The following is a 144179-nucleotide window of genomic DNA, read 5'->3' on the forward strand; positions in this document are numbered from 1 at the left end:
AATGTAGTCGAATTAAATCGGGTGATGCTGCAGGAATTAAAGTAGGAAATAGACGCTTAAAGTAGTAAAGGAGTTTTGCTATTTGGGGAGCAAAATAACTTATGATGGTCGAAGTAGAGAGGATTTAAAATGTAGACTGGCAATGGCAAGGAAAGCGTTTCTGAAGAAGAGAAATTGGTTAACATCGAGTATAGATTTAAGTGTCAGGATGTCGTTTCTGAAAGTATTTGTATGGGGTGTAGCCATGTGTGGAAGTGAAACGTGAACGATAAATAGTTTAGACAAAAAGAGAATAGAAGCTTTCGAAATGTGGTGCTACAGAAGAATGCTGAAGATTAGATGGGTAGATCACATAACTAATGAGGAGGTATTGAATAGAATTGGGGAGAAGAGGAGTTTGTGGCACAACTTGACAAGAAGGAGGGACCTGTTGGTAGTACATGTTCTGAGGCATCAAGGGATCACAAATTTAGCATTGGAGGACAGCGTGGAGGGTAAAAATCGTAGAGGGAGACCAAGAGATGAATACACTAAGCAGATTCAGAAGGATGTATGTTGCAGTAAGTACTGGGAGATGAAGAAGCTTGCACAGGATAGAGTAGCATGGAGAGCTGCATCAAACCAGTCTCAGGACTGAAGACAACAACAACAACAGTATTCCAGTTACCCACTTCAACGAAAGATGCACGGTACAAGCACTTTAAAAATTCGACATAACAAAAATAAAATATTTTTGATTTCAATATCATTCCTCAGACCCAGTGAGACTTTTTCACCTCGCCTACATAATACCAATAACATCCGACTAGTACGGCGGAGACCAAGCCCAATGTTGTCCAAACAATATGCTTCAATGACAGCCGCAGCGCGTCTATGTGTACGAAGCGTGGACGCGGAGATGTGAGAGGAAACAACGGCAGTCGCCTCCTGGCCCACCACCGCTGGGGAGAAAGGAAGAAGAGGCCAAAAATAGAGCGTCCGGGCCGACACTATTAATACCGGCTCTGAACAAGGTCTGGGTTACGGCCGAGGGTGATCTGGTTCAGGACGTTCACCGCTCAGCCGCTGCACCGCCGCACCGCGCCGACGCCCTCCAAGACGAACTCTTTTCTTAGCGGGAGCGCCGAACCAAAGAGCTGCACAGAATACAGCGATGGACTCAGCTGAATAAATAGTGGTTTCTTTTAAAGAACATTTCTCAGACCATCAGGGCGAGGTATACAACAGTGTTACCAAATTCATAAAACGACACACTCCATCTGCATCTACACCGCAAATCATATTTAAGTGCATGGCAGAGGTTCATCGACTCACCTTCACAATAATTCTCTATTATCCCCATCTCCTACAGCTCGCGGAAAAAACGAACACCTTCATCTTTCCGTGCGAGCTCTGATTCTCCTTATTTTATTACGATGATCGTTTCTTCCCATGTAGGTCGACGCCAACAAAATATTTTCGCATTCGGAGTAGAAAGTTGGTGACTGAAATTTCGTGAGAATATTACGTCGCAACGAAAAACGCTTTTCTTTGAACGAAGTCCACCCCAAACTCTGTATCATTTCAGTGACATACTCTCCACTATTTCGTGATAACACAAAACGTGCTGCCCTTCTTTGAACTTTCTCGACGTACTCTGTTAAACCTATCTGATAAGGACCCCCACCAGGCGGTAGTAGGCTGTTGTAAAAGAGGACGGGCACGCTTGGTGTAGACAGTCTCCTTAGTAGATCTGTTACATTTTCTAAGCGTCCTGCCAATTAAACGCAGTCTTTGGTTAGCCTTCCCCACAACATTTTCTATGTGTTCCTTCCAATTTAAGTTGTTTGTAATTGTAATTCCTAAGTACTTAATTGAATTTACGACCTCTAGATATGACAGATTCATCGTGTAATCGAAGTTAACGGATTCCTTTTAGCACTCATGTGCATGACCTCACACTTTTCGTTATTTAGAGTCAATTGCCAAATTTTGCACCATACAGACATATTTTCTAAACCGTTTTTCAATTTGTTTTGATCTTCTGATGGCTTTACTAATCGATAAACGACAGCATCATCTGCAAACAGCCTAATACGGTTTCTCAGATTGTCTCCTAAATAAGATATATAAGGAACAGCAAAGGGCCTACAATACTACCTTGGGTACCACCTGTACCACACAAGTGGGCCGGCCGAAGTGGCCGAGCGGTTCTAGGCGCTTCAGTCTGGAACTGCGCGACCGCTACGGTCACAGGTACGTGCCGACGTCAACCTATCATGAAGAAGAGGTGGAAAGGGTATACAGTGAGATAAAAGGTGCTGTAAACGTGGTCAAAGGACAAGATAACCTTATCATTATGGTAGAATGGAATGCATCTGTGGAGAAAGGAAGAGATGGCACTACAGAGGGACCTTTTGGGCTTGGAGAAAGGAATGGACAGGGAAATGGACTACTACAATTCTGTACAGAACATCCATTCACGGAGAAGGTATACATGGAAAGCCCGTGGAGATAGGAAGAGACATCAGAACGATTTCATTCTAGTTAGACAAAGGTTCCAGATTCAAGTAAGAGGCTGTAGAAGCTACCCAGGCTCAGACATAAACAGTGAACATAAAATAGTGATACGAGAATGTGATCTGACATTCAAAAATCTTATGAAAATAACTTGTGAGAAATACGACCTGAATAGACTAGAGGATGACGTAGTTGGGAGACAAAAGGCAAAGCGTTCTAAAGAACGCACTATGGTTCAAATGGTTCAAATGGCTCTAAGCACTATGGAACTTAACATCTGAGGTCATCAGTCCCCTATACTAACCTAAGGACATCACACACATCCATGCCCGAGGCAGAATTCGAACCTGTGACCGTAGCAGCAGCGCGGTTCCGGACTGAAGCGCCTAGAACCGCTCGCCCACAGCGGCCGGCGAACGCACTATGGAAAGCATAATAACAAAAATAAATTTAAGACGTAACCTGCAGCAAGACAACACTGAGGAAGAACAAAGGCAAAATAGAGCATTGAAGAAAATGAAATCAACCGTGAGTCGAAAAGGGCTAAACCACAATTCTTGGAGAACCAGCGCAAAGAGGTGAATGAATTGATCACAGCAGGGAAGCTGGAATCTGCCTCCGAATCAATTAAACAGTTCTTTGTAAACAGACAAATAAAATGCAGTGGAATCAAAATTAAGATGGAGTAGTATTATTTTAACAGAAAGACATTGATTCAAATGGCTCTGAGCACTATGGGACTTAACTTCTGAGGTCATCAGTCCCCTAGAACTTAGAACTACTGAAACCTAACAACCTAAGGACATCACACACATCCATGTCCGAGGCAGGATTCGAACCTGCGACCGTAGCGGTCGGCGGTTCCAGACTGTAGCGCCTAGAACCGCTCGGCCGCTCTGGCCGGCCAGAAAGACATTGCAGAAAGGTGGAAACCGTGCCTTTAAAAACTACATGCAGGAAATAATGAAGACCTGGAACTGGAGAACGCTGAGGAAATCGGTGTGGAAGAAATGGGAGTCTATATCTTCTGCCATGAGTTCAACCTTGCAGTCAAGCAGAAAAAACCTGCGAAAGCCATTGGGGTTGATGAACTCATTAAGACTGCTGGAGAGCACCTACATGAAGAACTGTGCAATCTCATACAAGTTATATAGGAAAATGGGGTGGTCCCAATAGACTTTAAAACATCTATCACAGTACCAATATGAAAGAAAGCTACTGCAAACAGATGTGAACAATCTAGGACCCTCAGTATCGAAGATCTTCACCTCTATCATTCTAAGGCGGATAGAAGGCAGGATAGATGCAATGATCACAGACGACTAGTTTGGCTTTAGAAGAGGTGTAGTCACACGAGAAGCAATACTCAGCTTACGATTAATTCTTGAGAAAAAACTAAAGAAGGGTCAAGACACTTATATTACCTTCGTCGACTTGCAAAAAGCATTCGAGAGGATAGACTGGTGACAGCTTTTTAAGATGCTGAGAGAGACTGGCATAAAGTATAATGGCAGAAGAGTCATGCAGAGACTGTGTAGAGGAGAGACGGCTGTGATAAGGCGTGGAGAACATCAAGAAGAAGCTCCTACGAAGCAGGCTGTACGACAGGCCTTCCCACTCTCTTCTAGCTTGTTCTGAGGATACATTCCCGTGATAATAGAGGAAACTAGGGAGAAACTAGGAGACATAGGAGGAATTAAAATTTAGGGTGAAAAAATAAACATGCTGAGGCTTGCTGATAATACCGCAGTGTTAAGAGAAGATGCAGAACAATTAATAGCGACGCTGGCCCAGATGAAAACCACTCCCAGCTCTTCCGACAACATGAAAATTAATAAAGGTAAAACAAAAATCTTAGAGGTGAGCAGATAAAACACCGTTGCCCAATGCTCACTTAACGAGCGACTGGAGACTGTCAAACGCCTTGTCCACCAAGGGAGTAAAATTACATCAGACGGAACGTTAAGGAAGGATATCATAAGCCGAGCCCTCCAGGCAAAAGCTGCTTTTATCAAGAGAAGAAAACTTTTCACATTCAGCAGCACAGACAAACATCTCAGGAAAAACCTCATAAAGACGTTTGTTTGGAGTGTGCTGCTTTACTGAAACATGGACACTCCGAGAAGCAGGAAAACATAAAGCAATAGCCTCCGAGATGTGGTGCTACTGTAGTTCTTGGGTAGACAACGCAGAGGTGCTCCACAGAGTGAAGGAAGAGAAGCCGTGTCTCCTGAAGCTAATCTTACGCAGGAGGCACACATGGGTAGGCCATCTGCTGAGACATGAAGGTATTATTAAAAGTATCATTGAAGGGACAGTAGAGAGGAGAAACACAAGAGAGAGACCGAGACTAGGATACATCAGTCAGATCATGGAGGATGTCAGCTGCACCACCTACACCACTCTCAAGAGGAAGGCCGAAGTCAGAAATGAATGGCTAACTACTGCTAACTAGCCTGATGGTTGAAGACCTAAGAAGAAGACATCTACATATACCTTTGTACTTTGGTAGACACCGAAAAATGTATGGAGGATGACGTGCAGTGAACGGCTCCGCCTAACTGCGAGTTTCTGCAATTTTACTGTCATGCTCATTGCACGACGTCTGTGTGCGAAGAACTAATATGTCACTTCACTAGTTTTGGAACGTCCGCTCTTGGAATTGCTTTTCTTGCACTCTGGTAGCATCTCTGACTAGTGTCTGCTGTGCAAAAAAATGGTTCAAATGGCTCTGAGCACTATGGGACTTAACCACTGAGGTCATCAGTCCCCTAGAACTTAGAACTACTTAAACCTAACTAACCTAAGGACATCACACACATCCATGCCCGAGGCAGGATTCGAACCTGCGACCGTAGCGGTCACGCGGTTCCAAACTGACGCGCTTAGAACCGCACGGCCACACCGGCCGGCTCTGCTGTGCATTCCTGTAACACTCGCAGACAGAATAAATCGTTGACTTTATTTCATCTCTTCCATCAGGTCAACCAGTCCCATCGTAGACGAAGTACCCACACCACATATATTAGAGGACAGACGATCGTCGGTCATCTGACACCAAGCTTGAGCTAATATCAACAACACAGCCCTTGCCACGGAAGTTTCAGCGCTATGTTATCGTGTCGTAAACAATTTAGTACCCACCAATCACCGCCTGGCGGTCATGCGCCTACGGCCCTCGGCTGCTTGCGGCCGATGTGGTGACGCAGACACCAGAGAGCATCGTCTCTTATGCCCTCACGTCACAGAAGTGTGGGACCCTGCACGTGTACTATCAGCGCTGATCGGTGGGACGACACCAGACAATGTGTCAGTCGACTGGTTCCTTACCCCTGATATTCAGGCCAACCCCCGACCACGACGCAACGCAATGGTGTGGCTCTTGGGCCACACCATTTTCACGATCTATGACCTTTCCCTCACCGATGCTGTCTCCTTCATGGACTACCTGTGGAGCCAGCATCGCCTGGCAGAATCTGACCGGAAATACACCACTACCTTTGCAAGATTTCTGAAAGTTGCAATGGTTCATGGTTATCAAAAGGTGTTCCGGGTTGACTAAGGCACCTCGTCTAGGAATTGCCTGAGTTTACCCCTGGATCTATGTCACTCGGACTTTCAAACTACCCTTGACTTGCCTATACCCAAGATTTGACATTGGCCTTCTGGGCATCACTAGAGTAGACTGTTCTATGATACTGATGATATGGCAATTGGTAACATGGGAATTGTGTGAACCTTGTATGAAAAATTATTGGGAAATTAGAAAACACGTAATCTATCTTAGAGGATTATTACTTCGCTAATTCTATGGGCGATGGGATTATCTCGCCAGTTTCGTTTTCATTTGTGTGTGCTGCCGTCCCTGTTTTTAATTTGCCTTCATTTCTGTCTTTATTTCTTTCTTTCGTCTTAGTTTCTAAACTCATCACTTGCTTCACACCTGCAGAGAGAGGTGAATTTCTGAGTAGTGTGTCGTCGCCCCCTGAGGCATAGCAGAGTATGCCTCCGCTTTTATTTTCGGTTTATGGCAATGAGTCTTGCTACTAACAGCACCCTGCTTTACGTGCTGCGTCGAGACTAGAGGATGGCGGCATTTTTGGAGAGGAAAAGGTAGGGCTATAGGGGAGGAAGGAGGCCCATTTAAAAAAATAAATAAAAAAATTAAAAAAAATGCCCGTCTTTCACTCCCCTCCAACCTATCTAGAACCTGATTTATACGATCGCCGTCCTAAGCTCCTCCGGTTCACTATTCATAGATATTGATTGCAATCTGCAAGTCTCTCTTCTGTGAATACACTGCAGTATCATTATTAACAGATACCGGTACTGTTAGAAAATTATGCAGATACGTTGTTACCAGGTGGTAGGTGCGCTGTATAGCGTTCATAAGGCCCTTCAGTGCGAAGTCGCAATTTCAATATTTAGTAAGATTCATTTGAAAGTGTTATGTTAAAAATTATGACGGGAAAAATATTAGCTGCTAATGAATCACCATGTGCATCAAGAGGGCGACAGATGATGAGTGCCCTGAAGGTGCAGAGATCAACTTTCTATGGGAGGTGTGTATTACACTTGACAAAATCGACGTCGTCGACATTCAAGAAATGTTCAAAACAATCCATTAACTTGCAACATGTACGCCGAACGAAAAATGGCGCGCCATAGTGATCACAAAGATCCACACCACCAAGATCGACGGCGAATGCCTTGAGAGTTACAAACCGAGCAGAACGTTCAGCTACGTATCTACCCTTAAAGAATGCGTATAGAATCATTCTGGTATAAGAGAGTGATGATAACCGAAGGAATATGACTGCATGCAGCCGAATGCGAAACAGTGTCTCGTGGAGCTTTTCGTGAAACTGGCTATCCTGTAAAGCGTAGATCCAGATAGTGCGATACTATGTTTTACAGGTACGGATAAAACAAACTTTCAAAGGCTGAATTTGTCCAGTGGTTCGAGGTGGTATGAACTGCAATGTCACTCTGTTTTCAGGAGGGATGGTTTGCTCTAAAGGACCATGATCGTTATAAGCAGACCAGAAATCAAGCAAAAGCAAGTTATTTTGACCAGCTATGGCCAAATATAGTACTTACATTCTCTTACGCCTGTTTTCAAAGTCGTGCTTACTGTGCCATAAATACTCCGTATTGCCCTTACAGAATCACGCACACGAGAAAGAATCGTAGGGGGCAGAGCACCTCCAACTTCTCGTAACACAATAAATAATTTTCCAGCCAATTTACCATCCAGGTTAACAGTCGGTGTAATTGTATACGTATGCGTTAAGGCATCTAAGTTAGTTGATCTTGATACAACTCTCTTGCTACCTGTAATTTCCAGGGTTTTTTCCATATGCATTTTGTCTTCGAACCCCGATTGATCGGAGCTGAAAACAAATTTCTTACTGAACGATTGGAGAAGTCTGTTTATCTCATCTGCTAGCTTTCAGGCCGGTTCCGCAGTTTTCTGTGCATCGTCAAGTTTATGCTTTGTTCGAAATTTCGTCATCTTACGTCTTCCAGTTCGGTAGCACTGTTTGAAAGTAAGCAACCATCCACTGCTTTCCTTGAAAACACTGTAATCTATGTCGCGCCAATTTGATGTGCATAACGAATTAGTCACTATCATGCTCATCCTGTAAATTGTATTGAGTATCCAGTTTTCGTAAAAAATGTGCCATGTCCTCCCTTGAATATCCGTAGTTTCTCTTACGCACTACGGTCATACTGCTACGGACTTATTCGAAATCTGTTCATACTTGTTTTTTTTTACTATGCAGAGGATGGTCTTCCATGTACGTAATTATGTTTAGTACCCACTCCTTGGACAACGATTGTCCTTTACTACGGTTCACTGGGGAGGGGATTTGTGGCTCCCTGTCCGATAAGGATGATGAACTAATGGCTCGACCCCTATTTCAGTATCAAAATATTGTTCAAATGCGTGTGAATTCCTAAGGGACCAAACTGTTGAGGTCATCAGTCCCTAGACTTACATACTGCTTAAACTAACTTATGCTAAGAACAGCACACATCAATGCCCGAGGGAGGACTCGAACCTCCGGCGGGAGGGGCCGCGCAATCCGTGACATGGCGCCTCAAACCGTGTGGCCACTCAGCGCGGCATTTCAGAAACACTTTCACTACTTAAGCAAGTATTGTACCACTGTATTCCTCATGTACATTGTCTGTATAGTCGGGCGTATACGACATCACACATTCCACTGACTCATCCTGCAGAAACGCTAATATTTCATCTGCCACTTCTTTTTCACTCTGCGAAATTTTCCGGCCGGTGTGGCCGTGCGGTTCTAGGCGCTTCAGTCTGGAACCGCATGACCGCTACGGTCGCAGGTTCGAATCCTGCCTCGGGCATGGATGTGTGTGTTGTCCTTAGGTTAGTTAGGTTTAAGTAGTTCTAAGTTCTAGGGGACTGATGACCACAGATGTTAAGTCCCATAGTGCTCAGAGCCATTTCTGCGAAATTCCTTGGTTTCCTTTCTGACGAAATGTCAACTTCGGCAACTGTTGTTGCAGATATAATGCAATGTTTGCTTTGTTTATCGTTGCCGTTGCGCTGCTTTGTATCAACGCCACTAGCACTGTAGCATTTTGTGAGTTACTCGTCGACTAAGCAGTTTAACGACGCTCCGTAGCCTCATGCTGTGCTCACTATTGGATACCTCCACTCCCGCCCCCTGTTGCCATTAGTAACTAATTTGTAGTTGCATGGTAGACAACGTATGAAGCGTCGAATGCCGTAAATATCATTGGCCTTTTGCGGCCTTGCTCTCAAGAGATTCCTTGTCAGTAATTTCTAACATCAGTTACAGTGCTCGCATGAACTCCCCCCTGTAACGTAACAGTAACAATAGGCGACGACAGCGAGAACTAGGATTGATTATTGCTTCACCAAGAAGAATGCAAGACCAGCGCAAGTGAGAAGGGAGTACCGTTGTTTTGTTAGTACAGTGTCAGGGTTTTTAGCAACATCAGCTTTGAGAACGACAGGGAAAGTATCGTATGTTAAGCCAGTATCGTTAACAATGATGTCCCAAGATGGAATGCTTTAATTCTTCTTATTTACTTTCAAGTAAAAGAAAATCGGCTTTAAGTCACCAACCAATTCTTTTACTAGTCAAATTTAATCGCCAGTCGCCAGAAATTTACACTGACTACTGTTCTAAGCGAAGATAGCCAAGGGTCAGATAAAGCGCAACATCTGGCAACCGTGGCTGGGAGCGGGAAGAGTAGAAATGTTTTCGAACAACTGAGAAGTAAAATATTTCTGTTTATTGTGCACCTGGGGTGGCTTGTTTATGTTTCCCGCGTGACACGGCCGGTCTCAACGCTGAAACCGCGAGTCGAAAGGCCCTGACATCATTTCTACCGAAATTGGTTCTAAATTTCTTAACTCACGCCGGCCTCCTCCGAACTCCTACCTGTAAACGCTTGTCCTACTCCATGTCCTATTGCCGGACGATAGAGAGGAAGATGATACAGAAGAACAACAGAGAATAAGAAGAGAGAACCAACGGGTCTATGAAAACAATCGTGCGGTCTACCCCTTCACTGAAGCAGAGGTAAACTCCCAAATAAAAGCGCTCAAAAAAGGCAAAGCTCCCGGCCCAGACGGTATTACTGCGGAGGTGATACAGTACCTCGCCCCCCCAGCTGGTGGCACCTCTCACTCAGCTGTACAATGAGTGCTTACGGCTTCGAACCTTCCCCTCCATATGGAAGCGGGCGAACGTTGTCATAATCAAGAAAGGCCCGGATAAAGACCCCAAAGAAGCCAAGTCATACAGACCCATATGTCTGCTGGACTTGCTGGGCAAGCTCTTTGAGAGGCTGCTAGCAGACAGGTTGGCTGCACACCGAGTCCTGTGCGGGATGAGTGACAGGCAGTTCGGTTTTCGGGCGGGGCGATCGGCGTCTGACGCAATCGCCCTGGCTGCGGATGTCTGTGGCTCTGCCCCGCACAAGTACATAGTCGGCATCATGGTGGACATTAGTGGCGCCTTTGACAACCTGTGGTGGCCTTCGCTCTTCTCCTGCTTGCTGGAGAAAGAATGCCCAGGGCCGCTATATGGCTGTCTGAGGAGCTATTGTGATGACAGGGAGGTCTGGCTATCGGCCCCTAGCGGTAAAGTCAGTAAGAAAATCCCCAAGGGGTGTCCTCAGGGATCTGTCCTGGGGCCACTCTTTTGGGATATAAACATGGAACCACTCTTGGAAGAACTAAAGAACAGTGAAGATGTGCTAGAGGTCATAGCCTACGCAGATGACCTCCTCCTGCTGGTCGGCGGCCGCAGCCGCGAAGATCTGGAACCAAAAATAGAAAGAGCTATTACAATACTGACCACATGGTGTCACAAAACTAAAATGACTATCGCACCCAGTAAGTCAACTTACCTGCTGCTCAAAGGCCAACTCACAAGAAATCCAACTGTAAGAATAAATGGTCTACCAGTCCTTAGGCGCCGTGAAGCCCGGTACCTTGGTGTCATCGTCGACGAGAGGTGGAACTATGCATCGCACATAGATACAGCAACACAAAGATCTCTCACAGTATTACACAACCTAATAGGAATAGGACATAAAAGATTCCACCTCCCACCTGATCTTATTAAATTATACCATAATAGCATCCTCACATCCATAGTAGGTTACGGGTCAGCGGTCTGGGCACACAGGCTCACGAGGGTCATGCCTGCCGTGGCCGTAAGAAGAGTGCAGCGTAACATGCTCCTACGTTCAGTGGGCGCATATAGAACAACTCCAGGAGGGGCACTTTCAGTACTGATGGGGCTATGTCCACTGGACATAAAAATCAGGGAACAGGCCGCCTGGTATTGGATAAAGAAAAATCGAAGGGAAAAAATAGAAGAAATTATGGGGATATATGTGGGGGACAAACAAAGTATCAAAAGAAGAGGCATGGAATTATGGCAAAATCTCTGGGACAGCGACGAAACTGGCCGAAGAACACATGAATTGCTACCCAACATAAAGGAACGGCTAGAACTCACCTACTTCAAACCAACAAGGGGATTGCTGCACTTTCTTACTGGGCACGGACCCTACCCGACATATCTTTGTCGGTTCGGGAAAAGGGCAACACCAGCGTGTGACTGTGGAGCAGTGCTGGACACTCCAGACCATGTGGTGTACGAGTGTCCCCTCTTCGACGATGATGCACAACAACTTAGGGAACAATTGCCGAACAACGACACGTACCACTTGCTCAGGCACGAAAATACATTTAACGTCCTGAACCACTTGACAAACAAAATCTCGAGCAAAGTCCTCAGAGAATATCTTGGTAATAATAGATAAATAAACACACACCGGATTTGTCGCGTACGCCCCCCTGTTCCGCCGGGACGTGGACTTGGCCAGCCGCCTCACGGCTGGAATCCGCCAGGTTTTCGGAATAGGTTGGGGGGTAGTACATCTAAATCGGACTTGACTATGCACCGAACATGACATTAGACATAAGGTTAGTTATAAGATCAAACTAGGGTAATAGAAATAGTATAGAACTGCAGCGAACATGTCACCGGCCAGCCCAGTGCCAGGGGCACTCCCACTGGGATTAGCTCAGTGGGAAAGGCCAACAAGTAGGTTTGTATCTATTCTGGCACACTTGTTACGCTGCAGGTAGAGTAGTCGTAATAAACAACAACTATTAGCAAGTAGTAACATAACAAATTAGGAAAACAAGCTAAAATCTAGGAATATTAGACTAACAGTTACATAGAATAGTGAGTAGATAGATTAACCCCATAGTGGTGATGGAGTGTAGTAAATAAACCTGTAGTGTTAAATATTATAGCTGCAGATAGAACTTAGAAATAGTAAAATATAGGACCTACTAATGTATTAGGTAGTAGGTTACATTGTAACATGATAATGATGAAATAAAGATTTAAAAAAAAAAACAAAAACAAAAAAAAACCAAAAAAACGCTGTTTTCTTCCACTTGCAGTTAAAAAACTGTACCTTTGGCACAATCATTCTACTGATCCAGACTGGTTTTTATACCTAGTTCCACAGCCCTTGATGTTTCGCATATGTACTTCTTTTCATAACTACATGTCGTCGCGCAATCGTATGCATAACGAAGGCCATACAGAGTTGTCGGTTTATGTAGCGGTTAAGTTTTTCCAGGTTGCGTTATTGTCATGCGGGAGAATACCGGAATAGTAGCTATTTAATTCAAAGTCGCTATCTGTGAATATGTCGTCTCACGACATTCTTGTGAAATATTTAGTGCGGAATGAGTAATAGAAATAAAATAATACTGATGTAACAAGGAGACCTACTCAGATTTGGGGACGGAACAACAAGAGAGCCCAGAAAACGTGATTTGTGAAGTTATTTGCCTGGAGATAATAAGTGATACGTGATACAAAAGTTTTGTACAGTCGTTTTCATATCTTTATCAAAATATTTGATGAATTTTCACGATATGTGATTGCTGAAAGATTTGTTGTTGTTGTTGTGGTCTTCAGTCCTGAGACTGGTTTGATGCAGCTCTCCATGCTACTCTGTCCTGTGCAAGCTTCTTCATCTCCCAGTACCTACTGCAACCTACATCCTTCTGAATCTGCCGGCCGAAGTGGCCGTGCGGTTAAAGGTGCTGCAGTCTGGAACCGCAAGACCGCTACGGTCGCAGGTTCGAATCCTGCCTCGGGCATGGATGTTTGTGATGTCCTTATGTTAGTTAGGTTTAACTAGTTCTAAGTTCTAGGGGACTAATGACCTCAGCAGTTGAGTCCCATAGTGCTCAGAGCCATTTGAACCATTTTTTCCTTCTGAATCTGCTTAGTGTATTCATCTCTTGGTCTCCCTCTACGATTTTTACCCTCCACGCTGCCCTCCAATACTAAATTGGTGATCCCTTGATGCCTCAACACATGTGCTACCAACCGACCCCTTCTTCTAGTCAAGTTGTGCCACAAACTTCTCTTCTCCCAATTCCTATTCAATACTTCCTCATTAGTTATGTGATCTACCCATCTAATCTTCAGCTTTATTTTGTAGCACCACATTTCAAAAGCTTCTATTCTCTTCTTGTCCAAACTATTTATCGCCCATGTTTCACTTCCATAGATGGCTACACTCCATACAAATACTTTCAGAAATGACTTCCTGACACTTAAATCTATACTCGATGTTAACAAATTTCTCTTCTTCAGAAACGCTTTCTTTGCCATTGCCAGTCTACATTTTATATCCTCTCTATTTCGACCATCATCAATTATTTTGCTCCCCAAAAAGCAAAACTCCTTTACTACTTCAAGTGTCTCATTTCCTAATCTAATTCCCTCAGCATCACCCGACTTAATTCGACTACATTCCATTATCCTCGTTTTGCTTTTGTTGACGTTCATCCTATACCCTCCTTTCAAGACACTATCCATTCCATTCAACTGCTCTTCCAATTCCTTTGCTGTCTCTGACAGAATTACAATGTCATCGGCGAACCTCAAAGTTTTTATTTCTTCTCCATGGATTTAAGAATGGATAAATTCATTGGCAGGAGAACATTAGGTGGATCATATTTCCAAATAAACTTTTAATAACTTTCATCGCGTGTTTAGAACAGTTTGATGTTTGATGTTTCCTTAATGGCAAATACCAGTTTAAGAAAGAACTCTGAACACTTGGGTTTGGCTTCACCTCTTACTTTGTCCAGGTTTGGTCACTAATGTCAGCATTTGTAGGTAGAGTATGTCGTTGTTTTTCTAAGAAGGTTGTTGCCCTAGCAGTCTACTAGAAAGGCAACAACTTTACTAAATTTAGTCATATTTTTGAACTCGGAGCCACCGTAATCTATTCCATATGGCATCTACAAAATGGGATCAAGTAACTACTTATCAAATAAAAGTGAGCATCGTGCGGTGGAAGAGATTTCAGCACACAAGTACGTAAACCCACATCTAGGATGAATTTGCTACAGTAATTTCATTTACAGCCTACAGTAGCTATGAAGCACATATAAACCCTAAGCTCAGAGAAATGCAGATTTGTACGACCAAACGTTATCTCAAGAGCGTTGTTCGAAAGTCCACTTTTTCTTATTAAGACTTGGTGTAATGGTTGGAAAATGTCCTGATATCACGCTAGTACCATTCTGTAAGTGTAAAACATTAATAATATTTCACCATCTCATTACTGAGTTGTGTCGGGAACACGGCGCGAAGTTCAAGTAGCTATCGTTTATAACGCGAGCAATTACGAAACGTTCCGATCACGTAACTGAAATTGCAGATAAGATAAATGACAAGTATCAAACAGTTAATGCACCGCCAGAGAAAGCGGTTCTCCTGACACGGTGAAATTCTTGAGCAATGCCCGTGTCTACTATACAACTATGGGCCTGTATTAAATGTGGATAACAAGATTGTGCTAGTAATTTATAAATAGCTGGGTATATAGTGGTGTGGATCTTATGTGTGTATGACTAAATGTTTGTAGAGCTTGTGTATGGTTATGTAACGAGTGTGTTTTTATTTTTTTGCATTATGTCGAACCTTAGTTTAAAATATTAAAATCTAAAAAGTTTTTTCTTTCTTATAAATTATTTATTTCAAGATTTTAGCTCAGCACAGCTGTATAAACAATGTTTTGGTCTTGCCTTCTTTTGCAAGGACGTACAGGTTTTGTGGCCTGGACACATGTGAGCGCACAACATAAGAGTTTTCGAAGACAAAAACACTTTTTTTTCTAAAAGCACATTGAGTGCGTGCCGTTGGGCTTTATTTATGGTCATTCCAAGAGCAATTTTTAGCGGGAATTACGATCTTTCAAACTAAAAAGGCAAATCCGTCTATATTAACTGAGGTTCGTGGAATCAAAACACTTTCTCCTTTCGCTGAGCTGCTAATTATAGCACCCCTAGCAATATTTTGGCTCAGATTTGTAATTTGTTAGCGCATACCGTTACACATTCTGGTCGCATCAACATTTCTTATTAAGAGGACTGGAACACCAATCTTAAACCTCAGTTTATGAGAAGGCACTCATGACAATTGCAAAGATTTAATAAACTCTGTGGGGTAACAGACGACTTGTTCAGTGTCTGTATTTATCGACAGAGAGATACTCTTCATCATCATCTTCTAACTGTAACATAATTTTTTCGTTTAGCTGTACTATAAATTCATTACTCGGGGCCATAATTGCCCTTTCACACAGCCAATTGTTATTTCTTATTTTTGCTTGTAATTCAGGATACATTTTTCTAACCAACGCTTATTTTCGATGAACAATATTACATATTTCACGATGTAATGTAATCATGCCCTTTGCATCTGTGGCAATACGATCTTCGCCGATTTTCAGAAGAGTATCCCGCATATTATGCAAATTTCTGTGTCACGGTGTACTTGCACGAACATGTTTGTTGTTAAATTAAATTTTTATCATGTCACTATAAGGTTGGCGCCTTTAAACATGCGTTTACTTCATCTGACGGTGTGTTTTTAGTTATTATGAGCAGAGTCTGTCAGACCATTGTACATTCGTAGACGATCGCTATTTTTGTTAATGCTACAAATAGATATATCTTTGTGAGCGAAGTTCACCTGCAGCTTAGATACCGAATGGGCCGTTCAGCCGCCATTGAGCAGCGTCGCTGTTAGTCCAGAGGAGACTATTGCAATATCTCTCTTATTTTTAACGATTTGGGCTCAGAGCAAATTTGAAAGAAAAGTCTTAACAGTTCTTTCCGGGAGCGTGGTGTATCTCTTTTTATTTGATGCCACTTCAGAGGTTTGTGCGCCAATGATGATAAAATAATGACGACGACGACACATGTACACTCAGTCGTGAGCGGAAAAAAAGATCTCGCCTGTAATCGAACCCAGGATCGTAAGACTGAGGGTGAAGAAGGTTAACCACATGACCACGACCTGTTCATCCGAATTATTAAGCTTCTCAGAACATATAACAGACGCGAGACGCCGAGCGGCTAAAATGCGATGTGCTGTCGCTGATATTAGTATGGAAGTGTGAATTAAACAAGTAGAGGATTGTATAAGCATTGTATTCATTACGTTGAGTAGTATTATGCAGCACATGTCAAGCAATAAATGCATTTTAAGTTCTAAAGCCGAAGAGTAAATAGCTTCTTCGACGAGTAATTATTGTTCCATATTTCGCTTTGTATTCTTCAAATCTGTAAATATGTTGTATACACACTTTCTAAAGTAGCCTGTGCTCTTCCTCAGTTATCAAGTTATCTCCATACCAAATCTCATCAAAATCGGTTCAGTGGTTTTATCGTTAAAGCGTAAAAGAGTTACTTTCGCATTTATAACATTGGTATGGAAAGCATGGATATGGAATGGCACTTCTTCTGGTTGTACTTCGGAAACGCAGTGAAATGCAATGTTACATGCCCCGGAAGAGAGTTGCTATCATCTCTTGAGAAATTATTTATATTATTCCAGTTTTTTGTAAAGAGTGAAATGTGTGTCTGTAGCTTATCATTTATATGTTAATGAAACGACATGAGCAGATGATGTACGCGGTTATGGAAACGCGCAGTCTTCCAACTGTGCTGGCAAGGTCGAGCTACACCAGATGAACAAACTTCTCTAAACGCCAAACGTCCACTCCAAAAACAGCAACCGTAAAAGTAATATCGCGTAGGACTTTCTCTTATAACTGTTCAGTCTCAGAGGACATCTTTCCACTAAGCTCTGATATAAAAAAAGGAAATTTGACTCCGATTTTTCCTGCAGCATGGTGAATATTTGGACGAATTGATCTGGCACGCAAAAGAAGCTATACTTCATTCAAAAGACGTCTGGCGGGGTCCAGTCCAGGATTTGAATAGGCTAATCCAGCGAGTCCTTGATGAATTGTTTCTTGTGTGGACAGAGATATTGTCATGTTGACATAAATTACAATTCCAACCTGTTACTGCAGTGCGGGTCATTGAATACTGCCGGAAATACTATCATAAGTACGATATCGCCAACCTCTAAAACCATTGATACGATATCAAGTCAGAGGAAAAATCCAGATACAGACATGGAATATGGACTGAATCTTACTGTGACTGCAAAACAATCATACGGCCCTAAGAGAGCCACAGGGATTCATAATTCCAGAAAACCCTCCACTGTTTCGCAGACCAGCGACAGCATTGTTTGCATCGCTCTGACAAAGCAACGTCAAACATTTATACTTGGTTCAATGGCCTTTGGGCAGCGGCGTGACGGAGAATACCAAAGCATATTGCCTCTCCACATATGACTTTGTCATTTGTCTCTCTGTGCATGAGTAGCAATACGGTAACTGACGAGGATAGCTGTCGATCGTTCCCTACATTAGAATTCGGCGACTACTATCCGTTAAATTCTTAGGTCTATGTAAATGACATGTATTCAGATTTCTCTGACATTTCCGCTTCGTATAACGTCATGAACTCTGCGCTTTGAGATAGTGACTACCATAATTCTCTGACAGGCGCGCCTGAATTTCTTAGTCCCTCCATTTGTTGTTTAAACTTACTCATTAACTAGTGTTGATTTATTTTGAGAGAAAACGTAATATACCATCACCGCATAGTTCCTACACTTACACACCGTCGGAAGCATAGAGTGCAATGAGAGTCTGTCGACTTTAAGCGACATAATGTTGGCAGCGCACTGGACGAGCCTGGTTTCTCAAAAGTACCATGGCGTCAACCTGCTTTATTCCTCTTCTATCTGAGCTATTACTCTGTCTAATGGCCTCGAAGCGTCTGCGACGTTAAAACATTAATCCTCCCCTCCCAGAGCCAACGAAACTGGAACAACATCTATTCAAAGAGACCTGGTATAGCCTGTGATCTGCAGAATTCAGGTGTTACGTGCTTGGAAATATTTTGACAGCCGTTCAAGAAATATTGCACGTTCCGTAAACACGTAATAACCACCGCAGACTTCCTCGCACAAACTCTGTAAATGAAAACTGTGACTGATGTATGTGGGGCGGTTCGTTTTTGACGGGTGGAAAATTTTATTTATAGACATCGCGAGATCGGTTTTGTACTTGTTACAGTAAATGGCGAAAGCACCATAATGCGATCAGTGTGGGATAGTGTTGGTTAATGTACAAAAATGGACGATCGGATATTAAGGTCGCCGAGTCATCATGACCAATGGATAGACGAAAAAGGCGAAACGCATCACTGAACATAATCAATACTTCACAACTAACGAAGTGCGTCGTTATTGCCGTGAGAATCAGGTACTGTTGTTATCATGGCCAATGGAGAGAAGGAAAAGACGAAATGCATCATTAGGCAGAATCGATACATTACGACTAAAGAAGTGCATCGCCATTGTCATCCCTTCTGAACCCTCCCCCCCCCCCCCCCCTCCCCTTCTGACCACAAAAAATAAATACCTTTTATTGTAATATCATATTATTTAGGCGAGTGATAACATCAATCATAAGCATCTCCTTATAATACAAGTGAATCTAACATAGTTTACTGTCAGTGCTCAGTTTAATGAGTGGATCGATCAATGCTGGGTATTGCTCCTTTTAACGGTTGATTATCCCTATGACCTTAATTTCTTAAGCGTTAAAAAAGTCCACAGACTTCCGCGCAAGCTTATAGTAGGTTTGCAGTCTGTGTATGCACGCACGTGGAGGGACCAGGACAAGATGTTGCGGTAGAGATAGTTCTACCTTTTGACTTGACTCCAAAAGCCGCTCCATTATCTTTGTTGATTTTTTGAAGGCTTGTAAGAGGGTCAGGAAACAACAATTTTGTCCATTTCCATAATGGATTGGTGCCAACCACAGCATGTGGCTTAACTAGTAATAAAATGTTCGATCTTCGCTGTTGTATTGTATTATTTCTCACACTACATATTTCGGAAGATATCCATCTTCAGGTACGGTTACGTGAGATACTTAATTATTCTCATGTATTCATTGTCTGGGTATGTCGCCACTTTCAGTATTTTGAAACCGGTAACAACAAAAATCAGCATTTCATACTAATGTAATTCTTAGCAGCACTAGCCGCTCTAATACATCCATGGGAATAAATATTTAACTTTTTATTACATTTTTCGGGCTGATGTCACTCAAATGGTATCATTGCCAGTTTCAACTTATCACCAAGACATCATCAGAAGACGTGAGGAAAAAGAGGGCTCTGATTGTTGGAACTGAAGGCTTCAGATAATTACGTAACAATGGATACTCTTAAATCGTTTATGGTCCTTAGATAAACCGCGAAATTGCTCACGGTTAAGGGAAGCCTGCGAAACACGACTAAAAATCATAAGACTTATTGACCAGTAACGTTGCAATCAAACGGTCAGTTACGGGAAAAGCCTATTAGGCGCGTGAGTATTTAACGTTGCTGCTTATTTGTTGTTTTCGGTAAAGTGTCAAACTGCATTGCGTGTCCAGTAATCTAAGTATTTCGCCTAACCGTACCTGAGGATGGATAATATCTTCCGAAATATGTAGTGTGAGAAATAATGCAATACCCCAACGAAGATCGAACATTTTATTACTAGTTAAGCCACATGCTGTGGTTGGCACCGTTCCATTATGGAAATGGACAACTGTATGAAAACGTAACTTTTTCTGTCTAAAATTGTTGTTTCATGACCCTCTTATAAGCCTTCAAAAAATCAACAAAGATTATGGAGCGGCTTTTGGAGTCAAGTGAGAAGGTAAAACTAGCCCTACCACAACAGCTTGTCCTGGTCCCTCCACGTGCGTGCATACACAGACTGCAAACCTACCATAAGTTTGCGCGGGAGTCTGTGGACTTTTTTAACACTTAAGAAACTAAAGTCATAGGGTATTAGGAAAGTTTTGCAATACAGCTTTATTTATTTAATTTTTTCGAAGTAATTTCTGTCACGTTGAAGACGCCTCTCCATCCTTCGAAACCAATCCCTAAACCAGTACTCCCAAGTTTCTGTGGGAAGTAAGGCACACTCGTTGCCCCAAGCCCTCAATAAGTCCGCATCACTTGAAAACTGCACTTCTTTCAGCTATATTTTCACATGCGGGAACAGTGCAAAGTCATAAGGAGCGAGGTCTGTACTGAAAGGAGGGTGCTCGAGAAGTTTCAGTCCTATATTCCACAAATATTCGGTGGATGCTTTGGCGCGGTGAGCTAGAGCGTTGTCGTGATGGAGGAATCAAGTGTCCAGTCTTGACTTCGGTTGCAGGTTCTTCAAAGACTGGATGACTTTGGGCAGGCACTGTTCAGTGTACCATTCAGCTGTGACTGTCTTCTGTGTGTTCAAACAAACATGCTCTGCAATTCCACTACACTAGAAAAAAAAAATTATCATTTTCTTCTTTACTGGTCGGGATTTTCTGACAGCTTCGGGTGTGTCGTCATATTCAAAGACACAAACTTTGTTTTGCGTCTTAGTCGGCACCTCATAATAGTGCAGCCACGTCTCGTCACCATGTTATTCGCATACTGAGATTGTACCTTAGAAAACTTCTTTAACATCTCCCGGCACCAAGTCATACGTCGTGTCATCTGCTCTTCCGTAAGTCTATGCGGCACCAAGAGACAAAGATTCTTTACTTGCAAATGACATGCAGAATCGAACGAAATGCTGGTGCATTTAGCCCTGAGGCATTCTCTATCTGCTTATAGGTCACTCACCTATCTTCGTCTAGCATTTTCCCTTACAGCATCAATGTTTTCCTCAGTAACTGATGATCGTGGGCTCCCCGTCCTCTCAGCGTCCTCCAGAGTGAAATTTCCTCTTTGGAATTCTCTGTATCATCTGAATATAGTTGCACGATGTGGACGCACCTCACCAAGTGCAAGAGTTATTTCTTTAGAGCACTTGTCTATGTGTAAATCACGTGCGAAGTTGTACCGCAAAACTGCCCGAATCTCACTTCGTGACCACGATACCATAGCTGGCACTTCCTATTTCCTCTGGTGGTGACTAATAAGGCTAAACTCAATTGATAGATTTTTTTTTTTCAAGTGATTACTTTACTCCTGCCGCTAAACAATCGTTGTGGACAGACAAAAGACATTTTAGTTGAAATAAACTTCTCTCTTCCCTCATTTTTATAAATTTACAAATAAATTTGCTTCTGCATTCCTGGATGTTTAAGTTTTTGATCTTCAGCTTCATCTGTTCACACGAGTTTACTCAAATTAATTTGTTAGTGGTAAAACTAGATGCTTAAAGTCAACAATCAACCACTGGGACATTTACAAACAGTGTGCTATCGAACTTGTTTATTGTGGATATGATTTTCCAGCAGAAAATGTGTTTCGGTACCGTAGTTTTACCTGAAGAATGACTACATTAATACCTATCCATACTCAGTGTAAAATTTCTGTCGATGAGCCGGCTAGGAAGGTAGACAGAAAAGCACATCAGCAGTGTCATAATATATCGTTACAGAAAATTCGAAAGAAAACAATATCTGTAATAAGTAAATGATGTTCTCAGCTTTGTTTCGGTTGTTCTGTTTCAAAAAATAATAAAATTCGCCTTATTTCTGCGGTCGACTTTGCCGAAAATTTTCAGACGTGGACGAATGTCAGGTAGCCGGTGTACTATATATTGGAAGTGTCCCTCGGTAAAGACGGTAGAACCAAACTGTTTCATTCTTTGTTGACGAGCACCTCGAGCTGGAGCTCTGAATGCAGACGTGACCTGTCCTCTAGCGGCAATAGGAGGTACCCGCCTGAGCTGAGGCGCGAAATTCGGATCTTTCCCAAGCACCGACTGTCTGCTCTTCCTCAGAACCTATTTATACATGGGTAACACGAATGTCATTTACGAACAGTTTATTAGACAGCAGTGCACAACGACAGATATGCTGCAGGAAAAGTCAGCAGTGTTTTAAAATAATTCGGTGTTGTTATTAGTGTAATATTTGAGCCATTTGAGTGCAGAAAGCTTTGTAGAACTTCGTAAGTACTCAGTTTATACAACTGCTACAAACAGAGGGATGCATTAACACAGATTTAAATACAATAAATTACGAAAACGTTGTACTTCTACAAGAACAATGAATGTATATTCGAAAGAAACCAATACTGACAGTTTAGGGAACTGATATTTCGATATTGGTTGATACATTTCCAAAAAGCCTTTTTATAGTTGATATTCGAATCTAAGCTTCCTCGTAAAGTTAAATGGTGCTTGGCTTACATTAAGCAAAGAAACACAGAAGCAATGAACAAATACGTTTCCAGTAATGTTACTTGTTGCAAAAGTTACTGTGAAGCATAGTTATTAACGGTAACAGTCACGGCTGTAAAATATGCAATGTAGCTATGTAACAAAAACCACAACATATTCGACAGGAATCTCCTATTACACGTGTAGTGTTCTGCCACTAGCAAAGTTGTGTACAGTTTAGTGCAATATTTGCGACTACTAGAATGTTCCTCACAAAGAACTGCAAGCACCATTTCCTTCACGTCAGTTTTTGATGCATGTGAAGCTGTGCTGCGTTTATATACAAGGTAGAATCCAGCTGCGTGACCTACACAATGTTACTCAACCATCATTCAGTAATGATTGAGGTTGAGTGATAACGTTCAATCATATTTAGAAACGCCAATGCTATTCGCGAAACTCAATAGGTTATTGTAGCTCCGCACTAAAAAAAAGCAGTGACAACAAATTAAGCGTCAGTAGGAGGAAGAAGTAATTGTTTCTACTTACCTCAACGCTCTGTAGGCGAGGAAAGCGTACCATAGACTGAACATGCTGGTCGTTGTGGTCTTTAGTGCGTTCCTTACAGCTGTTGCTCGACTACAGAAGGTAAGACGTTCACTTCTCACTCTTAGTTGGTGGCGTAGCAGGACGGCTGCAGTGCAGAGACTTCGGGAGAGGGCTGCCAAGGCTCGATCACGTCTAGAGGACAAGAGGACCAATAACGCACACGTACTGGGAGCGAAAGATAGGCCGAGATAAGACGTGTGGCACCCAATAATAAGCGTAACGACGATGTCACGCGGATGCTGAGGCCGCTGTGTTCGGATAATTGTTGCTTGTTACTGTGTATGTGTTAAGAGAAAGTGTCTTTCGCGGATGAGTGAGAGAGATATAGCAAGTTGGGGCAGAATGTCGTGGCTGCGCCTGTCTTCAGCCTGACATTACACGAGCCAGCCAGTATATTGATCAGCTGCTCGGAACTGGCCGGCATGCGTAGCACACAACTCTCGTAGGACGAACTTTTCTGCCATCTCTTCAATCCCTGTAAACGCCTGTGCACTGTGCTCTTGACTGGGTATATTGGGAAACTGTGCACTTTTCTACAAATAACAAACAATATTCGGTAATATTAGTGCGAAACAAACCATAGTTTATGCGCTGAAAACTGTATTTTTTATGCATTGCATGTAAATACATTAAGCACACCAATTATAGTTAACTCTATTCCTCTTCCCTCTCCGTTTTCTAGCGTAGAACGAGAACAAAGATTTGCGGTCTCCAGTACGTATCGTCATAAAGTTTATCAACTGGAAAATTAATTTGGGTAGGAGGCTGAGACGAAATGGTATACGTGCTGCAAAACGTAATACAATTTTCAAACTAAAGAGAAAGAAGCTGAATGAGTGGGTTGTTAATTAGGATATCAGTAATGAAATATGTATTTCGTACTAGCACGGCAATTATAATACGATTTCCACGTATCACTTTTAAGGCAGCAGTTGCAATTCAAACAATGTTCTCTTGACTCGAGAATGCGCACTTGCGTTACAGTTTCCACAGCTTTATCATTAGCGTAGCCAGAAACGGATTGAGTGAATAATTTTCTTCGGTATAGGAGTCCATCTACAGCAGTGCAACGTAAATTACGTCTACTGTAGACGACAGTCACCCAGAAAGTGTTTGTAACCCCCTCCAAACAGATCGGCGCGCGGCAATGAAAGGATCTAAGAAATGAATTCGGGCAGACGGGATTGGCTAGACTAGTGGCATATCTTACACCGTGGAAGATGAGTCAAAATGTTTTGTAATGTTAAGGACTATCAGGACTCTATTTAGTTACTATGAAGAAATTTTTTGGGGCAATGGGTAGATTGAGTATCTGTATGGAATGTTTGAAAATATTGCGATTAGTATCCCATTATTAATGTAGTTTCAGACAGGCACAAAAAAAAGTTTTGAAAATTCTTACCATTGGTTCAGCTGCAACACTATACAGCAGTAGTAAATTTTTTGACGCAAAATACCGAACGTCATTCGTCTCTTGTTAGTGAACTAAAGGTTCTTTGGCTATTTACCGATTACAGAAAGAGAATAAAAACATTAAATACTGTTAGTTTTGTGATTGGATGTTCTTTGTGAAAAGCGACTTCCTGTTTTTAATTCTGGCGCCTTTATTAATTTAGCGAAGAGAGTGTAAATTCTATCGAACGAGATACCTAACGATAAACTCCGATCTATACAAAATAGGAAGAAATTCCAGACAACTACCGTTAACGATAGACAACGCAAGCATCAGCTACTGTAACGAGAGGTAATGTTAAACATCATTTGCCATATTGTAGGATAGGAAAAAAAAAGAAAAAAAAAACAATGTGAGTGCAGTGCAGACGAACACATTTTGAAAAATATATACGTTTGTCTCTTTGGGCAACCGGGAATTAAATGAGTGGAGGAAGCCTGTCACTGTAATGGTAGGTGTACAATTAAGTACTTCGTCTCTCTCTCTATTACATATGGATTTTATGGAGAACACTTACTTATTTCCACACACACACACACACACACACACACACACACAAGGACAGCATTAGTTCAAAACAAAAGGTGGCCCAATCCCCCTCCACCTCTTTATTGACCATTAGGGGATTTCTCTTGGGTATCAGGCATACGTTGGAACTGGAGAAGCCCAGATATCCCATTGTTCCAAAAACAGATTGAAAGCCGTCACAAACCCCCAGTTTTTACCAAAGTTTCTGGGGCTTCTCTTTATGTTTAGGTAACTGCCAGGCCTGGAAACTCCCTCCCAAATATTCTTAATTGGGACCCCTCTGCCCCATCTTTCCGGGATTTGCCTTTTAAGCACGAAATGCTACAATGATAGGGAATGAAGGATACTAAAAAATGAAAAAAGCAATCTTCCCCACTCACAGCTCCCTGCTACTTCCCTGAAACGAGCTGAGTTCAAATATGGGCTGAATCTAAAAGGCACACCTGGATTCATCCAGAAAAGTAAAGTTTTACCTCACTCTCTTTTGTCATATGGAGGTATTAGGGGGTTTGCTATTCTTTTCTAGCAGGAACTGCACTGATGCCCCACCTCCTCTAAGACCTCCTAATCCTCCAGTCAAAACACATGAAGTAATACTAAATCAGGGCAAGCTTAAGAACACTCATTTGTAGTTGTATGCCAGAGTGAAAACAGCTGTTAAAAGCAAAGGCAGGCGAGGCACATATCAAGATGACAATGCTGATTATCTTTATATTTATTAACTATCCATTTTATCATATTCAATTCAGAAAACAAAGAAATGAATAAAAGTATCTCATATAATAGTTTAAGTGAACAAATCTTAAAAACCAAATGTGTACTGTAGATCAAGCAAATTAAAGTTTACATTATTTAAGTTTATGACAAGACAGTGAAGTAACCAAATACAATAGCAAATCACATATGTGTTAAGTACATAAAAACAAGATATCATTAATTATTTAATACTCTATAATAATACTCTATATATACTCTATAATAACACTCTATAAGAATATAATAATTCCAATCCCAAAGAACGCAGGTGTTGACAGATGTGAAAATTACCGAGCTATCAGTTTAATAAGCCACAGCTGCAAAATACTAAGACGAATTCTTTACAGACGAATGGAAAAACTGGTAAAAGCTGACCTCAGGGAAGATCAGTTTGGATTCCATAGAAATGTTGGAATACATGAGGCAATAATGACCCTAACGACTTATCTTAGAAAATAGATTAAGGAAAGGCAAACCTACGTTTGTAGCATTTGTAGGCTTAGAGAAAGCTTTTGACAATGTTGACTGGAATATTCTCTTTCAAATTCTGAAGGTGGCAGGGGTAAAATACAGGGAGCGAAAGGCTATTTACAATTTATACAGAAACCAGATGGCAGTTATAAGAGTCGAGGGACATGAAAGGGAAGCAGTGGTTGGGAAGGGAGTGAGACAGGGTTGTAGCCTATCCCCGATGTTATTCAATCTGTAGATTGAGCAAGCAGTAAAGAAAACAAAAGAAAAATTCAGAGTAGGAATTAAAACCCATGAAGAAGAAATAAAAACTTTGAGGTTCGCCGATGATATTGTAATTCTGTCAGAGACAGCAAAGGACCTGGAAGAGCAGCTGAACGGAATGGACAGTGTCTTGAAAGGAGGATATAAAATGAACATCAACAGAAGCAAAACAAGGATAATGGAATGTAGTTGAAATAAATCGGGTGATGTTGCGGGAATTAGATTAGGAAATGAGAGGCTTATAGTAGTAAAGGAGTTTTGCTATTTGGGGAGAAAAATAACTGATGATGGTCAAAATAGAGAGAATATAAAATGTAGACTGGCAATGGCTAGGAAAACGTTTCTGAAGAAGAGAAATTTGTTAACATGGAGTATAGATTTAAGTGTCAGGAAGTAGTTTCTGAAAGTATTTGTATGGAGTGTAGCCATGTATGGAAGTGAAATGTAGACAATAAATAGTTTAGACAAGCACAACTTGACTAGGAGAAGGGATCGGTTGGTGGGGCATATTGTGAGGCATACAAGGGATCACAAATTTAGTATTGGAGTGCAGCGTGGATGGTAAAAATCGTAGTGGGAGACCAAGAGATGAATACACTAAACAGATTCAGAAGGATGTCGGTTGTAGCTTGCACAGGATAGAGTAGCATGGAAAGCTGCATTAAACCAGTCTCTGGACTGAAGACCACAACAACAACAACTCTATACTGGCAGGTTAATTAATTTTTTACATGTATACAAAAATGGATAAATTACAATCACTTTATCACATCATTGACACTGCCTTAAGCAGCGTTTTATTGTTATTATTATTATTATTATTATTATTATTATTATTATTATTATTATCATATATTCTTTCTTAATCAGAGATCACTCTTCTGTGGTTCTTTTATTGATCTTTGTATGTAATCTGGTTTGTGTATCTTGCTGTAATTTGGGTTTCTGTTTTGTTTTTTAGATCACATACTGTAATTTGGAGTTGTCTATCACTTCCTCAATTTGTGTAATCTATTTAGTGTTGCCCTTACTATTTCCACATGTTTTCTGTTGTTCTCTTGTTAATTCTGTTTTCTGGTCTTCCCATCAGATATTCAAAGAATGATATACACTTCTTCCTTATCAGTGTTTCATTTGAAGCTATTCTCCAATTCCCATTTACTTGATATTGTTTATTTATACATGTCCTAATTATTCTTCTTTCTTCCTTTGGTATTTCGTCAGTTTCTGCTGTATTAGTTGTTTGAAGATGGTTGCAGCTGTGTATGTTATTTCTGGTTATGTAATTGTTTTATAATGTTTTAATTTTGCAACTATGGATAGGCCATTTTTGTTGTATGTGTTTTTGTAATGTAATTTGCTGTGATCAGTTTTATTATTTTGTTTCACTATGTTGGTTTCTCATTTAGAGTGTATGTTATGATTTCTCTTATATATTTAAATTTATCAGAAATTTTGAGTTCCAGTTCTTATATTGTAATTTTATTTGCAAGTGGTGGATCATTAGCATAACCTTGGTTTTTTCAAAACAATATTCTGAGGGCAATTTTCCATGCTATTTCGTGTAGTGATAACTTCTTGTCTGATTTCTTGAACATTGTTTGCTTGGATAGCAAGGTCATCTACATATCCAAGCAATTTCAACTTATATCATTTTTCGAACTTCCAATTCTTACGTTCTTTGCTTTATTCTTGTATCATTCTCTCATTATGCCGAGGTGACAAAACTTGTGGGAAATCTACCCAGCTTTGTGCAGCAACTAGCAACTTGATGTGGCATGGACTCAACAAGTTGTTGTAAGTTTCCTGCAGAAATATTTAGCCATGCTGTCTCTATAGCCATCCATATTTGTGAAAGTGTTACTTGTGCATGAGTTTGCGCATGAACTGACCTCTTGATTATTTCCCACGAACGTTCAGTGGGATTCATGTTGGGTGATCTGGGTGGCCAAATCATTTGCTCAAATTGTCCAGAATGTTCTTCAAAGCAATTATGAACAATTGTGGCCCGGTGAAAAGACATCGTTGTTTGGGAACGAAGTCCATGAATGGCTGCAAATTGTCTCCAAGTAGTCAGACATAACCATTTCCAGTCAATGATGAGTTCAGTTGGATCAGGGGACCCAGTTCATTCCAAGTATACACAGCCCATATCATTATGGAGCAATACCAACTTGCACAGTGCCTTGTTGACAACATGAGTCCATGGCTTCATGGGATTTGTACCACACTCAAACCCTACCATCAGCTCTTACCAATTGAAATCGGGACTCATCTGACCAGGTCACACTTTTCCAGTCATCTGGGCGCCAACCAATACGGTCCCAAGCACAGGGGTGGTGCTTCAGGCAATGTTGTGTTGTTAACAATGGCATTCACATTGGTCATCTGCTGTCATAGCCCATTAATACCAAATTTCACTGTACTGTCCTAACAGATACATTTGTTGTACATCCCACATGGATTTCTGTGGTTATTTGATGCAGTGTTACTTGTCTGTTAGCACTAACAACTCTATGCAAACACTGCTGCTCTTGGTCATTAAGAGAAGGCCAACAGCCACTGTGTTATCCACGGTGAGAGGTAGTTCCTGAAATTTGGTATTCACAGCACACTCTTGACACTGTGGATCTCAGAATAATGAATTCCCTAATGATTTCTGAAATGGAATGTCTCATGGATCTAGCTCTGACTACCATTCCACATTCAAAATCCGTTCATTCCTGTTGTGCAGCCATAATCACATCAGAAACCTTTTCACGTGAATTACCCGGGTACAAATGACAACTCTGCCAATGTACTGCCCTCTTACAGTGTGTGTATGCATATATGTACATTTCCCTGTCCCATGACTTTTGTCATCTCAGAGTATAGTTCATCAAGATGGAGATGGACAGGATTGGGTGTGAGAACCTATTTATGCTGGAGAGTGCTAAGAAAACATCATTTACAAACCAAATTTATTATGCAATAATACAGGACTGTCTTCCAAATTGATGCGCCACAGCTGGGTTGGCAGAGCAGTGCCTTGTCAGAAGCCAAAGGCCAGCATGCTCTCATCTTGCAGTACTGCCAGGCCAGCGAAGTGTCGGGTGGTTGCTATTACGTCACAGGGCAGCCGTTGGTCTGTGGACTGTGGTGGCTTCCAGCTATACATATCAATGTCCAGAGTGCACTTGTTGATGTCGAAGATCTGCATTCAGGAATCAGACCACAGTTCCACCTGAAGTACTCACTGGCACACAGGGGTCAGCTCTCAGCCTCTGTTTAGGAGACAGGAGCCACCAGTATCGGTGTTTGCCACAGAAATAGAATGAGCAACAGCAGCCCCCCCCCCCTCAAAAATGGATGACAGAGAGTGTCCAGATCACAAATGTGAAGCCTCCAGTAGGCCTGCAGGGTGGTGACAGCCTCTGTGCTCTGTCAGTGTTGCCTTGGATTCAGCTGGCAACAGCAGTGCCCTTCCAGTAGAACTCATGGTTCCACAGATGATCAAAGACAGCTAGGCATGCTGAGGGTTGATCTCCATAGCCTTCCCTCTCACTGTATAGCTGAAGGTGACACAAGGGCTGAGACTATGCACTGGATGGTCAGCAGTCAGCACTCAGCAATGAGACATTTGTTAAGAAGGTCTGGTTATTTACGTTGACACTTTCCAAGCACTCTGCGGTAGTGTAGGTGTTCTGGTTTTCGCTCACTGTCAGCTCTTCTACTGACTTCACACTTTAACAGCTTCAGCTTTCAGAGGCTCTTCTCTGCTGAAATGGGACTTGAATACTTACTGTTGCGGTGGTCATTCCTCCGCGCTGTTATAACTTCCATGTTTACTACCACTTACTCAGAATCTCCCTGTAGTGGCAGTCTGCCGGTCATTGACAGAGGCAGTTTGGCTTCCAGCTGCTGAGGTTGAAGTTAGATGAATTTTTAATGTCCACCAGGAATATTATCCTGGGACATAACAGTGCATGTCGCCATCCTATGACGTTTGTTAGATCAGTGTATTTATTCCAGTGCGCCATTTAACAGTAATGGTGATACGCAGTTACCTTGTCTAAGACCTATTTTTATGAGGAATGGTTCATAATTTTCTCCTCTAAACTTCACTTTCAATTTGATATTATTAGTAAGAGTAAGTACTAATAGATTAACTGGTTTTGGTTGGAGTCCTAGCTAATAACACTGCTAGTTACGAACAACCAACTTCTGTAGGACTCAATATATCAGCCAAGTCAGTATACCCAGTGGCACGTGGCTGCGTGTAATTTACTGAACATTCATGTACTCATTAACAATCTAAAAAACTTTCACTTATTAATATTTTTAAGCTCATGTTTAAAAATACACAACTTTGATATCCTTTTAATGCTTGGGGGAACAACATCAAAAATAATTTTGGGTTGATATATTGTCCTTTTGTGATAACGGATTTTCTTATGTACTCCTCTGTGAAAATAATTTCTTTGTCTTTTTAAATATTCATGGAGCTCACTGTTAAAAAGAAGAAAACAAGGGATGAGGTTTCAGAAACCAGATACTTTCATAGATATAAGTAGATGGAAGATTATTTGAAAATTTCTCTGCAGGTTCCCTAACTGCAGCCCCTTTCATCTACATCTACATCTACATCTACATCTACATTGATACTCCGCAAGCCACCCAACGGTGTGTGGCGGAGGGCACTTTACGTGCCACTGTCATTACCTCCCTTTCCTGTTCCAGTCGCGTATGGTTCGCGGGAAGAACGACTGTCTGAAAGCCTCCGTGCGCGCTCTAATCTCTCTAATTTTACATTCGTGATCTCCTCAGGAGGTATAAGTAGGGGGAAGCAATATATTCGATACCTCATCCAGAAATGCACCCTCTCGAAACCTGGCGAGCAAGCTACACCGCGATGCAGAGCGCCTCTCTTGCAGAGTCTGCCACTTGAGTTTATTAAACATCTCCGTAACGCTATCACGGTTACCAAATAACCCGGCGACGAAACGCGCCGCTCTTCTTTGGATCTTCTCTACCTCCTCCGTCAACCCGACCTGTTATGGATCCCACACTGATGAGCAATACTCAAGTATAGGTCGAACGAGTGTTTTGTAAGCCACCTCCTTTGTTGATGGACTACATTTTCTAAGCACTCTCCCAATGAATCTCAACCTGGTACCCGCCTTACCAACAATTAATTTTATATGATCATTCCACTTCAAATCGTTCCGCACGCATACTCCCAGATATTTTACAGACGTAACTGCTACCAGTGTTTGTTCCGCTATCATATAATCATACAATAAAGGATCCTTCTTTCTATGTATTCGCAATACATTACATTTGTCTATGTTAAGGGTCAGTTGCCACTCCCTGCACCAAGTGCCTATCCGCTGCAGATCTTCCTGCATTTCGCTACAATTTTCTAATGCTGCAACTTCTCTGTATACTACAGCATCATCCGCGAAAAGCCGCATGGAACTTCCGACGCTATCTACTAAGTCATTTATATATATTGTGAAAAGCAATGGTCCCATAACACTCCCCTGTGGCACGCCAGAGGTTACTTTAATGTCTGTAGACGTCTCTCCATTGATAACAACATGCTGTGTTCTGTTTGCTAAAAACTCTTCAATCCAGCCACACAGCTGGTCTGATATTCCGTAGGCTCTTACTTTGTTTATCAGGCGACAGTGCGGAACTGTATCGAACGCCTTCCGGAAGTCAAGAAAAATAGCATCTACCTGGGAGCCTGTATCTAATATTTTCTGGGTCTCATGAACAAATAAGGTGAGTTGGGTCTCACACGATCGCTGTTTCCGGAATCCATGTTGATTCCTACATAGTAGATTCTGGGTTTCCAGAAATGACACGATACGCGAGGAAAAAACATGTTCTAAAATTCTACAAGAGATCGACGTAAGAGATATAGGTCTATAGTTTTGCGCATCTGCTCGACGACCCTTCTTGAAGACTGGGACTATCTGTGCTCTTTTCCAATCATTTGGAACCCTCCGTTCCTCTAGAGACTTGCGGTACACGGCTGTTAGAAGGGGGGCAAGTTCTTTCGCGTACTCTGTGTAGAATCGAATTGGTATCCCGTCAGGTCCAGTGGACTTTTCTCTATTGAGTGATTCCAGTTGCTTTTCTATTCCTTGGACACTTATTTTGATGTCAGCCATTTTTTCGTTTGTGCGAGGATTTAGAGAAGGAACTGCAGTGCGGTCTTCCTCTGTGAAACAGCTTTGGAAAAAGGTGTTTAGTATTTCAGCTTTACGCGTGTCATCCTCTGTTTCAATGCCATCATCATCCCGTAGTGTCTGGATATGCTGTTTCGAGCCACTTACTGATTTAACGTAAGACCAGAACTTCCTAGGATTTTCTGTCAAGTCGGTACATAGAATTTTACTTTCGAATTCAATGAACGCTTCACGCATAGCCCTCCTTACGCTGACTTTGACATCGTTTAGCTTCTGTTTGTCTGAGAGGTTTCGGCTGCGTTTAAACTTGGAGCGGAGCTCTCTTTGCTTTCGCAGTAGTTTCCTAACTTTGTTGTTGTACCACGGTGGGTTTTTCCCGTCCCTCACAGTTTTACTCGGCACGTACCTGTCTAAAACGCATTTTACGATTGCCTTGAACTTTTTCCATAAACACTCAACATTGTCAGTGTCGGAACAGAAATTTTCGTTTTGATCTGTTAGGTAGTCTGAAATCTGCCTTCTATTACTCTTGCTAAACAGATAAACCTTCCTCCCTTTTTTTATATTCCTATTAACTTCCATATTCAGGGATGCTGCAACGGCCTTATGATCACTGATTCCCTGTTCTGTACATACAGAGTCGAAAAGTTCGGGTCTGTTTGTTATCAGTAGGTCCAAGATGTTATCTCCACGAGTCGGTTCTCTGTTTAACTGCTCGAGGTAATTTTCGGATAGTGCACTCAGTATAATGTCACTCGATGCTCTGTCCCTACCACCCGTCCTAAACATCTGAGTGTCCCAGTCTATATCTGGTAAATTGAAATCTCCACCTAAGACTATAACATGCTGAGAAAATTTATGTGAAATGTATTCCAAATTTTCTCTCAGTTGTTCTGCCACTAATGCTGCTGAGTCGGGAGGTCGGTAAAAGGAGCCAATTATTAACCTAGTTCGGTTGTTTAGTGTAACCTCCACCCATAATAATTCACAGGAACTATCCACTTCTACTTCACTACAGGATAAACTACTACTAACAGCGACGAACACTCCACCACCGGTTGCATGCAATCTATCCTTTCTAAACACCATCTGTACCTTTGTAAAAATTTCGGCAGAATTTATCTCTGGCTTAAGCCAGCTTTCTGTACCTATAACGATTTCAGCTTCGGTGCTTTCTATCAGCGCTTGAAGTTCCGGTACTTTACCAACGCAGCTTCGACAGTTGACAATTACAATACCGATTGCTGCTTGGTCCCCGCATGTCCTGACTTTGCCCCGCACCCGTTGAGTCTGTTGCCCTTTCTGTACTTGCCCGAGGCCATCTAACCTAAAAAACCGCCCAGCCCACGCCACACAACCCCTGCTACCCGTGTAGCCGCTTGTTGCGTGTAGTGGACTCCTGACCTATCCAGCGGAACCCGAAACCCCACCACCCTATGGCGCAAGTCGAGGAATCTGCAGCCCACACGGTCGCAGAACCGTCTCAGCCTCTGATTCAGACCCTCCACTCGGCTCTGTACCAAAGGTCCGCAGTCAGTCCTGTCGACGATGCTGCAGATGGTGAGCTCTGCTTTCATCCCGCTAGCAAGACTGGCAGTCTTCACCAAATCAGATAGCTGCCGGAACCCAGAGAGGATTTCCTCCGATCCTTAGCGACACACATCATTGGTGCCGACATGAGCGACCACCTGCAGATGGGTGCACCCTGTACCCTTCATGGCATCCGGAAGGACCCTTTCCACATCTGGAATGACTCCCCCCGGTATGCACACGGAGTGCACATTGGTTTTCTTCCCCTCTCTTGCTGCCATTTCCCTAAGGGGCCCCATTACGCGCCTGACGTTGGAGCTCCCAACTACCAGTAAGCCCACCCTCTGCAACTGCCCGGATCTTGCAGACTGAGGGGCAACCTCTGGAACAGGACAAGCAGCCATGTCAGGCCGAAGATCAGTATCAGCCTGAGACAGAGCCTGAAACCGGTTCGTCAGACAAACTGGAGAGGCTTTCCGTTCAGCCCTCCGGAATGTCTTTCGCCCCTTGCCACACCTTGAAACGACCTCCCACTCTACCACAGGTGAGGGATCAGAATCAATGCGGGCAGTATCCCGGGCAACCACAGTCGTAGTCCGATCAGGGGATGCGTGGGACGAGCTGGCCGTCCCCGACAAACCCCCATCCGGACCCCCACAGTGATGCCCATTGGCAACAGCCTCAAGCTGTGTGACCGAAGCCAACACTGCCTGAAGCTGGGAGCGAAGGGATGCCAACTCAGCCTGCATCCGAACACAGCAGTTGCAGTCCCTATCCATGCTAAAAACTGTTTTGCAAAGAACGTCTGAACTAATCTACAGAGAGCGCAAACAAATCGACAAAATTTAAACGGTTATTAAAATACAAGATTGCCTAGTAAATGCAGTAATGCTGCTACTTGCGCACTGCTGACACTGCTCGGCGGCGGAAGGAGACTAAGCGAAATTACACTACTCAGGTACTAAAACGCGATGCTACACTCTCAAATACTATAATACGCCCGAAATTTATGAATTAAACAATGCAAGTACCAAAAACACGCAAAGAAATTAAGAATTAAACTATGTAACAAATGAGTGAGCTAGGAGTATACGACTTATTGCGCATTATTCTTAGTGCGCATTGTTGAATGGTAAATGAACGTTCTGCCAGACTTGAATTACCCCAAAACAAGACACCATATTGGAATAGACTAAGCATAAATGTGTAATAAGCACACATTACTGTTTGTTCACTGCAGCAATTTTTAAGCATAACAGCATTGACTGAACTTTTTATTGAACACTTCTATATGTTTATCCCACTTTAGATTTTCCTGTGGCCAAATTTCTAAAAGCTTTGTATTTATAGTTTGTAATATCATCTGTTCACTTAACTTCATAACTATATTGGGCTTTACATTATTCAGTATGTGGCTGAAATTCATTCATAATATTTTTTTTTCATTTACAAATAAACTGTTATCTCTAAACTATTAATTTGCTTCTTCTGTTGTTATTTCCACTTTTTTGTGCAAGTCAGTCTCATTATGACCTTTAATAAAGCGGCTTGTATCATCAGCAAACATTACAGCATCAGTGTATGTTAAATAGTTTGGTAAGTCATTTATGAATATCATGAACAACAGTGATTTGAGTACCTAGCTCTGGGGTGCCAGTAGGCCTACTCCGTAACTAACTTTCTTATGTTCATAAAAGTATGAGTTTCCTCCATGAACTATTTCTACTTTCTGGCATCTGTCAGACAAGTAACATTTAAAGCACCTGTGAGCAGTACCACGGAATCCATAGCAGTATAGTTTTTCGAGCCTTTACAAATGTCTGCTTGTGTCTGTGTATGTGCGGATGGATATGTGTGTGTGTGCGAGTGTATACCTGTCCTTTTTTCCTCCTAAGGTAAGTCTTTCCGCTCCCGGGATTGGAATGACTCCTTACCCTCTCCCTTAAAACCCACATCCTTTTGTCTTTCCCTCTCCTTCCCTCTTTCCTGATGAAGCAACCATTGGATGTGAAAGCTAGAATTTTGTGTGTATGTATGTGTTTGTTTGTGTTTCTATCGGCCTGCCAGCACTTTCGTATGGTAAGTCATATCATCTTTGTTTTTAAATATATATATATATATATATATATATAATAGAGGGAAACATTCCACGTGGGAAAAATTGTAACCCGGAAGGTGTACACGATCAAAGGCAGAGCCACATGTGAAAGCACCCACGTGATTTACCAACTGACCTGCCTACACTGTGAAGCTTTCTATGTGGGAATGACCAGCAACAAACTGTCCATTCGCATGAATGGACACAGGCAGACAGTGTTTGTTGGTAAACATGCCTTGGTGCACGGCCAGCACATCTTGGCACAGTGTTACACCGTCTGGGTTATCTGGATACTTCCCACTAACACCAACCTGTCAGAACTCCGGAGATGGGAACTTGACCTTCAGTATATCCTCTCTTCTCGTTACCTGCCAGGCCTCAACCTCCGCTAATTTCAAGTTGCCGCCACTCATACCTCACCTGTCATTCAACAACATCTTTGCCTATGTACTTCCGCCTCGACTGACATCTCTGCCCAAGCTGTTTGCCTTTACAAATGTCTGCTTGTGTCTGTGTATGTGCGGATGGATATGTGTGTGTATGCGAGTGTCTACCTGTCCTTTTTTCCCCCTAAGGTAAGTCTTTCTGCTCCCGGGATTGGAATGACTCCTTACCCTCTCCCTTAAAACCCACTTCCTTTCGTCTTTCCCTCTCCTTCCCTCTTTCCTGATGAGGCAACAGTTTGTTGCGAAAGCTTAAATTTTGTGTGTATGTTTGTGTTTGTTTGTGTGTCTATTGACGTGCCAGCGCTTTCGTTTGGTAAGTCACATCATCTTTGTTTTTAGATATATTTTTCCCATGTGGAATGTTTCCCTGTATTAATATATATATATATATATATATATATAGTAGTACCGTAATTTTATGAAATTTGTTTTTTAATCACAGTGGTTAATTGTGTTAGCATGACAAATTACACAGTCAAAGTTTAAAACATTTCAAATACGGCAGAAAAAAGAATAAAATCATAGCTGTGTAAATACACATGGTCTAGTACAACACAACAATTATATATATATATATATATATATATATATATATATATATATATATATATATATATATATATATATATATTTGTTGTGTTGTACTGTTGAGTGAATTTTGAATTTCAGTTTTTGTAAATTATTTTCAATTTAATGTTCTATGTTTCAATCTTAGGATGAATATATCTTTACTGATGTACTTTGGAATGATGTTAACTGGGTGCAATTGGCTTGCATGTGTGTGTGGCAGGAAGGAAGGAAGGACAAATGTAAAGTTTTCTGGAGTTGCGTACAAGTGGACTGTATTTCACTGAGTGAATATTGTAAATTTATAGCAGCAAGGAATCTAGGACTATTAAATATGAAAGTTACATATGAATCAGTTCTGTTGTCTACATTATTCCACAAACACATCAACTTATAGGGCTCCCAGAGCTGCAAGAGAACCTGGCTTTCAGACAGAAGAAGTTCAAGCAACGGATTTAAGGAGATCCTCAAGAAGCAATATGAGTATTTTTTCCTTAAAACTACCACCAGACCCAGCCAACAATATTTAATTACTCCATGAACAATTATTGCAATTAACAGTCATCCAATTTGTGTAACAATGAGGTCATTAAAGTGGTGCCATTGTGACCGGGATACTTTTGTGTATAAGGGGTGTGTTTCTGTTGTTACCCTCGGATGATAATTAAATGAAATATCTGTCAGGATTTGTAAGCGCAAAGGCTGATTATAAAACATGCATGCTATGCGCACCCATCATCACTGTGTCTGACATCCTAATTATGGTCGTATCGAAAGGCTCCATGGTGAGCTAAGAAAAGAGACATATTCGTGCCCAAGGCCATGGTAGTTAATACGGCGTGCTGCGGATGGCGGCCAGTTGCTTACTCCCTGTGTCGCACAGCGGCTGGATGCACATGTACTGACCAAGCAAATTGTCAGCATTCCAGACAGGTCGTCTGGCGAGCACATGTTACGTACCGTATGGATGCGTGCAGCCCGTAGATCCTTACATCACTCTCCCCAGAGAGAAAGAGCAACCATAGGTGACTCAAAACGACATCCTGGGCGTTATGAATCAATTTCGCCATTTGTGGCATCAGAAGGTGTTGCAACATGTATTTCATTTGCAGACGTAGTAACGTTCGGTACAGAGAGGCGTCCTTTCAGGATGGCAATTTCAAACATGATAAATGCTGTTGACATAAGACAAATTAATAAAAGCAATACGAATACAATACTGGCAATCCAGTATGCTCTAACATTACTGGATGAATCGATGGTCTTAATTCTGTTTGCTGCTTCAGTGAATTTTAACTCATTATTGGAAGAAAACAAATTTTTGTGGATATCCTTAATTAAATTATTGTCTTCAGAAAAACTTGATAAGGAATGCTTTCCATATGTTAAGATGTATGAACCATTGTAATAAACAGATAACATTCTCATTAATGGCTACCGTCCAATTGCATGAAATGTAGTTGGCAATACACTAGGCATATCAAATAGTTCACATGATAAATCACAATGTGTGGCATTCAAGATTAATCCACTAAATTCAATTTGAGTGTAAAGGGTAGCTCAGGTTTATCACAATTTTTACTTGTAAATGTGCCATCAAGGGTAGAGTTAAATGAGAAAATTATACCATCAGAACATTGTTTAAGAAATGAATGATGAAGATGTGTTCAAATTCTAGGGCAATCATCTCTTGGGGGGTGATTCATAAACAATTCTTTCTCACAGCTGTACACTCTACTTCTCACAGCTGTACACTCTACTGTCTAAGAGTACTGTCGATTCAGGGCAAATTAACTTATGACTACGTTTACACCTAATAACAGTTGTATGTGGCAAAAGCTTTAAAAAACAGTAACTCTCTTGTTCATAACTAGCAAATGTAGACTCTACCTGCATTTTGGCTGTGATCCAGTTATTATGCCAAGATGTACCCATTTCCAAAATTGTATCATTACCCTTAAAAGAACGAATTAGATCAATTTGCTTCTTTACAGAATTGAACTGTTGCTGGATTTTACTCAGATTGTACTTGAGTACAAGTTTTGCATTTCTTGTTGAAACTACCATGACTGATCGTGGTTCAAACAAAACACCTGTACTCTCTGGATAAACACTTGGCTGAAATAAACACACGCATTGCACTCTCACACACTACACATGTTTGTAGAGGTGTCTGGAACAGGATCACTTGGAACGTGGCGATGCCTTGGCCTCGAAGTCTGGACTGTGACCTTGCGTTTTTCACTTCCTGGGTTTGAGAACAGCAGGTCTTCCTCTTGGTTGGTCCTTGTCGTCTTGCGATACTACAGGAAATCTACCCAGAAATGGCTATACGCGATTGACATGAACGACAATCGAACAAAAGGGCAGTTGGAGCTGAAGAGTGACTGGCGACAACATCTCCAAGATTGAATATGGTCCTTTCCAAACTTCTTAAAATTTTGTCCTGACTCTTCTTTAACACCACATTGCTCAGATACACAATATCTGTAACTTGATACTGTGGCACTGCTGCTTGGTGGTCGTTTTGTCTTGCTCGCTGCAGAAAGGATTGATGATTTTCCTGTTTCACTCCCCTCCATGCTTCCTTTAGCTTGCACGCTAGATCCCTTACGTATTCATTGTTGATTCTGGCAGTCAATTGTGCAAAGTCCGAGGGTGATTCTTCTTCTGTAGATGATCTCATATGAACTTAGGTCAGTTGAGCTGTGCACTTTGCTGTTATATCAAATTACCGAGTACAGTAAACAGACATCCCTTGTGTTTCCTGCTCACATAATGACTAACCATTTTAATAATTGTTCTGTGGACTCACTTGACTCTTCCATTTCCTTCAGGGTGTGCTGGTGTAGTCTTTAACTGAGTTATTTGCATGAGCTTACAAGTCTGTTTAAGTAATTCACTCATAAAATTCATTCCTTGATCACTAATTATACTTAATGGTGATCCAAACTTAAGAATACATTCTTTTACAAAAACTTTAGCTATAGTCTCAGCGCTCTGATCAGGTATTGGTATCATGAGAAGGTATCTACAGAAATGCTCTAACATTGTCAATATGTATTTGTTTCCATCTCTAGTCTCAGGCAAAGGTCCTACGACATCTAGTCCTACTCGTTCAAATGATTCAATTGTCTCTGGCAGTTCTTATAATGGTGCTTTACTTTTTCCTACATTATTCCATCTGTTACAGGAATCACATTGTGAAACAAACTCGAAAATGTCAGCTTTGCAGCTCAGCCACCAAAACATTTGAGCTATTTTAATGTTTGTTGCTTTTTTACCGCAATGTCCTGATAATAAAGAATCCTGTTGTTCTCATGCTTTCTGGAATGACTAGGTGGTTTCCTTTACTAGTGATTTTGTACAATAATCCATCTACACTCCTGGAAATGGAAAAAAGAACACATTGACACCGGTGTGTCAGACCCACCATACTTGCTCCGGACACTGCGAGAGGGCTGTACAAGCAATGATCACACGCACGGCACAGCGGACACACCAGGAACCGCGGTGTTGGCCGTCGAATGGCGCTAGCTGCGCAGCATTTGTGCACCGCCGCCGTCAGTGTCAGCCAGTTTGCCATGGCATACGGAGCTCCATCGCAGTCTTTAACAGTGGTAGCATGCCGCGACAGCGTGGACGTGAACCATATGTGCAGTTGACGGACTTTGAGCGAGGGCGTATAGTGGGCATGCGGGAGGCCGGGTGGACGTACCGCCGAATTGCTCAACACGTGGGGCGTGAGGTCTCCACAGTACATCGATGTTGTTGCCAGTGGTCGGCGGAAGGTGCATGTGCCCATCGACCTGGGACCGGACCGCAGCGACGCACGGATGCACGCCAAGAGCGTAGGATCCTACGCAGTGCCGTAGGGGACCGCACCGCCACTTCCCAGCAAATTAGGGACACTGTTGCTCCTGGGGTATCGGTGAGGACCATTCGCAACCGTCTCCATGAAGCTGGGCTACGGTCCCGCACACCGTTAGGCCGTCTTCCGCTCACGCCCCAACATCGTGCAGCCCGCCTCCAGTGGTGTCGCGACAGGCGTGAATGGAGGGACGAATGGAGACGTGTCGTCTTCAGCGATGAGAGTCGCTTCTGCCTTGGTGCCAATGATGGTCGTATGCGTGTTTGGCGCCGTGCAGGTGAGCGCCACAATCAGGACTGCATACGACCGAGGCACACAGGGCCAACACCTGGCATCATGGTGTGGGGAGCGATCTCCTACACTGGCCGTACACCACTGGTGATCGTCGAGGGGACACTGAATAGTGCGCGGTACATCCAAACCGTCATCGAACCCATGGTTCTACCATTCCTAGACCGGCAAGGGAACTTGTTGTTCCAACAGGACAATGCACATCCGCATGTATCCCGTGCCACCCAACGTGCTCTAGAAGGTGTAAGTCAACTACCCTGGCCAGCAAGATCTCCGGATCTGTCCCCCATTGAGCATGTTTGGGACTGGATGAAGCGTCGTCTCACGCGGTCTGCACGTCCAGCACGAACGCTGGTCCAACTGAGGCGCCAGGTGGAAATGGCATGGCAAGCCGTTCCACAGGACTACATTCAGCATCTCTACGATCGTCTCCATGGGAGAATAGCAGCCTGCATTGCTGCGAAAGGTGGATATACACTGTACTAGTGCCGACATCGTGCATGCTCTGTTGCCTGTGTCTATGTGCCTGTGGTTCTGTCAGTGTGATCATGTGATGTATCTGACCCCAGGAATGTGTCAATAAAGTTTCCCCTTCCTGGGACAATGAATTCACGGTGTTCTTATTTCAATTTCCAGGAGTGTATTTTGACAAAATGTTGATCATTTTTCCATAATTTGCATTGTGGATCTTCTTCTTGACCTGCCTTTAACTCTTCTTCTCAACTTATTGTAAGACAAACATTGACTTTTCGACTCATTGCATCAGTATTCACACGTTGTTTACCAGGTCGGTGAATAACCTTAAATTGGTACTCACTCAGTCTTAATGCCCATCTTGTTAATCTGGAACTTGGATCCTTTAATCTCAATAACCATTTAAGTATGGCATGATCTGTAATAACTTAAATTCTCTTCCTGTTAAGAAACATCTGTTGTGTGTTATACCAAAAACCAAAGCACAAAGCTCCTTCTCAGTAGTAGTATAATTACATTCTGCTTTGCTTAATTGTCTGGAAGCAAATGAGACTGGATGTTCATGACCATAAACTTCTTGAGACAAGATTGCACTAATGGGAAAATTTGATGCATCTGTTGAAAGAATAAAAGGTTTACTGAAGTCCAGATAGGCTAACACTGGGGTTGTGGTTGCCTTTTTGCACTCTGTTGACCAATTAAATGTGGCTCCTTTCTTCTGTAGCTGTGTCATTGGACATGCTATATTCACATAACCAACTATAAATCGTCTGTAGAAATTTGACAATCCCAAGAATGTTTGTAGTTCTTTCAAATTCTGTAGTTCATGAAAATTCTTTACATCTTCAATTAATTTTGGATCAGGTCAAACACCTTCACTGGTTATAACAGGATGAAGATAGTTAAATTAACTTTGTGCAAAATGACATTTATCTATTGATAAAGACAGATTTGCTTTTCTTACACGCTCAAAAACAGCTTGCAGTCTCTCAGTATGCTGCTTCATGTTTTCACCAAACATTATTACATCATCAAGGTAAACAAGTGCTTGTGTTGGGGTGAGCTTTTGTAAAACTGAATCCATCAGGTGTTGAAATGTAATTGGAGCATTACGAAGTCCAAACGGTATACGAAAATATTTGTATACTCCTGTTGCTGTTACAAATGAAGTTTTTGCTTGATCATCTGGATGCACTATTAACTGGTGATAACTTGTTAAATCCAAGGTTTCCACTAAATTTGGTAAGGGGTAAATGTCAGGTGTGGTCACAGCATTCAAAGATCAGTAATCAACATAAAAACGGAACTGTGGTTCTCCAGAAATTGATTTCTTCTTTACAATTACAACAGGCAAACACCACGGTGGGTCTGAAGGATCTCTTGGTTTTATAATTCCAGCTTCTAATTGTTCTTTAACCATGTCTTCTACCAACTCTCTTTGGCTGGATGGTATTCGGTAAGGTTTCTGTGTGATTGGGGCTGCATTCCCCACATGAATATGATGCTGAACTAAATGAGTGACAGCTAAATTTCCACGTCCTTGGAATAAATCTGCACTCCCCAGCAAAACAGGCGCTAAAATCTGTTCATCAGCTGTCCTTTCCCCCATGAACCATGGACCTTGCCGCTGGTGGGGAGGCTTGTGTGCCTCAGTGATACAGAAAGCCGTACCGTAGGTGCAACCACAACAGAGGGGTATCTGTTAAGAGGCCAGACAAATGTGTGGTTCCTGAAAAGGGGCAGCAGCCTTTTCAGTAGTTGCAGGGGCAACAGCCTGGATGATTGACTGATCTGGCCTTGTAACACTGACCAAAACGGCCTTGCTGTGCTGGTACTGTGAACGGCTGAAAGCAAGGGGAAACTACAGCTGTAATTTTTCCCGAGGGCATGCAGCTTTACTGTATGGATAAATGATGATGCTGTCCTCTTGGGTACAATATTCCGGAGGTAAAATACTCCCCCATTCGGATCTCTGGGTGGGGACTATGAAGGAGGACGTTGTTATCAGGAGAAAGAAAACTGGCATTCTACAGATCAGAGGGTGGAATGTCAGATCCCTTAATCAGGCAAGTAGGTTAGAAAATTTAAAAAGGGAAATGGATAGGTTAAAGTTAGATATAGTGGGAATAAGTGAATTTCGGTGGCAGGAGGAACAAGACTTCTGGTCAGATGAACACAGGGTTATAAATACAAAATCAAATAGGGGTAATGCAGGAGTAGGTTTAATAATGAGTAGGAAAATAGGAATGCGGGTAAGCTACTACAAACAGGATAGTGAACATATTATTGTGGCCAAGATAGATACAAAGCCCACGCCTACCACAGTAGTACAAGTTTATATGCCAACTAGCTCCGCAGATGACGAAAAGATTGATGAAATGTATGACGAGATAAAAGAAATTATTCAGATAGTGAAGGGAGAAGAAAATTTAATAGTCATGGGTGACTGGAATTCGATAATAAGAAAAGGAAGAGAAGGAAACATAGTAGGTGAATATGTATTGGGGGGAAGGAATGAAAGAGGAAGCCACTTGGTAGAATTTTGCACAGAGCGTAACCTAATCATAACTAACACTTGGTGCAAAAATCATAAAAGAAGGTTGTATACATGGAAGGAGCCTGGAGATACTGACAGGTTTCAGATAGATTATATAATGGTAAGACAGAGATTCAGAAACCAGGTTTTAAATTGTAAGACTTTTCCAGGGGCAGATGTGGACTCTGACCACAATCTATTGGTTATGAACTGTAGATTAAAATTGAAGTAACTGCAAAAAGGTGGGAATTTGAGGAGATGGGACCTGGATAAACTGAAAGAACCAGAGCTTGTAGAGAGCTTCAGGGAGAGCATTAGGGAATGATTGACAAGAACGGGGGAAAGAAATACAGTAGAAGAAGAATGGATAGCTTTGAGAGATGAATTTGTGAACGTAGCAGAGGATCAAGTAGGTAAAAAGATGAGGGCTAATAGAAATCCTTGGGTAACAGAAGAGATATTAATTTAATTGATGAAAGGAGAAAATATAAAAATTCAGTAAATGAAGCAGGCAAAAAGGAATACAAACGTCTCAAAAATGAGATCGACAGGAAGTGCAAAATGGCTAAGCAGGGATGGCTAGAGGATAAATGTAAGGATGTAGAGGCTTATCTCACTAGGGGTAAGATAGATACTGCCTACAGGAAAATTAAAGAGGCCTTTGGAGAAAAGAGAACCACTTGCATGAATATCAAGAGCTCAGATGGAAACACAGTTCTAAGCAAAGAAGGAAAAGCAGAAAGGTGAAAGGAGTATATAGAGGGTCTATACAAGGGTGATGTTCTTAAGGACAATATTATAGAAATGGAAGAGAATGTAGATGAAGATGAAATGGGAGATATGATACTGCGTGAAGAGTTTGACAGAGCACTGAAAGACCTAAGTCAAAACAAGGCCCCAGGAGTAGACAACATTCCATTAGAACTACTGACAACCTTGGGAGAGCCAGTCCTGACAAAACTCTACCATCTGGTGAGCAATATGTATGAGACAGGTGAAATACCCTCACACTTAAAGAAGAATATAATAATTCTAATCCCAAAGAAAGCAGGTGTTGACAGATGTGAAAATTACCGAACTATCAGTTTAATAAGCCACTACTGCAAAATACTAGCATGAATTCTTTACAGACGAATGGAAAAACTGGTAGAAGCTGACCTCATGGAAGATCAGTTTGGATTCCGTAGAAATGTTGGAACACGTGAGGCAATACTGACCCTACGACTTATCTTAGAAAATAGATTAAAGAAAGGCAAACCTACGTATCTAGCATTTGTAGACTTAGAGAAAGCTTTTGACAATGTTGACTGGAATACTCTCTTTCAAATTCTGAGGGAGGCAGGGATAAAATACAGGGAGTGAAAGGCTATTTACAATTTGTACAGAAGCCAGATGGCAGTTATAAGAGTCGAGGGACATGAAAGGGAAGCAGTGGTTGGGAAGGGAGTGAGACAGGGTTGTAGCCTCTCCCTGATGTTATTCAATCTGTATATTGAGCAAGCAGTAAAGGAAATAAAAGAAAAATTTGGAGTAGGAATTAAAATCCATGGAGAAAAAATAAAAACTTTGAGGTTTGCTGATGACATTGTAATTCTGTCAGAGGCAGCAAAGGACCTGGAAGAGCAGCTGAACGGAATGGACAGTGTCTTGAAGGAGGATATAAGATGAACGTCAACAAAAGCAAAACAAGTATAATGGAATGTAGTTGAATTAAATCGAGTGATGTTGCGGGAATTAGATTAGGAAATGAGAAGCTTAAAGTAGTAAATGAGTTTTGCTATTTGGGGAGCAAAATAACTGATGATGGTCGAAGTAGAGAGGATATAAAATGTAGACTGGTAATGGCAAGGAAGGCGTTTCTGAAGAAGAGAAATTTGTTAACATCGAGTATAGATTTAAATGTCAGGAAGTCGTTTCTGAAAGTATTTGTAGAGAGTGTAGCCATGTATGCAAGTGATACGTGGACAATAAATAGTTTGGACAAGAAGAGAATAGAAGCTTTCGAAATGTGGTGCTACAGAAGAATGCTGAAGATTAGATGGGTAAATCACATTACTAATGATGAGGTATTGAACAGAATTGGAGAGAAGAGAAATTTGTGGCACAACTTGAGTAAAAGAAGGGATCGATTGGCAGGGCATATTCTGAGGCATCAAGGGATCACCAATTTAGTATTGGAGGGCAGCGTGGAGGGTAAAAATCACAGAGGGAGACCAAGAGATGAATACACTAAACAGATTCAGAAGGATGTAGATTGCAGTAGGTACTGGGAAATGAAGAACCTTGCACAGGATAGAGTAGCATGGAGAGCTGCATCAAACCAGTCTCTGGACTGAAGACCACAACAACAACAACAGCTGTCAAATGTTCTATCTTCTTCCAAATCTTGCACTTTAGTTCATTTTTAACTTTGTCTCCTCATTTTAATTTTGAGGTACTGTTACAAAAATCTGTGTGTATAACTGCAGCATTTGTGACCACATCTGCAATCTGTATTACATCACTTTTATTTACGCTCAACACTTCAGCAGCTTTCGTTCCTCATGGAAAAACAACATCCTCATTGCTCATATTTGTTATTGTAACTGAGACTTTCGCAACATTCTGTCTCACCATTGTAGTGACACCTACACTTCTAGCAACATAACAATGCATCCAGTTCTCGGATTGCTCAATTAATAACAAAGTTCCTTCCTTGCATCGGGGTGACTTAACTTCAACGTAGATTGTCTTTCCTTCTCCCTTGGGAATTTGCTGAGGCTGATCAATTTGAACATCAACTCGGACGGTTTGAACTGATACATCGTTTGGCCAGTCCATTCCCACGACGTCAGTATTGCTGCTCCTTTGAGTATGATCTGAAGAACGATTTCATAGGTTGTAGTTGCTATGGCCTAGTCTGATCTTTCTTTCTGCGACAAATATCTCTTCCTTGTTAGTGGACAAGAAATCAAATCCAAGTACACCGTCATAACGCGTTTCGTTATTTGAAACTACTTGCACCCTTGCAGTGTATTTATCTTTATGTTTATTTTCACCTTCATCTTGGCCTTGGCCAAGAATTAATTCTACATCAACTTCTCCATAGTTATGTCGCTTTCCTCCGTTTAACCCTCACACTTTTAATAGCGGCAGTTTAAATTTATCCCCTTTATCTATGCCACACAACATTAATGAGGTGTGTGCTCCGGTGTCAATAAGTAGTTTGATGTTTCTCCCACGATATACAGCACCTATCACAAAGTCGTTTTAAGTCTGATTTTCACTGGAACTAACAGGAATCACTCTCTCTGGCAAGGGGGTGGACAGAATGGTGGCCCGTATGTCCCCGTACTTGTTTAAAGATCTGGCAGATTGTCTGTAGTTCGCATTACCTTCCTTTTTGTCACGACAGTCTCTCGAAACCTGACCCTGCATCCTGCAATGATAGCAGATTCGATTCTCTTTACAATCCCTATGCTTTTGACCTTACGCTTATTGCATTTGTATCATTGTTCTGTTGTGCTGAAAACTCTGCGTTCTTGTTTCTGCATCTCATTCGGTCATCTTAATGCTTCAACTAAACCAACAGCTGATTCTACTGCTTCCTGAAACGTTTTACATTGTGCCAATCAAACAACTTTGCTTACTTCCTCTCCATACAACCTATGAATGATTGTGTCCAAGGCTCTCTGGTCGGCTTCGAACAACTGAATGCGATTCTTAATGTGACAACCACTAGCTTATCGAAATCTGTACAGGATCCTAACATGACAGCACATTCAAGTTTATGAAAAAACACCTTCACGTCATTTTCGGGTTTCCCACTAAACACTGGTACTGATGGCAATAATGAAAAATTCTTTATTGTAGTTGTACCTGTACTGCATGAACTATCATTTGAAAAGTCTTTCGGAATGTTACGCTCATATCTTTCTGCTTTTAACTGCCAAATCTCTTCTTGCAATTCATTAAGAACAGATTGTAGATCGACAATGTTACTCTGACTGGATTGCAACATTTTGTCTAATTTAATGCCAATGAGTCACTCAAATGTAAAATAAAAATCCATCACTGCCTTTTGTATTCTAGCCAAACAGTAGTAGACCAACCTGAATTCCAGCGTTGGATGTCCCAGCATAGTCGGAAGATGTTCAGGCTGCTGCAAATCGCAATTTACAAGACATGTTTACAGCATTAATGTCATCAATGGAAAAAAATAGTGAAAAACTTGAAAAAAACTGTCATCAATGGAAAAAGCAATGTAATCTCATTAGAGCAGAGCTTAATGCGCACATATCAAATGTTAAAAAAGACTATGAAAGCTATAGATGAACGTGTGAAGAAAGTAGAGGGGAGGGTGCTTCAGAATCTAAAGTACAATAATTAGAAACAAAAATAAGGCAAGTAGACAAGGCTCTCAGATCTGAGATAGATGCTGTTGAAGTTAGATGTAAAGATGCTGTTGGAGACACTAGTAAACAAGCTGTAACCTTTAAAAATATGTTAAATGAAAAAATAGGTAGTGTTGCCTTAGATGTGATGAAAAAGCTAGAAGATAGCTGAGATAACAGACTCAAATGTATCAGACTTACATAGTGATGTCACTATTATCAAAAAACCAGTACAACAGTTATAAGATTGGGCTTATCTAAAAACATTCTGTGAGCTGTCTTACTATGCCACTAAAGTGTTTCCCTGGTGACAACCATTTTCATCCAGTTGATTTTATACAGCATTACCATGATAGCTTTCTCCCTGGTATGAGTGGTGAATTAAAAATTAAGTTTATTAAAAGATCATTAGAAAGGGAAGCCTTGTCATGGGCCAACCAACTTGGCTATACTAATTTACCCATAGATGAATTTAAAAAGGGTTTCTTGAAAAAGTTTTGGTCTGACACTAACAGACAAGGATAAAAAGTGAGTTTTTAAATTGTCCGATGTACAGGAAGCAGAAATGGGGTATGAAAGAGTTTCACAAAGACCGGATCATGAAACTTGCACACTTACACTGACTTTTTGATGCATTAACTCAAATAGATGCACTTAAGAGAAGGCTAGCAGAAAGAATTCAAATGGGGTTAGTTTATGGGCCAGATGATTCCGTAGACCAGTTCCTGGAAAAAAAAAGAAGAAGAAGAAACCACCCTAGTTTTCAAAATTAGCAGAAGACATGGTGGCGGTCCCAAGATCTGTCTGGGACACTTCAGTGGCAATGTCACTTATTCTTCTTCCTATCCTGTCATTAGTTTGTAAAAAGTTAGGTAGTATCTTCAACTGTCTTAGATTTCAGGTAGTGTATGGTTAAAATTTTGAGAGAGTGACACATATATTCTGAGCAGAAACATTGTTGAACAGTCATTTTTGACAGTAAACAGAAACATAAAACCTATACGACACTGATTATGTAAAATTCACAGAGAGTTAACATCTATTTGATTATTTTCTGAGTACAAAGGAAATGGAATTTTACAGAATGTACAAGTGTATAAAATTATGTTGATCACCCTGAGTAACCAGTAAACATGAAAGTGTAAAAAGGTTGTATAATTGCAGGAGTAATGAAATTAGTACTCAGTGTATAAACAGTTTTTGGTAAATTTTGAGGAAGTATATGGTATATATAGCTATTAGTAGAAGAGTACACCTGAGATGTTTAGTGTCACACATTAATTTTCAAAGTGTTTGTATAATGTAACAAGGGAAAGTACAGTTGCCTAGTGCAGCATATTTGAAAGTAAGTGATTGTAGGGAGCGTTACCTTTCTGTCCCTTAAGTTGAAGTAATATGATTGTATAAAGTAATGAGTTGTGCAAGCAATGCAGTGATTATATACAGTAAAGTAATAAAACGTAAATAGTGTAATTTCTGTTTCTATTGTTAGAGGAAAAGCTATACCAGTTGTGAGGTCTACTGCTACGTGATGTTATTTTGTGAGGTTGCTCTATAGTGTTAGATGAAGCAGGTGATTTTTCTTAGGTGATTATTATTGTGGAGTATTCAGTGGAGTACTGAGGTGATATTATGAGGATATGAGGTGAAGTTATTATGTCAATGCACTCAGGAGATGTTTGATGCATTTAATGAAGTATTGATGTATTACTGATATAACGAGGAGAATGATGTTAGCTAAGGAATGGTTGAGGAACCTGCTGTTTCCTACTGTGAACAAAGTTTATGAAAGACACACAGAGTCAGCAAGGTTTGTAATGCAAGGTGTCTTTGATCTGAAGTAACAGACACAAGTAAATACTCAGTTATATTTATGCAGAAAGGTTGATTCTATGTGAAGTGTGACATCTTTTGTAATATAGGCAACATGTTAATAATCTGTACACTGAAAAGTGATTAAGAATCTTGTTGGTAATTAATATGAAGAACATGACACTTGAAAAGAGGAAGTAAACTGGAGAATGTTTTTAGTGAATTAACAACTATACCTATACTCCACTACATACTTGTACACTGCTGAAAGGTAATGAAAAGTGAAAACTGTTTATTCCTGTACTTATGAATCTTTTTTTATACTTACACTGTACCATATAAGGTAAGTCAGGATGACACATCTGAACACTTGATGGTTGATGTATTCAGTATTCAGAAGGCTATATGAATTGAACTATTTATTGTATCAGACTATATACTTGACATATAACTGTTTTGTTACTGTTTCTGAAAATCTAGTGAGAGGTGAGAGTTATTTTGTTACTTTTCTGGGAACATGATGAGGTATATACTAAGTTTTTGAAACACTTTACCTCAGATGGGAGACTTAATATTGAATTTGTTTTGTGCTTGATGTGCACCTAGTGTTACAACCATATAGTGACTTATTGAAACATGTAATGATCAACATTTATCTGTACAGAAATTCTAGTTTTTAAGTGTTTCAGCACAACCATATCCCACACAATAACTTGTAAATATCTTAGTGCTATTGCATTTTTTCTTTGATGTTTTTGTTATTTATGTAACCAACTATGAGTAGGGGGATGACTCATGAATGAAACTAACAGGTACAATACTACTTTGCCATTGAATACTATACCCACACCCCATAAAATACTGCATAACATTTTCTCATTTTTGTAAATACCTTGAAGATACTGTCTGATAACTAGTAATATATGTATACTTTTCTTTGTCTTTGAACTACTTGTAAACAGTGCAGAATGCACCATGCAATTATACGTAGAGGTCTATGACACAGTACACTGAAACAAACAAGTCTTATCTTCACCAAAGTGTGTAAAAAAAAAAAAAAAATCAGGAGAGGTGTTGAAATCTGTGGGCACTTGTTTCCCAAAATTTGATTCATAATATCATCTGTGTACAGTATATAATTTAGCGTATTACCTAAGCAGACATTTTTCAGTTCTATCTAGCTTTAAGTGAATCTTCAACCAGAATTGATATGTTAATTTCAGATGACCCCATGATCCGGAAAGGACATTTTCACTTTTGTGCTTTTAAGTGTTAGTTACATGACATGTTTTTATGGACGCTCACCATAGTGCTCAAAAATATAAGTTATTCAATTGATGTTGTATAGCATCCAAAACCAAGAGTTGAACCAAACTGATAGTGAAATTGGCTGTGTGTTTGTTTAAACACACTACATGGTATCCCCAATTGAAGTTGTACCATATTAGCACACCAGACTTATATTTGAAACAACTGTACACATAATCTAGTATCTTGGAACTAAGTAGTGCATATGTAGCACACAAAACTTTATCAAAAGCTTTGATGTTTTAGTAGTGTCTATGCTGCACACAGTACTTCATGAACTATTGACAATGTAAAATAGTGTTGTAAGCCATGATAGTGCCACAAAGACACAGAGAACTTACTTATGAGAGATAGTATTGCCTTTTTCGGTAGTGGAATTGGTACTGTATTTTACAGTTATGATGAAAGTAACAGAAAAGACTTATTTTCAAAATAGTATTAACTTTTCAAAAAATTGAATAACGTTAGGTAGTCAAGTGTATAAGAGAACAAATCATTTATCTTATATTTTCAGCATCCAAGTTAAGATTTACTGATTGTTGAGTGTTGGTTTTAGTCTTGTTACCCCTAATGCATTAATATTTGCTTTACAATTTTGTCTTAGTGTAAGTATTTTTTTGTAATATTGCTAATTAGTATTTGTACAAAATTCAACAGTGTAATTACATTTGCCAAAATTAATTCTTTTCAATTTTTTTTCCAAGCTGAGTTAGTATTTGCTTTTTCCTGAGGGTTGGCCAAGTATTCTTTTCACTTAACTTCAAATCAGTTAAGAAGTCATTTTGAGATTTTTGAGAGCCCTGTTTATTTTGCAATTTGCTCATGAAATATTTCATGTATGTGATTAGGGAACTTTGGATTCTGAAGCTGATACACTGTGAAATAATGTTTGAAATACCCTGGGACCTGTGCCACTCCTAAAAAATCATAGAGACCATCAGTAGTATGAAGAACCATCAGACACCACCCTCCAATTCAGTGCACACCAGACGCCTCTTTTTACCAGCCTTTAACTATTCAGAACACAGAAATCTATGATAATATTTCTTCAAAAACACCCGTTTTACTGCATGTTCTGCTTTTCAAATTTGTAAACATTGTGCACACCTGTAAGACTTCCCCTCGCAGTGGAATGCGAGCGAAACTCTCAGGGGTGGGAGGACAATGCGCAATAAGCATGTATATTCACGAATTTACAATTTTATTCTTTTTTCGATCCTATTTGAAATATTTTAAACTCCAACTGTATAATACGTCATGCTAACGCAATTAATCCCTGTGATTAAAAAAATATTTCATAAAATTACTGTACTGCAGAAATATATATGTTGTATTGTATTGTTGGGTGAATTTCATTTTTTGTAAATTATTTTCAATTTAATGTTCTATGTTTCAGTCTTAGTATGAATATATCTTTACTGATGTACTTTGGAACAATATTACTGGGTGCGATCGGCTTGCAGGTGTGTGTGGCAGGAAGGAAGGAAGGAAGGAGAATTGCGAAGTTTTCTGGAGTTGCATACAAATGAAATGTATTTCACTGAGTGAACATTGTAAATTTATGGCAGCAAGGAATGTAGAACTATTAAATATGAAAATAACATACAAAGCAGTTTTGTCATCTACATTATTCTACAAACACATCAACCTATAGGGCTTCCAGACAGTAGTAGTTCAAGCAACGGATTTAAGGAGATCCCCAAGAAACAACATGAGTATTTTTTCTTTAAAACTAGCATTAGACCCGGCCAACAATATTTAATTATTCCATAAACAATTATTACAATTTATGGTCCTCCAATGTGCTTAACAAGAAGGTCGTTCAAAAGTCCCTTCATCGGGAGATTATCTTGGATGCTAACTATGTGTCTCGTAGTGTTTCTGTGAGACTTATTGCCTTGTGGTATGGATTTGTACGCAAGCATACAGCTGATTTGTTTGTATTTCTTCCCTCATGTAAAGTGTGTTCTTGGGGAGATACACAATACTTGCTCAATGCTGTGGTTGGAGCCCAGGAGCCTCATTTCGGGGCTGGACATAAATAAATGAAAAATACTTTTATGAAAAGTTGTGCAGGAGGCAACACTTTTCAAGAAATGCCACTAGTAGCAGAAGGGGGTGGCTAAAGAGATTAATTACTTTTGAGTCCAAGGCCAACTATTCTGCTCCTCAGGCTTTGTTAGCTGATAGGGTTCACAATGTTTAAATACTCTTGAGTGTTACTAAGTAACTTGTAAAATTTGGGATTGGGTCTGCATTACCCCTGGAGCAGGGGTGCTGTTTCAATATTGTCCCTTATTTCTCATATCAGAAGTTAGTAATATGAAACAATGGAAAATCCAGGATGGAATGTAACAATATTATGAACCTTTTCATGGTACTCACCATATAGGGGACATGCTGAGTCACAGGCAGGCACAACAAAAAGAGTCAGTCTCCTGGTAAGTAGCAACTGTCCTTTTCATAATAAGGAAGTTAGTAATAATAATTCTTCCAGTATGGAAAAGTTACAAGAATTTGTAAGTGCTTGGGCATGGAGTTCAGAGCAGTTTTTCTGGTTATTATAAGAAGTTGTGCATTTTAGCAAGTGCATATGTCATAGGAGGAGGCTATAGTATATTGTGGAGACAATATCTAGCTGGAGGTGGTGTTTTTTGGAAGACAGACAGACTTGTTGATGATTAGTTAAAGCTAATTAATTGAAACCAGTTCCATCGATGCTTTAAAATATTTGATGTAGGTTCAACTTGACCTACACATACTTTAGTCATTATCTTGTTTCATGTTTGTGACGATTGTCTGTGAAAGGTGCAAGGAAGCAGTAGGTGGCATTGTATTGATCGTTAGGGGTTTGCATTTTCCAGTCCAGCGGTTAAACATTTGAGTCTTTCTGAACACATTCTTATAGGTTAGTATTGAATTGGTGACTATTTTGACCTTGTGTCTAAAGTCATGCTGAAGTCGGAGATTCTTGTTAAGGCTATTTCAAAAATGTAAGTGTCAAAAAGTGACACAGGTCCATCTGTAAACATTTTCTCACAAATCTGTAGTGCAATATGTCTCATGAGTCACATATTCCTATGAGAGTGTAAATTCTGGTTGCGGCTGTGAATAACATATCACACAATGCCCTAGTATCATGGAGGGCAAGTCACGAAACTTTTCACTTTGGCAACCTGGTCAGGCTTGGGTTCACAGCACAGAACTTCATCTCCATCATCCGGAAGTATCAACTGTAAACTTTACAGGAAAGGAAACCTTGTAAGATAAATTTGACAGTCTACAGAGATGCAGTTTTTGTGTACACAGTCATGTTTGGGCATGTCCTTAGGCTTCTTTCCTTAGGTTTTGGGTTTCTGGAATTTGTGTCAAGATTCTACTGTGAACAGGGGAAAAATTTCAGTAGGTAGCAGGGAGATATTTGTATGTTTTGATTTTAGTAGCTTTTGGGGAGTGTGAGACAAGCAAAATTGCAGAAAGCCATTTAAGTATCCAGTAAATGATCTAAATTGCACACATGTTCTTGGAAAATATGAAGAGAAGTACAGGAAGGGATACAGGAGGAATGGAAAGTGAAGAAGAGGGTAAAGAGCTAAGAGAACTAGAAGAAAAGGAGAAGAGCAAGGAGAAAAGTGTCCTGTTGATAACATGGTCATTAGAGGCAGAACACAAATCAGGATGGGAAAGAAACATGCCATGCCCAATTTAAAGGAACGATCCTGGCATTTGCCTTAATGATTTAGGGATATCACAAAAAACCTTAATCTGGACAACCAAATAAGGATTTGACCCACCATTCTCCAAAATGTGGGTCTAGTGTCTTATCAGTGTGCAACCTCATTCAGCCTGGAACATTTGTTGTTAGAAATAAAACCAAAGATTAAGAAAATAAGCCAATTTCTTGTCAGTATACTGAATGCAAGACTAGGGGGTACAGAAGAACCTAGACAAAATTCTGTAGGGGAAAGTGAACATTTAAAAAATCTAGATGGGAGAACATAGATGACATAACTAGAGGTTATCAGGTGGCAGAAATAGATGGAATTATCACAGAAGCAGTGTGTGCTTGAAACCTATGAGGAAAGTCAGATGAATTGGAAGCTAGCAGTATGTTAGACTTAGTTTTTGTATTATTATTATTATTATTATTATTATTATTATTATAAGATGTGTAACTGCACATAAAATTTAAAAAAAATTCTCTCTATGGAGTGGAATTCAGCAGGGGAAAAATTGGTAAGAAAAAAGAAAAACAGTGTTTTGAGAACTTCAGAACTTCCATATATTTAAAAGTAACAACATTACAATATACTGAAATATATATATGCCACATATGCAGAAAAATCTTTAAAAAAATAATAGCCACAAATATCTCTAATTTTTATTTACAAAATGATCTTTGATGAGAATACCATTTTAGTCACAGCCTTATAATATCAGATACATTACTGCTTCTCCAATGTAAGTTTATGTTAAATGTATTCTATATTCATTTACATTCCCTTTTCCCCTCTTTCATATGTGATTCAGATTATCGACAAAAAGTTAAAATAAGCTGACTTTTATGGTTATATTTTTAACATTTTTACTTTTTTCCATCTGTCAAATAGAAAATCCTTCTAAAACTTAAGACATACACATTGTGATTTCATATTAACTAGAGACATCTGAAAGAACTTTCAAAATACTTTTGAAGAACTTCACTTTCAATCATTCTTCTAACCCTTCTCATGATTCAGTTTACATCTTCAGTTGTTCTAATAATTCAGCAGTCACTGTATTTCTGTTAACTTGAATATGGAGACTGGACACATACATAATTTCTAAATGCAACTGGACTTTCTCTGCAAATCAGACAAAGTGTGTTATTTACCAAAGCAACATAAGATTTAAATCTTAATGAGTCAAAACCACAGTTGTTCCACATATACCTCACACAAAGAATTTCTTGTCTGATTTGCAGCAGCCATAAACATAGCAGGACTTGAAACACAAAGCTAAAACATTCCCTGATTAGCTCTTTCTTGTCTGACCACTAGCCTCATTGTGGCTGTATAATAATTCTTTTAAGATAGCACATTCGAGAGGTGTAACAAATTTTTTACTAAATGAAAGTTTTTTTTTTTAATTGTGGAAATCACAAAGAAATATTCAACAATCTTACTTTGGCAATCATACCTAGAAACTTCTCTACCTATCTCAAACGACTTCAGAGCCTATTGAAAAAGTAAAAATTATTAACTATATATGGAACTGAAATCATGTTGTAAATAATGTAAAAAAGGCAGTACATTATTTTGGAATACTGAACAGATTCAGATTAAAATTGGTTTGCTGAATATGTGAGAAACTGTTACCTACATTTTGGCAAAATTAACATAATTTTTGTACACAGCAGCAACTCAAAACACATTTTAAATTTAAAAAAAAGAGCAGTAAAAACACTGGCATAGTGGTAAAGATATATTATTTGAATCAATGCCAGTATATGAAGATCAATAGGTTTTTATTCACTGTCCCATGTCTGCTGAGAGATGTACATAGATTCTAGATTGAAGGACAACAGTTCCTGTAGTTTAAAATACTCTATGTGATAGCGAGAACAAAGAAATGCATAGATTTATTAACAATGTTATGATAAGCTACCTTTCATATTCAAGAAATGAGATTTTCCTTATCCTGCCACATAATATCATAATTGATTACAATTGTTCCCAGAACCATAGAAAAAAAAAGTTATGACCCATTTTATAACTTTACATGGTGATATACAATATTTCCCATTTTTTATGTTTTACCATAAAACTGAACCTTAGACTAAAATCTGACATACAAGAGAATTTATGAACTACCAAGTCCTCTTTGCCTTGCTTCAAACCCATTTTCTAACTGTTTAAGATATTGCTTTCGACAATCCATCTCATCAGCTGGCCTGTTGTGTGGTGTCCACACTGGTACTCCAATAAAGAACCTTTTAGCGCGAATAAAATTCTGTAACAAAAGTGGAAAGAAATTAATCATAACCAAACCAACATTTATTAAACTAAAATTTATAGAAGGAACATGATTATTAAGTATTTTGGGGCAAATGGAAGATGATGGCTAAATAAGAGTAATGTGACAGAAAGGATAAATTAAAATTTAACATCAGTAAACTCATAACAGTACCCCAAAATGAAAATTTTTTGAAGCCACAAAACAGCTATGACAATTAAACAAAAAGGTCTTAATATAGTATTTTCTGGTTCATTCCACATTATTTTAGTCTTCACTTTAGTGCTGAAGGGCATTGCAGAGTCGGCTGCCATAATGCCAGTCCCTCTAAACTATGATGCAGAAGGGAAGTAATATATTGCAAAAAACTGTCTTGTTTAAAATAGTGTGACAGAAGAGTTCCACAGGAGAAGTACAAAATTTGTAAATTCTCCTGCTGGAACAAGAAGCCAAGTGTTTTCATCACCTATAATCATTATTTCTTAAAGCTGTGATTCAAATGCAATGTCTAGAATGACTACAGCTGCATGATTTGAGATACACATTTAGAGATGGGTGTTCAGCTTCAAATGACACAACTATCAGTCACTTAGTGAGAATCATGGTGGCACTGCCTTAAAATCAGCAACATACAGGCCATGGGATGGCAGCCTTTGTAAGACATGCAAGTCAGTATGAATGTAATGGTTCCGAATTTATGTGAAAACTCTTAAAAGCTATTTAAATAACACAAACATTTACATTCAAATCTTTTTTCTTCGTATCTACATATATGCTGCCCTCTGCCACTACAGAATTCCAAACTCTAGTGTGTAACATGGTTGCATGTATCTTAACTATGTTGGTGCTTGAGAAGCAGCATGCTGTAATCGAGTTCCAAATTCAAAGAGTTCGTCCACAGATGGAGTGCATTCTCCTTCAGCATGGCAATGCCATACCACACACAAGTGACATCTGCAACAATCCAACGCCTTGGCCTCACTGTCATTGATCATCCCTCATACAGTACCAACTTGGGTCCTCTGATTTTCATCTGTTTCCAATTCTTAAAGAACACCTTTGAGGACTTCACTTCGTTAGTGATGAAGCAGTCCAAGCAGAGCTGAGGTGGTGCCTCTACCAACAAAGTCAAATATTCAACAGCGATAGTATCAACAAACTGGTCTCTTGCTGAGAGAAATATGTCCATTGCTAGGGTGACTTATGTTGAGAAATAAATCTGTAGACATGAAGAATAAAGATGCAGAATTCAATAACATCTGCTTTACCTACAAAACTATAACAGTTTTTACACTAAAAATTTGAAGGCATTACTTTTCACCACACCCTCATACAGACTACTTACTGAAATGATAGTGAAATATGGTCAAAGACATTGAGTGTGGCTTCTTGTTGACATGTTCCAACACTACATGGCCACAGCTGCAATCATCAGTTTTATAAAGAAACTGAAGTACTGATACTGCTTCAGCTGCAAAACCACAAGACAATCAAATAAGATGAACTACAGTGACAACTCCATCTCACGTTGGTCTCTGTAACTTGACCACTTGGCTGAGTTCTTGCTGCCTCCAGCTCCTGCCATCAGTTACGTCAAAGCAGTCCCATTTGACAGCCACAAGGGCTGAATTGTTCTAGTTGCCTTAATGGAATCACATCTTTACAGTGATATATTATCTAACTGAACAATGAATGACAGCACGCAGAAAGCTGGCATATGCTAACATAGTGAACACCCCCTGCAAGTTTCAATTGTAACTATGTCAGCTTACTAGTTAGTGTGATTTTTTGGATGGGGAAAGCTTAATAATATTTATACAAACCTTTGTATCAAGTGTGAATCGATGGTATATTCCACTAGGAATTATGATCATATCACCAGGTAAAACTTCAATACGAATCCACTCATCATTTCCATTTCGTACATCAAAGTATCCTGAACCTTCGAGTACAAATCTTATTTCTTCTTCTGTATGCAAGTGTTCAGTGAAAAAGCTCTTCAGCTGGAACAAAATAAATAAGCTTAACAGAGTACTTTCCCAACTCAAATAAGGAATTAACATCCAGGACAAGGCATCCTGGAGGAAACAATTAAAAAGGGCTACAGTAATGCAGTGTGTACAAGTAACAAGCCAGGATTTTAAAATTGTGTTTCATATTATACTTACCATACCCAATCCTAAGCAAAAAGCACTTATCATTTCTTTTCACATATTTTCTTAAATTTTCCTTCTGCTGAAAACTGCAGTGTCAATAACTTCTAACAATTTAATAGAAAAATAGAATGAGTCTGTTTACTTTCCACATTTTAATAAATGCAACATAGAAAACAATTTTTTAAGAAATTAGTTAATATAAACAACTGATAGTGTCTAGTGAAGTCTGCGAAAACAAAAGATTATCATATCATCAAATGGTTTCCAGGAATGAATAACAGCCGAATGTATAAAAGACTAGCTTTTACTAGAAATCGAGATGAAATAGGATTTGCATTATCTGTCGGACATTTCATTTCTGCTGTTAGACTATAAAAAGATTTTTACACTTGCATTTTTCAATCCATTGTACCTCAAAACTAGATTCAGTAAAGGACACCCTAGATCGCTGTTCCCTCTGATACCACATTTGTAAGTATAAACTGAGTAAGACATTTGCAAACATGGCAAAATCCTTTTTGCAGAGTTTTTTAAATCAATACTGTCATTTTCCATGGCTACTTTCACTCTGTCTTAACAACATTCACTATTAATTTGATTTTACTGTATGGGCTGACAATTTCAGATATGATATGCCTACTACTTGGTATATTTTTACTTGAAATGTGTTACAACAAAACTAAATATAACACATCTCTACTCCCCAAACCACCTTACAGTGTGTGGTATGTATCACTGCACTTCCCCCATTTTCCTGTTCCAGTCGTGAATAGTTCATAATAATAGAGATTACTGGTAGTCTCCATGTGAATTATAATCTCTCTAATTTTACCTACATGATCTTTTTGGAAGATATACATAGGATGCAACAGTATGTTGCTTGATTCTTCTAGGAACATATGCTCTTTGAACTTTTAATAGTAAACCACACCACACCATGATGCAGAACACCTCCCTGCAAAGAAACACACTGCTCTTCTTTGAATCTTCTCTTTTTCCTCTATCAATTGAATCGGTCAGAGCTGAAAGGCATTAAATCCATTTTTGCAACTTTAACAGGAGAAGGAAAAAACTGTATAGATGTAACTAAACCAAATAAATATTGATTATAACTCCTATTACACTAGTCAACAGCCATTTTGCATCTGGGATGTGATACATCAACTAAAACGTATTTTGGTGTGTAGAATCCGAATATACCTTTCAAAATGGTCTAGCAAGCACCATTTTTGAGTTCTTAAGGGTTTTTTATTTTTCCTGTTCAGTACTTTGCTTTTTGCTGTTCTTTTGCTTTGATGTTTAATTGTTTGTTTTTGATTTGCAGAAGAGAGCTAGAAGATCTACAAATCGTCAGTAAAAGGTTGGTGCGGTAATCTAGTGGTGAGAGAGAGATCCTCAGTGAGTGTTTCCTGTGAAAGGCAGTGCAAACTTTTTGTGTTTTAAAACTTACACTAAGAAAAATGGCAACTAGTAAATCTCGTTGCTGTCTAAACCACCCCAACAACTTTTGTTATGTGTGTGGGAAACTCACTCCAAAAGCTCAAAGAAAACCAATCACTGATTTGTTTAAGAAGGCATGTTGTTGTTGTTGTTGTTGTTGTTGTTGTGGTCTTCAGTCCTGAGACTGGTTTGATGGAGCTCTCCATGCTATTCTATCCTGTGCAAGCTTTTTCATCTCCCAGTACCTACTGCAACCTACATCCTTCTGAATCTGCTTAGTGTATTCATCTCTTGGTCTCCCTCTACGATTTTTACCCTCCACGCTGCCCTCCAATACTAAATTGGTGATCCCTTGATGCCTCAGAACATGTCCTACCAACCGATCCCTTCTTCTGGTCAAGTTGTGCCACAAACTTCTCTTCTCCCCAATCCTATTCAATACTTCCTCATTAGTTATGTGATCTACCCATCTAATCTTCAGCATTCTTCTGTAGCACCACATTTCAAAAGCTTGTATTCTCTTCTTGTCCAAACTAATTATCATCCACGTTTCACTTCCATACATGGCTACACTCCATACAAATACTTTCAGAAATGACTTCCTGACACTTAAATCAATACTGGATGTTAATTTCTCTTCTTCAGAAACACTTTCCTTGCATAAGGCATATAAATTGTAATTTTATTGTCCTGTTGGTGATCAAGATAAAAATTTTGCACCTCATATTCCCTGCATAACCTGTACCACAACCTTAACCGAGTGGCTGAAAGGAAAACACTGAGCCATTCCATCTGATGAGTGGCTGAAAGGAAAACACTGAGCCATGCCATCTGATGGTGTGGTGTGAGCCTAAAGACCATTATTCAGACTGTTACTTCTGTCTTACAAATATTTTGGGACATTCAAGCACAACTAGACATAAAATAAAGTATGCAAATGTATCTTCAGTGCATCTGCCTGTGCCCCGTGCTCCTGTCTGTAACTTGAAAGCCACGGAACCAGACACCATGTCAAGTGAATCAGAAAGTATTGAGCATATAGAAGAGTACTGCCCTCACTCAGTATCATGACACTTTGCCTCAGCTCTTAAATCAAAAGGAATTGAATGATTTGGTTCATGATCTACAACTTTTGAAACAGTTAGCTGAACTCTTGGGGTCGAGACTGCAACAACGGAATCTTCTAGCTCCAGGGACAAAAATTTCCTGTTTCAGATCAAGAGGTGCTTCTTTCACTCAGTATTTCAAAATGCAGAATTCAGTGTGTGTGTGTGTGTGTGTGTGTGTGTGTGTGTGTGTGTGTGTGTGTAGAGAGATTTCAATGGTCTAATGATGTGGCTAGGTGTATAACATAATCCATAGGAGTGGCGACTATTTATTGACTCCAGTAACATCAGCTTGACAGCAGTACTACTGCATAATGGCAATCCATTTCCATTGGTACCTTTGGCTTGCTTAGGCAGTAGACATGAAAGAAACTTATGAAACCATGGCTTTGCTGCTAGAGGCAACTAAATATAAGAATCACGAATGGCACCTTTGCTGTAATTTAAAAGTTGTTGCACTCCTTACAGGTTTACAGGCTGCATCCACGAAACACTGCTGCTTTTTGTGCCTTTGGGACAGCCATTACACCAGGAACCACTATACAGTCAAGGAATGGCCTGTAAGGAAGTCATGTGTTCCTGGAAACGTAAATGTAAATGTGAACAATTTGTTGAACAATTGATTGAGCCCGATAAAATCATTTTGCCTCCCCTTCATATCAAGTTGGGTCTTATCAAGAACTTTGTAAAAGCTCTGGATAAAGAAGGTGAGGCCTTCAATCACTTGAAAGAAAAGTTTCCCAAATTAAGCGAATCAATGCTGAAAGAGGCTATATTTGTTGGACCACAAATAAGAAAATTGCTGAAAGATCCAACCTTTGATACCAAACTCACAGATATCCAATTATCTGCTTGGTCTTCATTTAAAGCAATTGTGAAGGGTTTTTTGGGTAACAGAAAAGACAAAAACTACGTTACCATTGTGAATGATCTGTTGGACAACTATAAGAACTTGGGGTGTAGAATGCCACTTAAAATTCACTTTTTACATTCTCACCTTGATTTCTTCCCAGAAAATTTGGGAGCCGTAAGCGATTAGCATGGGGAACGCTTTCACCAAGACATTCTTACCATGGAGCACCATTACCAAGGCCATTGGAACCCTTTGAAGATGGATGACTACTGCTGGGGTTTTGTTAGGGAGAGTGGTGAAACAGCAAACAAAAGAAGAGCTCCGTCATTGCATTTTTCGAAAACCAAAGACGATTTAAGGGGGGAAATATATTCTGAACTAATTTGGACCTTTTATTGGCATCATGCCCATATAAAGGATGTCCCATTTATCTTGACTACTCTAAATAACTGTTTGTCCAGAAGCAAATTACAAAATGTTTCAAGCAAATGCTCTTCAACTGTCAGGGGGACATCAATCAGCATGATTGCCTTTACTGTAGCTTTGTTTTTTACAAAGATATGAACAGCAGTATGACTTTTTTAAAATGGTACCCTGGTTTTTTTATTCAGTAATTCATTTCTTCTCCTAAAGACCTATTCAAATATGCATCACAGTGTACCATTAACTGAAACACAATGTCATTTATTACATAGCACAACACTGACTTTACGTGCAAAACAGTATTGACTTCAAACATTATGAATGTGTAGTTTTGCTTGACTTAATTGTGTCAATTTTTGCTGTTACCATTTTTTATTCTGCTGTGTATCTAGGAAATGTGATGTCATAGAGAAAAACTGATTTTACCATTGTATTTAGCAATTCAAAATTAGGTAAATACACCCATTTACAAACCAAATGCAGAAAAAGTTTAAATCTGGTAACTAGTATTATCTATTAAATAATTTTTTAGAATGTAATTTTTGTTAATGAAAATACAATTTGAACATTTAACCCGCATTTATTTCTGTTTTTCAAAAATGGACTTAATGCTTTTCAGCCCTGTGGTTACCAATAAATTCATGACCTGTATTGATTAATAAATTTAATATGGAATATTAATCACATGTGTTCATGGAATACATATTAACGGACAACAGTAATGTTAGTTACATACTGCATTATTACTATGACTGAATATAATTTAAATTCATGAAGAAACAAACACACAGGACTTAGGACTTATTAGAGATGAAAAGATTCACTCAGAGTACTCATTGTTGCCCATTTTAGAATGTTCTCGTAAAATTCCATCACGTCTTGAAGACCATATTTCACTGACTTTCAAATGTCCTGTATCTTTTTGAAGTTTATGGGAACTTTGTCCTTGTATACCTTGTCACATGGTATGCTAAGATAAGGCAGTGACCTTGACTTTCCCAGAAATAATGTGTGTAACAGGAAAGTTGATGTAAACAGATGCTTCAACCTCTCCAATTGTTGTGGTACTTGAATTTTAAGGGAGAATGCCTGCTTTTTATCTCTTGGGAATCCTTCAGTTTCCCTTCGATACAACATGTATCAAAATCAATTATTTCATCATACTCTGGAACATGTACTTCCACATTTTTTCCTACTGTTTGCTTTTAGGGTATAAACTCTATCACAATTTTTTCTTTTCTTTTTGAATACTCCAAAATTTCTATCATGTGGCAGTGGGAGAAAACAGTTCGACACCGTACGGGGGACATCGTTTGGTTCACCAATGGGTCAAAAGCAGATCAAGGTGTTGGGGCAGGGTTGTACGGGGTTCAGCCAAGACTGGAGAGCAGCATCTCTCTAGGGAAACTGGCCCCTGTATTCCAAGCCGAAATAACTGCAATCAGGGCACGTGTGGAGGAGAATATGAGTAGGTGCTACAATGATGGTAACATCTACAATTATTCAGACAGCCAGGCAGCCCTGAAATCATTGGCAGCTCCTGCAACAAGGTCTAAGATTGTTGCAGATTGCCACAGGGCTCTGGTGGAGCTAGGGGGAAGCAATAAGGTGTACCTAGTGTGAGTCCCTGGCCACTCAGGGATCTGTGGCAATGAACAAGCCGACAGATTGGCTAGGATGGGGGCAACAACTCCATTTATTGGACAGGAACCTGTCTTGACAATCACCAAGGCTATGATCAAATTAGAACTATGGAACTGGCTTAGGAAACAGCACGTAGGATATTGGACCAAGGTCCATAAACAAAAACATGGTAAGGTAATGATGCCCAAGCCATGGTTTAAAATCCTGGGATTGAACAGGAAAGAGATCAAACTCATGACTGAACTGATGACTGGCCATGGGAGCTTTAAAAAACACCTACACACAATGGGTATAATGGAAGAGGACCCTAAATGTAGGATCTGTGATGAGGGTGAAGAAACTGCATCACACCTAATCTTTGAATGCATGGCATTGGAGAGTAAAAGATACAGAATCTTCGGGACAACTAGACCTGAAGAAATTGTGTCTAACAAAAAACTGGTAGAGGGACTCCTTACACTACTTAAGGGCACTGGTTGGCTTTACTAGATATACAGCGAGCGATGCCACACAATAAACCTAGTTTCGGTGCGGGCAGTGGTGGGTTAGACCTAAGCTGTTTTAGCTCTCCAGTTAAAATCAAATCAAATCAAAATCAAATCAATGAAACAGATGGAGGTCATTGTCATACCTATGCTGAAAATTTTAAAACTAGTCTCATACTGACATTCCCAGCGTTTCCTGTTCTAATATCTGCCCTTACAGAGATCCCTAGTAGATGGGTTGGACTGTGAAATAGTCTGGATAAAGTTGCCAATCAGACAAGGAGTGACCATTGTATTAGGATGTTTTTATACACCACCAGCATCCACAACAAACGTTGCAGAATGTTTCAGGGAAAGTCTTGAGTACATAGGAAATAAATATCCAAATTATCCATTAGTTACAGGTGGAGACTTTAATCTGCCATCCATTGACTGGGAAAATTACACGTTTATCACAGGGGGCAGAAGCAAAGACTCATGTGAAGTTATTCTAGGAGTGCTCTTCAACATAAAACCTTGAGCAATTGGTTAGAAAACCAACTCGAGATGGGAACATATTAGATATCTTGGTGACAAACAGACCTGATCCTTTTGAGGAAGTTAATCTAGAAGAAGGTATTGGGGAGCATAATCTCATTGTGACGTCTATGTCAGTGGGGAACACCCAGAATATAGTTTTCTTGTTTGGGAAAGGAAATAGAAGTGTCATTAATGAATATCTTCATCGTCAGCTCCAAGCATTCACTGCAGGACACAAAGATATTGAGCATCTTTGGTCAGAATTTAAAGGCATTGTCCACCACATGCTAGAGAAATATGTGCTTAGCAAAAATATAGAGGAGGGAAAGGATCCACCTTGGTTCAACAAACATATTAGGAAGTTGCTGAGAAAGCAGAGAATTTTAAACGTAGTCATTGACCACTGACAAACAGAAATTATGCGAAATGAAAGCAGCTGTCAAAAGGTCAATGAGATATTCTTTTAATGAATTTGAAAGCAATATTTTATCTGGAGATTCTAAAAATAATCCCAAAAAATTTTGGTCGTACGTAAAATCTATGAACGCTACAAATAATTCAATACCTTCTCTTGCTGTCAGTACGGGTAATATAATGGATGATGATAAACAGAAGACTGAAATTCTAGACCTAGCTTTCAAAAACGCGTTTACGGTAGACGACTGCAGCACCATTCTCTCTTCCAATTATCAAACAATCGCAAGGAAGGCATCTGGCTCAGATGGTATTCCCGTAAGATTTTATGTTGCCTATGCTACAAATACAGCACCACTCTTATCCATCATCTATCAGAGATCATTAGAACAGCGGAAAGTTAAAAGAGATGATGCTGTAGTATATTGAGAAGTTGTAACAATGGAAAATTATACTGAAATGCAGGAGGATCTGCAACGAATTGACACATGGTGCAGGGAATGGCCATTGAATCTCAATGTAGACAAGTGTAATGTGCTGCAAATACATAGAAAGAAAGATCCTTTATCATTTATCTACAATATAGCAGGTCAGCAACTGGAAGCAGTTAATTCCATAAATTATCTGGGAGTAGGCATTAGGAGTGATTTAAAATGGAATGACCATATAAAATTAAACGTCGGTAAAGCAGATGCCAGACAGACTCATTGGAAGACTCCTAAGGAAATGCAGTCTGAAAACAAAGGAAGTAGGTTACAGTGCACTTGTTCGCCCACTGCTTGAATACTGCTCACCAGTGTGGGATCCGTTCTAGATAGGGTTGATAGAAGAGATAGAGAAGATCCAACGGAGAGCAGCGCGCTTCGTTACAGGACGATTTAGTAATCGCGAAAGTGTTACAGAGGTGAAAGACAAGCTCCAGTGGAAGGCTCTGCAAGAGAGACGCTCAGTAGCTCAGCACGGGCTTTTGTCGAAGTTTCGATAACATACCTTCACTGAGGAGTGAAGCAGTATATTGCTCCCTCCTACGTATATCTCACGAACAGACCATTAGGATAAAATCAGAGAGATTAGAGCCCACACAGAGGCATACCGAAAATCTTCCTTTCCACAAACAATACGAGACTGGAATAGAAGGGAGAACCGATAGAGGTACTCAAGGTACCCTCCCCCACACACCGTCAGGTGGCTTGTGGAGTATTGATGTAGATATAGATGTAGAGACAGGAAGAAGGCCCAGGTCATAGCAATCTATAAAAAGGGTAGAAAATTGGATGCACATATTACCGGCCAATTTCACTGCCATTGATTTGTTGTAGAATCATGGAACATATTTTGTGTTCAGACATAATGACCTTTCTAGACTCTGAGAAGCTCACCTGCAGAAACCAGGAAACAGTGGTCACGCGAGACACAACTGGCACTCTTTGTGCGTGATATACAACAGGCTCTAGATACTGGCTCCCAGGTTGGTGCCATATTCCTCGACTTTCGAAAGGCATTCGACTCAGTTCCGCACTGCCGCTTCTTCCAAAAAGTGCAAGCTTACCGTCTATCTGATGACATATGCGGTTGGATAGAGTGTTTTCTAACAGACAGAGAGCAATATGTCATCTTGAATTGGGAGACTTCAACAGAAACAGGCATAACATCAGGTGTGCCCCAGGGTAGCATAATAGGTCCCCTGCTTTTGACGATTTACATAAACGATCTGGTTGATGGTGTTGACAGTGGCATTAGACTGTTTGCCGATGATGCTGTAGTCTACAGGAAGGTAGTCTCACACGGAAGTTGTGAACAAATCAATGAGGATTTGCAGAAAATAAATGCGTGGTGTAATGACTGGCAGTTATCTCTCAATATTAGTAAGTGTAACCTACTGCGTATAACAAAGTGAAAATCCCCATTAACGTACAAGTACAAAATAAATGCCCAGTCTTTGGAAGTGGTAACATCCGTCAAGTATCTGGGTGTGTCTATTCAAAATGATCTCAAATGGAACGATCAGATTACACAAGTAACAGCTAAGGCGAACTGTAGAATGCAGTTTATTGGTAGAATCCTGAAGCAATGCAGTCCTTCAACAAGGGAAATTGCTTAAAATACTTTCGTTCACCCAGTCTTAGAGTATTGTTCATCTGTATGGGACCCTTACCAGTTGGGTCTGATTCAAGAGATTAAGAAGATCCAAAGCAGCAAGATTCATGACTGGTACATTTAGCCATCGCGAGAGCGTTACAAATCTCATAGACAGTTTGAAGTGGGACACACTTGCAGATAGACGATTCACTAAACAGAAGGGGCTGCTCACTAAATTCCAAAATCTGATCTTCACCGAGGATGTAGAGCATATATTATTACCATCAACTTTCATAAGGTGCAATGATCACCATTCAAAGATAAGGGAAATTAGAGCTCGTACTGAGGCGTTCAGGCAGTTGTTTTTCCCTCACGCGATCCGCAAGTGGAACATTCTGCCACACACCACTTGGTGGCTAGCAGGGTATATATGTAGATACATAGATGTAGCTTTGCAGTCAGGGAGTATTCCTCCAGCTTTTTATTCTTTCCTGTCTCTCATACTTTTATTTCTTTATAGTAGTGTATCAGAATTGTAAAAAGTCTTCTACATATCCAACTTCAATAAAGTTCTTAACTTTTAACATAAATACATTAATTAACAATTATTTCAGTAGAAATGAAAACTATCTTACTACCTTTTCTTCATAGTTTGGTAAACAGTTCTTTGAACAAGTGATTTCATCTTCATATGTGTATCCACGCTCTTTCTTGATTTTTTCAAGTTCTCCATCTTCTATAAATGTTTTTGGATTCAACTGAAATAATGATAAAGCTAATATTAATTTTGTTTATGCACATTACATTATAACAATCGTAATAAAGCACATAACACACTGACCGCAAATCATATGTGAGTTAAAGAAATGAAAATGTGTGACAATAAAATAGCAAAAAATGCAGTATGGGGCGCAGAAGAAACAAGTTAACAAATCAGATTTCTCCAGACTATTGTCTCATTCTGTTTCTTGCATTACGAACCAAATTAGCTGCCACAGAAACATGTGAAATATAGCACTAAAGAACAAGCAAAGATATTGTTGATGAGAAGACAGCATAAAATCCCACACAGTGCCGATTATGCACACAGACAGTCTTCTAGAAAGCAGAAGGTGAGAGTGATTAATTTCCTCTTGTTGATTAACACTGTGGTATGAAAAAAAAGAGTCAAAGATACTCAATGCGGGAGGAATGGCATAAAGATAAAATATTACAAATGGATAAAAAAAGGAAGAGAGACTCTGTTATCAAAAAGGAACTGACAGAGTGCCGACACGAAGACTGAAATGTTTGTTCAAAGCAGACCCATACAAACACTACAAACTTTGTGTTTAAATTCTCTGGGACATTAAATCACTAATACATTTATTTATTGTAGATAACTTTTGAAGGTCATTCTAAAAGTAAATAATGTTTGTTTCTACAGATATTTTAATTCAAAAAAATAAAACTTATTTCACAATATATTTTGGTGTTTATGTAGTAGTAATTTAAATTTATACATTTGTTGTAGCTCTCTCCATGAGCTTTCCTATGCCTTCTACATACTCAGTTACTGCAAAGTTACTGAACCAGTCGCTAACATCCTTTTTCAGTTCGTTGTCATTCCCAGTGTGCTTTCCACCCAACGAGTACTTCAATTTTGGAAGAAAGATGCTAATCACTTGGTGACAATTAGGTCCAAAAATATTCCCCTTTAACCGCCAAAGCAAATTTTCCTTCAATTTAACAGAATGTGGATGAGCATATTGTAAAGATGGGCAATGCCAGTGGACAATAATTGACATCATTCATTTTCAATGGCATGGAATAGTCGCTGAAGGATCAGACAATAGGCTGCTGCATTTATTGTTTCTTCTCTAGGTATGAAGTTGGCGAGTAAGACACTCTTTCAATCCCAAAACACAGTGTTCGTAACCATTTCGGTGCACAGAACTTGTTTGGCCTTTTTTAGTTCTGTTGAGGATCATGGATATTCATGCCAACAACATGTATTTTATTTCTGGACTTTTATGCTAAGCCCAGGGCTTCTCACCAGTAACAATGTGGCTTAAAAACACCTCACTATTCCTGTTGTAGTGAGTGAGAAAAGTCAGTAAAGCTTCCATTATTATTTTTTTAATCTGTCAAAAGCCAAGGGACTTAATTGGCACGCACTTTTCTATAGCCCGGATCACCACTAACAATTTGATAAAGAACTAATTGTGCAATTTCAGGAAGCACAACTCTGTCTACCAGTAGTGAAACATCTACCCTGTTAAATTTTTGCCTCAGTCCTTGATTTGAGTTCGTCAATCACAACTGAAGGTTGATCTCGTCGTGTTTCTTCATGAATATTCTTCATTCATCTCCCAGTAAACATGATGCACCAGCCTCAAACTGAAACTTCTTTTACCAAATTTCCAAAAACATAAATTTCGATAGGGTCTACTTCTATACATTCACAAACTATGTTACAGTACGAAGATTCCACTTGGTGGGATCATTAATTTTTACACAAATTTTAAAATTACACAAATAAACAGTAAACTCCTGCCCACTGTAAACACCATACAGGTATCAATGATTGGAAGGTCTGTGGCACAGCAGGAATTCTGACACTCACCAAAATGTCCCTAATACATGAAACCTCATATCCCATCAACCAAAACTGCAATCATACAAAAACAAAAAATGAACTGCATTTGTTGCTATTATTGAAAAAAATTAATTTCCATGTATTTGTGAAAATGCCTTTAAAATTATGATACAGCTGTACAGAGAAATATACATAACGTACAATGTATAAGTACAGTATCTCAGACAGTTCCTGTACACTGGGTGCAGCTGCTTCACCTATCTACAACATGATTCTGTAAACATCTCTAAGGCAACACCTCTTCATAGCTCTATGGATGACTATTGTTTTCACCTACAGCGATTTGCGCTGAGCAACTGAAAGCTGCCAAAAGTTCTACCCAGTCTTCAGAATTTTGTTACGATGACTCAACTGTAGGAGTGTCTTAGTAGCAAATAACAGATGCACAATTTGGCATTTTTTCACGCATCTCAGAGTTTACGTCATGTCTCCTGATTTATGATAGGTACATGGTTCTTACCCCCATGGTGATTGTTTCTTGACAGTAACAGACAGGTGGAACAAGTTTGGCTGAAATTGGTCCAGTGGTTTAGGAGGGAGCTGTGGAAAAACACGCAGTGCTGCCCGGGTATGTATTTATTCCAATCTTCTACTCATCCATCTCCTAACTCCCCCCCCCCCCCCCCCTCTCTGTCTATCTCCTCCTTCACCCCACCTCTGTCCATGTCCTCCACCACCACACTATATCTCCACCTGCCCCTCCCACTGTCCATCTCCTCCTCCCTCCTCCACCCCCCCCCCCCCCCCACCTGTCCATATGTTCCTCGCCCCTCTGTCCATGTCCATCTCCTACTCCTCCTTCCCTCCACCTCCTACCTCTGTCCATCTCCTCTTACTGTTCAATCTCCACTGCCCCCTTTTCTGTCCATTCCTCCGGCTCCTCTCCCAGAGCAGAAAGGGAAGACACATCCATATTCCTTGGTACGGGGTTCATAGATACAGCAACAGCGTAACTGAAATATAGTGTAGAATAGAAAGAATATCAATGCTGACAATATGAACAGGAAAAATTTGTATAGAATAGTAAATGAAAATGTACCTACTAATGACAAGAACAGCAAAGAAAAGAGAGTAATAGGTAGTTTCTGGGAAGAGCTAGATGATGTGCTGGAAAGCATACCACATAGACAAGTCAAGATATTTGTTAAGTGATTATTATATACAGACTAGAAGGGAGAATCAATATATGGAAATAGTACATGAACACTCAGTACATAACAGGACAAACAAATATGAAGAAAGGTTAACTGAACTGTGTCGAGAACACAAAAGAAGATGATGACAATACACTTCAGGGCCAAACTGGGTGAGAAAGATATAAGCAAGCCATGCACCCGTCTTCCAGACAGACCATATAGCATTCAGTCTGATCGAAGAGATCAGGAAGAATACAAGATTAGAATCACATCACTATCTTAGAGAAGTCAAGAGCCATCAGATTCCAAACAGGCCACAGATGAATATAGCAACTGGAAACATGAAAACAAACACAGACAAATTAAAATGCAATCAAGTCGCATACGAGAAAGGAGTCGAAACATACAGTGAATGGGTCGACATGAAGCTGAACACTGGAAAGTAGGCAGAACTATAGGGAAAGGAAGAAAAGAAAAACAAGCACTGGCAGTGAGATAAGAATTGTCAGGAAGTGGCAGAGGACTGCATGAAAGCCTGGATTAACTGGAGTAATGAGAAGGACCACGAACAATGGGAGGTTTTCCTCAGAACAATAAAGAAAGTGTCCAGAACAATAAGATGAACCAGAAGACAAAGGACGAAGCAGGAACTGGATGAGACTGAGAACAACTTAAGGGAAACCAACGGTATACCCTTTTTTGGGAAAGGCAAAATGAGTCCGACTGGCTACAGGGGCAAAGAACTGTTTATTAGAGAGAAGGAAAAGAAACTGATTGTTAAGAGTGAAGGGTAAGTGCAAAATACTTGCAGAGTACTTTCATGAACTGCTGAATTGTGAACCACCTGAAGCCAAATAGGAACAGAGAATGGGCACAGAAGAGAGTCACGCCTTCCAACCAGGGATGATGTCAAAAAGGCCAAAACTGATCTAAAGAATAAAAATGCAACTGGAGAAGACAGGATATCAGCCAAGGTGATAAAGTGGGGAGGCGACAAAGTGATAGACAACATGACCAAGGTTACCTGCCAAATTTGCAGACAAATGTTACCAGAAGGAGGGAAGAACGTGATCATAGTGCTGATAGGTAAGAAGGGTGCAAGAGGGATGCAAACAACTACAGAGGAATATCACTGTCACAATTCTTCCTGAAAAGATCAGAAAAACAGATGGAAACTGCAGTTGGAAACTATCAAGTGGGAATTAGAAAAGGAGGAGGATGCACAGAGCATATTTATATTGAAACAACTGGTGGAACCTATGACTTTAAAGAACAAAAACATGGTAGTAACCTTCATAGACTTCATGAAGGCATAGGATTCCATTGACAGATGGACTCTTGGAAGGATATTGGAGAACAGAGGACAAGATGGCACTACACGAGAACTAACAATGGAAATTCTGACAGTCACAAAGGTAAGGGTGAGATTCAGAAGGGTACTATCAGAAAAAGTTTGAGATCAAGACCTGTGTCAACAGGTAAGAGGGATGAAACTTCCTGGCAGATTAAAACTACGTGCAGGACTAAGACTCGAACTTGGGGCCCTTGCCTTTCGCAGGCAGGTGCACTATCGACTGAGCTACCCAAGCCTAACTCATGACCCATCCTCACAGCTTTACTTCTGCCACTACCTGATCTCCTATCATCCAAATTTCACAGTGCGGTGATATGAAACTTCCTGGTGGATTACAATTGTATGCAGGACTGAAATGTGAACGTGAGACTGTGTCTTTAGTGGGCAAGTGCTCTATGGACTAAGCTACCCAAGCACAACTCACAACCTGTCCTCCAGCAAAGGAGAACTTCTGTGAAGTTTCGAAGGTAGGAGATGAGGTATTGCTGGAAGTACAGCTGTATGGACAGGCCCTGAGTTATGCTTGGATAGATCAGTCGGTAGAGCACTTGCTCATGAAAGGCAAAGGCCCTGAGTTCAAGTCTCGCTACTGCACACAGTTTTAATCTGCCACGAAGTTTCATATCAGTGCACATTCACTACAGATCGAAAATGTCATGGGTTATTACCAATTTTGTTCAACATAACACTGCACAAGGACACAACTCCGTAACCTACGCAAATTAGCCAGAAGGGTGGGAGTGAGGATCACGCATAAGACGACAACTATTTAATAGCACTGAGGATTGGTGAATCCTCAAAAACACTGGACAAAAGGTGAAGAAACAAGAGTATTGAGGCTGAACTAGAGACGATGGAAAAGGTAAGGCCAGCTTTCTGTATGAGCAGATATGTATGCAATATAAGGAATGTACCTACAAGGCAGTGGTGAGTAATGCACTACTGTAAGTGGCCAAGCCAAAACATTAGGTTGGTTTCATGATTAAAAGGACCAAAATAATAACAGGCCATCAGTCTCTGCTACCTGGAGCAGATACCAAAGAAGGGTCTAGTGCATGAAACTCAAAGAAAGAAAACCCCAAGATCTACCAAAGGTCAACAAAGCCTAGAGAAAGGAACAAGGAAGAAGAAAAGGGGAAAAAGGAACAACTGGTGAGGTGCCCCACCCAGGGAACAGCCAGAGGCCCTCTAAGGCAGAAAGGGCCATGGGGGTTGTACCCTTGCAACTTATCAGAAGCACTCCATCCAACAATACCTAGAAAGGACTAGCAACATGGACAGGGTGACAGAAGCACAGGAAAACAGAGGAAGAGCACCAAGTCAAACAGAACACACAAGAAAGGGGGAGAAGAGCAAAAGAGCAGGAAAGGTGAGGGTTGGGGCACACTACCAAGCCCAGACAGCCCCTGCCCATTTGGGGCTGAGGAGACAACAGGGTATCCTGCCAATCCTCCAAAGGGCTGATAAGACTGAGGTGCCCTCCTTAGAGAGAGTGGCAGTTGTCTCTTCATGAATAAAATACAAAACTAGGTCAGCCACTGAGGCATCATCCACTAACACCAGTGTCAGCTTGTCAGGAACATTAAGAGCCCGCTGCAGGGTGGGTGAGTTACGACAGTCCAGCAAAATATAGACCTCTGTTAAACGAGCACCACAATGACAATGGGGCAGATCCTTGTGACTGAGGAGATGACCACGAGTCAGCCAAGTATGGCCAATGATGAGCTGGTAAAGGACAATGGAATCATTGCGAGAGGCCCACATGGAGAACCTCCACAGATTTGTTGTCTCCTTTACCTGCCATAGTTTGTTCATCAAAGTCAGGGTGTGCCATTCCAAGTCGTTAGAACTTGACAGTGTAATACCAATTGAACGTCTGACTCTGGAATACCAATCTTAAGAGGCACCTTGCCGGTAGCCAGTATGGCCACATGTCAGCGAGACTCCAGGATCCCAACATGACCAGGGTTCCAGACAAAAACCACTTAGTGTCTACATTTTTCAAGGGCAAAATTGACTCCTGGATAGTTGAAGAGCAAGGGGTGGCGAGGACAACAATGGTCAAGAGCTAGTAAACTACTCAAAGAGTCAATACAGATGAGGAAAGCTTCACTAGTACAGAATGGATATACTCAAGAGCACAAAAGATGGCTACCAACTCCACAGTGAAAACACAGTAGCCATCCAGCAAGGAGCAGAGGTCTTTACATCTCATGTGAATGTAAGCAAAGCCAACATCACCAGCAACCATCAAGCCACCAGTATAGACCACTTCTGAACCCCGAAACGTCCTGAGAATGGAGAAGAATGAGTGAAGGAGGGCCTCAGGATGAGAGAATGAGTCAAGTACAACACACCTTGTGATAGGTCAGGACGGAGCTGTGGAGGGGGGGATGCACCACAAACATGTATGTGAGTGAGCCCGGAGAAGGGCTGGGAGGTGGGAAAGCTGGTGTTCAGAAAAAAGCGACCATATACAGATGGTGATCATAACCCTACACCTGACCCATCATTGCATGAGATGATCTTCATATTTGTAAAGAGGAGACAGTAGTTTGGGTGCTCCGGAGAGCAGAGGACGTGTAAGACATATGCGATCAATTGTTGTTAGCACAGAATCTGCAAAAGTGGAACCCCTGCCTCTGCTAGGAGGCTAGTCCAAAAGTCAGCAACTGACAGCTGTACCCCAAAATGACGTATCAGGTTCAGCATCTATAATGTTGAAAGTGATGCCAAGCCATATGTGAGACCCTTGTCATACAGACAGGACTGGACCAATGCTGTGTAGAGCCTTATCAGAGTAGAGTCATCTGCCCCCAAGTTGGTGTCACTGAGGCTTCAAAGAACATTGAGGTTCGACCAATATCTCCACTTTAGTTGACGAAGATGAGGAAGCCATGTCAACCAGGCATCAAAGACCTGTTCCAAAACAAAACAATGAGAGACCACCACAATGAGGTATAGGCCATCTAGGTACAGATCCAGATGGGAAGGGGCTGTATGGTGACAACAAAATTGCATAACACAGCTCTTGGCAGCCGAAAAATGGAAGCCATGAGTGACAGATCGAGATTATGCTTAGTGTATTTCTCCCTACAGTCTGTGTTCAGCAATGCCCATCACAGATGGACAAAAATAAAAGCAGAAATCATCTGCTTGCAAAGAGGGGGCCACCATAGGCCCTGCAGCCATGACCAGACCACTGATAGGCACTAAAAAGAGAGAGACACTTCAAACCGAACCCTGTGCAATCCCTTTCTTCAGTGATGAGAGGTGTTACAAGGGGCCCAGCCTATACCTCAAAAAAGTTCTGGATAAAAAGCAGGAGCGGGCCATGGAGGCTCCACTCATGCAAGATGGCAAGAATATGGTAGTATTGTGTGGTATCATAAGCTTTATGCAGATCAAAGAAGACTGCAGCAAGGTTTTGACATCAGGCAAAAGCCATTCGGATATCAGACTCCAGGTAGACCAAATTATCTGCAGTAGAGCAGCCTTGGCAAGAACAACTCTGTGTTAAAGCCAAAAGATCCTGGGATTCAAGGATCCAGTACAGCCTTTGACTCACCATACAGTTAAGTACCTTGCAGATGACACTGTTGTCAGTCTGAAGAGGCGGTTTACCTGATTTCAAAACTGGAAAAACAACACTTTCTTGCAAATGGGCAACACTTTCTTGCAAATGGGAAGGGAATTCCCCCTCTCTCCAGAGACAGTTAAAAAGGGATAGTATATGACACTGGCCAGCCACTGATATGTGTTGAAGCATTTGGTTGTGCACCTGGTCCATTATATTGAGGCATTATAAGGCTCCAGGTGTCAGGGAACACTAAGATAAAGGGAGTTGTTCCAGACAGTGTAGGCAGACAGTGAACTGACACTTTGGCCTGGGCAAAATGCTGAGTGACAAAGAGTCTAGGCTGCTGAGGATAACACCATGCAGGGAAATTCCCAGGACACCTGTAGGATGACAGCGGCCAAAATTGTGCCTACAGAGAGAATGAAGTCTTATGGCAGGGACATATCGTTCCCAACAAATCTGTTTCTGGCATTCCAGAAGATAACGGGCCCATGCAGGAAGCCATTTAAAGGCCAGGAGATGGCCAAGAGATAGATGCTGTTGTAGCATTGGAATGCACGACAGTGGTCTTTAATAGCTGCAACAATTTCAGTGGTCTGTCAAGGGACAGTCTTCCATCGGGGAGAACTTAAGGTAGAAGAAAATGCTCAAGCAGTTGCTGAAAGGATGGTGTTGGTCAAACTCTGTACAGACTCATCAACACCACTGTGTGGTGGAGTGGTTGGAATAGCAGATTAGGAAAGGGCATCCCAACCTGCATTAGTGAACATGCACCTGGGATAGCATTCAGGTGAGTTATGCTGGAGAAAAGAGAAGATGATCAGAAACTGAACGCAGTCACACAAATTGTTATGAGCTCCCCTTTGAAAGGAGGGGAGGAATCCATAGCTACAGATGGAAAGATCACGACCGAGAAAGTGCCATGTGCCACACTAAAGCGTGTGGGGTCCCCAGTTCTGAGGTGATCTTCAACAATCAATCCTACCCTGGTCAGTGGTTGCAGTACCACACAAAAAAAGTTTTTTTTTTTTTACTGACTTGTTTGATGCGACCCGCCACGAATCCCTTTCCTGTGCTAACCTCTTCATCTCAGAGTAGCACTTGCAACCTACGCCCTCAATTATTTGCTTGACGTATTCCAATCTCTGTCTTCCTCTACAGTTTTTGCCCTCTACAGCTCCCTCTAGTACCATGGAAGTCATTCCCTCATGTCTTAGCAGATGTCCTATCATCCTGTCCCTTCTCCTTATCAGTGTTTTCCACATATTCCTTTCCTCTCCGATTCTGCGTAGAACCTCCTCATTCCTTACCTTATCAGTCCACCTAATTTTCAACATTCGTCTATAGCACCACATCTCAAATGCTTCGATTCTCTTCTGTTCCGGTTTTGCCACAGTCCATGTTTCACTACCATACAATGCTGTACTCCAGACGTACATCCTCAGAAATTTCTTCCTCAAATTAAGGCCGGTATTTGATATTAGTAGACTTCTCTTGGCCAGATATGCCTTTTTTGCCATAGCGAGTCTGCTTTTGATGTCCTCCTTGCTCTGCCCGTCATTGGTTATTTTACTGCCTAGGTAGCAGAATTCTTTAACTTCATTGACTTCGTGACCATCAATCCTGATGTTAAGTTTCTCGCTGTTCTCATTTCTAATACTTCTCATTACCTTTGTCTTTCTCCGATTTACTCTCAAACCATACTGTGTACTCATTAGACTGTTCATTCCGTTCAGCAGATCATTTAATTCTTCTTCACTTTCACTCAGGATAGCAATGTCATCAGCGAATTGTATCGTTGATATCCTTTCACCTTGTATTTTGTATTTTAATTCCACTCCTGAACCTTTCTTTTATTTCCATCATTGCTTCCTCGATGTACAGATTGAAGAGTAGGGGCGAAAGGCTACAGCCTTGTCTTACACCCTTCTTAATACGAGCACTTCGTTCTTGATCGTCCACTCTTATTATTCCCTCTTGGGTGTTGTACATATTGTGTATGACCCGTCTCTCCCTATAGCTTACCCCTACTTTTTTCAGAATCTCGAACAGCTCGCACCATTTTATATTGTCGAACGCTTTTTCCAGGTCGACAAATCCTATGAAAGTGTCTTGATTTTTCTTTAGCCTTGCTTCCATTATTAGCCGTAACGTCAGAATTGCCTCTCTCATCCCTTTACTTTTCCTAAAGCCAAACTGATCGTCACCTAGTGCATTCTCAATTTTCTTTTCCATTCTTCTGTATATTATTCTTGTAAGCAGCTTCGATGCATGAGCTGTTAAGCTGATTGTGCGATAATTCTCGCACTTGTCAGCTCTTGCCGTCTTCGGAATTGTGTGGATGATGCTTTTCCGAAAGTCAGATGGTATATCGCCAGACTCATATATTCTACACACCAACGTGAATAGTCGTTTTGTTGCCACCTCCCCCAATGATTTTAGAAATTCTGATGGAATGTTATCTGTCCCTTCTGCCTTATTTGACCGTAAGTTCTCCAAAGCTCTTTTAAATTCCGATTCTAATACTGGATCCCCTATCTCTTCTAAATCGACTCCTGTTTCTTCTTCTATCACATCACACAAATCTTCACCCTCATAGAGGCTTTGAATGTATTCTTTCCACCTATCTGCTCTCTCCTCTGCATTTAACAGTGGAATTCCCATTGCACTCTTAATGTTACCACCGTTGCTTTTAATGTCACCAAAGGTTGTTTTGACTCTCCTGTATGCTGAGTCTGTCCTTCCGACAATCATATCTTTTCCAATGTCTTCACATTTTTCCTGCAGCCATTTCATCTTAGCTTCCCTGCACTTCCTATTTATTTCATTCCTCAGTGACTTGTATTTCTGTATTCCCGATTTTCCCGGAACATGTTTGTACTTCCTCCTTTCATCAATCAACTGAAGTATTTCTTCTGATACCCATGGTTTCTTCACAGCTACATCTTTGTTCCTATGTTTTCCTTCCCAACTTCTGTGATGGCCCTTTTTAGAGATGTCCATTCCTCTTCAACTGTACTGCCTACTGCGCTATTCCTTATTGCTGTATCTATAGCGTTAGAGAACTTCAAACGTATCTCGTCATTCCTTAGTACTTCCGTATCCCACTTCTTTGCGTATTGATTCTTCCTGACTAATATCTTGAACTTCAGCCTACTCTTCATCACTACTATATTGTGACCTGAGTCTATATCTGCTCCTGGGTACGCCTTACAATCCAGTATCTGATTTCGGAATCTCTGTCTGACCATGATGTAATCTAATTGAAATCTTCCTGTACCTCCCGGCCTTTTCCAAGTATACCTCCTCCTCTTGTGATTCTTGAATAGGGTATTCGCTATTACTAGCTGAAACTTGTTACAGAACTCAATTAGTCTTTCTCCTCTTTCACTCCTTGTCCCAAGCCCATATTCTCCCGTAACCTTTTCTTCTACTCCTTCCCCTACAACTGCATTCCAGTCGCCCATGACTATTAGATTTTCGTCCTCCTTTACATACTGCATTACCCTTTCAATATCCTCATACACTTTCTCTATCTGTTCATCTTCAGCTTGCGACGTCGGCATGTATACCTGAACTATCGTTGTCGGTGTTGGTCTGCTGTCGATTCTGATTAGAACAACCCAGTCACTGAACTGTTCACAGTAACACACCCTCTGCCCTACCTTCCTATTCATAAGGAATCTTACACCTGTTATACCATTTTCTGCTGTTGTTGATATTACCCGATACTCATCTGACCAGAAATCCTTGTCTTCCTTCCACTTCACTTCACTGACCCCTACTATATCTAGATTGAGCCTTTTCATTTCCCTTTTCAGATTTTCTAGTTTCCCTACCACGTTCAAGTTTCTGACATTCCATGCCCCGACTCGTAAAACGTTATCCTTTCGTAGATTATTCAATCTTTTTCTCATGGTAACCTCCCCCTTGGCAGTCCCCTCCCGGAGATCCGAATAAGGTTATAGGCATTAAAATCCCCTGGGAGAAGGAAGGGGGAAGGAAGCTGTTGAAGAAGGGAAAGAGGAGCAGGAGGCCGGTTGTGGGGAGATATGGATTGCATATCATTACTGCAGAGTCTAAATGGATCATAACAACAACCGCTTCCAGTACAGAATGAAGAGAACCCAGCAACTAACGATGTCAATGTGCACCAATGTACAGACACCACACAAAGGACCAACGTACCAAGCAAAGGGCTGACCCTGTTCTGACAGAAGCCTTGGAAACCATGAAGTGTTGGTGAATGAGTATCCACAAAAAGGGATTCTTGCAATACAACACAAACTACAGAGTAGAGCTAAAGGAAAGACTGCAATTCCGGAAGTTGACAATAGTAACCATTACAGTTCCATTGGAGGAGTGTAGTACAAGAGGCTGGATGGACATTGAGCGGTCCAGAATCGGTCATTGTGCCAAGTTAGTGACCATCGCCAGTAGGGACAGAGTGACATCCATAAATATTAATTCAGACCATGATTGAGAGGGATGGGGGAGACATCCCTTGGGATGTTAGGGGTTGGGAGGTAGGCCTCATCGACTTACGCATCTTCTTCTTCCACTTCGGAGGGTGAGAGGAAGTGTGGTCACAAAGAGAGGAAGTCTCAGCAATATCAGGATCTGAAAGAGAACAAGCAGCTTGAGGACCACAGAGCATGGGTCTTGCATGCGGCTAAGTTACAGGCTTTTTGTCCGGGAGATGTCGGGGAGAGCGATTCCTAGAGGGAACCCCATCCCTAACAGGTGCCAGAGAAGAGGGCTCTTATCCGGCCAAGCAGGAGCGGTTCTGCGAGGGGAGGTAGTGGAAATCGCCAGGGAGGAGGAAAGGTAAGGGGAATATGACAGAGGTAAGGAGGAAGGAGGAGGAAAGGATGCAACAGACACAAAGAAACCGGGTGGAGATGGTCAAATTTCTGTTGGGCCTCAGAGTATGATAGACATTGGACAATTTAGCGAACCCATGCCCGAGACGCCATGGAGGGAGTTCTTCCTCAAATGGCTCACACTACGAAAACAATTAAGAAAGGGAGGTCAAACTACAAGGGAGACCAGTGGAAAAAGAGGGGAGGGGAGGGGAGGGGGCAGGAGAGGGAAGAGACAGGATGAGAAAGAGTAGATATGGGGAAGGAAACACAGTCCAGGAGAGAGGAAAGGGTACAATAGCTCAGGGCCTTGCGCCCATCACACACATACCCACAAAAGAGCTGTTGCCTCCCTCCCCACAACAACAGCAGCTTGTAAGATGGTTATATGGATGATAATGTGTTTGTTGCTAATAGTTACATGGCTGGCAACATTTTCAACCTGGATGCCTTCTCGCTGTTTGGGCTTTCTGTCACGGATGAAGGTCAGGTCTTCTTGAACATCATTTTCTTCCAGGGACTCATTGACATTCATGCCTCTTTCATGCGTCTGTTCGAACGTGGCTTTGGATGTGCTGGAGCACCGTAACAATGATGGACTGAGCAACCCATTACCAATGCTTAGAAGACACTGATGCCTGCTCGAAGAAACTACTCGCAGTTTGAGAAAGATGCTTTATTGATAATGTCTGCCATTAAGAAATTTCATGTATACCTCTTTGGGACTAAGTTGAGTCTCATTAATGACCAAAAACCGTTGGTGGCAATCTTAGGTCTTACTCTCGGCTTCGAGAGTGAAGAGCTATAGAGAGAGACCCTCCTCTAGCATTACTTTTCCTCAATAGAAGTAGCTGATACCAGAAATTTTCAAATTTTGAACAGGTCAATATTATCTCAGCTGTTTTTCTAAAAAAAAAAAATCATATGAGTTTGTACACTATGTGTTATATTTCAACCTAAAATCTATATAAAGAAATCCCTTTTTCCTCGTTGTTACAATAAATATGTACTAGCTCTGTATGTACAGCTAAAATTATTTTTTTTAGGAACGTTTGAAATTACGAAATATTTGGCACACTTAAAATTTCTATTATTAATTATGCAATTTGATACTGTTTATTATGTTTATTTCTGGATTCATTTATAAATTAACAGAAATTCATTTGTCAAGAAAAACTGAAAACCCTTTGGAATATTTTTAGTAATGCACAGGAAGTAGTAATGGGCATGCCTCTGATGTGTTGGGCTTTGTTACTGAGAAAATTCAAAAGACAGTGCGATACAGTAAAATGAGAGAATAAATTACTGCAAAACCAAAAAAAATCGCACAGACATTCTTCAAAGTTAATTATGTCAATTGGAACCACGAGAACCTAAAATATGAAAATTTCAGCTTCAAGAACCAGACCCCTTGAAATTTAGAACAGGAGCCAACTACAAGAAAAGAAGATAAGTTTATCGTAAATCTTACTCCTCTCATATTTAAAAAAAAAAGAGACTTTTGCCAATGGTATAGTAGTGACATCAACAAATAGTGAGAGGCGCAGATTACACAGCATTGGACTCTTTTCGTTAATTCTTAAAATTACACTATTAAGTACAACCTTACCATGCAACACTCAAACACGGATGCACACTCTTGTCTACCCTCAGGACCGACCCAGCATTTGACCAACAGGAGCTCTGTTCCCACACTGATGTAGAATGTCAATACATCTTGGTTAGGTTTCCCATTAATGCTACTCACATTGTCATGACCCTATCTTACAGCATGTCATGCACTATGGAAATTTGTGGTAAAGTCTTATGGGACCAAACTGCTGAGGTAATCTGTCCCTAAGATTACACTCTACTTACTCTAACTTAAGCTAAGGACAACACACACACACCCATGCCTAAGAGAGGACAAGGTGCCTCAGAGCGCTCGGCTACCCCACGCGGCCTCATGCACTATGTGCTAATGGGTGGCCTACTTATTTTTCTAAATCGGCTGATGCAGAACTCTGGGCGTGGGATCACCTTTCTCATTGTTTATCTGTTGTCTCTGATTTTCTCCTGCTGAATTTGGAGGTGGATACACACCGTGGTGCCATCCTGATTACCTTTATGCCCTCATATCTTGAAACTCTTCCACTGTGGCCATTGGGTTATGTTGCAGATAAAAGCAGGTGACATGCCTACTCGCCAGACCTGAACAAAGACTTGGTGGCCACGGTGTGCAGCTGTTCGGCACGTGCCCAACATCAGCCTGCTGCTCTTCAGTCTTTTGCCCTCAGGCCCACTCCCTGTCACCCAGGGGACCATATTCATCTGGCCTCTGCTGGTGCCTTTTTGGACTACGTGGCTCATTGCTGTGGATGCTTAATCCAACTACCCCTGTGTGGTTAGCATGGCGTCCACCACTATGGCTTCCACACTCAATGCACTTACCCAAATTCTAGCCATCAAAATGCTTCCCCACACCCTCATGTCCGAAAACGGGTCCTAATTCATGGCTAGGCCACCGAACACTTGTACAACACCAATGGCATTAAACATCTGTTTAGCCAGCCTTACCACCCCTCCTCCAATGGTGAAGTGAAGCAGATGGTGTGTGGTTAAACAATGAATGTTGAAAGCAGTGCACACATCCACCATGGCAGCAGGACTCACAATGTTCCTGAGCACATAAAGGTCCACTCCCATCCTTGACTGCAGCCTGGCAGAGCTCCTCTATAGGTGAAAGCCATGTTCTCTCCTCCACCTTCTGGCACCACAGCCCTCAGAACACCGGACCTGACACAGGATGACACCCCCAAGGATCAGCAGCCTGGGTGCATTCCTAGGGAGCAAAATCTTCTTGGATGCTGATAATGGTGGCGACCATGCACGGATGGCACCTTACGATGGTTGATACTCTGTGAGGTTTGGAGCATCGGCACAACAACCAGTTCTGTCCCTGCTGCCACCTGACTGTGCCACTATCAGTGGGTCACTCAGAGGTGGAGTGCCTGCCCTTGCAAACCCCTCGCCCATATGACTACAATTAGGGCCCTATGGCTCCCTAGCAGTTCCTGTGGATGTGGAGGTTGAGACCTCACCATACCATTCGCTTAACACACCGACACTCTCCAGTGCACTGCGCGACATCTCGCATTCCTTCCCCTAGCTGCCAGGCTTTCCTGCCAGTACAACCAACTTTGCCATCAGTTTACCAGGGTGTTTCAGGTCCTATGCACCCATTCTGGGAAGGAGGGGGGGAGGGTAATAGGTATTCCAGCCCAGTGAGTTCAAAAGCCCACCAGAATACTTGGACCTACACAACATCTGTTAGGTGTTGCTTCTAATATTGGCAACTGCTAGGTGCGGACCACACCCGATGGTCCAGCCTTTCGGCACCCATGGCCACAATATTTCTCACAGTGCAGGAGTCTGCACCTCAGTCGTGTTCCAACTGTGCTCTCATTTTTTCAGATCTTCACACAGCATTGTTTGGCTCTTGATATTGCTACATCTAAGTCTCCCAATTTGGTTTCCACTCTGGACTTTTTGTTCTGTCACGCTGTCTTGTTGTCCGCCACTGATCTTGTTGTTCATGGCTTTCGACAACTCACAACCAAAGCTCTTGGCCAGTCCGCCAGCATCTCCTGACTGTGCCACAATTCCAGTTACTATACCAAGTATCGGCAAAACTGAGGGCAATATCAAACCACAGGTAAACAGATCTTCACAATTTGAGTTTACACTGCAGTAATCTCCAAAAATCTTCATGAAAGGAATCAGAGCAATTAACAGTTTCATACATAAGTCCAAAGCAATACATGAAGTTCCTCTATCCCATACCGTATTTGCAGTACACAGGACCAGAAGGAATAGGATAAACAGAAATATTTAGTATACATACAGTGGTGACTGCCATCTCCTAACAACAACAATGCAAAAGTTGATACAGTTTTAATGACTGATGAAGCACAGCTCCAATTTAGAAACAGATGAACAATAAATCTGGGCACTAAAGATACAAGTATTAAATCACCAAGCCTTAAACTATGCCCTACTTTATTTTAACTTGAGGTGAATGGTACAGTATATCCAGACATCATACTCTTCATAATGCTTCTTGATATGCAATACATTAGTGTTTGTTGCAGTAAAATGGTATTACCGTACTTGTCACACATCAAGTGAAGCTTGCAATGCTTGCAATAGACAGCAATTCTGCACTCACCTTAAAATATTCAACACCAGTAGTCTTGTACAACTCATCAAGGTCTATGAACTGAGGAGGATCTCTATGATGCTCCAGCCGTTGGTCTGCATCAGAAGTGTCCATGAACCAAGCTCGAACCATCCTACAAGACACAAAAATTTGATTTTAGAGTTACTGAACAATAAAAATATTACATATGTTGTTAACTCATACTCAAATGCAAGTTTGGTAGATTGAAAGGTGGAATAAATGTTATGAGGATAAGTCCATCAATTTGATGCACCTTACAGTTCAGCTTATTAGTGAGACAAATGTCTCCATTGTGTATGAGAATTAGTCGCATCAAGTTGGAAATATATTTCTAAAATTGACATCTGAGAAAAAGCATCTACAGTAGAGAAACTCTTTACATCTCACACACAAGAAATGTCTCCAACACGGATGACATTCCAATGGAAAATATAGATTTAATGAACATGTGACAAAGTCAGCGCCCACTACTGAAAGGTGAATTCAAGCATGTGTTTATGACACCACTAGACTGGTGGGAATTGTGTGCTTTGCTATCTTTATGCAGTTTCTTATTAAATTTATATTGACTCAGACATTTGTGTCCAAGTGACACAGTCATACAATATGCCATGTCATACAAAGAAATTAACACCATCAGTTTTCTGGCTGGTTTGATGAGGCTTGCCATGAATTCCTCTGTTGTGGTAACCTCTTCATCCCAGAACAGTACAAGCAACTTACGTCCTCTTTATTTGTTGGATGTCTTAACAGATGTCCGACCATCCTTTTACTACTTCTTGTCAGAAAATTACATCATTATATAGAAACTAACATACTTCTCAGCAGACATCTAAATACTGGTTGTACCTAATGGAAAATGTTGTAACGGCGACCGGAATGGTCGCAGGGTGGTAGTGACGGAAACGCGGCCCGTGAACAACAACACAATGAGTGAGGACGGACACGACCAACGAAGGACCTTACGGCACAACAAGAACAGACAACAGAGTCACGAACCAAACAAGACAACCATGTCCACTCGTAAAGAAAACACAAAAGTCAATACGCTGTCTAATGCGAGGCGATATGTCCTGAGAGACACGCAAGGTTAGACTGGCAGGCTGAGCGACAGGCAGGTGCTCAAGCACTCGATCAGGGACGCCGCTATTGGCCGCTGGAACCACTTGTTCCACTGTGGTGCCCTCACTCTAAATGCGGGCAAGGAGGTGCGCGCTGCCACAGCTTACGGTGCGAGGGTACCAGAGAACAGATATTAATTTTTCTTCATTCTACTATTTTTAATCAATTTTGTTTTTATTAGATGTTCAGATTTTGTGCTGCATTTTATTGCACAGAAAAATATTTAAAAATTAGTAGCATTTAGTTTGTTTCATAACTAAAGTGATTTTAAAAAATACCAACACTTTCTAACATACTTTTCGACATCAGGTCTTGGAATTGCAAGTGATATTGTCGCCAGCAGATGCAAATGGTCTTTAATATTATTTATTTATGCATAAATGTTATGAATATATGCACCAGTGTCATTATGTACACTATGTGATCAAAAGTATCTGGACATCCCCAAGAACATAAGTTTTTCATATTAGATGCATTGTGCTGCCACCCATTGCCAGGTACTCGATATCACCGACCTCAGTAGTCATTAGACATCGTGAGAGAGCAGAATGGGGCACTCCAGGGAACACACAGACTTCAAACGTGGTCAGGTGACTGGGTGTCACCTGTGTCATAGGTCTGTACGCAAGATTTCCACACTCCTTAACATCCATAGGTCCACTGTTTCTGACATGATAGTGAAGTGGAAATGTGAAGAGACACACATAACACAAAAGCGTACAGGCCGACCTCATCTGTTGATTGACAGAGACCACTGACAGTTGAAGAGGGTCGTAATGTGTAGTAGGCAGGCATCTATCCAGCCCATCACGCAGGAGTTCCAAACTGCATCAGGATCCACTGCAAGTACTGTAACAGTTACGTGGGAGGTGAGAAAACTTGGATTTCATGGTCGAGCGGCTGCTCATAAGCCACACATCACGTCGGTAAATGCCAAACGATGCCTCACTTAGTGTAAGGGGTGTAAACATTAGATGACTGAACAGTGGAAAAACTTTGTGGAGTGATGAATCACAGTACACAATGTGGTGATCTGATGGCAGGGTGTGGGTATGGCGAATACCCAGTGAACCACATCGGCACCCCTTGTTGGTTTGCATCACAGCACAGATTTACAATGATATTTTAAGCTCCTTCTTGCTTCCCACTGTTGAAGAGTAATTCGGGGATGGCGATTGCATCTTTCAACATGATTGAGCACTTGTTCATAATGTACGGCCTGTGGAGGGAGTGGTTACATGACAATAACATCCCTCTAATGGACTGGCCTGCACAGAGTCCTGGCCTGAATCCTATAGAACCCCTTTGGGATGTTTTGGAAGACTGACTTTGTGGCCGACCTCATCGACTGACACCAGTAACACTCCTCAGTGCGGCACTCCGTGAATAATTGGCTGTCATTCCCTAAGAAACCTTCTAACACCTGATTGAATGCAAGCCTGTGAGAGTGGAAGCTGTCATCAAGGCTAAGGGTGGGCCAACATCATATCGAATTCCAGCATTACCGTTGGAGGGTGCAACGAACTTGTAAGTCATTTTCAGCCAGGTGTCCAGATATTTTTGATCATATATTATGTGTGTCTCATAAAAGTACATGCAGAAATGTATGAAATATGATTTTTCTTCTTTTTTCCCATATTTGTTATATGAACTACATAACATCTTTTAACTTAATCATCAGTGCTTGTAAAATTTTCCAGTTATGCAGTATAAAGGAATGTTTGGCCTTTGCTTTGAAAGGGGAATATTTTAAGGAAAGTGGCCACATCGACCTATGTAGTAAACGTTTTATGGCTGACTATTTTCACGTTTCAATTTTTCTTTGCATTTAACACACACAGAGAAAAAGAAAACAGCCATTTATAGAAATATGCAATGTACATTTGTAAGGTAACGGACGAGTTGTGGCACTCTGGAAATATTATATGTTCAGAGTTGGGGCGGCCGCACAGGATGCTCGTCAAAGCCGCGGCCTGGCAGCAACCACGTGGTGCCGAACATTAGCTGAGCATGAGGGGAGCCCCAGCGTGTAGTCCATTGAGCACGTGGCTGGGAATTCCTTGATGACGCTGTGCGCCGGGAGGGCTAAAGATGGTGGTCTTTGTGAAACCTCAATGGCAGACACTTCACAGTTCATATAGAAATTAACAGTAGCCAGATGAATCATGATACCTCAAAAATAAACATGTACATTACTATTATTTGCACGACGATTCTGATGGTGTAATCAGATTTTCTTCAATATCTTTATTAGTTTAAACTTTAGTATCTGATGGTAAATTATACAAGTAACACCCAAAAATGAATTTCCAAAATATAAATGCTTCATCCAATTTTGTCAATCACCGTGTCTTTAGAAAGCTATTAATGTAAACCTAAATTGGTATGAATTACTGGCGTGCAATCTGAGTAGTACATGAATTATTGGAGGTCAAAGTGGCCGATTACTGTCGATCGCGTCAGGCCACAAGTACTTCACAGTTACACGAAAAAACGGTAGCAGGATGCTTATAAATATATTTATTCATCTATGTCTTTGTTTATATCCGATATATACTATTCATGAAGAAATTGGTTAAATATTTACTGTGTTTTAAAAAGCACAGAGGCATTAGGCTACTGGCTTACCTTTTGTTGCTATTCCTTTGATGTGTGTTCATTTAATTTGTTTATGTATTTAATAATGTGTGTTAGAGCGTGTTTATGGTCCAGCGGTAGGAATATTTATTTAATTTGTAATCCAGTATTTTAAATGTGTTTCATTATGTTTGTGTGGATACATTGACTTGCAGACACGGAGGGAGCGCTCTAGCCAATCACAGCACTTGTTACTAACAGAGCCGTATGGAGGTTGGGGAGGAGAATCGTTTCCGGAGACGACACGAGGCAGTTCTGTAGAGTATGGCACAAGACGAGGAGGTGCTGGACGTGACAGTGGTGGGAAAGACTTGGAGTGGAGCAGTTTGCGCATGGTCGCGGCACATAGAAATACTTCGGAGTGCTGACTTGTGCACTTGTGAGATTTCCGTGGTTTCTACAGTGAAGACGCAGTGCGCGTTTAGAAGTGAAAATCTCGTGAGCTATGTTGTTGTTCATAGCTAATTATGTGCAGTAGGAATCATTTGTTTCCCTGTTATTAAACTTTTATTTTATTTAATTGCTGGACCATTGACATCAATAAGATAGTACCTGCAGATTTTGTTTAATTGCAATCTTTCATTTATAAATTTATATGTTACATTCATAATTCGGAATTGCCAAGTGATAGAAAACTTCGACCATTCGATTCATGTGTGGATTCTTATCATATACTGTAGACTCAGGAGTATTTGGCCTGTAATACGACAACTATGTATCACAGCCCCTAGACAATGAAACCACACAAAAGTTCTAATATTTCAACTTTGAGTTGGTGGGTAGGTAGTTGAGGACCACCTCATCACTACATTTCACATTTGTTTGAAAGCCCGCACACTGAACAGTGAAATTGAAGAAATTTTATCTGTAGCTTTATCAGTATGACTACAAGCTGATGAATGGTTTGAAGCAACAACGCAATTTTCACTTGCTTAGATTTTTTAACCTTCTACATGTATTTTTAAGGAATGTCTGAAAACAACATACTAACTACCAAACTGATATTTTGTCTTCCAGTCTCATGTGAACAGTAAAGTAGATGATGCGCCCTGTAGCATAAAAGGGGAATTTACTCCTGAAGAGGTAATTTTAGCACTTGTAAATAGTATATACAAGATGAATTGTAAACACACAATATTTGAAACATTCTTTATTGCACTTTTCATATGATCAAACATTAAAAGGATGAAAACTGCATTAATACTTAGAATTCTGAAGAATTTACGTTGATTGCAATGCTACATACATTACTCTAGTACAGTAGGTCACTCAACTGCTAAAATCACTACCTTATTCTTGCCAGGATTGAGAGAGAAAAGATAACTGTCTGTCCCATTTTACATAATGTGTAATGACAGGAACTTGGTCTTATTACATCTGTCATGTGACTGATGGTTTCAAAGCTTGGAGCAGCAGAGACAGGGGTTGCAAAGTCTACATGTAAGGTCTTAGGAACTATATGAAATTCCTGAACATAACTAACAATTAAAATGACAGCAGCAACACTAACATAGCAACAAAAACAAACCTGATAATATAACTTACGTGTTTTTGTTGTGGTCTGCAGTCCAGAGGCTAGTTTGATGCAGTTCTCCAGACTAGTCAATATTGTACAAGCCTCTTCATCTCTGCATTACTACTGAACCTGCTTCCTGTAGTCAACCATTGGTCTCCCACTACTCCCCCATCTTCCCCAATATCTGTGCCTGCACACGTGCGCACCCACCCACCCACACACACACACACACACACACACACACACACACACACACACACACACTCACTACTCTCCATTACAAAACTGACTATTCTTTGATGCTTCATGATGTATCCTGTCAACTGATCCCTTGATATTATTTTTGTAATCTATAAGGCTTGTTCAGTATATAATGCCCCACAATTTTTTCTCGGAACATATTTATCCTTAGGAGTTATAATTTGGTGGCAATCTCAATCAACATTTTTTCTGCATGTGTTATTTTTCTACATAATCTCAGTCTTGTTCTATGGCCTTATGCCAGTTTTGTGTAAATGCCTGTCCTGTGCTTATAGCCAACTTTTCACTCCATGAATTACTCTATCATCTTCTTCAAAGTGTGTCCCACATAAAGGATATGCAGGTGACCACATTAACCTATGCAGTACATAAACACATTACGCCTGACGGAAGTCCGATGGCGCCAAGTCTGGGCTGCACGGTGAATGAGGCAATGATATCCAACCTAATTTAGCAATGTGTTCTTGGATTCCGAGACTTGTGAATAGGTGTGCACTGTTCTACTGAAGCAAGATTTCTTTTGAATTCTTCTGACTGACCACAGTGAAATGGTTCTTCAGTTTATTCAGTTTTCACATATCTCTCTGAATTAACAATTGCCTCTGTACACTTCTATGGGAATATCACTGTCATTACCACTAAAGACTGTCATCATGACTCTGCCAACAGAGGGAGCTGCTTGAATTTGTTCTTTTTTGTGGTTCCACTCCAATGACTGCTGTTTTGTTTCTGGCACAATGTGATGCATCCAGATTTTGGCAACTGCATTGGTCTGGGACAGAAATGCCTCTGCATTGGCCTCAAATAACTCCAGCAGTTCAGTTGAAATGGGTTTTCTCTGCATCATGTTGTCTGAAATGAGTGTTTGTGGAACGCATTTTAAGACACCTTTCAACACCCAAGAGCCACACAAATGTGGTCAATCGCCAAGTTCAGTTTATGCACTTCATGATGCTTTAACTCACTTTATAAATTGCCCAACAGTACTCCTAACAACCACATCATTACCATACACTGCACACAAACATTTATAGATGTTTACAGTTTACAATGCCCCCCCCCCCCCCTCCCCAAAACAAGAATTGAAGTATGGCATGTTGCTCATGAGTGTCTTGCATATATGCCATTTTGATACTTCACTATGGTGCTGCCATCTGATGGAATTGTTCATAACTTTGAGATGTGCATAGAAACATCAAATTAGAAGCACCTAAAAGAAGTTGCGTGTACGAAAAAATGAAAACTGCTGAAAAAATGAAACAATAACAAATAAAAAGATTGAGGCTTTATACACTGAACGTTCCCCATTTCCAGAAATTTTCTTAGTACTTTACAGTCTTTAGAAATTTCATTCTAAGATAACTGCTCCCTAATGTGAAGCTCTTTGGGCACTGTGGGTAGCATGCTGAAGTATCTTTGAGAAAAAATGTGGCAGTGTCTGAATAAGATGGCTTTTCAAAGGCTATATCAGACCATGATTTTCTGCCAAGTGATTTGTGGTAAAGTTTCACAACATTCTGTTGTACATTGGGCAGAAATACATACCATGTTTTACAGACTATAAGATGCTATGGACTGTAAGACACACCTCGATTTTGAAGCAACTTTTTAAATGATTAGTTTATAAAACTGAACTGACCTTTAAAATTCCTGAAAATCATTATCTGGACTTTCTTCTTCTTCTTCTTCTTCTTCCTCATCATCATTGTCCTCTTTATACACAAAATGGTCTTCATTGCCACTGAGAGCATTGCATATGAGGCAATTCTTGAAAGATTTAAAAATAATGTCTTCTCTCACTCTAGACCATGACTGCTTTATCCACTGACACACTTGTTTGATTGTAGGTCATTTTAAAACTCGCTTTGGTGCAAATTCATGCCGGGTTTCATCCAACATCCAATTGTTCCATTCCCCTCTCATATATATTTTAACAATGCAGGAAAAGACAGATTGCTACTTACCGCAACGAAGACATGTCAAGCTGCAGACAGGCACAATTAAAAGACACTTACTTAAAGCTTTTGGCCACAGTCTTCGTCAGTAAATGAGAGACACACACCATTCATACACACAAGCAAGAACACCTCATGCACACATGACCGCTGACTATAGCATCTCGGGCTGGATCTGGCTGCTGGAGCTGGCAGTCGTGTGTGAGGTTTGCTTGCTTGTATGTGCAAATGATGTGTGTCTCTCATTTACTGACAAAGGCTGTGACCGAAAGATTTATGTCTCTTTTAATAGTGCTTGTCTACAACTTGACGTGTCTTCTTTATGGTAAGTAGCAATCTGTCTTTTCCTACACTGCTGATCCTGGAGTTTCCACTGTTTCATACAGACTTTAATTATTTATTGAGACATCAAGAGGCTGCAATTGTGAAGTAAGCAATCCAGGAATAACAGCAAGATCTGTATTCCTCTGTCTCAGTCCTTCTTTCACAGAATTTTTCAAAAGGCTACTAAACTGATCTAGCATAAGAAGAGAACTCTTCTTCAATAATGCACTTTTACTTCTCTCCTACACTCTGTTAATCCATAATTTCATACCAGCCTTGGGCATCCAACCCTTGTCATTTATGTGAACAACAGTACCTGGGACAACAGTATAATGCATTTTTTCACGTTCAATTGTTTTTATAGTTACAGTTTTAGCACCTTTCAAGGCAACAGTTCTAGTACTTGACAAATTAAATGTCAAGGGAGTTTCATCCATATCTGCTATTCTAGTTCTTGAAACATTAAATGTCAAGGAGGTTTCATCCATATTTGCTATTTGACTTATTTCCACACTGGTATTCTTTTGATGTTGAATAATAAAGTGATGGAAAGATATTTTCTCTTCACACTCTTGTGGCATTTTCTGAAATATTTTGGTTTTGATACACTTGCAAAGTCCAATACATCTTATAAACCTGTAGCACCAACCAATTCCAATTCCAAGTCTAGTAGCACTAGCTTACAAGTGTGTATTTGAATCATTTTTGTATTATTTCCAATGCCATATTGATGGTGTCCTTGATAGAGTGCCAAAATGCCGCTCTCAGCTGCTCTGTTTCCATATTCTCCTACTTATGGTATTACTTTCAATTTATAGCCCATAGCATATGAATACCTTTCATTTTTTTCCATTACAAAACTAGCTACTAACAAAAATATTGTATGTCACTGTTAACACAAATAACTTTTGATTCAAGTTCACTGGCACCATAGACTGCCATGACACATTATAGGCTAGATAATGTGGTGATCGCAGGGCTCGAGGGAGACAGACTTAGCAAGCTTGTGAATCCCCACAACTCATGTTTGTCGCATCAGTACACTGCTGCTGCCAAGTGAATCCAATGTTGCCAGATAGAGATAAGTGTGAGTCCAGTAATAAATAACAGAGGAAAATACCATCTTAGAGTACTTGGGGACGATATGCTTGCCTGCATCTAACCCAACACATGTTGTTGTTGCTGTCGTCTTCAGTCCTGAGACTGGTTTGATGCAGCTCTCCATGCTACTCTATCCTGTGCAAGCTTCTTCATCTCCCAGTACTTACTGCAACCTACATCCTTCTGAATCTGCTTAGTGTATTCATCTCTTGGTCTCCCTCTACAATTTTTACCCTCCACGCTGCCCTCCAATGCTAAATTTCTGATCCCTTGATGCCTCAGAACATGCCCTACCAACCGGTCCGTTCTTCTTGTCAAGTTGTGCCACAAACTTCTCTTATCCCCAATTCTATTCAATACCTCCTCATTAGTTACGTGATCTACCCATCTAATCTTCAGCAGTCTTCTGTAGCACCACATTTCCAAAGCTTCTATTCTTTTCTTGTCCAAACTATTTATCGTCCATGTTTCACTTCCATACATGGCTACACTCCATACAAATACTTTCAGAAACGACTTCCTGACACACAAATCTATACTTGATGTACAGATTCTATAAAATTATGATAGAGAATTGTGACACTTACCTTTATCTGGCCAAATTCTTATTCTGCCCTCATCCACACAGATGTATTCCTCTCATCCTTGGTCTGGCTGACCTCTCCTTACTTTTTTACCTTCTGCAATTTATACCTTTTTCCTTTCCAAGGAAGAAACTAATAATTATAAAAACTAGGATAGTTTCTTGCACTTTTATATTTGCCTTTCAACAGGACTAAGAATTTACCTCCAGAAGGTTAGCAGTTGGCAGCAATTCTATCTCATACTTTTATAGTTTTCTCTAAGGAATTTTCCTTTTAGGTAGTAAGTTACTTGCATGTTCCATAGATCATAATTGTGAGCTCTCACTATGATGTGGAATGAGTCAGTTTTCTAATTATAGCACATTTTATCAAAAAAAGACATTATTATTTTTATTTTATACACAATTGGCCATTAAAATTGCTACACCACGAAGATGACGTGCTCCAGACACGAAATTTAACCGACAGGAAGAAGATGCTGTGATATGCAAATGATTAGCTTTTCAGAGCATTCACACAAGGTTGGCGCCAGTGGCGACACCTACAACGTGCTGACATGATGAAAGTTTCCAACCGATTTCTCATACACAAAAAGCAGTTGAACAGCGTTGCTTGGTGAAACGTTGTTGTGATGCCTCGTGTAAGGAGGAGAAATGCATACCGTCACGTTTCCGACTTTGATAAGGGTCGGATTGTAGCCTATCGCAATTGTGGTTTATCGTATCGCGACATTGCTGCTCACGTTGGTCGAGATCCAATGGCTGTTGGCAGAATGTGGAATTGGTGGGTTCAGAAGGGTAATATGGAACATCGTGCTGGATTCCAATGGCCTCATATTACTAGCAGTCGAGATAACAGGCACCTTATCCACGTAGCTGTAATGGATCGTGCAGCCACGTCGCAATCCCTGAGTCAGCAGATGGGGCTGTTTGCAAGGCAACAACCATCTGCACGAACAGTTCAATGATGTTTGCAGCAGCATGGACTATTAGCTTGGAGACCATGGCTGCTGTTATCCTTGGCGCTGCATCACAGACAGGAGTACCTGCAATGATGTACTCAACGACAAACCTGGATGCATGAATGGTAAAACGTCATTTTTTCAGATGAATCCAGGTTCTGTTTACAGCATCATGACGGTTGCATCCGTGTTTGGCGACATAGTGGTGAACGCACGTTGGAAGCGTGTATTCGTCATCGCCATACTGGCGTATCACCCGGCGTGATGGTATGGAGTGCCATTGGTTACACATCTCAGTCACCTCTTGTTCGCATTGACGGCACTTTGAACATTGGACGTTACATTTCAGATGTGTTACGACCCGTGGCTCTACCCTTCATTCGATCCCTGCGAAACCCTACATTTCAGTAGGATAACGCACGACTGCGTGTTGCAGGTTCTTTAGGGGCTTTCTCGATACAGAAAATGTTTGAGTGCTGCCCTGGCCAGCACCTTCTCCAGATTTCTCACCAATTGAAAATGTCTGGTCAATGGTGGCCAAGCAACTGGCTCGTCACAATACGCCTCGCTACTCTTGATGAACTGTGGTATCGTGTTGAAGCTACATGGGCAGCTGTACCTGTACACGCCATCCAAGCCCTGTTTGACTCAATGCCCAGGGGTATCAAGGTCGTTATTACGGCTAGAGGTGGTTGTTCTGGGTACTGATTTCTCAGGATCTATGCACCCAAATTGCGTGAAAATGTAATCACATGTCAGTTCTAGGATAATATATTTGTCCAATGAATACCCGTTTATCATCTGCATGTCTTCTTGGTGTGGCAATTTTAATGGCCAGTAGTGTATATGGCTTAACTATGTTTACTCACTCTTCCTCTTATACATAGTGCATGCAATGCATGCACCAACCCACACTCACACATGCAAGCGCAAGCACGCACGCGGTCACAACTCCCCCCCCACACACACACACGCACAAATGGAAACGATGAACCTGACAAGGTTACATATGTTTCGTAGCTGCATGTCCAGTTATTCAATGCACTGTGTAGCCCCTGGTGTTGCTAGCAAGAAACCTTCATTTGTGTGGATCTCCGCAATCACAGTCTGGACTGGGCAGCTTGTTCCACTTGTGAAGTGCATCTTTGCACCTGCAAAGGCCCATTCAGATTTGATTCCGGTCAGTCCAAGTCTTGTGTGATAGCTGCAATCTCCTAAGGAGCTTAACTCCTGAGAAAATGTTATGTAGATGTACAACTGTTACCACTTCCCACTGACATTTCCATTCTTCAAGAGGTTCAAAATATCAGGCATGTCAGAAGCATTACATAGAGTAGGATGTTATGACTGTAGCATTTTAACACTTTGAGAACTGTGTAGCTAGGGTTTAGTTCAAATGGCTAGCACTGTGCTTTTTTTAATAGTTATTCTGAATGTTGTAGCACGTTCTACTGCACAGTTTGTTGCATTTGACAGAGGGTTCCTTTTTCTATGAAACACTACAGAGAAACATGGACTTACACCAGTGAGAGGGTTGCCACATGTTTCCCCAAGTGAAATTCCCTGATATTTCCCTGATTTCCAGACAACTTTTAGCATTTTTCCTGACAAATTTTGAGATTTCAAGTGTGGATAAAGACTTAGATTGACAAGAAAATGTAGGGACTTGCGTATTTCTAAATGTGTTACCAAAAATCTTAAGTACTAACATCAACATCTTTTGTAATGATGTGTTTTTAGATGGAGAAAGCAAGCCCAATGGTACGTGTGTTTCATTAAGACCACTGATGTTATTTTATTTCAATAAAACGAAACACATTTGGTGACAAAAATACTCATTTCCTTGGAGTTTCAAGATATATTTAAAATACCTTCACATATTTCACAAATAATCTAAAAAAAGTAGGCCTCTTGAAAGAAGTGTATAAGGTGGGGAAGAGTTGTATAAACCAATGCTATACGTGATTGCCAATAAAATGTTCATTGTACTATGCCTATCATTGTCAGTTACTACTCACTGTCTTATATCTATTATTTCACAGGTATTGTATGTCCATCCACTTAGCTGAGTGGTAAAGTGTTTGCCTAACATGCAATGGGCCCGGGTTTGATTCCTAACCAGGTTGGAGATTTTCTCCACTTGTGGGCTGGGTGATGTGTTGTCCTCAGCATCACTTCATGATCACTAACATGCAAGTCACCAAATGTGGCATCACCTGAACGAAGACTTGCAACCCAGTGGCCAAAGTTCCCTGGATGGGGCCTCCCCATCAATGCCACGCGATCATTTCATTTTACAGGTACTGTGTGATTTTTCTTTTGAGAAATACACAAGTCCATGGTATACAAACCGCCAGTGACTGCCACAATTTTCTTCTGCTTATCATCCATATGTTCTAATATATGAACTACTTTTGAAGTGCCAAAATGTACTAGAATAAATAAAATCTCTATAAAACACCACACTGTATTTGTGGTGAGACAGTCGCAATTCTTGAAATCCATCACCTGTGGTCTCTGGCCTGCCGAGGAGCACTACAATCCTGGGTCCACGGATAAACCATGAAAAATCTGCCGCAATATACCACACACCAACAGACCCAGCCTGCGGGCAGGTCAATGGGACTAGACACGACAGGCAGAGCTTGCATATTTAGAGGGAAACAATGGGCTTCTGATCGGCAGGCCCGATCCAGTAGAGATATCAATAGAAATGGCATGCAGTTTTGGCCCATCATTGAAGTCCACTTGTGCAGTCAGCTATTCACGTGTCATAGACATCAAGTTGAGAAAATGAGATCATGGTGATCAATCCATGCAACAGATAACTTGCGCAAATACTCTGAGAATCAATTCTATGGGGATAAGTAACAACTCACAGTGAAGATAATCACTGAGCCACAGACAGGCATATAGGAATAAGAATCACACTATCACAACTAAATTTTCGTCCATAGACTTTGTCAGAAAATGAGAGCACATACACTTTCACATAACCACTCACACATAACTTGTGCACATGACTGCTGTCTCCGGCCCCTGCATCACCAGTCTTTGAGAATCAGATCCAAACAAAGCACTCCTCATGCCTCCCTGCCTCTTGTCAGCAGCTGCTAGGCTGGCGGCGGACTGCAGCCTGAGGGGAATGGTAGGAAGGTGAGAAAGGTAACAATGATGGACTAGGGAAGCAGTACACATACTCAGCTGCACCAACCCAGCAACAATGCATTACATCTCAGTAAACAAACCATTTCATGTCCCAAGACAAAAAAGGAGATTTTTCCAGTGTTTTTTTCCAAATTTCCCTGGTGTGTTTGAAATTCCCTGATTTCCAGAACTTGTGGCAACCCTGAGTGATAATTTTTTCTTATACTGAAATGAAAATGTGTTGTTTTTACAACAAAAAATCAATTTTCTTATTTTCTAAATGGAGATATAATTATTAGTTGTTGGCACTAAAAATAAAACTGCTTGAGAATGCAGTTTTTCATTAAAATTACTTAGTTACACTTGCCTTAGTACGAAAAATTTTGAAGCCTTTTGGAAAATTAAGTTCTACATTATATTCTTCACAATGTACCTGGTATGCTTTCTTGCCACTTTCCCAGATGTCATTCTGATTTGTTATGCACAAACCTTTTGGCTCCTCTGATGCCATTTTGACATTTCTGTAGTTGGAATCAAATGTCTTCCATTGAGTCTGTTTACAGGTGAATTATTTTGAATGGACGTTTATTCAACCTAGCCTCCTTTGCTCATCAAAGTCAAGCAAATTCAACAAGATGAATGCTAATATGCCTCAACTGTTTATATATAATAATCATGATGAAAACATGAATAAAAGCTTTCTTTTACCACTTCACTCGCTTCCTGTCAAAAGGCTAGTACCCCAGTAGCTGGTAGCTAAAGTGCGCGTCATTTATGTTGGCGGCCGAGTTTAGGTTCGTTCTGTGCATCTGACGTCACAAAACACAGTCAGCCAATGAACAGAGAACGACGTTGCCAGATCTCGACTGCAGAGCAGAGTACGGACGAGTGTCTTCAGTTTTAGAAACGTTCAGTCATAAATAAAGTAATTGAACAAAAGCAATGTCTTGGTAGCAGACTTCCTTTTATAGAAACCTTGGAAAAAGCATTCTTTATACCAATTGCTTCATATTCTGTTAATTAATTAAACAAAACAAGCAATAAAACTCCTAATTCAGGTGATAGATAGGAAAGGTGTTTGTATCAATCTCACGAACCGCTTTTCCGCAATAAAGAACAGCGGTAATTGTTTATTTCCTATTGTACTTCGACGAAGTGTGAGTAATTCATAGTCATACTAACAGTGTTTGTCAGTATTTTGCATGACCTGTTAGAGTCCTCATGGAGTTTCAGTTTGGTATGAGCTGCGTTAGCGTAACGGTTAAGGCGTTGGGCTAGTAAGCCCGATGTAAATAAAACTTTTGTTACAGTCGCAAAAGACGGAATATTTCTTAATATTACATATGACACCTATGTGGTAATTAAATTAAATGAGATATTGTTATACAGTAAATTTTATATGAAATTTAGGTATCTTGTCCACATTTCATTCTCAACATTGTGGCAACTAAAATCGACCATACGGAAAGTATACTCTATGGACTTTTACCTCTGCAAACTCTTCAAAATTTCATGCAAAGGTTTACTATATTTAATGCTGCATAATAACTGCGTTGAACATCGAAACAAAATTAAGTCACTTATGGTGGGAAGGTATCAGTCAAGAAGATGTGTAAAAATCTAATTTTTGGGCCAAATAGTTTTTGTGAAATCGAATGATAAGAGTGTCAAAGCAGCCGGAACACCATGTGTCTACACAGGCGAGCTGTGCAGTGACAAAATCGCGCACAGCGTGGAATGCAGGGTGCATGTCTTTGTAGCAGCGATAGGGTTAATGCGGCCGTGGAGGCTTTATTTCATGAACTACGGGCTCCCCCCTAAACCTAAGCTTGCGAACTATGCTATACTATGGCGCTGCTTCTCTTGGCGCGTGCGTCGTGTGCAACTGGCAACGCAGCAATCTCCCGCGTCTGGGCGGGCATGCGCGAGCCGCCAAGATAAAAGAATTCAACTACATAGTCGCTGTGATCCAAATCAAACCTGATTTTATTATTATCCAAGACAGGCGGGTTTCATCTGCTTTATCATCCCTAATTTTGTTCTGACATTGACATTCGAAGCAGTCATTTTACATTTTGTCATGAAAAGAAATACATACCTAGTGTCTTTCCATTTTATAAACATTAAATCACCACATCTGTGAAATGAAAGTTCACTCCTCCCCCCCTCCCCTCCCCCCACCTTCTAGGCAATTAGATCCTTAGCTAGCAGTTTACTATTTTCAGTACTGCACTGTGTGGTCATCTTGAAAATAAATACAAAGCTTGTGCAGACAATAACCTATGCCCTTTGCACTGCAAGTGACCTTGTGAGGCACAGCTTAGGGCAACAGGGGGAATGGAAAGGCCCAAAGGAAGTAACATACACTGTTGGCTATATTCCTTTCCCATCCAGTACAAGTGACAAGTCTGTCATCTGTTTTTTTTGTTTTTTGTTTTTGTTTTTTACAAGCATCATACAGTATCTTCAGTAGGTAATGCATCATTACTCTTTTTGGAATATAATCCATGCAACATAGCAGCTACATCGTACATCTCCAATGCATTAAAGTGGCAGATTAGGATTGCTGGAGATCTTGTTGAATTCCTCATAAAAGCAGTAGATCTGTACAGATCAGATGGTATAACAACAGTTTACAACAGGAGTCAATGAACTGGGATAGATATGATAGCATTAGATATTATGTCCATGATGGTATTCAGTTGAATGTCAACAAGCGTTGCACAATGGCTATCCTGCCAAACATGTGCATAATATTCAGCACCTGAGTACCTCAAAGACAAGCCTGAAGAATACACAGTCGTTGTTGTGTTCCATGTCGTTTATGGGGGATGTTGTAATTAGTTTTCCGTTTCTGAGCTAGGTTCAGAGGGTGCTGCTTGAAGTACCGTGCTCAGTCCAAGATGACAACTACATACTTTAGGTTTCAACTGTGATGAGGAACCATGCCACTGAAACTTACTTCCAGTTTCACATACACCAGATGATTATTCAAATGGAAGCATGGATCCTCTGTTTTGTTCACACTGGTTTAAAGTCTCCAGATTTTAAAATTCATCTCCAGCATAGACAAGTCTTTGGTCAACATCTTTTCTGCCTGCTGCAGTTCCTTGTGTTGTACAGCAAGAGCCAGGTAGGGGGCATAGCAGAATTTTATGGATGAAGTGGCAGATAGGTACAACTTTAACAGAAATACCAAGAGAACTGATCCTTGGGGCAATCCATTGTTGAGTTGCCTTCTCCTTGCTTATCTTGCTTCCAATTGTTACCTGGAACTGCTGATCATCTAGTATGTTGTTAACAAGTTGTGCCATTGTTCTGCAGGAAACAATATGAAGAAATTTATAAATTAGAACTCACTCTCCCCCCCCCCCCCCCCCCCTACACACACAAAGTGTTGAAGGCAGTAGTGAAATCAACAGCTTGGAGAGTTTTACAGCTTCATTTGAATTCTGCCTCTATGAAGGATGTAAGACACAATGCTTGATCACAGCAATTTGCCCTGGTCTGAAGCCTGCGTGATCAACTGGAACATTCTATAGGGCAGACAGTTATATGGTGCACCAATAGTAATTATTCCCGACTCTGAAGACACTGTTTCATTGTAAACTCTTCCCTGTGTTGCTTAATGCAACATTCAGCATCATCCTTTTATTTAGACAGGATCAAAGCCAGTTAACAGCAAAATTTCTCATTGCACAATATTTGGGCTTCTCTATGAGAAAACTGAATTGCACCATAAAATGCCTCTGACATGCCACAGGAAATAGAAGTAGACAATATTTTATAATTTAAATTCTTTATAATCTGACTCATGAGTTGAAAAATAGGCCTTTTCAAACACAAACCGAGGCTAAGTATCTTACTTTGAGAGAGATGTGTTATGGTTGTTGGGCACACAATATTTTCCAGTGTATCTGAGGAGGATGGAAGCAATGGGACCAGTCAGTAACTATTAATATCTGTCTTACTACCTTTCTTACAAAGTGGTCTGACCTGTTTTTCCATAATTATTCCCTACGCTTTGCTGTATTGCATATGTTGAATACATTGCATATTTGTGAAGAGAAGGATTTTAGAGTGTGTCTTTGGTTTTGAAGGAGTTTATTACATTCTTTCTTTCTTTTGCAGAGCATGCCATAACTGTAATTTGCATGTATGTGTGCAGCATTGCTTATTGCATGTAATCTATTGCTATGTTCCTTGAATTATCCACACCTATCTTAAAAGCTACTGAGAGAAGCGATTATTAAAAACATTGGCTGCCGCACTATGTTCATTTATTACTTTGCTATTTTCTTCAATAATACAAGTCCTCAGACAAATACAAAATCAAATACGGGTAATGCAGGAGTAGGTTTAATAATGAATAAAAAAATAGCAGCACGTGTCAGCTACTATGAACAGCATAGTGAATGCCTTATTGTAGCCAAGATAGACATGAAGCTCGTGTCTACCACAGTAGTACAAGTTCATATGCCAACCAGCTCCACAGATGATGATGATGAGATTGAAGAAATGTATGATGCAAAAAAAGAAATTATTAAGAAGTGAAGGGAGGCAAAAATTAAATAGTCATGGGGGACTGGAATTCGACAGTAGGAAAAGACAGAGAAGGAAAAGTAATGGGTGAATGTGGAATGGGGGTAAGGAATGAAAGAGGAAGCTGCCTGGTGACATTTTGCACAGAGCACAACTCAATCATAGCTAACTCTTGGTTTAACAATCGTTAAAGAAGATTGTATATGTGGAAAAGAACTGGAGATGCTGGAAGGTTTTAGATATGTTATATAATGGCAAGACAGATTTTAAATTGTAAGACATTTCCGGGGGCAGATGTGGACTCTGACCACAATTTATTGGTTAAGAACTGTATATTAAAACTGAAGAAGCTGCAAAAAGGTGGGATTTGAAGGAGATGCCACCTGGATAAACTGAAAGACCCAGAGGTTGTAGAGAGATTCAGAGAGAGCATTAGGGAACAATTGACAAGAACAGGGGAAAAAAATACAATAGAAGAAGAATGGGTAGCTTTGAGAGGTGAAGTAGTCATGCAGCACAGGATCAAGTAGGTAAAAAGACGAGGCTAGTAGAAGTCCTTGTGTAACACAGGAGATATTGAATGTAATTGATGAAAGGAGAAAATATAAAAACACAGTAAATAAGGTAGGTAAAAAGGAATACAAAGCTCTCAAAAATGAGATTGACAGGAAGTAAAAAATCATGCAGCAGGGATGGCTAGAGGACAAATGTAAAGATGTAGAGGCTTATCTAACAAGGGGTAAGATAGATACTGCCTACAGGAAAATTAAAGAGACCTTCAGAAAAAAGAGAACCACCTGTATGAATATGAAGAGCTCAGATGGAAACCCAGTTCTAAGCAAAGAAGGAAAAGCAGAAAGGTGGAAGAAGTATACAGAGGGTCTATACAAGGGCAATGTACTTGAGGGCAATATTACGGAAATGGAAGAGGATGTAGATGAGGATGAAATAGGAGATATGATACTGGGTGCAGAATTTGACAGAGCACTGAAAGACGTAAGTCAAAACCAGGCCTCAGGAGTAGATAAAATTCCATTAGAGCTACTGACAGCCTTGGGAAAGCCAGCCATGACAAAACTCTTCTATCTCATGAGCAAGATATATGAGACAGGTGAAACACCCTCAGACTTCAAGAAGAATATAATAACTGCAATCCCAAAGAAAGCAGGTGTTGACAGGTGTGAAAATTACTGATCTATCGTTTTCATAAGTCATGACTGTAAAATACTAATTCGAATTCATTACAGATGAATAGAAAAACTGATAGAAGCTGACTTCGGGGAAGATCAAGTTTGGATTCTGTAGAAATGTTGGAACATGTGAGACAATACTGACCATACAACTTATCTTGCAAGATTGATTAAGGAAAGGCAAACCTATGTTTCTAGCATTTGTAGACTTAGTGAAAGCTTTTGACAATGTTGACTGGAATACTTTCTTTCAAATTCTGAAGGTGGTAGGGGCCAAATACAGGGCATAAAGGGCTATTAACAATTTCTAGAGAAACCAGATGGCAATTATAAAGAGTAAAGGGGCATGAAAGGGAAGCAGTGATTAGGAAGGGAGTGAGACAGACCTATCCCCGATGTTATTCAATCTGTAAATCAAGCAAGCAGTAAAGGAAACAAGAGAAAAATTTGGAGTGGGAATTAAAATCCGTGGTGAAGAAATAAAAATGTTCAGGTTTGCCAATGACATTGTAATTCTATCAGACACGGCAAATGACCTGGAAGAGCAGTTGAATGGAATGGACAGCATCTTGAAAGGAGGATATAACATGAACATCAACAAAAGCAAAACGAGGATAATGGAATGTAGTCGAACTAAGTCGGGTGATGCTGAGGGAATTAGATTAGGAAATGAGACACTTAAAGTAGTAAAGGAATTTTGCTATTTGGGGAGCAAAATAACTGATGATGGTCGAAGTAGAGAGGATATAAAATGCAGACTGGCAATGGGAAGGAAAGTGTTTCTGAAGAAGAGAAATTTGTTAACATCGAGTATAGATTTAAGTGTCAGGAAGTCGTTTCTGAAAGTATTTGTATGGAGTGTAGCCATGTATGGAAGTGAAACATGGATGATGAATAGTTTAGACAAGAAGAGAATAGAAGCTTTCCAAATGCGGTGCTACAGAAGAATGCTGAAGATTAGGTGGGTAGATTACATAACTAATGAGGAGGTACTGAATAGAATTGATGAGAAGAGGAATTTGTGACACAACTTGACTAGAAGAAGGGATCGGTTGGTAGGACATGTTCTGAGGCATCAAGGGATCACCAATTTAGTATTGGAGGGAAGCGTAGAGGGAGACCAAGTGATGAATATACTAAGCAGATTCAGAAGGATGTAGGTTACAATAGTTACTCAGAGATGAAGAAGCTTGCACACGATAGAGTAGCATGGAGAGCTCCATCAAACCAGTCTCTGGACCAAAGACGACGACGACGACAACAACAACAACAACAACAATCAGAGACACTGTAGAATTTCTTGTAATATGTAATCACTCCCATTTCAAACAACTGCCTTTTCCTCGCATGGGATATTTTGATTTCTTTGGTCATCCAGGAGCTTTTGGATGTGTTACTAGTGGAATACTTTATTGTTTCTTGGGAAAGCAGTTGTTATAGACCGATAAAAATTCATATGTACATTAACTAAGGAACTGGCATGACACATCACACTCCTCCCTCCAGCTTCTGTAAGTTTGCCTAGACACCCTGTTGTTTGTTTTCCATAATACCACTTCACTATAATCATATAAATTTGATAAAACATATATATTCCTTTACCATATGCAAATATGTTGGCTGGGAAACCAGAAACACATAAATACCATTTTCAACAATATAAGCTTTTTGTGGCATCCTAAAGGATCGACTGCGCACTGACCAGTGACGTGCCACAAAATGGCATCAAGAAGGTGCCAACCCACACCACAATGGAAAAGTGGTCAGTGCCACACCTCCAGGACGACAGAGTGGCTAAAGTACAAAGCAGGGTTCATTCACAAGAAAATGAATGAATTCTGAGGCCAGTGAGGAAGGCAGAGGCAGCACACACTGCCCACGGACTCCCAAACATTAACTTCTAATAAGTGAGGGGCGGTATGGAGAGAGCAAGCCGCATTTATGCAACGCAATGTTGGCATTACACTTGCACTCACACATCAATTAATGCCCTAAGGGCCCGGACTCAAGCTCTTCATTTTTGCTCTCCTTACCCTAGACCTTTTACAAGGAGTGGAAAGAGTATTTGGCGGTGCCTGTGATGGGCTAGGAACCGTTTCAACAATCATCAAGAGATGTATCAATTTGTGACACAATAATCACTTTGCACGGTTCTGTATTAGATCACTGAGGCCTGCAGTGGCGAACACAACACATGAGCAGCTGAAGTTGACCGAATTCTGTATCCAGAACTAGGGAGCCCTCAGTCATCCCTTTGTGAACACAGAGCAGACTAGCTTTTTCCCTCCGAATATACACATGTGGTGACCTCAATTCCTGTGCAACTAGGTGACACAAGCGAGAGAAGATGAATCGCTAATTTGGCAGAGACTCTTTATTATCCACAGAGAGTTTTGTTTGATATTCTTTATATTTACTTGTTACAAGTTGGTGTGTGCAACAAAAAGAATATATTAATTAATCACTCTGGCTGCAGTTTTATATGGAACTTACTTCTTTTCAACAAAATGCCCATGGTGGTGAGCATCATGCAATTACTTGAAGAGGATATTCAGAACTGAACATTGCAATCACCAGAGACTACATTTAAAATGGAAAAATCCTTGTCTCCAGCTTTGCCACATCGTACAGTCACTAACATAAATTGGCAAGATGTGTATTCTACGACTCGTTTTGGTCATGTCAAATGAACGCCATTCTAGCCTCATCGTCCATTATGTGATTAATGCATGTAGTGTGCACCTTCCAACAATTTGGGTGAGCCCCAACAATGACAAGTATGGAAGCATGTTTGCACATTTGGAAGGAGCAGTGATAGAAGAATTCATAGAAGATGTACTACACCTTTGTTACAAATCACTACAGGAGGCGCTCAAACAACGCTACACATTGTCACCAGAGCTTTGGCTGCAGAAAGGTTTTAATGGCGAGCAGTTAGGCAATAGATCCCCCATCTCAAAAGGTGCAAGCTTTATGTGCTTTAGGTAGCCCTGCTCTGCTGCCTTTATAGTCATGATGGATTCACATGGCTTTGTAAGTTACCAGTTAGTATCTGCACAGTCATACCAACCATCATGATTTGTCGTTGCAGGTGTTGGCAGAGAAGGTTGATGCAGCAGTGAACACCTTGCCTGATGTTAAGGTAAGTGCTGAAATTGAGAGTACAACAGACAATGGTCATGGAATGCATGCTGAAGCAGCAAGTGCCACCACTAGCATCCCAACACATATGATAAGTGCAGATGCACCAACTCAAGAGCAGTGGTTGGAACAGTTAAGAGGACCAAATTGTGAACCTGAACCTGTAAGTTATTGTCACAGCAGTGCATTTCTAACCCCAGTATGAGCACACTCCTGACCAGCATGTGACAAAGCAAGCTGGGATAATTTTAATTCCCCTCTTGTTTTGACCTCTGCCTCTTTTAATTTGTTTTTTCAGTTTTAATTAATTACCATTAACATACATGAATATAATCTGCATTTTCATAACAGAGAAAGGTTGACCCTCAGTTTTAAAGATTATAACAACAGATCTAATTTTGTGTTTAGTTTTATGTATGTATTTGATTTTTTAATTTATTTTGGTTATTTTAGGTTAGCATCCTTTATTATAGGGTGAAATCAGTAATTGTTTCGTAGCTTAAATTCTATTGTTGACATATAAACAAGTATAAATTCTGTAATAATTGTAAACATTTGGAAGACGAAGTACTGTAATCTTTAAGTATCTATTTAGCTCTATTAAAAAACATGTTAGCAAAACCATCCCTTCATTAATTCCAAAGTAATTAACAGTTTTGTCAAAAGTATTGCTTACGTAACTATATTTGTTAATTTCATGATTTAAACAAATAATTCAGCCTAAGTCGGTCCACAGCTGAGTTTCAGATGAGTAACCTTTGCTGGTTAGAACAACAACAATGCTTCAAATTAACTGTGGAATAAGTGTTGAACGATGAGGCCATGTGTAGAAACAGTGACAGTGTCTGCTCCATATGTACCCAATTATTCTTCAAGAACAGTGAACTTTGTGGTTAGGTATTACTGCTCACAGATATTCAACAAGAAACTATTGCAGCAGTACGTGGAGTTTTGCCTCTAAACTATTAAAACCATTAATGAGGCTTATTGAAAGTTAAACAATAGTGCACTGGCCATATAACTGTATATTACTGGGGCGTTGTGAACAGTGAAATTAAAGTAGTGTAAAATGTCACTGTGTATCTGTTGGCTACATCGTTTAAAGTAGTCAGTGTCAGAATCCACAAACCCCATTTTTCAGCCAGTGTAGCAATGCAGTACGTCAACACCAAGGAAACAAACGGAGAGTGAATTAAAAGTAGGTGGAATCGCCACAAGCAGACAGGATGCCAGAAAGATTATCTGCATATATTTGAGAAGACTCCTCGCCAATGGTGCTGGTATCACAGGCATTTAGGAGATGCAGCTTGCCAGTGCACCAGCCCCTTCTCTTACCTACATGCCAAAAGTCACAAATGTTCTTGAACCTATCATTGTTGTGGATTTTTGGTCTCAGATTCATTTGTCACCAGCTTTTGTGAGCCACTATTTGATAACAGTGAACTGCAGTGCCAATCTGTCAACTGTGTTATCTGTGCTGGTAAATGAGGAGATAAATGATCCTGTATAAATATGTGGAAACCACCTGGGTGTGTCACACGTGATGCTGTCCACAGATATCAGTGTTTTTTGGCTGACAGAAACCATTACTACAGTATATGATCACATTCTTTTTGGTCACATACTAAAAGAATTTCCAGTGCGCTCACCTCTGGTCACCACCGATGGGAAATATGATCACTCAACAACACAACATATCTGCAGATTACCTGGCCAACATTACAGCTCAGCCGAGGGGGACTTCCACAAGACAAGCTCCTGATGGTACAAGTAGGGTTTGAGGGGTTGTTGAAAGCAGGTGGGGTAACTAGATCAGATAATTCTTGGGCATTCCCACTGCACATGGTGTGCAAGAAAGATGGTTCCTGAGAATTTCATAGGGACTATAGTGCACTAATGCCCACACGATTCCTGATTGTTACCCTGTTCATCACGAGACTGGCTTTAATAGTGTGGTCTATTGTGCAAAAGCATTTTTGCAAATTCTGATAGTGCTGGAAGGTGTATAATGCCTCTTAGGCTTTTGCAGTAGAGATCCATACCTTTTGGATTGAAAAACACTGCACAGACATGGAAGTATTTTATGCATGAAGTGCTATGGGGTTGCCACGGGGTTCTGTTACATGGATAATATCCTCACATTTTCACCTACATTTGATGAGCATGTGACCCACTTGTGGCAGGTTTTTCAGTGCCTACAGAAATATGGAACAGTCATTAATACTGCAAAGAGTGTTTACGGCAAATTAGAGGTGCAATTTTCAGGTTAGGTAGTCTCATCAGCTGTCTGTCACCAATTTCTGGATATGTGGCAGCAGTGCAACATATGGTTTTGCTGACAACCTACAGACTATTGTGCAGGTTTTTGGGAATTCTACATTGCTACTGGCAACACCTTCAACAGCTGGCAAGTCCTGGAACAATTGGCTATTTTTTAAAAGAGTGTGGGGAGGGGGGCTGATTTGGCAAAATCAGCTCCTGTACAAGCAGCTGGCACAAGAAACGGAAGACGACTCAGTCTTGGCAGACTGTCTATTATTGATAGGGAATTTTGATAGATAGTCTTTGTATTGACTTGTTCGTTATGATTTACTCTGTGCAATTAAGAGAACACACAGATTAATCATCCTGTCCAATATACTTCTTCCCCAAGCACACATGTAGTTACTTCCACATCTATCTACAACTTTCATCCAAGATAAGAATCTGAGTTCTCCAAACCAAGAAATTCTCAAATACAATCACAAATTTTGTTTTAATCACCATATGAATATATTTTTGTTAATAAGTGTTGGTGTATTAATGAGTAAAATGCTTTCGGAAATCAAGAAATACTACATCCATCTGGTTGCCCTGATCCTTAGCTTTCAGGATGTTATAATTAGTAATTTTGCATGATATATTGTAATGACATGGAATGAGTCATTTTACTTTCACATTTCAAATTAAGTTGTAAACATCGTTACATGCTGAACATTAGAAACTTGCAAGTTGGATTAAACACGACACATACATGTGGTTTTGGAATTCATGCTGGCTGCTTAAAAGGTCATTTTGTTTGAGATAGGTCATTTGCAGTATATTACGCTTAAGGGTTAGGGGTGGGCTTGCATATTTTGTATAGAATCTCAGAAACTGACAGGGACTTCATCAGGTCTTCGGGCTTTTTTTAATTTCAACAATTGTAGCTGTTCCTCAACACCACTGGCACTAATATCTACAATACCTATCTTTCCAGTAGTGAACAGAATAAGCCAGGATAGTACTCCTCGATATTCTTTGGTAAAGTAAAATTTGAAAGCTGAGTTCAGCATTCCTGCTTTTGTTCTGCTACCCTAAATTCCAGTTTTTGTGTCATCCATGTGTCTGGATACTTAACATCACCTGCATAAATCAGTTTACTGTAACAACGAACTGCTAATAAGAAGCGCCTAAGCATATTTAAGCAAATATTGTAAGAAGGACAAACAATCTTCTATTTTATGCAAGGGTGCCATACGATAGTCAGAAGGGCGGGACCTTGACCTGCAGGTATGAAGTACTTTTAATATTTTGGAATGCTAATGCAGACTTGTAAGTAGTCATACAAAAGTTTCAGTTCCAAGCCTGTCAAAAATCCAAGTAACACTGATGATTAAACCATTTTCATGAATGAAATGGGACCGATGACCTCGCTGTTTGGTCCCCTTCGCCCACTCAAACAACAACATGAATGAAAAATACCCAATTAACAATATAACTTTTCCTTTCACTGAGAGCTAGGGGGTGTGGCGAGGGAGGGCTGAGCCCCTTTGTCCGCCCTCCCCCCCTCCCCAAAGTATGGATGCCCTTGATTTTGTGTCTCCCTTCTCACTATAATCTGCCATAAATCCATCAAACAAAAAAAACCATGGAAGAACACAATGGTCACATGTCACATCCCTTTACAAGAAGGGTAGTAGAAGTGACCAGAAAACTACCGTCCAGAATCCTTGGCATCAATTTGTTATAGAATCTTAGAACATTCTGATCGACAACGGAGGAATCCAATCCCACCCGTCGGCTTTGACCCGTGACGTAAGGGTGTTGTGTTGTGTGATGTCATGATGGCACGGAGTTTAGTTTACGAGTGTGTTGTGTCTGAAGATGTCGTCTTGTTGCAGTTGGTGGTGTGTGTACGGTCCTTGTGTTACGTGGTGTATTGGGTTCATTTGGGTGTCAGTGCCTGAAGTGTGCATTTATCAGTCGTGACTGTTATAGAAGAAAGGAAATTAGTTTCAGTGAGTTAAGAATTAAGTTTCCGTTGTGTTTTTGTTGTTGCAGAGTTGTTTGATGTTTGTTGCATGGTAAGTCATTTAATTCAATTTGTGGCCTCTTGTTAGGTATGGATATGACTTCCGAATTTAATAGTGCGCGTCTGCGGGCTTAAATGGGGGACGACATGTTGTCCATCATTAAGTTTCTGCAACTTTTTGGGCTTGTGATGGAGATAGTGAAATGTGGCGTATACAAGCAGAATATGAGAGTTGGGGGTTAGTGTGTAGCGCTGAAACTTTTTCATGGTAAGTAGTCATTTTTTTGAGTCTATTGTTCGCGTGTTATGATGTTTGGTGGGGTTTTAATGTGTTTTTGGGTCGGTGTTATTTACTGCATGTGTTGGTGGTTGTTTTGGTATTAGCACTTGCGGTTGATTTATGTATCTTAGTACTCAATTTCAATTTTTTTGGTATCGCCATTTGTGTTTAAGCCGTGTAGGTCACGGGAAGTGATCAATTCCAATGCGTGATCATAGCTATGTGTGTTTTGGTATCATGAGCTGCTGTTGGCCTATGTAGATCAGGGAAGTGTCTGATTCCAATTTTTGTTGTTTAAAGTGTTGGTTTTGTGGTATCAATAGTTGCGGTATGATTATAATTTTTGGAGTAGTTGGTTTTTATTTTGTGATATTGACAATTGCGGCTGAGCTATGTAGGTGAAGGGAAGTGACTGATTGCTGTCGATATTGTAAGTGTAGTGAAATTTGGGAATTTTGTGGTGCTTTTATGTCACTGTTTTGTGTGGTTTGGGATCATGGTGTGTTTATATTTAGTTTGTCCCCACCCAAAAACCCCTAATTTCCTGCGCTGGTCCCGTTAGTTTGATTATATTTTTGGAGAGAGATGTGTTTGCTGTTGTTTATGTAATGATGTCATAGGCGCCATATTGGAGTTAAGAATTGTCGTTCCCACCATATTGGTGACGTCATGTGTCAAAGCAGACGGTTGGAATCGGACGCTTCTCTAATCCCCACTCTGAGCTAACATATAATTAGGTATCTTGAATAAAATGACCTCTTTCATGCCGACCAGCATGCATTCTGAAAAACCAGATCATGTTCTCACATGACATCCTCAAATCTTTATATGAAGACATTGGAGATGATGCAGTTTGATACAGTACAAAATCTAAGCTTATTGTCAAATGTATGATCCTCTGGGGTATCTACCGAAATTTGTGGCTAGATTGAGTATTTTTTGTTTAGATGACACAGCATGTTATCTTGGATGGAGAGTCGTCCGATGTAGAAGTAACTTCAGGTGCGGCCCAGGGAAGTGTGATGGTACCCTTTGTGTTCATATTGCATATTAATGATCTTGCAGACAATATTAATAGTAACCTCAGACGTTTTGTGCATGATGCAGTCATTTATAATGAGGAGCTGTTTGTGAAAAGCTGCATAAATATCAGTCAGCTCTTGATAAGATGTTAAAGTGGTGCAAAGATTGGCAACTTGATTTAAATGTTCAGAAATGTAAATCTGTACATTTCACAAAACGAAAAAACGTAGTATCCTACAATATCAAAGAGGTGGAATCAGCCAGTTAGTACATATACTTGGTTGTAACATTTTGCAGGGATATGAGATGGAATGATCTCATAGACTCAGTAAAGCAGGTGGTAGATTTCGGTTTATTGGCAGAATACTGGGTAAATGCAATCAATCTACAAGGTGATTGCTTATAAAGTACTCGTGTGACCCATTCTGGAATAGGCTATTGCTCAAGTGTATGTGATACGCAACAAATAGCGCAAACAACGGATATTGAATGTGTACAGAGAAGGATAGCATGAATGATCAGGGGTTTGTTTGAGTCATGGGAGAGTGTCACAGAGATGCTGAAGAAACTGAACTGCAAGCCTTTTGAAGACAACCGTAAACCGTCTCGAGAAAGCCAACTAACATAGTTTAAAGAACCGGCTTTAAATGATGATTCTAGGAGTATAACACAACCTCAGACTTACCGCTCACGTAGGGATTGTGAGGACAATATTAAATTAGTTACAGACCACACCTAGGCATTTAAACAATCGTTCTTCCAGCGCTCAGTACGTGAACGGAACGGAAAGAAACCCTAACACTTGGTGCAGTGGGAAGTACCCTCTGCCAAGCATTTCACAATGATTTCAGTGCGTATATGTAGATGTTTGTATTCATAGGGTCGTAATATAACAGGTACAGTTCATAAATAATGACTGAAAACGATTATCTTCAGTAGTACTTCTTGACTTACCTTCAATCGATTTCCTTCAGGAACTCGCTGTTCAGCTGCGTGTCTTACGGAAATTTGAAGGTCGCGTGACTGCCGATTCCGCGAAGAATACGTCTTCCTCTTAATTCTCCTAACCTTTTTGTTTTGATATTGGTGTAGAAATTATCAGCAGCCAGCAATTCTCGACTCCTCGATATCATGGTCGATACTTTCATTTTCAGTGTGTATCGATACGGGAATATACTAGCAATTGGCAAGGCTCGTCCATACCCAACGACATGCTTGCGCCGATATCTGTGCAAATGCCTGTGCATGCAATAGATAGCTGCATATGTGGTTCACACTACATAAGTTGCAATCTACTTCTCGCCCGCCGTCTGTCGATGTAGAAAAGAAATTTCAGTGGCAAGCGACCAGATTTTCGTACAGTAATGGCCCCTACACGGGTACTAATATTCCTTGTCGGTCAGGTAGGCCCACTGGAGAGCCAACCTCACACCACCCCACCCAGCACCCAACAAACTGTGCTCAGTGCTGCGAGTAAAGGCCCGTCCACACGCAACGATCTGTCTTCGCAAATGTCTGCGCACATCACATCTGTGCAGACAGATCGTTGCGTGTGAACAGAAGATTTGCACCAACCTGAGGTGTGTGCAAACCTGGAAGTTGGAGTTGGAGGTTTGAGCGAAACCTCTCAAATCTGTCGGTTCAAACCACATCTGCGCAGACAAGTTGGAGCGTGTGGACAGGAGATCGTCGCAAATCTGGCGCGAAACAGCTGTTTGCTCAGTCTAGTGTTTGTTTTTGTGTGCACAGAGCATTAAAATGGCTGATACTCGTCAGTGTTCTCGAGAGTTTGTAAGTGAATTCATTGAAATATACAGAAACCACCCATGTTTGTGGAAGATTAAAAGTAAAGAATATAGTGACCGAGACAAAAAGACAACAGCATACAATGCTCTAATTGAAAAATTGCGGGCAGTTGGCGCCTCGGCAAACAGAGAAACGGTAATAAAAAAATAATTTCGTTGCGAACTGGCGAAATTATTTGCGGATGGATGTCGAAACTTATAATTATCTCTTAAAGCATGTAACCCCTCATATTATGAGAAAAATACTTGCATGAGAAGGGAAATTTCTCCTCATGAACGCCTGGCAGTAACATTAAGATTCCTAGCAACAGGAAGGAGCTACAATGATTTGGAATTTTCATCTGCAATATCGAAACAAGCATTGAGTGAAATAATACCCAACACATGTGAAGCTATTTACGCTTTCCTGAAAGATGAGTTCATGAAGGCAAGTCAAGTAAATTAGTCTGTCAGCGAACTGTTTACCGAAAAGAGTTATCCAAAGTTCAGAAATCTAGAAGATCTGGTGTAGGAGTAGATCAAGTATACCAGCCAACGTTATGGTATTTTGATCTACTTGGCTTTCTTAGTGATCAAGAAACGCCAAGACCAAGCAGGAGTACAATTGAAGATGAAATTGGAGTGCCAGTGTGCGAGGAAATGGAACACGAGGTTATGTAAAACAAAACAGGTTCGCCCTGCAACTCTCGCAGTAAATTTACGTGACAAAACTGCTTTCGCTTTAGCAGCCACTGTCTGCACCATTTTGACCGCTTTCTCTGTTTCCTGCGGTTGGTCTGAATGTTTTTTGCAACACAAGTTGCGAACACAGACCACAACAGAACTTCCTCCATTTCTATTTTTAAAAATAACTGAATTAAATTTTGACGTTTTCGGGGAGCGTAGTCGCTTGCCACTGATATTTCTTTTCTACACCGACAGATGGCGGGCGAGTAGTAGATTGGGGTTTGTGTCGTGTGAACACACCACATTTGCAGCGATCTTTTGCATGTACAGACATCTGCGCCGATGTCTGCGCAGACAGATCGTCGCGTGTGGACCGGGCTTAAGGCTATCGCGCCAACTTTCACGCTGGGGTTCGTGAGTTTCTGGACACAGCAGATATTTGTGAGACACGTCGTGCAATAAGTACCGTATAGCAATGTGGATGCAAGAAATTAAGCACTTTTTTCATTTTTAACGGATCTATAATGGTTTCGTGTGGTACTTACAGAGAATAAAAGTACGTCGACCACGTGTATTTAGGTTTTATTTCCGATACATGTCGGAAATGACAGAAGCTGTAAGCTACTATATTACCGGGTGATCAAAAAGTCAGTACAAATTTGAAAACTGAATAAATCACGGACTAATGCAGAGAGAGAGGTACAAATTGACACACGTGCTTGGAATGACATGGGGTTTTATTAGACCCACAAAAATGCAAAAGTTCAAAAAATGTCCGACAGATGGCGCTTCATCTGATCAGAATAGCAGTAATAGCATAACAAAGTAAGACAAAGCAAAGATGATGTTCTTTGCAGGAAATGCTCAATATGTCCACCACAGTCTAACATAAGACTGTGATGTCCACCATCATTCTCAACAATAGATGTAGTCAAGGAATAATGTTGTGAACAGCACTGCAAAGCATGTCCGGAGTTATGGTGAGGCATTGGCGTCGGATGTTGCTTTCAGCATCCCTAGAGATGTCGGTCGATCACGATACACTTGCGACTTCAGGAAACCCCAAAGCCAATAATCGCACGGACTGAGGTCGGGGGACCTGGGACGCCAAGCCTGCCGAAAGTGGCGGCTGAGCACACGATCATCACCAAACGACGCGCACAAGAGATCTTTCACGCGTCTAACAATATGGGGTGGAACGCCATCCTGCATAAACATCGTACGTTCCAGCAGGTGTTTATCAGCCAGGCTTGGGATGATGCGATTCTGTAATATATCGGCGTACCTCTGACCTGTCACGGTAGCAGTCACTGACATTTTGCTGTCCAGCGCCATCTGTCGGACATTTTGCGAACTTTTTTTTTTTTTTTTTTGTTCTAATAAAACCCTATGTCATTCCAAGCATGTGTGTCAATTTTTTACCTCTCTGTCTACATTGTTCCATGGTTTATTAAGTTTTCAAATTTATACCGACTTTTTGATCACCCGGTATTATTAGCGACTGGCAGAAGTTAAGAGGACCACAAATTCAGTGCTGTTGTATCCCCACAATTATTAACTACAATGATTCCAGAAACCTGAAATGTGATTTATAGTTCATTCAGTAAATACATCGACTAAAAAGACTTGCACCAGGCGAGTGGTCTACCCGACGGGAGGCCCTAGCCACAAGACATTTTATTTAGCAAATATGTCATGCTAATGCAAAATAAATAAAAGATTTTCGTGTAAACGTTATTAATTTATTTATGTTAAGTAGCTTAAAAGATTGCAAGTAAGTTTCAGAAACTCATTTCAAAACTGTTTTTGCAGCGATATTCTTGGGTATAGAAGTCCATAGAGCTTGCGTCCACGCAGGGAGATGCTGTCAAGGTTGTACTTGTCTAGTCTTGGTCGGCGCAGCGGTCTGCCTGTACATGACGTCGGTACTGGCTGAGTAGTGGTACTAGAGGTGCCATTGTTAGGCCGTCCGCCTGTGGTTGTACGTGATCCTGTGTCCAGTTTTCCGTGTTGTGGTCTGGGGCTGACACATGTAGGATGCCATCCCTGGGTAACGCAGATAACAGTGAAGCTGTATCGACTGACTGTGATATCGGTGTGGAGTGGTACAATGATGGCAACACCATGCTCTTGCCAACCTGTCAGTTTTTGTACATGGTAGATACCACAATCGTCGTGTCATGTAGAGACACTGTGATATCTTCTGAAAGGTAGTGCTTGACATTGCCTATGATGGAAAAGGCGGTTGTGTCATGGCATGAGGTCAAAGGGGCGCTATTGTTCCCCGGCATCTCTGCCGAAGTCCATGCTGGCTTCAGTCTATTGACGGACACAATAGTGGGTTTGCTGGCTACCATGATTTTGAATGAGTTGGATTCTCACATCGGGTGGAGGTGGAGCAACGTGTCACATGGTGCAGTTGTCAAAAAACTCAGGGTCACCAGTCTGAAGGTTGCGTGTTCATATCATTTGGGTAGTGAACGTGACGTTCATGATGTGTGATGACTGTCTATGTTACTGACTCACATACACAATATTTATGTATACATATTATGTGGACAGATACAACTCAAACACTTGGCATCTCAGGACACTCTGCACAAGGTCCAGAGGTACTGTTTTTGCAGTGATATTCTTGGGGACGGAAGTCCATAGAGCTTGTGTCCCCACAGAATAACAACAGAATAACGTATCAGGAAAAAGAACAAACAAATCAACAGAATAATATATCAACAAAAACAAAGAGTAGATATAGATCATTAGCTGAGCCAAAGATGATCTACACAGGAACCTTCACTTACACATAGGCACTGCACAATACACAACACCGCACACTAACTTGCATACACTTCACTATTCACCCCCTTTGTGTCACCAATACTTTTGATGAACTTTACACATAATCCAGATCGGGTGATAACAGGCCACATACTGGTTGTTGCTAGTTTGCTGGTGGTGGACTCTGACGACTGTTGTGGCTTGCCCTGCAACAGGTGGTGGAGTGACAGATTTGTTTGTTGTGTCCAAGGTGAGTGCAGCAGGATGGTTACACAAAAGGCTGGTGATAGCTGTTGGTATGCCCATTATGTTGGCGGCAAATGTTTTGCCTTGCATGATAACTACATAGTACAGTCCATCACAGGGTGGCCACAGTGGCTTGTGCACCGCATCATGTTGGATAAAAACATATTGACAGTCATGTAGCTGAATAGTGATATGTGGGGTGATGGTGGAAGTTGATTAATAATTGTATGAATAATTGGAAAAATTGATTGGAAAGAATAGTTGAAAGAAATTTTAAGGTAATTTATGGGAAACTGTGCACAATCCTGGGTGAACTTTAACTGATACCAATATCAAACAGACATTCAGTATCAATACATTCAAGGTCAATATTCATAATTTGTATTACATGCTGCTTCACATTAATTCCATTGTGCGTAGTCTTGATTATGACAATGTCGATGCAGGATCACTCCTCCATTGTTCACATAAATTCTTCTTGTTTGCTCAAAACCTCTTGATGCTGGATCTCAGTCGTGAGTGAAATGATGAACAGATGGGGATGGACATCATAAATGTATGAATTAATCTTGCCTTTCTAATAACTTTTTATAACATGTTTAATGTAAGGTTGAATTACGCATTTTTTAACAATGCTCGTATGACGGATCCAAGGATATGTCCGCACACTACCACTTATAGAAACAAATGGGTAAAGATATGGGAATTAATAAACTGAAGAGCGTATTTCTTATTTTGTTTCATACGGATGTATCAAAACATTATCCTTACCACAAAACAACTCTTTAATTTATCTTTGTAGGTGTTTATAACCCATTCAGTTTACATATAGCATACATATAAGAAAAGAACAAAAAATAATATGATTCAACACAGCTTGTCAAACATGAATGGCAGCAGTTCGGTTGATCCCTTGGTGCCATTGTATTTAGCCACTGTATCTGTGTATGCAGGTTATTCATAAAGTATGACAGGCCAGTGGATCCATTTTGTACACCAGCAAAGAACTTGCCAGGAAGACATATAGGCCAACTAAACACAAGCTCCACTGTTGTTGCTTTGTCATCTTCTTTCGAGGTTGCATGTAAACCTAAGACAACATTAGGTAACATGTCTGTCCAAAGTTATGAATCATGGCATCACAACTCTGAGCTGGCAGTGCATATGCTCAACTAAACCATTTGCTGCTGGATGGTATGCTGTAGTCGAGCTTCACTTCATGTGAAACATGTAAGACAACAAGCGCTTTCAAGAGATAGGATTCGAACTGTCCCCCGGATCAATTGCCATCTGCAGAGGTATGCTGAATTGTGTGATCCATCCATGAAAGAATGTGGTCATGGCAGTTTCAGCATTATATCAGTTATACGGAATATTCAGGCCAGCATGTATAACTGTCTACAGCTGTGAGACAGTAAGTGTATCCATCTGACATGGGAAGGGTCCTCCTATGAGATCTATGTGAACGTGTTCAAATAGTAGATTTGGACGGATGAAGCTTCCCAGCAGTGACCTGACATGGCCGCTATTTTATTGCTTTGATAGGCCACCACTGTCACACAAATTGCTTACGTTTCCTGTCAATATGCAGCCAGACAAACACTTACTTTACCATGTTTATTGCAGTTCTAACTCCTTGGTGTGAAATGTTGTTCAGTGAGGCAATTGCCTGTTGGAAAAACTTGGCAGTCACAAATGGCTGTCATGTGTTATTGATAATGTCACAATATTGCTGGACAGCTGATGGTGTTAGCATGATGCAGATGCCTGATGGTTACATAACAAATTGTGTAATTCATCGTCCAATTGTTACACCACCGCAAGAACTTCAGAGTCAATTGCTTCAGAAATAGAATCTATTCATGAGAGCATGTCAAGTGGCATATTCATTTTGTCTTCAACATGGATGATGTTGGTAGTAAATTGAATGATGAAATGAAAACATTGGCAAGCATATATTAGTGGCTTGTGATACCTTAACAAAACAAACTACTGTCCATCCAACATGGGTTGGAAATTTTTGATGGATGCATTGGCAGCATACAGCTCACTGTCGTATGTTGACGAAGTTTGCTGCAAAGGTGACAACTTTTTGCTGAAGAAAGCTAGTGGTTGCCAATGTTCATCCACACATTGTTGTTGTGCAGCAGCAGTGGAGGCAGATGCATCAACCATCATTGCAAGTTGCACCTGCAGTACTGGGTGCACCAAGAATACTGCTTCAGCAATGGTAGTCTTCAAATCAGAAAATGCTGTTTCAGCTTCTAGATTTCACTGATGTTTATCCTTTGGTCTTCGTTTGCCTTGTAAGAATTTGCTGAGTGGCACAGCTAGGAGGACATGGTTATGGATGAAACAATGACAGAACTTCAGGACTCCAAGGAAATGTTGTAGTTCCTTGATTGGTGTAGGTCATGGAAAACATTTTCTTTTGATGGATGAGTTCTTTGAGCATTAGTGGTACAGCCAAGAGATTGAACATCTGGTATAGTATACCGGTCTGGAATCGTTCTTGCATTTAGCGTTAGTCTTCACAAGGACGACATCTGTTTTTTTTTTTTTTTTTTTTCAGTACCACTTGATGGATGGCAGATCCTCTATGTGTAGGCAGAGCCAAAAATCTTCTTGCATGGAACCTTCACTTGCATGTAGTGTTACTCCATACATACACACTACACACTAACTTGATAAGGTTCCAGCTTAAGTAACAGAATATGGATGAATTTCTTTCCTTGGATTAGCACTTCTTTGCCCATAGCTTTCTCTCAGCTTTTTCTTTTCAAGAAAAACTCTAGCTTTCCATTTCTGTGTAAAATCAAGTAGGATCTCATAGAATATAAACACAATGAACTTAAGTTAAACAAACGACAAAAACATGGTGGCACTGTAAGTGCTGAGAGCAGTTTGTCGGGACATGTGTAGGCTGCCACAAAACCAGTGGGTCGGTCGGTCAGCTGATAAATTGGTGCATGTGTAGGTGCCTTAACTTCAAAGCTTATTCATTTGTTAAGAAATGGTGGAAATTCTGTTTTAAAAAAAGCAAACAGAATGGCAGAAACAGAAAGACAGACCAAAGTGGTATACACACTGGTTGCTTAATCAAAGGCAATTTTTGCACATAACAATAAATCACACAAATCCTGTAAATTCTGCTAAATACTCTGAATAATTTAAATTGAAACTGTGACATAGATAATGTTGTGAGAACAGCTAACAAAAGACTGCACTTTATTGGCATAATTCTTAGGAAAATTCAGTATGTCTACTGAAGAGATTCCTTTTGCTATGCTTGTCCACCCTTCTCTACATTATAGCTGTGCAACATGGGATCCACATCAGACAGGATTGACACAGAACATCTGTGTGAACGATCTGTTGTTGTCTTAGTTTTCCGCAGTGCAGGTTCACAGTAGTGTTTTGCACTGGTTAAAGTGTTTTTCAGCTTTTCTTGGAAAATGAGTAGTTCCAGTGAGGAGCAACTGTTTGCACCCAATTAATGAAAAAACATAGTAGTTGAAGTTTGTCAAGAAATGTGGAATATTTTGAAGCCAATCTGTTTGCTTCCTCCCATGACACAGACAAGAAAAAAATCTGAGAAAAGTTTTTCATCATTATGGGATTTTCCGAACTGTGTTGGAACAATAGACGGGAAACACATTAAATTAAAATGTCCCAAGAACATTGGATATGGCTACTATTGTTACAAAATTATAATTTTTCACTCATTCTTTTGGTGTTGGTGGACCCACTCTACAAGTTTATGGTCGGTGACATAGGAAGTTAAGGACAACATAATGACAGTAGTATTTTTGAGAATTCAGTATTCTACCCGCAATATATTGCTGGAAAAACATTTCTACCTCAAAACCCATTACCTGGCACACACATCCGCATTCATCACATACCTAATGAAGCCATATCCAAAAGCCAAAATCATCTCTGATCACAGAAAAAAGTTTGAATGCACAGCTCTCTCGAGCACGTCGTGTCATCAAAAACGTGTTTGATATATTGGCTATCAAATGGCATGTATTTCTGAGAACGACAGATACAGATGAGTGACATGCAGACTGCACAATTAAAGTAGCTTGCTGTTTGCATAACTTCATTATAATGAAGAATGACAATGAATGTTCAGCTAATGATCAAAGTGAAGAAGTCAAATGGCCTACATAAGCACTGTTGCCAACACATGCTACCAATCTGAGAACAAATCATGCTGCAATTCAAGTCTGTGAAACTTCTGCTGATTATTTTAATAGAATTGTTTGTAATACTTGTATGAGGTACCTAACATAAAGTAATAACTACATAATAAAATAATTTTGTGAAATAAAAACGTATTTGTACTTACTAGTAACATTCAGCTCTTCTGCAATCGTGGTCCATGTTTTTGCTTTTTCACTATATTTTTGTAGGGCTGGAGTGAAATGTCTTACAAGTATGTGTACTTCCTCACAAGTGCTGTGCTAATGATTGTGTCCTCAGTATCTGAAATGCTGTGCAATGTGAACATAGATAATCATATGCTCGTACCAGTATGACATAAAATGAACACTGTAATGCATAATTCTGTACAATCACAACATAATTTCATTTTAGGTGTGAAAGATAACAATAACTACTTAGTAAATACAAACCTCCAGTTGGGAGTAGATGAAAATGCAATGTGTTCTTGAGATTTGGTTCACATTAAGCATTCACTTACCATCAGTAACAGAAGAATTTCCCCCATGTCAGAAATTTGGTAACATCAGAAAATGTATATTGATAATTTTATAAAGCACGCCTTATTCTCTCTCCTGACATTTCTATATATTGCCTCCTGTTTCTCATGTATAATGGGATTCGGTTTTTTTCAAAGTATGTGCTGAGAGATGCTTATCCAAACACTGGAATATCTTTGAGGATATTTATGACAATTCCAGTGACTGTAGCATCTTGTGAACGCAGTTTCAGTAATAATAAAATTTGCTAAATCTGCCTATAAAAAAAACTGAAAGGCAGTTTTATGGGATAGGGTTTGGGGGGGAGGGGGGGGGGTAGAGGGTGGAAGGGGAGGCACAGTGTGTTGTAATAAAAAAATGAATAAATAAATACTACTGAATATGCACATGAAAACACTCTTTAAACTGATACAACATGATTGTGCTAGTAGAAACGTCCTGCAGGACATCGGATTTCATTTTTTACTTCTTCAATTGTAGCTGCAGGTGGCAGACTCCAGGAACACTGGCCCTTGTTGTAATCAAGAAAATCTTCCATATATGTTCCTTCACTTACTTCAATAAATTAAAAATATTTTGATATTGTTTTCACACATACATGTGATACCTAGAGCTCGCAATACTTCATATCTAAAATCACACAGCTTCATCATCCTTCTAACTACAAGAGAGTGTACAAATAATTGAACGAAAGTCCCTTTGTTTGTTTGCACCACACCGTGCATTCACAATTAATGTCTCTGTCAACTCTTACGTTCAATTGGTGTTTCATTTTTTTGTTTTTGTTTTTAATAAATACCAGATTCATGATATCCTGGGGGTCTTTCATCATGTGCCTACACAACAGCTTTGACAGTTGAGCAAAAGCATAGGATTACCTTGGCTCTGGTTTAAAAGTAGCTTAAAAGTGAAAACATCGACTTGATAAATTCACTTTCAGGTTACAATTTAGCATTCAGGTTTTGTAGAAAAAACTGGTTTGGAGGATCGTGCATTCTAGTAGTGCAGTCAATAAGTTTTAAAGTTAAACAAACTTTTAATTGCTTGAATGAGGAATTATTATTTGAAAGCTGCTACAATGAACTGCTAAAATATGGTATATTAATCATTAGCATATATCACATCCCTGGCTATTCAGCTGCAAGTGTATTTCTAGACAAATCTGAAACTTTATTGAGTAGGTTGCAGGTAAAAACCTCATATAAAAAGGTAATAGTTTGTGTCTATTTCAACGCAGATATAGGACGTAAAGGAATTAAAAACATTTGCTCCTAGTGGGCATTGATTTAAATTATTGATTTAAATTAATGGGGAAAGTTGAAAATTTATGCTGGACCAGCATTCAAACCCTGGTCTTCTGCTTATTAAGCAGATGCTCTGACTACTGCAACATCTGTGCACAATGGTCATTGCAAGTGCACGGACTGCCCTAGCACACCTCCTGTCAGATCCAAATTCACAGCTTATCCTCACAGTACTGATGTATAGCATCTTGCCCATTGAGCCCATTACTTGCAGCATTTCACTGATTCCTGTAAGAGTTTGAGCTTAGAGTGCATCTGCACTGAAGGGATCATTGGCTGTCCTCCCCTTATTTATATAAATGTGGAGTCCACTCTTCTGGAATGTCTGAAAGAATAGGCACCTCATATACAGTGACCAGCCAGAACATTATGTCCACCTTTGGCACAGATAACAGCAGTGATGCATCATGGCGTGGAAGCAATGAGGCCTTGGTAAGTTGCTAGCAGGAGCTGCCACTGCATCTGCACACACAAGTCGCCTAATACCTGTAAATTCCGGGGAGGGGCAATGAGCTCTGATGTGCAGTCATCACATCCAAGATGTGTTAGACCGGATTCAGATCTGGCTAGTTGGGGGACCAGCACATCAATAGGAACTCAGTGCTGTTTTCCTCAAACCACTCCATCACATTCCTGGCCTTATGATGTGGTGCATTATCTTGCTGGAAAATGCCACTGCCATCGGAAAACATGATCATCATGAAGGGGTGTACATGGTCTGTAACCAGAGTGCAACATTCCTTGGTCATCATGGAGCCTTGCACAACTACAGTTGATGCATGGATGCCTATGTGAATGTTCCACAGAGCATAATGAAGCCACTGCTACCTTGTCTCCAACCCATAGTACACGTGTCAAGGAGCTGTTCCCCTGGAAGATGACAGATTTGCACCCTCCCTTCAGCGTGATGAAGAAGGTATCAGGATTCATCAGACCCTACAATGTTCTGCTACTGCGCCAATGGTCATATGCCTAATTCAGTCATAGTTTCTGATGTTGTTGTGTTAACATTGGCACATGCATGGGTCGTCAGCTGCGGAGGCCTACTGTTAGGAGTGTTCAGTGCACTGTGTGTTCAGACACACGTGCACCCTGCCCAGCATTAAAGTCTGATGTTAGTTCCACCACAGTTTGTCACCTGTCCTGTTTTACCAGTGTGTCCAGCCTACGACACCTGACATCTGTAATGAGGAGTGGCTGCCCAATGCCATGATGTCTGGATGTGGTCTCACCATGTGTCGAAGACATTCACCACAGCACTCCTTGAACAGCCAACAAGTTGTGCTAAGCCTCCAGGCCTTCTCAATCTGCCCTTGGTCAAAGTCAGATAGATCATACACTTTCCCCATTCTTCACATTGACAATATGCTCACTGATACTACATGCACCAAATATGTGTCTGACTAGCATTCACTCCTTTTCAGGTGGAACTGCTATTGCCTGGATAGGTTTATACTGATAATAGGTCAGTGTTCGTAATGTTCTGGCAGATCAGTGTATAATTAAGGTGAGGATGGTCAATGACCCTTCAATGCAGATATACATCAAGCTGGAATTCTTATGGGAATCAGTGAAATGCTTTGAGTAATGAGGAAAAGTTAAGGGTCTGGGTATGACGGGAGACATGTAGGGTAGTCTGTGGTAGGCTGTGGTGACCAATGTGTCTGGATATAGTGGTCAGCGCATCTGGTAAGTAAGCAGGAGACCTGGGTTTGAATCCCGGTCCTGCATAAATTTTCAACTTTCCCCATTGGTTTAAATCAATGTTCACTGCCAGCTAAGCCTTTAATTCCTTTGTCTTTATTCATAGTGGCTCCAGGAACAAATTGATGTTTGTTCTTTTGGATATGTCTGAAAGAACATACATCGCATATATAGATTTAAGAGACGATGACAAATTTGTCATTTCTCTGATGGACTTATTATCTAATTTAAGTCTATGTCTACTGGTAGATAATACTTTGAATTCCTTTGCATCCTGATTCATAATGGCTGCAGGAAAAAAATGCTGTTGCTCCATACCACGATGTGTTGCCATAAGAACAGACACCACTTATATAGAGATAAGAGATGATACAGATTTTCCATTTCTCTGATGGACTTATTATCTACATATGCCAAACATTAAATTTCAGGCTGTACACTAGAGTAACATGATCTTCTGCTACATGTCTACATTTATGTCTACATGTATACTCTGCAAACTACCATGAAGTGCAAGGCAGAGGGTCCCATTTCATCAATTATTAAGGTTTCTTTCCTTTCCATTCATATATTGAGTGCTGTAAGAATGATTGTTTGAATGCCTCTGTGCATGCAGTAATTATTCCAATCTTATCCCCACAATCACTGTGTGAGTGATATATAGTGATTGTAGTATATTCCTAGAGTTATCATTTAAAGCTGGTTCTTGAAACTTCATTAATAGAATTCTTTTTTTTTTTGGATAGTTTACATCTTATTTTCAAGAGTCTTCTGGTTCAGTTCCTTCAGTATTTCTGTGACACTCTTCTATGGATCAGGCAAACCTGTGACCATTCATGCTGCTCTTCTGTATATATGTTCAATACCCCATGTTAGTCCTATTTGGTATGGATCCCACACACTTGAGCAGTATTCTAGAATCAGTCACATGAGTGATTTGTAAGCAATCTCATTTGGGGACTGATTGCACTTCCCCAATATTCTACCAATAAACCAAAGTCTGTCACCTGCTTTGAGTGGATATTTCATTTTCTACAAAGTGCTGCACTCAAGTATTTGACGAGTTGGCTGATTCCAACAGTGACTCATTGATAGTGTAGTCTTGGGATACTACATTTTTTCATTTAGGGAAGTGCAACAATTTTACATTTCTGAACATTTAAAGCAAGTGTTCACAATTTTGTACCACTTTGAGATCTTATAAAGATCTGACTGAATGTTTCTGCTGCTTTTTTTTAGACAGTACTTCATTATAGATAACTGTATCACCTGCAAAAAGTCTGAGGTTACTATTAATATTGTCTGCAGGGTCATTAATATACAACATGAACAACAATGGTCCCAACACATTTCCCTGGGGCACTCCTGAAGTTACTTCTACATCTGATGATCACTCTCCATCCAAGATCACATGCTGCTTCCTCCCTACCAAAAAGTCCTCAGTCCAGTCACAGATTTCATTTGATACCCCATATGACCATACTTTTGATAATAGGAATCAAATATTGTGAGCATTATAAATTATGGTGCTACAGAAAAGTTGATAGTAGACTTTGGAATATCTGACCATTCAGCTCTTTTTAGATCGTTGCCAAATTTAGATAAAATATATACAGTAAAATTTGTCAAAAACTTTAACCAATGAAATGTGAATACATTCATTTCAAAATTAAATGAAACTTCCTGGTCACTCAGCAACCAGTGTTCAGTGAGTGGTAAATACAACACTTTCACATCCGAATTCATGAGTCTTTTCAACGAATGTCTCCCCTTCATAGCAACACATTGCAAATACAGCAAATAAACTAAGGGAGAACAAGGAAGGAGAGGGAACCACCCAGATAATTACAGAGGAATAACCCTGCTGGACTGCACATACAAAATTTTCTCCTGCATAATTTACAATAGGATCAAAAACATTCTGGAACCACAACTTGGAGAATATCAAGGAGGATTTTGACAATACAGAAGCTGCAAATAATGGAGTATTACAACTATAGAAACAAACAATTATTCATGTCATTCATAAATTTTGAAAAAGCATATGATAGCGTTCACAGACCCACACTTCTAAAAATCCTTGGATCATATGGCCTCCATCCCAAACTAGTAAGACTCATTCAGCTAACTTTAACTAACACAAATTCAAAGACCAAGTTTAGAGGAGAAATGTCAAAAATTTTCACAATAAAAACAGGACTCAGACAAGGTGATGGATTGTCCCCTTTACTTTTCAATGTGGCCCTCGATTACATCATGACAATCTGCGAAAAAGAAAATCCATGTAAAATCAAAATTGGAGGGAAACCAGCAATAAGAGCAAACTGCCTTGGGTTTGCTGATGATTTAGCTCTCTTAGCCCTTGACATGGAAGAAGTTTGTGCTCAGATCAGAAGACTCCAGAAAATTGCTTCAAAATTAGGATTACAAATATCCTTTGAGAAAACTGAAATCATGCCCATGAAACCTCTTTACATGGATAAAATCTTCATAAATGATCAAGCAATTAACACAGTTCAGCAATTTACATATCTTGGAGAAGTTATTTTGCACAACTTGGGTGAGAAAGCAACAGGGATAAATAGAACCAACAAAATGAGAAAAAGTACAATTTCTAACCTGGTCAACATATAATAAGGAATGCCTGTCGATAGACACTAAGGTCCAACATTACAGAACTATAACTCTCCTGGAAGCAACTTATGCTTGTGAAACTCTGTTCCAAATTAAAAATGAAAGAAGAACTGATCAACTCCTCAAGACTGAATGAAGAATTATCAGAACATGCATCAATAAAAAATACCAGGGTGATGGAGTCTGGAGAATCCTCCCCAATGGAATAAATGAGATTGACCTAATCACCAGCAAGTGAAGAAGAAAAGAATCTCATATTTCAACTGCCTGACAACAGGATTTTAAAACAACTAGTGATGAGAAGTCTTGGAAAGAAGACAGGAGGACAGTGGGTCAAAGAAATTCAGCAAGATCTTGAAGCAGTCAGACTTAGAATTACTGATGCAGAGAACAAAAACAAAATTAACACTCTCCTTGTGACTCATGAATTTTCAGAAGAAATTATGCACAGAAGATCGGTAGAGATTTCAGATGAGTTAAGAAAATTAAGTTCGGAACAAATGAAAAAGTACTGGGCTGAGTGCAAGAAGCAAGGAGTCCAATCTTCAAAGAGAAAGTGAACATGGAATGACTCAAGTGGTCTAATGTGGCCAATCAAGTTAATAAAAAAATAAAAAACAAGAACAAGGAAGCTGCACGTGGAAGCAAAGAACAACTGTAATTCAGAGTTTGTTGTGTACGTGAACAAATATAAAAGAATATTTGATAGAGCAGTAAAACAGATAAAACAAATGGCAAATAGTGAATTCATCTCAAATGCCACAAATAATTCAAAAGCTGTATGGCAGATTGTCAATACTGAAGTAGTTGCTGAGAAAACGAACTGTTTTGACTTTAAATTTGAAATTGATGGGGAGACTGTTAAAACTCCTGACAGACCTGTGAAGAATTCAACAGGTACTTTATTACTTCAAACAAAATTGATGATTTCTGTTCTCACATAAATCGCAATATGATGCAACACAGATTGTTTAATTTCCTCATGTGCCCTAACATGAAGTAGCTAGTATTATGAAATCTCTAAAAGATCTCAAATCTGTGAGCTAAGATGTAATTTCAACAAAAATAATCAAGACTCAATATGATAATATTGCACCCTAACTCTGCCTTGTAATAAATCAATCATTTGGTGAGGGCTGCTTTATGGACACCTCGAAATATGTGGAAGTGTGGCTTGTCTACAAAGAGGGTATGCAGGATGAGATACAAAATTTCTGCTCAATATCAATATTAACAATTTTTCTAAAATATTTGAGAAAACAGTGTGTAATAAGTTAGAAAAATATACCAAAAACTGTAACATAATTCTTGGTAGTCAATATTGGTTTAGGAAGGCGCGAAGCACTGTGCATGTTATAAATGAAGTAATTACTAAAATAAGCAAATGACTTGATTACAAGCAGCGCTTATCTGGTATCTTTTGTGACCTCACTTGATACAGTAAACCGTAATAAGCTGCTGCTTCGCCAAATAGCAGCTTATTGCTTCCACAGAAAATCTTGAAACTGGTTCTCATCCAATGCTAAAAATAATTCCTGTTTGTATAAATGACATGTCACACTAGATAAAAACATCTACTCACCAAGCAATGGCAGACCACACACATAAAATATGGTTGTAACTGGCAAGCATTCAGAGCCAGTGGCTCCTTCTTCAGTCAGTCTAGTTAAAAAGCAGATTTCCCAGGCCATCGCATCCAATCCTGGTACTGCTGATCCCTCCAAAAAACAACTTCAGAATGCACCATTGGTGACTCAATATTATCCTGGTCTGGAATGTGTTAATCAGCTACTTTGAGAGGGTCATGTCTGCATAAATCATACCCTGAAATGAGATTCATTCTGTCTGAAATTTTGTCCACCACACCTAGAAAAGTTTTCGTCGCCCTCCCAGTCTCTGCAATATTCTTGTCAGACCCTATGCTCCTTCTGCACACATCTCCCTACCCTATGGCTCCTACCCCTGTGACCGCCCTCGCTGCAAGACATGCCCTATGCACCCACCTACTACCACCTATAACAGCCCTGTGACTGGCAAAACATATACAATCAAATGGAGAGCCACCTGCAAAGCGACACATCATATACCAGCTGTTACGTGAACACTGTTTGGCCTTCTACATTGGCATGACTACCACCAAATTATTAATTAGAATGAATGCGCATAGGCAGAGGGCAACTAGAAATATCCTGTTGCAGAGAATGCTCTACAACACGACAAATGTGACCTCGGTACCTGTTTCACCATAGGCGCCATCTGGATTCTTCCCACAGACACCAGTTTCTCAGAACTCTGCAGGTGGGAACTAGCACTACAACATCTCCTTGGTTCTTGCCACCCATCTGGCCTTAATTTATGTTGATTTCTTCTGTCTCAGCATTCACTGTAACTAATTGTTGCTTCACTCCATTTTAGTTTTCTACATCTTTCATTGTCTTACCCCTCTATCTTTCACCACCCCCGTCTCACCTCTGTTGCATACAATACACTTAGCTTTTCACTCTTATTAATTCATGCATGATGTTTAAGCAGTTAATACTTGTCTGCATATTACCCTGTCTTCCACTTTTAAGCTCTCAGGTTTTCAACTCTCATCCAATGCAGTCCCCAACAATCAGTCTTTTCTTTTCAGCCCATACAGTAAGTCTCCCCCGACTCGTGGTTCTGGGTGACTTTCCCAAAATCTGCCCCTTTTCCTAAACCTCTCCAGTGCTTTTCCTTCAGCCCTCTTCCTTCCCCTTCAACCCATCTGCCTAAAGAAGGAGCCACTAGCTCTGAAAGCTTGCCAATTACAACCATCTTTTATGTGTGTGCTCTGCTGCCACTTGGTGAGTAGATTTTTTTATCTATCCAATTAAATAATTTGAATATAATAGAGGGAAACATTCCACGTGGGAAAAATATATCTAAAAAGAAAGATGATGAAACTTACCAAACAAAAGCGCTGGCAGGTCGATAGACACACAAACAAACACAAACATACACACAAAATTCTAGCTTTCGCAACCAATGGTTGCCTCGTCAGGAAAGAGGGAAGGAGAAGGAAAGACAAAAGGATATGGGTTTTAAGGGAGAGGGTAAGGAGTCATTCCAATCCCGGGAGCGGAAAGACTTACCTTAGGGGGAAAAAAGGACAGGTATACACTCGCACACACACACATATCCATCCACACATACACAGACACAAGCAGACATTTGTAAAGGCAAAGAGTTTGGGCAGAGATGTCAGTCGGGGCAGATGTACAGAGGCAAAGATGAAGTTGAAAGACAGGTGAGGTATGAGCGGCGGCAAATTGAAATTAGAAATTAGCGGAGATTGAGGCCTGGCGGATAGCGAGAAGAAAGGATATGCTGAAGGATGAAATCCCCAAACCACCTTCCCTACCCTCTGGCTCCTACCCCTGTAACCGCCCTCGGTGTAAAACCTGTCCCATGCACCCTCCCACCACCACCTATTCCAGTCCTGTAACCCGGAAGGTGTACACGATCAAAGGCAGAGCCACGTGTGAAAGCACCCACGTGATTTACCAACTGACCTGCCTACACTGTGAAGCGTTCTATGTGGGAATGACCAGCAACAAACTGTCCATTCGCATGAATGGACACAGGCAGACAGTGTTTGTTGGTAATGAGGATCACCCTGTGGCTAAACATGCCTTGGTGCACGGCCAGCACATCTTGGCACAGTGTTACACCGTCCGGGTTATCTGGATACTTCCCACTAACACCAACCTGTCAGAACTCCGGAGATGGGAACTTGCCCTTCAGCATATCCTTTCTTCTCGCTATCCGCCAGGCCTCAATCTCCGCTAATTTCTAATTTCAATTTGCCGCCGCTCATACCTCACCTGTCTTTCAACTTCATCTTTGCCTCTGTACATCTGCCCCGACTGACATCTCTGCCCAAACTCTTTGCCTTTACAAATGTCTGCTTGTGTCTGTGTATGTGTGGATGGATATGTGTGTGTGTGCGAGTGTATACCTGTCCTTTTTTCCCCCTAAGGTAAGTCTTTCCGCTCCCGGGATTGGAATGACTCCTTACCCTCTCCCTTAAAACCCATATCCTTTTGTCTTTCCTTCTCCTTCCCTCTTTCCTGACGAGGCAACCATTGGTTGCGAAAGCTAGAATTTTGTGTGTATGTTTGTGTTTGTTTGTGTGTCTATCGACCTGCCAGCGCTTTTGTTTGGTAAGTTTCATCATCTTTCTTTTTAGATACAATTAAATAATTTTGTCAACAATTGATTGTTTTCGTTGTTGCATGTCACCCTAGGTAACACCAGACACCATTCTGTATGCAGATGACTCAACAACAGTAGTTTGCTGTAAAAACAATGAAGAACTGGCACAGAATACAAAACAAAATCTTCAAGAGGTATAAAATCGGATAAAAAAATAATGCCATGAAACTGAACCTTACAAAAACACTAACTGTATGCTGAACATGTATCACAGTTAAATTATGAGGGCAGAGAATGATCACTGCAGACTCTGTTAAATTTATTGGAGTTATTATAAACTTCTCATGTGCTGATTGCTCAGATTGATTGGTGAAGCGATTAAACAACTGTTTTTGCGATAAGTATTCTAAATATAGTAACTAATTTAGCTGTTAAGAAAACTTTTTAACATGCATGTTTTACATCAGTTATAAGATATGCCATAGTGTTTTGGGGTTTTGAAAAAGGAAACCACTTCACTGTGTAGAGGCTACAGAAAAAGATTATCAGAACTACGGTGCGAACTGACAGTAGGCACCATGCAAAGCTTTATTTGTAAGCCTTGACTTAATGACAGTTCCTTCTATGTTTATAAATTAAATATACCTCTTTGAGCTAAAAAAAAATCTTTTTTAGGAAAATCTTTTTCAAATGCTTATGAAACAATGCATAGATTTGAAAATACCCGGTATTACATAGGTTTGAAGATTAGCAATAAAATACAGTCAAAGTTCAAGAACTGCAAGTTAGAAACCACAGAAGCAGACACTTAGAAATATTTAAAAAGCATTTTTTTAGTGTGTGGAAGACTTTATAAAGGAGGAAGACGAATTGCAGATATTAATTTTTTTCTAAGTTATGATCCCTGTGTATGTGTATGTTCCCTTTTAATGGAGGTATGGATTATTTTTATATATTTCTGCATTTGTATATTGTAGGAACAAAAAATAAAAAAATAATTAAAAAGAAACAGTGTGGAAAAATTTAAGAAAGAGGAAAAATTGAGATGTACTGTCAAACGTGGTGATTTTGGACACCGGCGTGAATTCAGACAATATGGCTTATTTTCTCTTTGACACTGCATAGAAACAAAGAGTTACTTATTTTAACATCTGTGCACCAGTTATTTTAAGCGCAAGATTGCATTTATCGCTTTCCACAACTTTTATTTTGCTTCAATTGTTTCCCTAGGTGAATAATTGACAAACAGTCTCAGTGTTAAAAATCCATGCATTATCGTAAAGTGGAAGCTTTCTATTGTTGCACTGAGTTGGAAGTTATTGTAACCATAATTGTGGACATGCTCAGTGGCTAACAGCACTGAGGCAATTTATTTACAAGTTTGTCCAGTTTTTTGTGCAAGGTTATGAAATAACAATGGTTTTTGTAAAACTGTGTACTGTGTGAGGTGATTTTGGACAATGCCAAGAACATATAAGAGCAGGAGAGGTGCTACAGTACAGTGTAATTATCACCCAGAACTTTTAGCTAAAGCTGTTCGTGATATTCAGAGTGGTAAATTATCACACAGAAAAGCGTGTGATTTGTAGGGTATACCTAAATCAACCCTACAACATAAAGTGCAGGAAGCGCATCTGAAAAAAATGAGAGGACAGCCAGTGCCAAATAAAGAAGAAGAAGAAATGTTGAAGCAAGGTATCTTGTGGGCTGCACATTGGGGATTTCCCTTCACTAAATTGGATATTAGATATTTAGTTAAAGGCTATCTTGACAAATCTGGTCAAAAAGAGAAGAAATTTCATAATAATTTGCCAGGAGAAGAATGGATGCATTTATTCCTCAAATGACAGTCAAAATATCTTTCCATTCACTTAAGCGAAAATATTAAACGAGCTCGTGCAGAAGTGAACAAAGAGACTGTTAAGATGTTTTTCTCCAATATCAAGGCAAAGCTGGAAAATCTCCCACCTAGCAACATGATCAACTATGATGAAACCAACATGTCAGATGATCCAGGCAAGCAACAGATAATTACGAAACGAGGGAGTAAGCATGCTGAAAAAGTGATTGACTCATCAAAATCTAGTGTCTCAATAATGATGGCAGCTAGTGCTGATGGTGAACTGCTTCCTCCATACTTGCTTTACAAATCAGAGCATTTGTGGGACACGTGGCAAGAAGGTGGACCACAAGGAATCTGTTTCAATAGGAACAAAAGTGGATGGTTTGACCTGCCAGTATTTGAAGACTGGTTCTTTACAATCACTTTGCCCTATTTGAAGAGGCAAAATGGGCCAACAGTCATGACTGGAGACAACTTATCCAGTCATGTGTCTTTACATGTTATTGAAGAGTGTGAGCGGAACAATATTTCATTCATTCTCTTTCCCCCCAATAGCACGCACCTCCTCCAATCGCTCGATGTAAGCTTCTTCAGGCCAATGAAAACAGCATGGCGAGCTAAATTAACTGATTGGAAGAAACACATGCTTGGGACCATTTCCAAGGACGCCTTCCCATCTCTTCTGAAGCAGACACTGACTAAGATTTCAGAAAACTCTTAGGAAAACATAAAGGGTGGATTTCACGCCACAGGCATAATCCCTTTTGATCTAGATCATGTCTTACGAAAATTGCCTGATAATGAGGAGAGCCAGCAAAGCAATGCAGATGCATGGTCTTCCACTTTTGAAGAAATGCTCAAAGAAATTTGTTATCCTCCAAATAAGTTTGGTAACTCCCACTGCCACCACAAACTGGATGTTCAATCTGGAAAATCAATCACTGGCCGAGATTTTCAAGGAAATGAAAACAGTGCTGAAACAAGTGACAGTGCTTCTAGCAGTAGTGAAAGTGAAAACGACACATCATCCAATGAAGTTCTACTGCTGAAAGAAGAGGATTTTCTTGTTGCAGAGTACAAATACACTCCTGGAAATTGAAATAAGAACACCGTGAATTCATTGCCCCAGGAAGGGGAAACTTTATTGACACATTCCTGGGGTCAGATACATCACATGATCACACTGACAGAACCACAGGCACATAGACACAGGCAACAGAGCATGCACAATGTCGGCACTAGTACAGTGTATATCCACCTTTCGCAGCAATGCAGGCTGCTATTCTCCCATGGACACGATCGTAGAGATGCTGGATGTAGTCCTGTGGAACGGCTTGCCATGCCATTTCCACCTGGCGCCTCAGTTGGACCAGCGTTCGTGCTGGACGTGCAGACCGCGTGAGACGACGCTTCATCCAGTCCCAAACATGCTCAATGGGGGACAGATCCGGAGATCTTGCTGGCCAGGGTAGTTGACTTACACCTTCTAGAGCACGTTGGGTGGCACGGGATACATGCGGATGTGCATTGTCCTGTTGGAACAACAAGTTCCCTTGCCGGTCTAGGAATGGTAGAACCATGGGTTCGATGACGGTTTGGATGTACCGCGCACTATTCAGTGTCCCCTCGACGATCACCAGTGGTGTACGGCCAGTGTAGGAGATCGCTCCCCACACCATGATGCCAGGTGTTGGCCCTGTGTGCCTCGGTCGTATGCAGTCCTGATTGTGGCGCTCACCTGCACGGCGCCAAACACGCATACGACCATCATTGGCACCAAGGCAGAAGCGACTCTCATCGCTGAAGACGACACATCTCCATTCGTCCCTCCATTCACGCCTGTCGCGACACCACTGGAGGCGGGCTGCACGATGTTGGGGCGTGAGCGGAAGACGGCCTAACGGTGTGCGGGACCGTAGCCCAGCTTCATGGAGACGGTTGCGAATGGTCCTCACCGATACCCCAGGAGCAACAGTGTCCCTAATTTGCTGGGAAGTGGCGGTGCGGTCCCCTACGGCACTGCGTAGGATCCTACGCTCTTGGCGTGCATCCGTGCGTCGCTGCGGTCCGGTCCCAGGTCGATGGGCACATGCACCTTCCGCCGACCACTGGCAACAACATCGATGTACTGTGGAGACCTCACGCCCCACGTGTTGAGCAATTCGGCGGTACGTCCACCCGGCCTCCCGCATGCCCACTATACGCCCTCGCTCAAAGTCCGTCAACTGCACATACGGTTCACGTCCACGCTGTCGCGGCATGCTACCAGTGTTAACGACTGCGATGGAGCTCCGTATGCCACGGCAAACTGGCTGACACTGACGGCGGCGGTGCACAAATGCTGCGCAGCTAGCGCCATTCGACAGCCAACACCGCGGTTCCTGGTGTGTCCGCTGTGCCGTGCGTGTGATCATTGTTTGTACAGCCCTCTCGCAGTGTCCGGAGCAAGTATGGTGGGTCTGACACACCGGTGTCAATGTGTTCTTTTTTCCATTTCCAGGAGTGTATAAACGTGGAAACAAGGAGCGAACAAGGCAGTATGTTGGAGTGGCCACAAATGTTGGTGCTACGGAAGTAAGTGTGAAATTCTTGCGCCCACACAAACAGTAAAAACATGTTCGTGTTTTCTAATGTCCCCAATGAAGACATAATACAAAAACTGCAAATTTCAAGAACACTTCCCACACCAGTTGAGAAGAGAGGAATGTTCATTTTTCGAGAAGATGTGCTTTAGACTCAAAGACAATCATTTATTTAAAGTGTTTTCAACTTAATTTAGAATGATGAGTGAGAAAAATTATTTTGACCTTTTAATTAAATTACTTTGTTTGTTTCTGTCTGTTTCTAATATTTCAGATATGAGCTGTAAAAAAAAAATTTATTTAAATTCTTGCAAAATGAAAACTTATCTGTAATATATAAAATTCATTATATCATTCCATATCACTTATTCGTAACAAAGGGCTACCTTAAAATGTGTAAAATGTCACCAAAATCAAATAAAAAGCATGTAGAATTTTAAAAAAGGCAGTAACTGTCCAAATTCGCCCTCTATATACTGTAACTTAGGACACAGATTTAAAAAACACGTGTGTCTGAAATCACCCCAATCCATGTGGTGACTTGGGACACTTTATTTAACTGCCTCAGATAAATATACCTACACATACACTTTCTGGTTCTGGGATATTTTATTCGTTACACATATACCCTACCACTTCTATTACAATCAGTTTAATCTAACAATATATACGAAAGTTACAATCAAAATAATGACAAAACCATCCGAAATCACCCTGTTTGACAGTATTTAGATTTTTATATTGTAAATGTACTTGTGTCTGCATGCATACACCTTCTAATTTAATGTTTATTGGTTTTTTATATAACTGTGTAGGTGTAGAACTGTAGTTGTTGATGAGTCACCAATGTTCCAATCAAATGATTATACATGAAATAGTGGAAAATCCAGGAAAAGGATAATTGCTATACACCATATAGTGGTAACATTGAGTCGCAGACAAGCACAACAAAAAGACTGCTAAACAAGCAAGCTTTTGTCCAAAAGATCTTCTTCTCAATTGGACAACACACACACACACACACACACACACACACACACAAACAAATGCAACTCTCACATACCTGACCACTGTCTGTGGCTGCCAAGGCCGCACCTGGTCTGATCTGATGTTCACCAATTTAACTGGACACCCCTTTTCTGTATTTGACCCACTGCCATATGTGAAACCCTGGCTGGCAACTTGGAGGTGATCAACAGAGGAAGTCTCCAGTCAAAAAAGATAAAAAAATGACTGCAGAGCAACATCCCTTCAAGTGTTAGGCGAGTATTGGAATTATAATTTTCCAACTAAAGTACTGCGTTCAGTCTCTCCCCTCCTGTCTTTCAAAAACACACAACATATTATTACATATAAACAGTTCCTTATAGGGACTGTAAAGAGTAATCAAACAGATATGATTTCAGTTTGTATTTGAAGTTAGTTTTATTATTTATTAAATTATTTTTGTTGCCAAGTACTGCACTCCATTCTGTGCCACAATAAGACTGAGTAATGAATAGTGTAAGCTTTCTCCTCCTGGTATTATATTTATGTGTGCCACTATTGTTTACAAACTGTAATTGTTGACAACAAATTTCATAAGAGGGTAAAGACGGCTTAAGAATTAACCAGAAGAAATGTTGAAACATAGCAAGTAGGTATTTAACCCATCTGTTACATTTTCTACTCCCAAGAAAAACTAATTTTTTTTTCACTTTTTCATTCTATATCTAGTGCAGGTGCACACATAATATACCATCAGTCCAGGGATATGTAAAATTGTTATTTATCCCAAATCTCATTTAAACTTATATCACAGTTGTTGTAGTCTTGTTCCTGATTACAGGAATGCAGTTAGTTTTTCTGGAAGTGTTAGTAATTAAAAGATGCAACTAATTAAAGGTACTATGACATCACGTAAGTAAGAAACATTGGTGAACTAATCAACAGCAGAGAAATTATTGTTACCATTCATTCAAAATTAGGTACTCCCAACTTTCTGAGAACATAATGAGAATTATCTAAAAGTAATTAACTTATGAAATATCTGACACCAAAAGTTCAGACCCTCCAGGTTTCAATCACCTACAGTGCTTTAATGACTGTAAGATTCAGAACTTTGGCAATATAATTTAGTTACTGTATTTTTTTCTGGATAAGACAACAGTTTTCACCAATTAATCCAGTCAGTAATTAAGATTTGTAATAATTTAGAATCATAAAATGTATATTTCAAGATGGATGCCATACTCACAAGTCAAGGATTCCAAAAACTGCATAATAGTAATGTTCTGTGTATCTTTGTAAATTATTAACCTAAAACATATTTCATAAACCAGAAAATAATAAAGTCTGAGAGTCCATCAGAACAGCAAAATTTAACCTAACCAAACTTTCCAAGCATTGTATAATATGATGTTCTTAAATAGGCTGTCATATCATGTCTTTAAATCCGCTATAACATGTCTTTAAACAGTCATCCTCCTCCCAAAATCAGCACTTTGCATCCAAACTGTACACCACTACCATCTGTGAGACTGATACATAGATAAAGTATATATCAAACAATGGGAAATACTGGATAGAAAGTAACAATATTATGAAAAGGAAAGTTGCCACTCACCATATAGCGGGCTCATAAGACCTATGTCAAGAATAAACAACCGAAACACACACACACACACACACACACACACACACACACACACACACACACACACACACACACACACACACACACAATTTATGCAAACACAACCCACACACACGACTGCAGTCTCAGGCAAATGTAGCCACTGCAGTTGTCTGAGACTGTGTGCACGCACGTGCCTATTTTTGACGAAGGTCTTACGGACCAAAAGCTTTATTTGTGAGTCATTTTGTTGTGCCTCTCTGTGACTCAGCATCTCCACTATATGATGATGAGTGCCAACTTCCCTTTTCATAACATTGTTAAAGTATATATGTTAGTTCTCTTGAAAAGTTTGTGAGATATTTATTCAGATAACACCAGTATGTCAATCTGTGAGAAAAACTACATATAACTGTATTCAGTGCTTGATTTGTGATGACACATGATGGTATGCTGTACAAGTACCTCTGATAACACTATTAATCAAACAGTATTATGAATTATGTGACAATCTTAATTACTATTTCATCTGCACTTTGTTAATCACAATTACATTAGCATACATTCGGTCTGCCACTATGAACTTTCTCTATATCTGTGTCATTGTTGGTTAACTGTGTGATCATCCTCCTTGATGGGATTATAATTGAGGAAATGCACATTTGTTTACCTGTGTACATTGTGAACTGTGAAACTGGAACTGGCCACTAACTTTAATACAGTGAAAATATATTGCATTAAATAACATTTAAAACTTATTGCTTGCACAGTCTACATCATTTGAGTCTCTTCTACTGTTATCAGTTCTCAGTATTTCAGTTCAATGAGATATAAGACTCCAAGGTTGTTCAGAACCATGTGCAACAATAAACCACAGATAAGGAGATTGTTGCAATGTGAATTATTCTACTCTTTGTCTTCCTACATTCTGCCTATGAGAAGAAGCCTTTCTGTCAGCCAGAAATGTAAGTGAACACTGTTTTCAGTGTTCTTTCATTCAGGTCACTACTGACAAACATCTATAGCTAATGTGGTCTTCATAGGCTTGCTTACACAGCTTCCGCTAAACAGCTTACCCATAATCAACAAAAGAGTCCTTTCTTCTTTCATTTATAATTAATAAATTTATTCTATTCTTATTATATGACATTATAAAACCAAACCTCAACAGTTACCATAAACCCTAATATATATATTTTGTTTCACTTTAAATTTTTTAGAAAGTTTATGCAGTTTGTAATTTATTTAGTATGGTGTAATACATTTAATTTGTTTTGCATAGTATTTTTCATCAGTATTGTTCATTTAAGCAATATTTTTAATAATGCTTCGTTTTATTATACTTACTTTCAACTGTGACCTGCACCAGTATGATGCAAGGCAAAAGTTCAGATACCATGTAAATAGCCACAGAACAGCTTTATATGAAAAAAATGCACTTCATGCTGGGCTGAAGGTAGCCAATGCCCTACCAAAAAGTCTCACAGCTCTTCCTACTAACAAATTAAAAGATCAGCTAAAAAGAATTCTAATTGAAAACCCTTTTTATTCCCTAGACGAGTATTATATCCATATGAAAAGTGCTTCATAAGTATGTCAAGCTCATAGTTTTAAGTAACCTACAACTAATATAATGTTGATAAAAGGAATATTTGTAATATCGTGATTGTATATTACCAAATGTAAAATCCATCAAAATGTAAAATTTATTAATACAAACAAATCTTTAGTTTGTAATTTATAAACTGACGTATTCAGAAGAATAATCTGTATGATGTCCTGAAACTGTATTATTTCTAGGGATTGTATTTGATTATTCAATGCTGAATAAATATTATTTGCAAACTCTTTGTAGTAAAAATTGTGGAAAGCTATTTTTGTGGGAGTGGAGTTAGAGAGTGGGGGGGGGGGGGGGGGGGG

At 40.4% G+C, this 144179-nt stretch overlaps 1 protein-coding gene across 1 annotated transcript; it reads right to left on the reverse strand.

The window, feature by feature from the left end:
* Positions 1–56476: 56476 nt before the first annotated feature.
* Positions 56477–116285, reverse strand: LOC124616738 (1,2-dihydroxy-3-keto-5-methylthiopentene dioxygenase). The gene is made up of 5 exons (XM_047145107.1): positions 116132–116285; positions 87109–87232; positions 69970–70089; positions 60036–60215; positions 56477–58209 (listed from the first exon to the last, which is right to left on the reverse strand). Exons 2-5 carry the CDS (start codon positions 87229–87231, stop codon positions 58060–58062), a joined length of 573 nt encoding a protein of 190 aa, XP_047001063.1. The 5' UTR covers position 87232; positions 116132–116285; the 3' UTR covers positions 56477–58059.
* Positions 116286–144179: the final 27894 nt, after the last annotated feature.

This window comes from Schistocerca americana, chromosome 1 (assembly GCF_021461395.2).
Source record: "Schistocerca americana isolate TAMUIC-IGC-003095 chromosome 1, iqSchAmer2.1, whole genome shotgun sequence".
In the NCBI taxonomy this organism is placed as follows: domain Eukaryota; kingdom Metazoa; phylum Arthropoda; class Insecta; order Orthoptera; family Acrididae; genus Schistocerca; species Schistocerca americana.

Bases quoted from the DNA above. Each gene is read 5' to 3' on its own strand.
- LOC124616738 (XM_047145107.1), bottom strand. From the start codon at position 87,231: ATGGTTCGAGCTTGGTTCATGGACACTTCTGATGCAGACCAACGGCTG. The intron at 60,216-69,969 runs GTAGTAAGATAG...ATTTTGTTCCAG, and splicing joins TACCAAACTATGAAGAAAAG to CTGAAGAGCTTTTTCACTGA. The intron at 58,210-60,035 runs GTTTGTATAAAT...CTTTTGTTACAG, and splicing joins GATTCACACTTGATACAAAG to AATTTTATTCGCGCTAAAAG.